Source organism: Salvelinus namaycush, chromosome 24 (genome assembly GCF_016432855.1).
Source record: "Salvelinus namaycush isolate Seneca chromosome 24, SaNama_1.0, whole genome shotgun sequence".
Lineage (NCBI taxonomy): Eukaryota > Metazoa > Chordata > Actinopteri > Salmoniformes > Salmonidae > Salvelinus > Salvelinus namaycush.
Window position 1 is genome coordinate 3,538,490 of NC_052330.1, and position 144,179 is coordinate 3,682,668.

Here is a 144,179-nt window from a genome sequence, read left to right on the forward strand (position 1 = left end):
GCTTTAATATCCTCAGTCTTTTTCCCTCCAAGTTGTCAGACCCCGGTGGCTTGTCATTGTTGATTAAAAAAAAATATTCTGCACTTCCACACTCACTTTATGGAATTCAATGCTTGTCTTTCATAATTTGGTCAGATATACTTGGATGTGTAGTGTCAGTGTTAGTTGCTGACATGTCATGACTAAGTTTGCTTATCTTGCCAATTAAAAAAGAATTAAAGTAGTTGGCAATATCAGTTGGTTTTGTGATGAATGAGCCATCTGTTCAATGAATGATGGAGCTGAGTTTGCCTTTTTTCCCAAAATGTCATTTAAGGTGCTCCAAAAGCTTTTTACTATCATTCTTTATCTCATTTATCTTTGTTTCATAGTGTAGTTTCTTCTTCTTTTTATTGAGTTTAGTCACATGATTTCTCAATTTGCAATACCTTTGCCAAATCGGTTGTGCAGCCAGACTTATTTGCCATTCCTTTTCCTTTTACCTCAACAAATGTCCTTGTTTTTGAAAGAAAAGCACATTTTTTTGTCCATTAAAATAACATCAAATTGATCAGAAATACAGTGTAGACTGTTAATGTTGTAAATGTCTATTGTAGCTGGAAACGGCAGATTTTTTATGGAATATCTACATAGGCGTACAGAGGCCCATTATCAGCAACCATCACTCCTGTGTTCCAATGGCACGTTGTGTTAGCTAATCCAAGTTTATCATTTTAAAATACTAATTGATCATTAGAAAACCCTTTTGCAATTATGTTAGCACAGCTGAAAACTGTTGTCCTGATAAAAGAAGCAATAAAACTGGCCTTCTATAGGCTAGTTGAGTATCTGGAGCATCAGCATTTGTGGGTTCGTTTAGAGGCTCAAAATGGCAGGAAACAAAGGACTTTATTCTGAAACTCGTCGGTCTATTCTTGTTCTGAGAAATGAAGGCTATTCCATGTGAGAAATTGCCAAGAAACTGAAGATCTCGTACAACGCTGTGTACAACTCCCTTCACAGAACAGCGCAAACTGGCTCTAACCAGAATAGAAAGAGGAGTGAGAGGCCCTGGTGCACAACTGAACAAGAGGACAAGTACATTAGAGTGTCTAATTTGAGAAACAGACGTGTCTCCATGTCAACAGTGAAGAGGCGACTCTGGGATGTTGGCCTTCTAGGCAGAGTTCCTCTGTCCAGTGTCTGTGTTATGGTTACTATATCCAGGGTTGGATACTGCTTTCAAGCTAATTTCTGCAGCATTAATAAAAATGTGATCAATATATTTCATTCCTGTCTGTTTGTAACTCTCCTGGTAGGTTGACTGATAACCTGAACCCGGTTGCAGGCACTGGTTACAATAGCAAGAGTCAGAAGAAGTGCAATGTCTCCCCCTAGTGAGATTCATAGGAGACACACTTCTGGTTCATTAAAGTGACGTGAATCTATCCCACTGGCCCGACAAGTCGGTAATATGAGCTGAATAACTGCTTTTGGTTTTTGACCAGCAGGGTTGCCACGCTCCGTTCGGCCTTTCTCCTGTCCTCCTAAACTTTTTATAAAGAATTAGACATGTCATGTTATATAGGTGAGGCCTCAATGCAGCCAAAGATATTAGGAAAATCTAAAGGTAACCAATTCAGTGTGTTTGTATGGGTTCTGCTTTGTAGGTCATAAAGCCTCTACTGAAAACAATACACCATCGGTCATTCAGATAAATGCTTAAGAATATGCTAAGTGTAAAAGGCTTCAGTTTTGACTCAAACAGAGTAGCATATCAACATATGGTGTTTACCTTCGTGTGATATTGGTTTCTTTCAGTCGGGGTACTAGCTACTGATAGACACTCACGTTGAACCTCTCCGGCGAAGCCTCGTTTCTCCTCATCTCTTCGATCCTCCTTTCCAGCTCTATGGCTGTATTGGATGGGTGTACAACCACCGGCTCTGCAGAACACTAGCAAGGGGAGAACATTGAGTTAATTAACAAGCAACTGTATAGCATCTTTGTGAAAAGTAACTGTAAAGGAAAAACAACATTTGCTGGAATGATCAAAAGAACATGGAACAATAACATCCACAATGGCCAATGAGAGAGAACCCTTACTATGGGCCTCGTTTCAGTGCTGCTGTCCTGAGCAGGTAGCTGGGTCCGTTTGAAAGAACACCTGCGTTAACTAGTCTCACCTTTACAACAGTTTTTTTCTTCTTCAGAATAAGATTTTTCTAGTAGGATGGTGCGGCATTCAGCGTTGTAGATAAATGACCACAACACCGTTGTCCTGTTGACTCTTGCATTGGCATAGACCATCACCAAGTTTGCAAAACAGAATGAAAGTGTAGTCTTTAACAAGGAAAATGTCATTTGAAAAACTGAAATATTGAGTAAACATGCACCACTAGATAGCTGACTAAAGCTAACTTATAGCTTTGCTAGAGTTTTTTGCCAAAGCTAACTAGCAGCTATAACGTTAGCTAGCATTGATAGAATTGTGACTTTGCCACAAAATTGACCGAGTAAAAATTCACAAGTAGGAATAATGTTTGTAGCAACTAAATTACCTAGCTATATCAAAAGAAAACTTTACTTGCACTTTATTTTACCTTTAATACTAACGTTATGGGCCATGATGAATTTGTAAACCAATACACTTTGGCAAGCACATTTTCCCCGCCTTTTTGCTAGCTACCACCGATAGCTAGCAATATTTGGGGAGGAGTTGAGTGAGAGTTTAGAATGTCGGGACAGTATTTGCGTCAAACAGAGCAGGAGGCACAGACAATGAACTACTCAATGATTTAATTCAAATGCCCACCTGACCAACATAGCAGGCCTAGCCTTCTCCAGGTACCACCTAGGTTTGATTTGGACAGTTATGCATGGTGCATTGACAGATAAAAGCAGTTTGCACCATACTTTACTTGGTTAACACTATCAATCTTGTTTGTTCATGTCGTGCAATCAGTTGCTGTATCACGACCATTAATTTGTGTCTATCCTAAAAATACTCCATATCAACAGTGTAGTTTCAGCAAAACCAATCATAATATACCATTTGCATTGCAAATGAACATAACTCTGTTATCTGCCCTGTTTGGATTATACTCTAAATCATTAGAGTACAAACCAGTGCTCGATCCCTCTGATACATGGTCCAGCTACATATCTAGGACTGCTGCCAGGTGCTGACTGAGGGAGCTAGACTTATTTTATATATTTTTCCATCATGAAATATATAATATTCAAAAGGCACTCGCACATCTGAGCAATCTTATTTTCAGGTGCATGGCAACAACTGAACAAGATGAAGGAAAAAGGAAACCGCACACTGCTCTTGATAGTATCACTGATATTTAATAAGCTTACGTATCGGCCACACGGCATTCGTCAGAGGTTTTTTAAATATCAGTGATACTATCAAGAGCAGTGTGCGGTTTCCTTTTTCCTTCATCATGAAATATATAAAATACTCAGTGCTTGACTCGGACGGAAATAGGTTTCGGTATTCATTTTGGGTGTCAGGACTGCTTATATTTAGGTGCAGGAGCTCCACAATACTTTTGAGCTAATATTCTATAAGAGAAAGAGGAGCTCAAGCAGTATAATATTTTTTTCATAACTCAGCTCCGACGAGCACCTGCTGAAGTCAAGCACTGAAAATACTACAACCCTTGCCTAGGTAGGTCCGTTATGATCTCTTCAAAGTGGGTTAACTGTATTGGAGCCATGGTTAGCAAGTTTGCCTCTGGGCTGTTGTTGCTCCCTACATTGTGATCAGAAGTGGGATGAGTCTATCAGCGTTGCGTATACACGTGAGGGACTTGTTATGTTGAAGCCAGGGTACACGCTTTTCCCGAACGGAGGGAATAGTGTAACAACCCTTGACCTAAGTAGGCCTGTTACGATTCCCCCCCAAGTGGGTTACCGTTTTGGAACAGTGATTAGAAAGTTTGCCTATGGGCTTTGAGACCCAGAGGGGAGTTGCACTGTTGCTGTCTGCTACAATACTTTGTATTTATGTGGTAATTAAGTAAAATGGGAGACAACATGAAAGACTAATTAACATAACCCACTGGAGTTTGATACAAACAAAATGTTTTTTTCACATGGAGAGTATCCACTTGGTTTATTCAGACCTTGAGAAAAAGCATCTATATCCAAATGAAAACATTTATCGTGGGTAAATCATATATTTTTTGAACAGCCTTACAAACAGGTGCGATAATGTTTTTACCTCTCAGATACCCAAACATCAGTCAACCAACAAAACTGACATTTCCGAGCGTGACCTTGTTACCAACACAACACAACCCAATGAAATGAAATGACCACCAAAAAAACAGTGACAGTGATAAACTAAATTCAGATCCTTAAAAGATGACTCATCACTCTTGCTCTTCTGAAACAGGATACATACCAAGAGCCATTTAGCACTACTGTGAAAAGTAACAAACAGCTAGACAATTAACCTTCGAGTGTACTAGGCCTACCTTTTACCAAGCGAAATCAGCATCACTTGGGGTGAGTTATCGGATTGTGTGCATGTATTATTTTAAAGGTTCCAAAATCCAATAACAAATTCCAGAAGTAAAAATACAAAAATGATAAATGACCTATGCTTTTATATAACACCAGTTTGGGTTCTGAAACTCATTTCAGTCCAATAGTTAGGCTATGTAATATAAGGGGGATTTTTTCCCCCCTCAGAACCATGTTAGCTCATAAGGTACAGTTATACACAGAAGATGCATGGTTCTTGAAAAACTGTTACTGTGTGAAGGAAATGTCCTTTACCCTGATTTTGATTGAATGGGGTCCTGAGTTGTGGATTATACAAACATTTGCTTGCTTGCTCATTAATAATGCTTATTTTAGCCCCTGAAGGGATGTCACCCTGTTAAGGTAAGTAATAGACAACATCATTACATGGTTATTTTGTAAGCTACATTGTGATGGCCTAAGAGGCTTCACCAGCTCCCACACTAATGCATGTCGTGTCAAGATGTTTTCAGATATTATGTTATCTCTGCAGTGCAACAAACAAAACAATTGGCATTTCACAGTAGCAACATGTGTGTGATACTATCTAACATGCAGGAGACATATTGCTCAAGTAGTACCCCGCAATACAACACCAATGTAGGACAAACCTTAATATTGGCTGTGTAATGCAATCAAACAAAAGGGCTGATCTGATTGGTCAAAAGGCCAATTAGTGGCAAAAGATCTGAAATGGTCTGCCTGTGTAAACGCAGCCAAGTTAATACAAAGGCAATTGTAAAGGGAAGCTTTAAATGTAACACAAATGTTACTTTGATACCTATCCAAGCTGAAGAGAAGGCTAATGCAACATGAATGAAATAGAAATCACTTAGTACATAAAAGTTCCTAAGAGTGGATTCAGACTTAATGATTTTAGGCTGTGTACAGTATACAAAAAGGAAATATTACAGTTTTTGATTTGTCTGTAAAGCCAAATTGATGGCTGTCCTAGTCACTGGGTACAGAAGTTCTGTTGCTAATTGTATAGGTCATTTACAATACCCCTACCTTGCCATGAAATCTGAACAACAATCATAATGTAGACGTCATAACCATTTTCTCACAGTCATTTTTCAGTTTTGTGTTTACTAATATTGCATAGTAAACAGATTAAATAATTGATTGTGCAAAAGAGCGAGTGCATGCTCTAGCCTTTGTGGCATTAACAATTTCATAGGGAATTAGGTTATAACCATTGCCAATAGTTCAGTATGTGTTTCTATTTGTTCTGGTTCCAACCAGTGGAGCAATTCTAGTGTTTTTGTGTATTGACATTATTTTAAGTGTATAAGTGCTGGTACAGTAACTGCTCAACAAGACTATGTTGAAGTGTGGATTCATATTACAAAAATTGAATCCACTTCATTCCATTAACTGTGTATTGCATAGGCTGTTTGCTAGACACTAGATTCCAAAAGCATTCAAACATGAACAAATTTGCTAAGGATTTGTCTATAAATGTTCACATTTTTAATTTAACTAGGTAAGTCAGTTTAGAACAAATTCTTATTTACAATGACGACCTACACCGGCCAAACCCGGACGACGCTGGGCCAATTGTGCGCCGCCCTATGGGACTCCCAATCCTGTCCGGTTGTGATACAGCGTGTACTCGAACCAGAGAGTCTGTAGTGACGCCTCTAGCACTGAGATGCAGTGCCTTAGACCGCTGCGCCACTCTACTGTGTGTGGCAAATGTGCTAAGGATTTGTCTACTTTATGTGGCAATGTCATCAAATTACATTAATGTGTGTTTAGTGCAGGGGTGGAAAACAAATAGACATCAAACTCAAAAATATATGCCTCAACTTTTAGGCAATAAGACACTTCGATTAGGCATACATTTTGAAAGTGCAGATTTAGTAGGTTATTTTTGGGGGTGTTTAAGTGCATACATTTGTTCTCACGTTTATGACTTTGAAGTAACAGACACATTCATTCAGGCAGGACACAGTCTTTTGGTGTGTTTGGAGTTGTAGTGGCTCCGCATGTCCTTGCGAAGGCGAAACTTCTCCCCACAGACGCCACAGATGTACAGGTGCACATCCATGTGTTTCTCCAGGTGCTCGCCGCTGGGGAAGATTTGAAAGCACACCTGGCAGATGGTCTCCCCGGCCGACAGGTGCGAGATCATGTGGCGCACATGGTCGTGTTTGAGGAAGGTGCCCTGGTCGCACACGGGGCAGACGTAGCGCGCCATGCCCTTGTGCATGTCGGTGTGCAGCCGGAGCTGCCGCTCACGCAGGAATTGCTTGCCGCACGTCAGACAGCTGAACTGCTTCTCCTTGGTGTGGACGGTGTAGTGCTCCCGCAGGTGGCAGCGCTGGTAGAAGCCCTTGCCACAGATGGCACAGAAATGCTTGCGCCGATGGTCAGGCTCGACACCGCCATCCTCCAGCAGGACAGGGCGGAACAGCTCCTGCTCGTGGCAGGTCAGAGCGTGTTCCAAGGCCAGGCTCTCACTCTGGAAAAGCAGGCCACAGTGGGGGCAGGCCAGGTCGCCCCCCTCCAGCAGCCCATCGTCCATGGCCTGCAGTTCCTCTGGCAGGGGCGTGTCGCCTTCCTCCCCATGAGAGTCAGTGTCTGCACTCTGAGGTTCGCCACAGCGCTCAGCATGCTCCTGCAGTTGCCACCCCTTGATTAGGACCTGGCCACACCTCCCACAGGCGCAGATGTGGCCCATGTGGCTGGAGATGTAGTGGGCTGACTGGTACTCCTCCGTGAGAAGTTCTCCGCACAGCTCACATGGCAAACTTTCCCCGTCCTTCTTCTCCTCTTTAATCTTGTGCATCTTGGCAGGTATGCCAGAATCCTCATTGCTGGACATGTGCCCTTCAAATGGCTTGTTGCTGTTGTTCATGACGGAAACACCAGCCTCGGGCTCCTGGTCACATTTAATCGGGTCCCTCATAGTGTCATTGAGTGCACTGTGCCTTGCTCTGATATCTCCTACCTGGACCACTTTAATGCCATCCATCATCTCGGACACCACGTTTTCTTCCGGCTCCACCTTGATGGGGATATTTCTGGCAGATCCAGGCTCGTTTTCCGTACCAGTTGCCACAGACTTGATCGCCGTGTTAGAGTCAGATTTGTGGTCCGGCCAATCTCCTCTAGCCTTGCAGACCACCCTGTGCTCCTCCATCCCCTCAGAGGCCGAGCTCTCCGCCTTGCTGGAATCATTGTCTGTCTCTGCGCTGGTCCTGGGGACCTGGAAGGCCTTACGGTTGGTGCAGGTGAGGATATGCTCAATCAGCAGCTTCTCGCAGCTGAAAACAAAGCCGCAGTCTTCGCAGGTGTAAGTGCGTCCGAAGCGGGGGCGCTCTTTTAAGGTGGCGATCCGGGCGCTGGGCCTCTTGCGCAGGTCACAAGGTTGCTCAGCTACACTGTCTAGAAACGGTGATGCTACTACTACCAAAGGGGGTGCCACATCCTCCACCACGAGTGGAGGCCTGTTGACTGGGACAAGAATGCTTGGTCGCACAGGCACAGCAGTAATTGCAACTTTGGGCAAACTTTTGGGATCGCTCTCTGGGGCACCTGGCTTCTGCTGCTCATACATGCGGACTCCAAACATCATTTTGCCGATAATTGCCGGGCCAGCAGAGGAAGAGGAGCTGGGCGAGGTGGTGGAGGAAGAGGTAGAGGAGGACGGTGTGAGGTTTGAGGCACTTCTGATGTCCCCGAGGTCCTCCAGGGAGTCGGGGATGTAGTACATCTGCAGGAAGGCCATTGAGGCCTTGAGCGCCTCAAACTCGTAGCTGCCCACCACGATGCGGCCCAAGTACATGAGCTGCAGGATTAGGTCGAAGCACTCCGCACTAATCTGCATGTTGCTGAGGTCCATGCGCACCGTCCCCTGTTGGTCTTGGATGAACATCATGCGGAAGTAGGAGCTGCAGGCAGCCAGCATGGCCTTGTGGGCCCGGAAGTAGATGTCGCCGATGGCGATGCAGCAGTCACACAGGAAGCCCCACTCCCGCTGGTTGTTGAGCTGCTGCAGGACATGCTCACTGTGGCTCGGCCTCGCCATCAAACTGGAAAAGGAGCAGAGAGAGAATTAGCAAAGCAATGCTTCAATCTACAGATGCTAAATAACAGCAATGTAGCACCAAGTCTGTTCGAAAACAAGTGTGTAAACTTGTGCAGAGACCAATTGCATGTCTTACGATGTCTTTATAAGCTAAATTAAGCTGTTATTTCTTCATGATACCCCTAGTAAAATAAAGGTTAAATACAACAATATAAGAGACATATCTGAATCAGTCTTTTCACAACACAAGAGGAGACCCAACAAACGCAACATAAAAACAAAATTGTAGGTACTCCACACTCCTAGGCATTCGATAATTTATTACATTATTTTTAAAGATTAACACTCATGCCTTAAAAAGGTGGAATCCGAAGGTCGCCCCAGTTCTTGTGTTGTGTTTTCACTTTTAATGAAAACAATAGGGTTGAGCCCTGAGCCTTTTGGGCTGGCCTTTTGGGCAAGGTGTGTCATTGTGCTAAATCCTGCCTACTCAAACGACGCTGCTGCAATGGCTCCGGGGCTGAAGAGGAAGGAAAGTCACCTGCGAGCTGCAGCCGCCAAAAGCAAACACAGAGCAGACTAAGCCAACAAGCTAGCTAACTTGTTTGCAGATAAACTGTCCTGGTAGCAGGGACAACATTTTCAGAAAATATCGACAGAAACAAGCATAATTCTCAGTTTTTGGATCTGAATCAACTCGACACCAAAAGAGAAAAAGAAGCGAGAAAAAGACTGCTCATGACAAATCCAGAAACTGGATAAACTTTGGAATACATTTTGAAAGTTGGAAGAGTGCCGCCGAAATGGCCCCCTTCTCATGGACTGGTAGGTAACTGTTGGGTGGAGTTTTTAGCCTGCTAGCTACTAACCTTAGTGTATACAATGTTGAAGCTAGAAAACATGGCTACTTAGCTGGCTAGCTAACATCTTCTGTATTCCGACTTTTGTTCTCAAAGGAATCTAACTATAGCTATGGGATGTAAACACATTTGTGCACAAAATTGGAGAGAAATAAGCTTTTTGTGCATATGGAACATTTCTGGGATCTTATATTTCAGGTCATGAAATATGGGACCAACACTTTACTTGATCACACCACAACTCGGTAATCATAAGGCATACACCCTTTCCCTTCTTCTTACCAGAGAGATGTTTGTTTCTGTCGGCGCGATGTGTGAAGAAACCGGGTGGCTGTACCGACTCTAACGTATCCCTAGTGAGTCATGTTTCCGTGAAACAGAGAATGTTACAATCTCTGATGTCTCTCTGGAAGGCGACCCTTGCTCGGATTTCGTCTACCTTGCTGTCAAGAGACTGGACATTGGCTAGTAGTATTCTCGGGAGCGGTGGGCGATGTGCCCATCTACGGAGCCTGACCAGAAGACCGCTCCGTCTGCCCGTTCTGCGGCGCCGTACAGTCGCCTACTGTACTCCCTGTTCACCCATGACTGCACGAAAATGCACAACTTCAAGACCATCATTAAGTTTGCTGATGACACAACAGTGGTAGGCCTGATCACTGTTAACTTCTTTGGGATAGGGGGCAGCATTTTCACGTTTGGATGAAAAGCGTGCCCAGAGTAAACCGCCTGCTACCCAGGCCCAGTTGCTAATATATGCATATTATGGTTATGGTTATGCACATGTGTGGCCTGCTGGAGGTCATTTTGCAGGGCTCTGGCAGTGCTCCTCCTTGCACAAAGACGGAGGTAGCGGTCCTGCTGCTGGGTTGTTGCCCTCCTACGGCCTCCTCCACGTCTCCTGATGTACTGGCCTGTCTCCTGGTAGCGCCTCCATGCTCTGGACACTACGCTGACAGACACAGCAAACCTTCTTGCCACAGCTCGCATTGATGTGCCATCCTGGATGAGCTGCACTACCTGAGCCACTTGTGTGGGTTGTAGACTCCGTCTCATGCTACCACTAGAGTGAAAGCACCGCCAGCATTCAAAAGTGACCAAAACATTAGCCAGGAAGCATAGGAACTGAGAAGTGGTCTGTGGTCACCACCTGCAGAACCATTCCTTTATTGGGGGTGTCTTGCTAATTGCCTACAATTTCCACCTTTTGTCTATTCCATTTGCACAACAGCATGTGCAATTTATTGTCAATCAGTGTTGCTTCCTAAGTGGACAGTTTGATTTCACAGAAGTGTGATTGACTTGGAGTTACATTGTGTTGTTTAAGTGTTCCCTTTATTTTTTTGAGCAGTGTATATTGACGGAATTAATCGAACAAAAGGACCATTTGTGATGTTTATGGGACATATTGGAGTGCCAACAGAAGGAGCTCGTCAAAGGTAAGGCATGAATTATATCTTTATTTCTGCGTTTTGTGTTGCGCCGGGAGGGTTGAAATATGATGGTCTGTGATTGGTAGCTGGGGTGCTATCCTCAGATAATAGCATTGTTTGCTTTCGCCGTAAAGCATTTTTTAAATCTGACACGTTGGCTGGATGCACAACAAGTGTAGCTTTAATTTGGTATATTGAATGTGTGATTTCATGAAAGTTAAATTTTTATAGTAATTTATTTGAATTTGGCGCTCTGCATTTTCACTGGATGTTGGCCAGTTGGGACGCTACCGTCCCACATATCCCAGAGAGGTTAACAATGAGACAGCCTATAGGGAGGAGGTCAGAGACCTGACCATGTGATGCAAGGACAACAACCTCTCCCTCAACGTGATCAAGACAAAGGAGATGATTGTGGACTACAGGAAAAAGAGGACCGAGCATGCCCCCATTCTCATCGACGGGGCTGAAGTGGAGCAGGATGAGAGCGTCAAGTTCCTTGGCATCCACATCAACAACAAACTAACATGATCCAAGCACACCAAGACAGTCGTGAAGAGGGCACGACAAAACCTATTCCCCCTCAGGAGACTGAAAAGATTTGGCATGGGTCCTCAGATCCTCTTCCTCAAAAGATTTTACAGCTGCACCATCGAGAGCATCCTGACAGGTTACATCACTGCCTGGTATGGCAACTGATTGGCATCCGATCGCAAAGGCACTACAGAGGGTGGTGCGTATGGCCCAGTACATCACCGGGGCCAAGCTTCCTGCCATCCAAGACCTCTACACAAGGCGGTGTCAGAGCAAGGCCCACAAAATTGTCAAAGACTCCAGTCACCCAAGTCATAGACTGTTCTCTCTGCTACCGCGTGGCAAGCGTAACCGGCGCACCAAGTCTAGGTCCAAGAGGCTTCTAAACAGCTTCTACCCCAAAGCCATAAGACTCCTGAACAGCTAATCAAATGGCTACCCAGACTATTTGCACCCCCCATGCTGCTACTCTCTGTTATTATCTATGCATAGCCATTTTAACAACCCTACCTGCATGTACATAATTATCTCAATTACCTTGACACTGGTGCCCCCCCCACATTGACACAGTACCGGTACCCCTTGTATATAGCCCCGCTATTGTTATTCACTGCTGCTCTTTAATTATTTGTTTTTCTAATCTCTTACTTTGTTCTTAATTTTCTTTTTAGGTATTTTCTTAAAACTGCATCGTTGGTTAAGGCCTTGTAAGTCAGCATTTCACTGTAAGGTCTATACCTGTTGTATTTGGCGCATGTGACAAATACAATTCGATTTTATGTTATTAACTATTACCAACTGCTGTCTATTTGGTTAGAAAGATGGTTCTATACAGAGGATAATTCTATACTGAATGTAGAGCCATCCTCCTATAGGTTCACTTCATCCCTTACCGAACATACATACATACATACAAGTAGGTTAGGTAAGGGATGAAGTGAACCTGTAGGAGGACAGTTCTCCACGACAAGGGTTGGGTGTGAAATGACAGTAGGCTGTTTAATACTAAACCATACTGACTGATGTACCAATCCACGCCACTCAACTCGATTATCCATAGTTGCCTCTTGATACAGCAACAGTCTTAAAATGCACTGTTACCTTGAATGCAACATTAAGATGTTAAACTTTCCAACTCCAAATGAACTCTATGACATTTCCCATTTTTACTCTCCATCTCACTGCAGTTGTTCTCAGAAGACAGATCAGTGTGTGTGTAGAAAACATATATTTGACAAGGTTAGTCAGGCTCCTACTTCATCACCCTGGACCACTACACCTACGAGGCAGAGGACGCCAATTTTGACCTGTGAGTTACCTTTGACCTTGACATAACTTTCTAAGGCTTTTGGAGTCATGGTTGTTCCCTAACTCATCTTGTGCCTTACACAACTTAACACATATGTATCCATTCACCTTCCTCAGTGGAGTCCTGACCTGGGGTATCAAACTCCAATATTTGTGAAATCAGAGCAAGGCTTCAACCGCAGAGGGACATCAGGGAAATCTGTGTTTTTACAAAAGACGTGGCTTACGGACAATAAACTCGACTCTGCTATTCATCCAGACGGCTTCTCCATATTTCGATTGGATCGAGTGGTGGCTTCTGGTAAGTCAGGGTTAGTGGCTATGCTTCCTGAAACAATTCCTGGTGTACCGAAGTTGAAAACATTGCGAGCTCCTTTTCACCCCAACTGGAGTTCCTGATGCTTAAATACCGACCCCACTATATGCCAAGGGAATTCACGTGTGTTATTATCACAGCTGTGTACATACCGCCACAAGCAAAACCAAGGCGGCACTCAGCGAACTGTAAAGGATCATTAGCCTGCAAGAATCCTCTCACCCGGAAGTAGTCTTTATTGTTGCGGGTGACTTTTAATCAAACCAGTCCAAAACAAATGTTGCCAAAAAAATCACCAACATGTATCCTGCCCCACAAGAGGATCCAGCGTGCTTGACCATGTATACACAAACATCCATAAAAAAAAAGATGTTACCTTTATTTAACTAGGCAAGTCAGTTAAGAACAAATTCTTATTTACAAGGACAGCCCTACTCCTTCCTCATGCCCTGCGGGGCTTCTTTAGCTAAATAGCCCAGTACTGTTCTGCCGACCGTCACGTTGTACAGCACCATATTTTCTGTTCCATCCTAATGGAAACCCAAAGGGTTTTTAATTTTTCTTGGAATAGAAAAAACATTAGTCAATTTAATTAAGCAAGTACCAGTCAAAAGTTTGGACACACCTCCTCATTCCAGGATTTTTCTTTATTTTTACTATTTTCTACATTGTAGAATAATAGTGAAGACATCACAACTATGAAATAACACCGGTCTCCTGCGTGCCCCGCATTCTGTAGTACAGATATGGCCTGCTCTCCCTTATGTAAGGAATTAGGCACTTTCCCATGTTTACTACAGTATGTATTGTAGACTGCACAGTAACCTAATAAACAAAAACACATTTCATCAATATAATAATGATAAACACACTCTCAAACTGCAGATGATTATTTAGTTATGGATCCATAATGAATTACTATGGGAGTAAATATCACTGATTTACAGAAATATTGGAACAAAGTTGTCTAATGAAGGCAAACGATTTAGAATCCTCCAATCCTGTAGCCTACTCCCGACCGTCACTTTGTACAGCGCCATATTTTCCATTCCATCCTAACGGAAACCATGAGGGTTTCGTTTTTCATTTCTCTCTGAATAGAAATACCATGATATTAATCAAATTAAGCGAAATTTCTTAATCAATCCCATATACTATGTTATTACAAAAAAGGTTTTAAAATATCTTGTAATGCCAGTACGGAATACTGTCAAATGCTTCTCAAAGGTGGTCAAACTAGCAATAACTTGCATTAACAAAATAAATGGCTGACAAATAGATAACGTGCCACCGAATGCTGCAGCAGCCGCAGTACGACACACTTTTAAAGGAGGAACCACTGTACGTTTTTTCCAGCAGCAGACTATGATCGATAATGTCAAAAGCTGCACTGAAGTCTAACAAGACAGCCCTCACAATCATTTTACCATCAATTTCTCTCAGCCAATTATCAGTCATTTGTCTAGGTGCCGTGCTTGCTGAGTGTCCTTCCCTATATGCGTGCTGAAAGTCTGTTGTCAATTTGTTTACTGTAAAATAGCATTGTATCTGGTCAAACACAATTTTTTTCCAGAAGTTCACTAAGGGTTGGTAACAGGCTGATTGGTCAGCTACTTGAGCCAGTAAAGGGGGCTTTACTATTCTTGGGTAGCAGAATGACTTTAGCTTCCCTCCAGGCCTGAGGGCACACACTTTCTAGTAGGTTTAAATTGAAGATGTGGCAAATAGGAGTGGCAATATCGTTCACTATTATCCGCAGTAACTTCCCATCCAGATTGTCAGACCCCGGTGGCTTGTCATTGTTGATAGACAACCTCTTCCACACTCACTTTACGGAATTCAAAAGTACAATTCTTGTCTTTCATAATGTGGTCAGATATACATGGATGTGTAGTGTCAGCGTTTGTTGCTGGCATGTCATCCCTAAGTTTGTTTATCTTGCCATTGAAAAAGTCATTAAAGTAGTTGGCAATATCAGTGGGTTTTGTGATAAATGAGCTATCAGATTCAATGAATGATGAAGCCGATTTGGCTTGTTTCCCCAAAATGTCATTTAACACGCCCCAAAGCTTTTTACTATCATTCTTTATATCATTTATCTTTGTTTCATAGTATAGTTGATTTTTTATTTAGTTTAGTCACCTGATTTCTTAATTTTCAGTACATTTGCCAATCAGTTTGGATCCAGACTTATTTGCCATACCTTTTGCCTCATCCCTCTAAACTAAACAATTTTTCAATTCCTCATTAATCCAAAGGGCGTTGGACTAGTAACCGAAAGGTTGCAAGATCGAATCCCCGAGCTGACATGGTAAAAATCTGTCGTTCTGCACCTGAACAAGGCAGTTAACCCACTGTTCCTAGGCCGTCATTGAAAATAAGAATTTGTTCTTAACTGACTTGCCTAGTTAAATAAAGGTTACATTAAGAGCATAACATTTCTGTACCCTAATCTTCTAATTCTTGTCTAACCAATAACAAAACGGGGATTAAGTGAAAATAAAAATCTGATTGATTTATCAGGACCAGTCCCCATGCTTGCCTCAGAGCAGCGTGAAACGGTGCTAATATAGTTGTAGGCTTTTGCTTCTAACTTCAATATGCTCTTTAAATAAATAAGACCTACACCATTTTTAACAGCACATTACTCAACACTAGTGAGACTCATTTCACCTACCTAGGTATATCGAATATATATATTTTTTCAATGACGTTACTCTCCGCCAATAATTGCATTTAGAGGATTGGAGGACTCTAAATGAATATCTAAGGGGAATTTTTTGTTAGATATTCTCAGATATTCTCACAGATTCTAAGGGGCTTTTATATAATTCTTAATTCATGAATAATAAACGCTTTGATTAAAAATTAACAATATTTTGGAGATTTCGTTTTCAGGGAGAAAAAGGCAATTCTTGAACACGGGGTGAGACATTCTCACTCGCTTGTTCTGTACTGTTCTGTAGATTCAACCCAATGATTCGTCTGACAAACAAAGAACTTCGCGTCCTGCAGGCCCAGGCATGGATCAAAGCTTGCGAGACATTCAATAATGTCATCTTCACAGACGAATCAACCGTGGTCCAATTTGCTCAAAATTGCTACAGAAGAAAAAAGATCAAGAAGATTAATGAAAGCATAAAGATGTTTTGAGTTAGAAATGTAACACTTTAGAGTACATAAGCATCGAATACATTGCAAGTTGAGGGATTTTAAAAAGTCTATTGTCCTGCTAATAGGAAACATTTGCATGATGGGCTACATTCTTTTTTGTAACCACAATGTCACACAATTTGTATCAACCTTTCCAATTGCTTTTAGAGTTTAAGATTTACAAATGTGTGCTTTTAATTATTAGTTACATTGTGTTAGTTCGAACGTGCAGACTTTTTTCTTTAAATGATTGTTTTATGTAGGATGCTACATTTTTGACCAGTTGCAACTGTAAGTAGGCCTAATAAAAAAAATCCTAGGCTCGTAGCCTACCTCAGACAGTTAAGTTATTTTATATAGGTCTAGGTTCCAAGGAAATAGACTCCAATTAAGCCCTCTTGTTGTTTGTAAAGTCAATTTTAAATGAAGATTATTGTTGAAATTAATTGCTCGACTTGTGTTGCAAGTCTGTTGGCGTGCAACACTTGCATAACAAGTTAGCTATATTTTCAGCACCAGCCACTGTTCACCTCCTATGATTACGCTGCAGTGGCCGCCAGTTGTTTTTTAAATTGAACCTTGATTTACCTAAAGTCAGGTAAGAACACATTTTTATTTACAATCACGGCCTACCCCGGCCAAACCCGGATGACGCCGGGCCAATTGTGCGCCTCCCTATGGCACTCCTAATCACGGTCAGATGTGATACAGCTGGCATTTGAACCAGGGACTGTAATAATGCCTCTTACACCGAGATGCAGTGCCTTAGACCGCTGCGCCACTTGGGAGCCATGATTGATAGATATATACAGTATATATGATTTTTCCCCCCCAGACCATTAACCGTGTGTAGGTAGATGGAAAGATGGATCCAAATGACTGGGGGGGGGGGGGTTCACACCTAGCTCGGCTATTAGACAATTCTTTAGTACAGGTTGAATTGTTTAGCTAATAGCCCATCCTGCTACGCTTGTGAAAAACTGATAACACTTTTACCCCTTTCCACATTTTAAAGATTCCAATTGATAGTATTTTTTGCCACAATCGGCCCCAACCCCAATTAATAAATTTAGGCACAGTCGATAGCGTGCTGGACTTCAAGATAGAATGTTGAGAGTTCGAAATCTGCTCCCTGCTTGTTTCATTACATTTATTATGCCGGTCTCAGAGCAAACAGCCTGGATTGTTCTCCCATCTCGTTCCTCGCTCTCTTCCACGCGTCATTCAGCACGCTTGTGGGCATGCTGGCAGGATGTACTGTTTTTATTCTGTATATATGAATTACAAATCAGCCTTTAGTTAAATCATGTTTCTAGTCTATTGCATAGTTACAATGTGTAATCATTGATGTCCCAGGAGCAGGAGTGGTAAAAACTGTTGAGGTGTATGATTGTAATACATACATGCAGACACCGCATCATTCACAGAATGGAGTTTGATACACCTGGTATTGGATATGACTGAAAAATAAAACTTGCTAAATAGCGATTTTCGTAAATTAACCTGTCTGACTCTAGCGTTCCGCCAGCGGAACTCCTCCCACATTCCACTGAAAAGGCAGAGCGCGAAATTCAAAATATATTTTTTAGAAATATTTAACTTTCACACATTAACAAGTCCAATACAGCAAATGAAAGGTACACATCTTGTGAATCCAGCCAACATGTTTGATTTTTTAAATGTTTTACAGCGAAAACAGCACGTATATTTATGTTAGCTCACCACCAAATACAAAAAAGGACAGACATTTTTCACAGCACAGGTAGCATGCACAAAGCCAACCTAACTAACCAAGAACCAACCAAACTAACCAACAAACAACTTCATCAGATGACAGTCTTATAACATGTTACACAATAAATCTATGTTTTGTTCGAAAAATGTGCATATTTGAGGTATAAATCAGTTTTACATTGCAGCTACCATCACAGCTACCGTCAAAAATAGCACCGAAGCAGCCAGAGTAATTATAGAGACCAACGTGGAATACCTAAATACTCATCATAAAACATTTCTGAAAAATGCATCGTGTACAGCAAATGAAAGACAAGGATCTTGTGAACCCAGCCAATATTTCAGATTTTTTAAGTGTTTTACAGCGAAAACACAATATAGCATTATATTAGCTTACTACAATAGACTACCACACTACCGCATTCATTCATCAAGGCACGTTAGCGATAGCAATAGGCACGTTAGCGTTAGCGAATAAACCAGCAAAAGATATTAATTTTCACTAACCTTCATAAACCTTCCTCAGATGACAGTCCTATAACATCAGGTTATACATACACTTATGTTTTGTTCGAAAATGTGCATATTTAGAGCTGAAATCAGTGGTTATCCATTATGCTAACGTAGCTTCTTTTTCCAAGAATGTGCGGATATTTCTATTAGACTCTCACCTATTCTGACCAAATAGCTATTCATAAACATTACAAAAAAATACATGTTGTATAGGAAATGATAGATACACTAGTTTTTAATGCAATCGCAGTGTTAGAATTCTAAAAATATCTTCATTACGACATAAGGCTTATGTTATAGCGAGAGAGTGGCCAAAACCTGGGCGCAAAACTACTAGTACACAGTTCGACAGATATATGAAATAGCATCACAAAATGGGTCCTACTTTTGGTGATCTTCCATCAGAATGTTGGACAAGGGGTCCTTTGTCCAGAACAGTCGTTGTTTGGATTTAGAACATCGTTTTTCCCTCTTGAATTAGCAAGCACACTGGCCAAGTGGCGCGAAGCTCTCCATTCTGAACAAAGGGCACACAACGCAACACGCCTAACGTCCCGAATAAATTTCAAAAATCTAATAAAACTATATTGAAAAAAAATACTTTACGATGATATTGTCACATGTATCAAATAAAATCAAAGCCGGAGATAGTAGTCGCCTATAACGACAGCTTTTCAAAAGGCAATCCCACTGTCCTCCTCGCGCCTTCCTGAAAACATGAAATCGGTGACACGTCATTCCAAGAGGACGTATTCTATCTCAGACCAAGATAATCACCTCATTTCTTCTCTCACTGCATCTTGACATCCAGGGGAAGGTGTATGACGTGCATGTATACTAATAGGTATCATGCCCATTTATAGGCAGGACCCAGAAGAGAGCCTCGATTTCAGACTTTCCACTTCCTGGTCAGGAAGTTTGTGCCAAATGAGTTCTGTTTCACTCACAGATATAATTCAAACGGTTTTAGAAACTAGAGAGTGTTTTCTATCCAATAGTAATAATAATATGCATATTGTACGAGCAAGAATTGAGTACGAGGCCGTTTAAATTGGGCACGTTTTTCCCCCAAAGTGACAACAGCGCCCTCTGTCCTCATCAGGTTAACTTGATGACAAAAAAATATGCACAATCGTTTGTCTCTACACTAACTAACATATTCCTCTCAATTGTACATTTTTTTGCTTGGCTCATTATGACTTTATATTTACTTAAATTAGCTTCCACCATAATGTTTTGTCAGCCATCTTTGCTGATAAAGTTATCAGGGACGGGTGGCTTGCATCAAATTCGTCATTGGAACCACTCGATATGATTGGTCATATAAAAACATTTGGACCCAAATGCATAATGAGTGCTCGAACACCTCCTTGTGGTGGTCTGGAGCAATGAAACCGTGATGCTAGGTACCTCTAAATCCCGCGGTGTAAGCTCGCAACTTTTATAGGAGGAACCACTGTATGTATTATGGCTTTACACCCCCTGCTATAATGTAGATAAAGAGTTACTTGTCTAACAGATTAATGGAAGCCTCTCAAAAATAATCCAGGTTGAAGCAGGAATTCCCCAGGGTAGATGTTTAGGCCCCTTGCTTTTTACAATCTTTACTAACGACATGCTACTGGCCAGCCAAACCCACCGCCCTATAGGACTTTCAATCACGGTTGGATGTGATGCAGCCTGGATTCGAACCAGGGACTGCAGTGATGCCTCTTGCACTGAGATGCAGTTCCTTAGACTGCTGCACCACGCGGGAGCCCAACGTAAAGCGCTGCAGATATTTTCGGAATGGGTAGCAAGGAATAAGTTTGTCCTAAATATTTCCAATAACTAAAAGCATTGTATTTGGGACAAATCATTCACTAAACCCTAAAGCTCAACACCACCTTGTAATGAATAGTGTGGAAATTGAGCAAGTTGAGGTGACTAAACTGCTTGGAGTAACCCTGGATTGTAAACTGTCATGGTCAAAACATATTGATACAACAGTAGCTAAAATGGGGAGAAGTCTGTCCATAATAAAGCACTGCTCTGCCTTCTTAACAACACTATCAACAAGGCACCTGGCTTTACTGAGCTGGACAAACTTCTCTCATCGACGAGAGCCCAAGAAGCAATTCCCCCAGTGCGCATCTCTAGTCAGAACAGGCCTTGCACAAACTTTTCCCGCCGGCACATTTTTTGGCTGGCGCCCGCATTGCCTTTGTTGTTGTTTTCCTTACAAATAATAACTTTGGACGTGTGCATTCATATAAAAGTAAGTGGCTTATTTTCTGTATATATCGTGTAGTCGTTTCTACTATAGCGTACCGTATGTATGGAGCATAATGTATTCAGTGTTATTCACGTTTTCAAGTTCTGGTGACAAATCATGCATTCCGATTCTTGCATAGATTGTAATAGACAGATATGATGTGTGTAAAATACGTCTTTGAAGGTTATGATGAGATAATGCTGAGCTATTTACCAGCTATATGTGGCGCCATGTTTGTTGACATCATACAATGCATTCTGGTTGTCACGTAAGCATCTGTCAGACCAAAGACGTTATAACAAAACGAGGTGAAGGGATGGTTCACTCGACTGACTTATAGTACTTTCAAGACACCTGGGAAATCTGAAAAATACGAAGTCAAATCACGACGTCAGTGATCTTCAGGTCAGAAAGTAGGAGCTCTAGAAAAAGGCCTAAGTTCCTGAGTTGGAATTCCGTGTTGGATGACCGTTTTTTTTCCAGAGTTCCCAGTTGTCTTGAACTCACTGAAGTTGGAAGTCAGTTGTTTTGAATGTGGCATCAGATTGTAACTATGGCACCTCAGGGTTGCCAGCTCAGACCCCCCTTTTCTAGGGGTTTTACTTTTATTTAGCTTATAAACTTCTCCTGTGTTTGCCCCCAATTCATTGATAAATCCCCATCATAACTTCCTGCACCACATCCCTGCACAATACCTTCCTCCATTTCAACCCCCCATGGACTTGAAATCTCCCACAAATGAAGCTAATCCTCCCACAAACTCCTCGAAATTGGTTTTGACCAAATCTGGCAACCCTTTTGATCTTTCGCACTACAGTTAGGCTAGGCAGTAGGCTTACATTTGGGTTGACAATCTGCGAGGTGATAACATTTTATTTTCTTTGTGATTCATCAAAAACTGTAAACGCCTTGTCAAGTCATGTGCTCCGGTTCTTGTATACACTGTAACAAGTATCTTGAACAAAAATATGAATGCAACATGTTCAATGATTTTACTGAGTTACAGTTCATATTAGGAAATCAGTCAATTGAAATAAATGCATTATGCCCTAACCTATTAGTTTTCACATGGCTTGGGTGGGCCTGGGAGGGCATAGGCCCACCCTCTGGGGAGCCAGTCCCACCCACTGGGGAGCCAGTCCCAGCCAATCAGAATGAGTTTTTCCCCACAAAAGAGCTTTATTATAGACAGAAATACTCCTCAGTTTCATCAGCTGTTTGGGTGGCTGGTCTCAGACAATCCTGCAGTTAAAGAAATCAGATGTGGAGGTCCTGGGCTGGCATGGTTACACGTGGTCTGCGATTGTGAAGCCCGTTGGACTTATTGCCAAATTATCTAGAACGACGGAGGCGGCTTATGGTAGAAAAATGAACATTCAATTCTCTGGCAACAGCTCTGGTGGACATTCCTGCAGTCAGCATGCCAATTGCACGCTCTTTCAAACTTGAGACATCTGTGGCATTGTGTTGTGTGACAAAACTGCACATTTTAGAGTGGTCTTTTATTGTCCCCAACACAAGATGCACCTGTGTAATGATCATGCTGTTTAATCCGCTTCTTGATATGCCACACTTGTCAAGTGGATGGATTATCGTGGCTAAGGAGGATGCTCACTAACAGGGATGTAAACACATTTGTGCACAACATTTTAGAGAAATAAGCTTTTTGTGCGTATGGAACATGGGAACAACACTTTACATTTTGCGTTTATATTTCTGTTCAGTAAACTTCAAATATTTGTAATTTTTTTCAGGCAATGGGCGCAGCCATCTTTGAATTTGTTTATTTGCGTCTTATAGTGAATGGCATTTTGGGATTAGGGAGTTTTCGCTTGTCAAACAAACAAACATGGCTCTCATCATAAAGAATTTAGTTGCTGTTAGCTTAGTTGACACACATCTAAACAACATGACATTTTTCCCTTGTGCTCACCAGAGATGTGGTGCATTGTAAACAAGTCTAGCTGTTAGGTCGCTAACTTATGTTATTTAGGCTGGTTTATGTAATGAGTTTGGCTGTGGATGTGTTCCATGTGATGCTTGGATGATGAAGTTAGCATTTATCTTTTACAATAAAAGGTGAAATTGAGGAATATTTCACATCAGTACAAAACAGGGTTAACGAGACCACCCTCGTCCCAGTGCCCAAGAAAAACAAGGTGACATGCCCAAATGACTATCACCCTGTCACGCTTACCTTGGTCATCATGAAGTGCTTCTAGAGGCTGGTCATGGCCCACATCAAGCCCAGCATGCCAGGCACACTGGACCCACTCCAATTTGCCTACCGCTCCAACAGATCCACGGAAGATGCCATTTCCATCGCTATTCACACAGCCGTAACACATCTGGACAAGAGGAACACTTATGTGAGAATGCTGTTCATTGAGTCAGTTCAGCATTCAACACTATTGTTTCCTCCAAGCTCGACACCAAGCTCAAATCCCTGGGTCTGGACACCACCCTCTGCAACTGGATTTCCTGACGGGTAGTCCATAGGCTGTGAGGATTGGCAACAACACCTCCTCCATACTGACTCTTAACACAGGGGCCCCCCAGGGGTGTGTCCTCAGTACTTTGCTGTACTCCCTGTTCACCCATGACTGCGTGGCTTTGCACAACATCAACTCCATCATCAAGTTTGCTGACAACACCACCATTGTAGGCCTGATAACCAACGAGTCAGCCTATAGGGAGGTGGTAAGTGAACTGACATTGTGGTGTCATCACAACAACCTCTCCTTCAACGTCAGCAAAACACTGCACCATTGAGAGCGTCCTGACCGGTTGAATCAAGGCCTGATACGGGAATTGATCCATCCACGACCCAAGGCGGCTCTACTCTAAACGGTGCCTGAAGAAGCCATGCAGCATCATCAAGGACCCCACACACCCAAACCACGAGCTGTTCTCTTCCTTACCATTGGGCAGACGGTATTGGAGCATGAGGTCTGATAGAAACAGTCTCTGAGCATGTTGGTATCTACAATCCATCAGACTGCAGAACACTTCATATGGACTGACCACCTGCTCTGATTCTCCACACCTTAGCACACATGCACTCACTCACTCATGCTACATGCACATCACAACTGTTGCAACCAGACTCTATTATACTGCTAAATGTATACACTTGCTCCCCATCCTCCCCTTCCCTAATACATGTGTAAATATTGGACTACAAATTGTGCCTTCCTGTATTATACTTATGTCAAATGTTTATTCTATTCTACTGCCATTTACCTGCAAGTAGGCATTTCGTTGGACAATGTGTACCATGCGTATCCCATATATACGACTAATAAAACCAGAAACCTGTTGTGTTGGCATAGTTTACCAGACCAGTGGGAGGAGGTGTTGATGACAGTGATGAGCCCCAGTGTGATCTCTACAAACAGCCTCTGTGCCAACAGCATGTCTGATGACAACAACCAGATGATATTCTTCCACCCTGGATCACAGTAAACACACACCTAGTCTCTCTCTCTGTATGCCTGTTGCACATGAGAGAGAGTAATGGGTCTGTATATGCAAGTATGTGTGTAGTGTAGGATATACACTACCGTTCAAACGTTTGGGGTCACTTAGAAATGTCCTTGTTTTTCTTAGAAAAACAATTTTTTTGTCCATTAAAATAACATCAAATTGATCAGAAATACAGTGTAGACATTTTTAATGTTGTAAATGACTATTGTAGCTGGAAACGGGTGATTTTTTATGTAATATCTACATAGGTGTACAGAGGCCCATTATCAGCAACCATCACTCCTGTGTTCCAGTGTCATGTTGTGTTAGATAATCCAAGTTTATCATTTTAAAACGCTAATTGTTCTTTAGAAAACCATTTTGCAATTGTGTTAGCACAGCTGAAAACTGTTGTCCTGATTAAAGAAGCAATAAGACTGTCGTTCTTTAGACTAGTTGAGTATCTGGAGCATCAGCATTTGTGGATTCGATTTCAGGCTCAAAATGGCCAGAAACAAAGACCTTTCTTCTGAAACTCATCAGTCTATTCTTGTTCTGAGAAATGAAGGCTATACCATGTGAGAAATTTCCAAGAAAATGAAGATCTCGAACAACGCTATGTACTGCTCCCTTCACAGAACAGCGCAAACTAGCTCTAACCAGAATAGAAAGAGGACTGGGAGGCCCCGGTGCACAACTGTGCACAACTGAGTGCAAGAGGACAAGTACATTAGGGTGTCTAGTTTGAGAAACAGACACCTCACAAGTCCTCAACTGGCAGTATTATTAAATAGTACCCACAACAAAAAAACGGTCTCAACGTCAACAGTGAAGAGGCGACTCCGGGATGCTGGCCTTCTAGGCAGAGTTCCTCTGTCCAGTGTCTGTTATTTGCCCATCTTAATCTTTTCCTTTTATTGGCCAGTCTGAGATATGGCTTTTTCTTTGCAACTCTGCCTAGAAGGCCAGCATCCCAGAGTCACCTCTTCACTGTTGACGTTGAGACTGGTGTTTTGCAGGTACCATTTAATGCATTAGCATCGAACAGCCCCCGTGATATGCAACTTTTCAGGGAAGTTAGAAACCAATATACACAGGCAGTTAGAAAAGCCAAGGCTAGCTTTTTCAAGCAGAAATTTGCTTCCTGCAACACAAACTCAAAAAAGTTCTGGGACACTGTAAAGTCCATGGAGAATAAGAACATCTCCTCCCAGCTGCCCACTGCACTGAAGATAGGAAACACTGTCACCACTGACAAATCCACTATAATTGAGAATTTCAATAAGCATTTTTCTACGGCTGGCCATGCTTTCCACCTGTCTACCCCTACCCCGGTCAACAGCACTGTACCCCCCACAGCTACTCACCCAAACCTTCCCCATTTCTCCTTCTCCCAAATCCAGTCAGCTGATGTTCTGAAAGAGCTGCAAAATCTGGACCCTTACAAATCAGCCGGGCTAGATAATCTGGACCCTTTCTTTCTAAAATTATCTGCTGAAATTGTTGCCACCCCTATTACTAGCCTGTTCAACCTCTCTTTCGTGTCGTCTGAGATTCCCAAAGATTGGAAAGCAGCTGCGGTCATCCCCCTCTTCAAAGGGGGGACACTCTTGACCCAAACTGCTACAGACCTATATCTATCCTACCCTGCCTTTCTAAGGTCTTCGAAAGCCAAGTCAACAAACAGATTACCGACCATTTCGAATCTCACCATACCTTCTCCGCTATGCAATCTAGTTTCAGAGCTGGTTATGGGTGCACCTCAGCCACGTTCAAGGTCCTAAACGATATTTTAACCGCCATCGATAAGAAACAATACTGTGCAGCCGTATTCATTGACCTGGCCTAGGCTTTCGACTCTGTCAATCACCACATCCTCATCGGCAGATTTGACAGCCTTGGTTTCTCAAATGAGTGCCTCGCCTGGTTCACCAACTACTTCTCTGATAGAGTTCAGTGTGTCAAATCGGAGGGTCTGTTGTCCGGGCCTCTGGCAGTCTCTATGGGGGTTCAATTCTCGGGCCGACTCTCTTCTCTGTATACATCAATGATGTCGCTCTTGCTGCTGGTGATTCTCTGATCCACCTCTATGCAGATGACACCATTCTGTATACTTCTGGCCCTTCTTTGGACACTGTGCTAACTAACCTCCAGACGAGCTTCAATGCCATACAACTCACCTCCGTGGCCTCCAACTGCTCTTAAAAATGCAAGTAAAACTAAATGCATGCTCTTCAACCGATCGCTGCCCGCACCTGCCCGCCCGTCCAGCATTAGTACTCTGGACGGTTCTGACCTAGAATATATGGACAACTACAAATACCTAGGTGTCTGGTTAGACTGTAAACTCTCCTTCCAGACTCACATTAAGCATCTCCAACCCAAAATTAAATCAAAAATCTGCTTCCTATTTCGCAACAAAGCGTCCTTCACTCATGCTGCCAAACATACCCTCGTAAAACTGACTATCCTACCGATCCTCGACATTGTAATTTACAAAATAGCCTCCAACACTCTACTCAACAAATTGGATGCAGTCGATCACAGTGCCATCCGTTTTGTCACCAAAGCCCCATATACTACCCACCACTGTGACCTGTACGCTCTTGTTGGCTGGCCCTCGCTTGATATTCATCACCAAACCCACTGGCTCCAGGTCATCAACAAGTCTTTGCTAGGTAAAGCCCCGCCTTATCTCAGTTCACTGTTCACCATAGCAGCACCCACCCGCAGTACGCGCTCTAGCAGGTATATTTCACTGGTCACCCCCAAAGCCAATTCCTCCTTTGGCCGCCTTTTCTTCCAGTTCTCTGCTGCCAATGACTGGTACGAACTGCAAAAATCGCTGAAGCTGGAGACTTATCTCCCGCACTAACTTCAAGCACCAGCTGTCAGAGCAGCTAACAGATTATTGCACCTGTACATATCCCATCCAACTACCTCATCCCCATACTGTATTTATTTTGCTCCTTTACACCCCAGTATCTCTACTTGCACATTCATCTTCTGCACATCTATCACTCCAGTGTTTAATTTGCCTTATCGTAATTACCTTGCCACTATGGCCTATTTTATTGCCTTATCCCTTCTCCCTTACCTCATTTGCACACACTTTGTATATACTTTTTTCTACTGTATGTTTGTTTATTCCATGTTTAACTGTGTTGTTGTATGTGTTGAACTGCTTTGCTTTATCTTGGCCAGGTCACAGTTGTAAATGAGAACTTGTTCTCAACTAGCCTACCTGGTTGAATAAAGGTGAAATAAAATAAAACCTCTGGGACTTGTTGGATTGGAGGGTGAGGGCTAGGGCCATTCCCCCAGAAATGTCTTAATGCAGCTGGTGGCCACACCAGATACTGACTATTACTTTTGATTTTGACCCCCCCCCCCCCCCCCCCCATTTGTTTAGGGACACATTATTCCATTTCTGTTAGTCACATGTCTGTGGAACTTTTTCAGTTTATGTCTCAGTTGTTGAATCTTGTGATGTTCATAAAAATATTTACACCTCACCAACATTAGACAACTATACAGAAAGCTCTTGAAATAAGTAAATCAAATCAATGATGAGAACAGTCAGATTAACCAATACATGACTGGACACAGTGGCGTAACGGGAAGATCGGAATACCATGAACCAAGAGGTTGTGAGTTCAAATCCCAGGTGAGAAAATGTTGAATATTTACGGTATAAATGAACATGCACAATGTTAATCATCTACTTCAGTGTGTAAAATATATAAGTTAAAATCACTGTGTGTGAGTCTCCCCAACCTTGGCAACAGACAAAGCTATGAATTGATCAGTGGTTCACCAATCAGGGCCTTGATGTTAGGCAGTGTCAGAGGAAGGCCCTAAAAATTGCGAAAGACTCCAGCCCCCCTAGTCATAGACTGTTCTCTCTGCTACCACGAAGTACCAGAGTGCCAAGTCTAGGTCCAAGAGGCTTCTACCCCCAAGCCATAAGACTCCTGAACATCTAATCAAATGGCTGCCCAGACTATTTTAACAGTATCTAACAGGTAATATCTAACAAAACCTAATACCTAACAAATTCCACAACAAAACCTAATACACACAATCTAGTAAAGGAATGGGATGAGAATATATAAGTATAAAATATATGGATCAGCAGTGACAGAGTGGCTAGGATGCAATAGATAGTGAAGGATACAGAATATACATGAGATGAGTAATGCGAGATATGTAAACATTCTTGAAGTGGTATTATTAAAGTGACTAGTGTTCCATTTATTAAAGTGGCGAATGATATCAAGTCTGTAGGTAGGCAGCCGCCTCTCTGTGCTAGTGGTGGCTGTTTAACAACCTGATGGCCTTGAGCTTTGATGCACCTGTACTGACCTCGCATTCTAGATGGAAGCGAGGTGAACAGGTACTTGTAACTTTTATTTCCTATTCTTATGTTTTAAACTGCATTGTTGGTTAGGGGCTTGTAAGTAAGCATTTCACTGTAAGGTCTACACCTGTTGTATTCGGCGCATGTGACTAATAACATTTGATTTGATTGGCTCGGGAAACAGCAACAAGGTGTAATTCAACTCTTTGGGGGTTCAATTACACCCGACAACTGATACACAGAAATGATCCCATGAAACGTATCTCGAACGTTGATATTTTATATTCTGAGAACATGGCAACCCTATTCTGTGTATGTTTGGTGGGACACTGATGGCATATTCTCCTCGTCCACAGAAAACTGGACACGTGAATGTTCTTGCAACGTTCCCATAAAACGTGTCTAGAACATTAATATCTTAAAGATTCTGATAAAATGGTAACCACATTCTGGGTAAATTCTATTAGACATCAAGGGAATGATCTCTTTGAAATATTCCTTGCACATCATGGGCACATCCCTGTGAAAACATGAGTTAATGACCTAATGAGATTCTTAAGGAACCTTCTCTAACGTTGTGGGGACGTATTTGTTAGCTGGGGTGGGCCTTCAACCAGAGGGTACAATAGGGACAAATCTGCCGTGATTCGGTTATTCTAGCAAGGCCCTTAATCCCTAACTCCAGGCGTGCTACACCTGTGGCTGACTCTGGCATCCAGCCGCTCAGTGTGCGTGTACCCCGGGAAGCAAAAAGGACCGATTTCTATATAGCTTATCATTTTTGATGTGATATACAGCCAGCCTGTCAATGACATATGTTCTACAGTGTTGACATAGTTATTGCAGACTGAACTTCTCTAAGCATTTGTAGCCTTTTTTATTTTAAGCTTTAGCTGACTAAAATCCACTCCATAGTGTAGGAAGTTGAGTTCATCAGAAATGTCTTTCAGCTATTCAAGCCTAAATCTATAACAGCCTAGAATGCATTTGAAGGTAGTTGACCACAATGAACTATCTGCTATCATCAATGGTCTACTTTGAGAATGTGCAGTCAGCAAAGTGATACCCTCATATGTATGGTTCAAAACAGCAGTTTCTTTGTCAGGACTCCAACGGCTCAAATTGAGAGGTTTTACATCCCACCCACGCATCTTCATTGGCCTTTTTTGGAGACTGTCGCGCGGACATCATATCTGTCAATCATACCGCAATAAAAAGTAATAATCAACTAGACAGATTTACAATAATTCCAATCGGAGCAACAGAGTTGTACTTCTTGAAAATATCGGGGGACCAAACAAAGTGAAACCAAAATGGAGAGCTCCACGGCAGTGTTGTCGGTAATGTCACGCAAGCACGCACTGCCACCCCCGCGCTGCTTCCCGCATTCACGCTATGTGAAAAAAAGAACAAGGTTTTTCCAAACGCAGAAATGTTTACTCTGTGAAAACACTGAATAAATACTCACCGAAAATAAAGGTGGCCGACTGTGGCTGTAGTAAAACTCAAGTTGGGTTGTACTGTCCAGAAGTTCCACCTCAACCGCTTTTATCCAAGCATAAAGTTGTGACGAGAATAATCGCCAGGGCGAAGCCCCTTCTGCAGCACGGATGACAGAACTTCCGCACAGCCGCTGTTTGAGCTTGTTCACCGCACTGAGCCCCACTCACGCAAATCTAACCCTCCCGAGACTGGGTGCACAGTAGAGTAACAAGGCAGTTAACATTACTCAGTTGAATGCTTACAGTTAAAATAAACGAACATAGAAAATGTGATTTATGTGATACTGGCATAGTAGGCTAGTTATTATATTATACATGTAGGCCTGTACAATTAAATTAGGCATATCTTCCTCCGCATTCATTTGATTAATAGCCAATGTGTATTGCATTTCTTCTCCACATGCACAGGCATGTACTAGAATGACCACCGATGATGTTTAGGCTACATTTCAGCATAAAGGCAAATTAGAATAAACATTGACATCTCCAAGGCATAGGTTTATTAGAACTTTGCTGCACTCATTGGCTGAGCATGGCATGCACATTTTATGATATATTAGAAAGTGTTCTCTGCTGCAAAGTTTGTTAACCAACATCAGATTTTTTAAGATAGCGTAAAACATACTGTATGTACCGAAGAATATGTGAGTTCGTTACCCACACGGGTGATGTTTACACATTTTATGACCTGACAGAAAATATACATGGGACACACTCTTTTCACGCATTTTGCCCGGTGGGCAGTCCCATACGTGGGCGTCGGTTTCAAAGTGCAACGACTGTCCCAATGGCATGGGACTGTCCGATGCACGTCAACGTTCTACCGAGACTGGGTCCAGTTGTTTTAGCTAACATTCCACTCCTTGCCACTCCGGTCATTTGCCACTCTGGTCATGTCCCATGTCTTTGGCAAATGCCATAGAGTAGCCTACAAGGAGTTGAATGAACTTGCTGAACTGAGGCCATAACCAGGCAACTCCACCTGGGATCTAATTCATACAGTAAGCTATGATGGGTTTATACTTTCTGGTTTACTTAAGCAAAAATACATGAGAGGCAATGTGTTATGACATTTTTATCATGGCTGTGATATGGTCATAGCCATGAGGCAAAGCCTCGAGTGTATTATTGCTTTTATACAACGGGATAACAGCATTAAAAATCAAGATAATTTCCCAAAAGATCCGTATTTAAACAAAACATGATGCTACAGTACATTCACTAACACTGGTTGTCAAGTGACATTTTAGGCATTCTCTGATCATTACTTATTTTGTGTGTATTAGGATATAGCATCAAGTACTAGGATATACAGTGTCTTAGTGGCTCATAGTGTTATTGTAAGAGTATCGTTTCATAGTATAGTAATTCCATACCCAGCATTTGGAATTCAGCGTATGTCCTCCCACTGCTAAAGGGTGGAGATCCCTCAGATGCTAATAACTATCGTCCTATCTCCAAACTGCCTATCCTGGCCAAGGTCTACAAATCCGTAGTGAACTCACAGTTAAAACTTCTTACTTGAAAAGAACATACTGAGCGGGGTTCAGTCTGGCTTTAGATCGGGGCACAGCAACCTAACTGCAGTTATGGCAGTGGCAAACAACATCATTAATGCACTTGATAAAAGGCAACATTGTGCTGCTCTGTTTGGATTCATCAAAGGCCTTTGATTCAGTTGACCATGAATTGTTGCTAGCTAGACTCAGAAACATTGGTCTCAGTGAAGGGGCAGTAAATTAGTTCAGGAACTTTCTTTCTGACAGAACACAATGTGTATATACTGACAATCACAAGTCTAGCTTTCTTGAGATTAATAGAGGTGTGCCCCAGGGTTCCATTGTAGCTCCTGTGTTGTTCTCAATTTGTATTAATGATTTGGGAAATGGGATGCAACCAGGAAAGTTACATCTATATGCAGATGATACAGTTATATATTCATGTGCTCCTTCTCTGGTTCAGGCTGTTGAAGAGCTCCAGACTGATTTTCAGTCACTGCAAGCTTCCCTTTATGGTCTCAAACTGGTCTTGAATATACAAAAAACTAAATGTATGACCTAAATTCATGGCAGAGCTAAAACTCTGCCAGAGAATGTTAGCATTGTCACATCTGGTGGCTTATCAATTGAAAAAGTGTCATCCTACAAATACCTACAGTTGAAGTCGGAAGTTTACATACACCTTAGCCAAATACATTTAAACTCAGTTTTTCACAATTCCTGACATTTAATCCTAGTAAAAATTCCCTGTCTTAGGTCAGTTAGGATCACCACTTTATTTTAAGAATGTGAAATGTCAGAATAATAGTAGAGAGAATGATTAATTTCAGCTTTTATTTCTTTCATCACATTCCCAGTGGGTCAGAAGTTTACATAAACTCAATTACTATTTGGTAGAATTGCCTTTAAAATTATTTAACTTGGGTCAAACGTTTCGAGTAGCCTTCCACATGCTTCCCGCAATAAGTTGGGAGAATTTTGGCCCATTCCTCCTGACAGAGCTGGTGTAACTGAGTCAGGTTTGTAGGCCTCCTTGCTCGCACACGCTTTTTCAGTTCTGCCCACAAATGTTCTATAGGGTTGAGGTCAGGGCTTTGTGATGGCCACTCCAATACCTTGACTTTGTTGTCCTTAAGCCATTTTGCCACAACTTTGGAAGTATGCCTGGGGTCATTGTCCATTTGGAAGACCCATTTGCAACCAAGCTTTAACTTCCTGACTGATGTCTTGAGATGTTGCTTCAATATATCGATATAATTTTCTTCCCTCATGATGCCATCCATTTTGTGAATTGCACCAGTTCCTCCTGCAGCAAAGCACCCCCACAATATGATGCTGCCACCCCCATGCTTCACGGTTGGAATGGGGTTCTTTGGCTTGTAAGCCTCCCCCTTTTTCCTCCAAACATAATAATGGTCATTATGACCAAACAGTTCTATTTTTGTTTCATCAGACCAGAGGACATTTCTCCAAAAAGTACGATATTTGTCCCCATGTGCAGTTGCAAACTGTAGTCTTGCTTTTTTATGGTGGTTTTGGAGCAGTGGCTTCTTCCTTGCTGAGCGGCCTTTCAGGTTGTCGATATAGGACTCGTTTTACTGTGGATATACACTGCTCAAAAAAATAAAGGGAACACTTAAACAACACAATGTAACTCCAAGTCAATCACACTTCTGTGAAATCAAACTGTCCACTTAGGAAGCAACACTGATTGACAATACATTTCACATGCTGTTGTGCAAATGGAATAGACAAAAGGTGGAAATTATAGGCAATTAGCAAAACACCCCCAATAAAGGAGTGGTTCTGCAGGTGGTGACCACAGACCACTTCTCAGTTCCTATGCTTCCTGGCTGATGTTTTGGTCACTTTTGAATGCTGGTGGTGCTTTCACTCTAGTGGTAGCATGAGACGGAGTCTACAACCCACACAAGTGGGTCAGGTATTGCAGCTCATCCAGGATGGCACATCAATGCGAGCTGTGGCAAGAAGGTTTGCTGTGTCTGTCAACTTAGTGTCCAGAGCATGGAGGTGCTACCAGGAGACAGGCCAGTACATCAGGAGACGTGGAGGAGGCCGTAGGAGGGCAACAACCCAGCAGCAGGACCGCTACCTCCGCCTTTGTGCAAGGAGGAGCACTGCCAGAGCCCTGCAAAATGACCTCCAGCAGGCCACAAATGTGCATGTGTCAGCATATGGTCTCACAAGGGGTCTGAGGATCTCATCTCGGTACCTAATGGCAGTTAGGCTACCTCTGGCGAGCACATGGAGGGCTGTGCGGCACCACAAAGAAATGCCTTGACTTGGAGTTACATTGAGTTGTTTGTAAAGTGTTCCCTTTATCTTTTTGAGCAGTGTATATACTTTCGTACCTGTTTCCTTCAGCATCTTCTCAAGGGCATTTGCTGTTGTTCTGGGATTGATTTGAACTTTTCGCACCAAAGTACATTAATCTCTAAGAGACAGAACGCATCTCCTTCCTGAGCGGTTTGATGGCTGCGTGGTCCCATGGTGTTTATACTTGCGTACTGTTGTTTGTACAGTTGAACGTGGTACATTCAGGCGTTTGGAAAATGCTCCCAAGTATGAACCAGACTTGTGGAGGTCTACAAAAAAAATTCTGATGTCTTGGCTGATTTTTTTTGATTTTCCCATGATGTCAAGCAAAGAGGCACTGAATTTGAAGGTAGGCCTTGAAATACATCCACAGGTACACCTCCAATTGACTCAAATTATATTAATTAGCCTATCAGTAGCTTCTAAAGCCATGACATAATTTTCTGGAATTTCCCAAGCTGTTTAAAGGCACAGTCAACTTAGTGTATGTAAACTTCTGACCCACTGGAATTGTGATACAGTGAAATAATCTGTCTGTATGTCACGCCCTGACCATAGAGAGCCCGTGTAGTAGGTCAGGGTGTGACTAGGGGGTGGTCTAGTATGTCTATTTCTATGTTGGTGCTAATATGGTTCCCAATTAGAGGCAGCTGTTTATTGTTGCCTCTGATATGGGATCATATTTAGGTAGCCATTTCCCCACCTGTGTTTTGTGGGATATTGTTTGTGTTTAGTTGCTTCTGTGCACGTCATGACTTCACGTGTCATTGTTTCTTTATTGTTTTGTTTGTTTCATGGAGATTAAAAATATGTAGAACTATACTCACGCTGCCGCTCATTACGACGATCATGACACTGTAAAGAATTGTTGGAAAAATTACTTGTCATGCACAAAGTAGATGTCCTAACCGACTTGTCAAAACTATAGTTTGTTAACAAGACATTTGTGGAGTGGTTGAAAAACGAGTTTTAATGACTCCAACCTAAGTGTACAGTCGTGGCCAAAAGTTTTGAGAGTGACACAAATATTAATTTTAACAAAGTCTGCAGCCTCAGTTTGTATGATGGCAATTTGCATATACTCCAGAATGTTATGAAGAGTGATCAGATGAATTGCAATTAATTGCAAAGTCCCTATTTGCCATGCAAAGGAGCTGAATCCCCCCAAAATGTCCCCACTGCATTTCAGCCCTGCCACAAAAGGACCATCTGACATCATGCCAGTGATTCTCTCGTTAACACAGGTGTGAGTGTTGACGAGGACAAGGCTGGAGATCACTCTGTCATGCTGATTGAGTTCGAATAACAGACTGGAAGCTTCAAAAGGAGGGTGGTGCTTGGAATCATTGTTCTTCCTCTGTCATCCATGGTTTCCTGCAAGGAAACATGTACCGTCATCATTGCTTTGCACAAAAAGGGCTTCACAGGCAAGGATATTGCTGCCAGTAAGATTGCACCTAAATCAACCATTTATCGGATCATCAAGAACTTCAAGGAGAGCGTTTCAATTATTGTGAAGAAGGCTTCAGGGCGCCCTAGAAGGTCCTGGCGCTTGCTGGACAATCTCCCAACGTTGATTCAGCTGCGGGATCGGGGCACCACCAGTACAGAGCTTGCTCATGAATGGCAGCAGGCAGGTGTGAGTGCATCTGCACGCACAGTGAGGTGAAGACTTTTGGAGGATGGCCTGGTGTCAAGAAGGGCAGCAAAGAAGCCACTTCTCTCCAGGAAAAACATCCGGGACAGACTGATATTCTGCAAAAGGTACACGGATTGGACTGCTGAGGACTGGGGTAAAGTAATTTTCTCTGAATCCGCTCTCCGAGTGTTTGAGGCATCCGGAAAAAGGCTTGTCCGGAGAAGACAAGGTAAGAGCTACCATCAGTCCTGTGTCATGCCAACAGTAAAGCATCCTGAGACCACCACCACCACTCACAATTTTGCCTATGAACACAGCCATGAATAAAGAATGGAACTAACACATCCTCCGATAGCAACTTCTCCCAACCATCCAGGAACAGTTTGGTGACAAACAATGCCTTTTCCAGCATGATGGAGCACCTTGCCATAAGGCAAAAGTGATAACTAAGTGGCTCGGGGAACAAACCATTGATGTTTTGTGTCCATGGCCAGGAAACTCCCCAGACCTTAATCCCATTGAGAACTTGTGGTCAATCCTCAAGAGGCGGGTGGACAAACAAATACCCACACATTCTGACAAACTCCAAGCATTGATTATGCAAGAATGGGCTGCCATCAGTCAGGATGTGGCCCAGAAGTTAATTGACAGCATGCCAGGGCGGATTGCAGAGGTCTTGAAAAAGAAAGGTCAACACTGCAAATATTGACTCTTTGCATCAGCTTCATGTAATTGTCAATAAAAGCCTTTGACAATTATGAAATGCTTATAATTATACTTCAGTATTCCATAGTAACATCTGACAAAAATATCTAAAGACACTGAGGCAGCAGACTTTGTGAAAATGTATATACGTGTCATTCTCAAAACTTTTGGCCACGACTGTATGTAAACTTCCAACTTCAACTGTAGGTATTTGGTTGGATGATAAGTTGTCCTTTAACGTTCATGTGGATAATCTTGTAACAAAGCTTAAATTGAAATTGTTTTTATTTTCGTAAAAAGGCTTGCTTCCCGCTTATGGCTAGAAAGAATCTTGTTCAGGCCACTTTTCTCTCTAATTGATTATGGTGACTTATATGTATATACGTATATGCATGCAACCTCCTCTGTTTTACGGAGACTGGACTCTGTTTATCATGCATCCTTGCGCTTTATTACAAATGCCAAGTCACTCACCCACCATTGCACATTGTACCAAATGGTGGGATGGACCTCACTTTATATGTGCAGAAATATCCATTTGTATGTGTTCATCGACACAGCTCTTTTGGGTAAAGTCCCTCTTTACCTCTGTAGTCTTTACGTCTGTAGTCTGGTCTTCTTCACTACCGGCAGTTATCATACCCGGTCTGCTAGGTGGTTGCTATTTGAAGTCCCCAGGACATTCACAGTATTAGGCAAGACCACCCCCAAGACATGCTAACCTCTCACCATTACAATAACAGGGAGATTAGAGTACAAGGACAGAGAGCTGTTTGGCATCGGTGTTGGCTCTAAGATAATATACTACTGTAACAGCACCCTCAGCACCCTTACAATCTACAAAATGTATTTGAATGAAATATATTAAACTGATCATGATTAGATTTAACCTAATTTCAGGACCTATATACTAGGCGGTGTCAGAGCAAAGCCCACAAAATTGTCAAAGACTCCACCCAAGTCATAGACTGTTCTCTCTGCTACCGCATGGCAAGCGGTACCGGAGTGCGAAGTCTAAGTCCAAAAGGCTCCTTAACAGCTTCTACCCCCAAGTCATAAGACTGCTGAACAATTAATCAAATAGCCACCCGGACAATTTACATTGACACCCCCCGCCTTTGTTTTTACTATGCTGCTACTCGCTAATTATTATCTATGCATAGTCACTTCACCCCTACCTACATATACAAATGACCTCGACTAACCTGTGCCCCCGCACATTGACTCAGTACCGGTACCCCCTGTATATAGCCTCGTTATTGTTATGTAATCTTATTGTGTTACTTTTTATTTAATTTTTTACTTTAGTTTATTTAGCAAATATTTTCCTAACTCTATTTCTTGAACTGCATTGTTGGTTAAGGGCTTGTAAGTAAGCATTTGACGGTAAGACCTGTTGTATTCGGTGCATGTGACAAATAAAATTATATTTGATTTGCTGATTGGTTAGTCAATATGCAATAATACCTGTATACTGTCAATCACTGAGACATGCATTTCTAGCTTCATTAAAAACTGTTAACCTGATGGATTAAGGATGTCCCTGTTCTTATTTATTTGTTTGAGGGCCTATCCATGAGGCTAACTTTACCATATTATCCTGGAGGCATACTTACACAACCAGTCTCATTTGCGTGAATTATATCTCTCAACTTTAAACAATGCGAAATTCGAATACAAAATCATTTGTATAGCTTTTTCTTATGCTGTGGCTGCATGGAATAGCTAATCATGTGAATTCAGCGATTTACATTTGTTAACTTCATCTTTGTGGCTCCCCAATGAAACAGTAACATCCATTACTGTAGTTAGGCTTAGAACATCTGAACTCTCTATTGTTGCTTTTCAACTGTAACACCATTGTTACACTAGTGCAGGGTTCCCCAATTAGCACCCGAGAGTGGTTTTAGTTTTCTGAGCCAAAAAAAAAGAAGATTTAAATTGTTCACAGTTAGCCATTGTTATATAAATGCAGCTGAAAATCCCAGCAGCTTTGCCTTGGCCCCAGGGCCGGTGCTAGCCTTTTGGGGGCCCTAAGCGAGATTTGATCGGCATGGCTAATTGAGGGATTGTCAGTGACTGACATAACAATAAAAAAATTGCTCAACCAAATTTCGAACTTGCACCTTGTGTATTCTACTATTCTAACTCTCAACAGTAAATTGAGACCCTGAGTTCCACCAAAAATGTATTAAGTGTTCTGCAGATCTACACATTTTGCCATAGGGCGGAGATACATTTTTTAACACCTTTCATGCAATTCTACTCATTTTGCCAAGGGGCAGAGATTTTTTTCTCTCTTCAGTTTTATAGCTACTTTCCTGCAATTCTACCCATTTTGCCATGACCTATGCCATGTTAATGATATCTGAGTGAGAGTGACTAACAAACTCAAAGTGGAGGTCAGGGCTCCTGGGCACGTGCCCTGCATGACCGGTTGGTATTCGGCCATGATAACTGGCTAGACTAATTTAACAATCTAAAAAATGCTGGCTGACCTGGCTAATTGAGTAACTGTCAGTGATTGACATAACAAGAGAATAATTGCTGATTCACAACCAAATTTCGAACTTGCACCTTGTGTATTCTACTATTCTAACCCTCAACAATAAGTTGAGATCCCGACTGGGGGTTCGGGGCCCCAAGCAACCGCTTTTGTCACTTATTCATGGAGCCGGCCCTGCTTAGCCTCAAGTTAGAGCACGTTTGCAGGAGTTATGGTCAAGTGAGACATCGGTGCCGGCCTGCATAGAAGGAAACAGAACACGGTTAAATCATCAGTGGAAATGCCCCATATATGGCTTTGCGCAGTGTGTTGAATAGATTCCACGATCCGGACATGAGTGAATGCTCGGTTCGTTCTCGACACTGTGCGCGCTGAAATCTACGCCCACGGTGACGTTAGCACCGCCTACCGGGCGAAATGCAGTGAAAGAGTACGTCCCAAATGTACGGCGCAGTACAGTCACGTGACGAATAGCATGCTCAGTTGACAATCACATATGAAGACGTGAGAGACTGCGAGAATTTCTCTGCAGCAACAAATAGACTCCGAAATATAAACCTGTGTTTCGCAAATAGGTGGTAAGAAGGACTCCCAATTATCGTATATGTTTTGTTTTGCAAATAGGAGGGGATATCCAAATGCATGCATTAGTCTAGAAGGAACACTTGATTCGGTCGGAAGGAACACTTGATTCAACGCAGACGTGTGTGAATGGATGTTATGCTGTCGTGAAACAAGTTGGCGAATTTATAATGAGACTAGCTGTGGGTTGTAGGCTACATAGGGGACTGGCATATTGACAATCTTTTAGGGTGGTATTTTCAGTTATTTATGTATTCCATTCGTCGAAAGCTGACCCTGTCGTGGTTGCAGAATGCATGCTTTGTTGCCATGTCTGACAGTCTATCGTATTGTCCCATCTGCTTTGAAGTAGATAAAATGAATGGATACATTTGAATAAAGGGTTGGTACAATATAAATATGCCCGATCGATTGCAACAATAATACTTCTGGCATTTTTGGAAAGCTCAAATGTTCGCCCTTTCAAGGAAAACACTGTCATAACCCCTGACGGTTATGATTGGGAGACAATATAGAGCTTTACATTGTTTTTAACCTGTAACTAAGGCTTTATAGCCTATATGGTTAATTATGGCTGGCATTGGTTAAAATCTCCCACAATATCAATGTTGTCAGCTAAGGTACAGTGTATGAGGGGATAGTAGGTGGTTGGACAAGGCTATCAGAATGTGCACATGATGGACGGTAGAGGTAGCCTAAATATTCATTATTTAATCAAAAATAAATGCACCGACTATGTGACTAAAATGGCTGTGATTTAAAACGAAACTAAACATTTTTTAGTCGAATGATAACTAAAACTAACGAAGGATGAAATGACAAAAATGTAACTAAGTCTAAAATATATTTTAAAACTTAATCTTAAATATCTGCCAAAATGATCACTGCAGTGTAACAGTACATTTTATTGACCCCATGCTCAGTTGCAATGTACCAATATTGCCATAAGGCTACATTGACATCTGGAATAGTTTTTTTGTCATAGTTTTTAGGTTAGCCTACTGTTACTCAATGTTTCAAGTGACAATGTTGTCACACCAGACGTGAAACTCCTTTATTATCTAACATGTCTACATGTAGAAAGTTACGGAGATGCCAACATCTGGCCCAGTCCTTTAGTTAGAGATGCTTCTTTCAGTTCTATGACCAGCAGAGTATGCCATTGTTTCAGCAACACCTTGAGAAATGCCTTGGTGCATGAGTCAGAGGTGTTAAATTTATGAACATATGTTTGGTGTGTGTTTTAGAGCGTGAGGGAAGAGTGTAGTCATATAGAACCACATTTTGTCATTGCACAGAAATCAGACATGTCATTGTTACCAATAGTATTTGTGTATTTGCTCGTTTATTGAGCTTACCTGGCACAATGGAATAGCCCCAGAAGTGCAATCCGCACCCACCACACTAAAAGTATTTGATAGGAAGGAAATACTATTTTAACCCACGTCTGCACAATATATCCTCTCCCAAATGAATTTTAAGCTGTATATAATAAAATATGAATTACTGTGTATCAGGAGGTCGAGAAGTGGCATCATGGACGTGTCCAGCCACAGCCTGTTCCTCCTGCAGCAGCTCAACATCCAGAGGGAGTTCGGCTTCCTGTGTGACTGTACTGTCGCCATTGGCAACGTGTACTTCAAGGCCCACCGGGCCGTCCTGGCTGCCTTCTCCAACTACTTCAAGATGATCTTCATTCATCAGTCAAGGTTTGCTAGCTTTTATCAACAGTACTAGTCAATATCACACTCATGGTGTTGTTAAATACCTATGTTTAGGCCTTCGAGTAAGTACTTAGCATTGTACAGTAGCGTGGGCTAGTGTCCACATACGATGTAGGCTAGCATAATAGTGGTCGTCAGAGGTTGTTTCAGTGGTATTGGAGATTCAAAGGAATGGTGTGTGTTGACTCGTATATTGACTGTTAAGCTAATATTATCTTTGAGGATGGTAATATACAAAATGTATATGTTATGTGTGTTTTCCCTGGAAAGCTGTCACAAACAAGATATTGAGCTAGTTTTGTATTCATACATCTTACTCTACAAAATCCAAGAGATACTTTGATATAAGAGACAGGAGATTTTATGGAATTTGTAATAGTCAGCAATAATACTTTCCCACTGTCTACTACCATCTCCACAGTGAGTGCATTAAAATACAGCCCACGGACATCCAGCCGGATGTGTTCAGCTACCTGCTCCACATCATGTACACTGGCATGGGCCCCAAGCAGCCAGTGGACCAGGGCCGCCTGCAGGAGGGCATCAAGTTTCTCCATGCCTACCAGCTGTGCCGTAACCCCGACGAGGGGTCCCCCGATGTCGGCGACCTGGTCCGTATGTCCAACCTGTACGGTATTCAGATTTCATCCCAGTTGGCAAACAAAGAGGGTACTGGGGGCCCTAAAGGTAGTGCAGGGACCCGAAGAGGCGGCGGCCCGGAGGACGGGCGTTCGTCCACCCAGGCGGGCCGCTCCCACGCCGCACAGTTCTCGATGACCGTGGGGATGGAGGGCATCCCCTCCTCGGACCGTCAGCCCTTCTCTGGTCTCCTCCGTGGCGTCTCCTCAGTGGCTTCCGGCGACGACTCAAACATCTCGACACGCATCAAGCAGGAGAGGGTGGAGGAAGGGGAGGGAGAGGAGGGCCACCAGGCACTGGGAAGGGTAGGGTCCCCAACGTCTCCTTCAGCCCAGGGCGGCAGCCCCTGCCAGGGCCTCCTGTTCAAGGATGGCCCTCTGGTGCTGCTGTGCCCCCACTGTGGCGAGCGCTGCTCCTCCCCCGAGGGGCTCCGCAAGCACCTGTTCAGCCATGCCGCCTGCACCATGGATCCCAGTGGACTAATGGAGGGCCTCTCCCAGGGTGGGGTAGGGGACCCAGAGGGCCCTGAGGACCAGCAGCAACGTGGGGCCCCCCAGGATCAGCTAGATGCAGGCTGCTTGGAGGAGGCCCTGCGGCAGAGCCAGGCCTTAGCTAATGAGCTAGCTGCTGAGCTAAGTTGGAGCAGGGGCGGTATAGCCATTGGCACTAGTCCACCCCCCACCACCACCTCCACTACCAGTCAATCACGAAAGCGCAAGATCGCTTGTGCTGTGTGCAGCTTGCGTTTCGCCCAGAAGAGCCAGCTGCAGGAGCACATGTATACTCACACGGGCAAGCCGTCACGCTACCACCGCTACAGCCGCCTCTGCAGCCAGCTCATCCACGCCTCCGGACACTTCTGCGAGGGGCCACCGGAGGGCGGCGTTGGGGTGGCAGCAAGCACCACAGTAATGTTGGCGGAGGAGTCCAACAGGGAAGCTCAGGACAATGGCAGCTCCTGCTATTCGCTAGACTCTGAGATCTCACAAGAGAGCGTAGATGCCGTCACTGTGGAATGAAAGTGGAAAAAACTGTAGAAATAAAATAAATACATAGTCCCAAATATTTTTTCTTATTCTTAATTCCAGATAGTACCTCCTGTTTCAGTTTGTTTTCTTCGGTTTGATTCCTACTGAACATGACCTTGTTTCAGTTGCAGGGATACCTTACCTTTTGTCATTATCCTTCCACTTATCCACTTATATCCTGTCTTTTGTCGATACTGTCATCTTTCTGTTGGTTAGATGAAACCCTGTGATGTGATTCCAGTGTAAACCGTATCGTATTTTATTCAGTGAATGTCTGAATAGAATAGAACATTGTTTTTACACGATACCTGTGTTCTCTCTCTGTTGTCATATGTTACCAGCTGATATTGATTGGAATTTAGCAAATACTATGTATCTGTATTTATTTCTGAGAATTTGCACTTTCCGAAATAAGTAGCTGTTGAAACAGGTACAGCACCAGTCAAAAGTTTGGATACACCTACTCATTCCAAGGTTTTCCATTATTTTCACTATTTTCTACATTGTAGAATAATAGTGAAGAAAACGAAAATGTGAAATAATACATGGATTTATGTAGTAACCCAAAAAGTGCCTTGATGACAGCTTTGCATTCTCTCAACCAGCTTCATGAGGTAATCACCTGGAATGCATTTCAATTAACAGGTGTGCTTTGTTAAAAGGTAATTTGTGGAATTTCTTAATTAGTTTGAGCCAATCAGTTGTGTTCTGACAAGGTAGGGGTGGTATACAGAAGATAGCCCTATTTGGTAAAAGACCAAGTCCATATTATGGCAAGAACAGCTCTTATAAGTAAAAGACAAATGACAGTCCATCATTACTTTAAGACATGAAGGTTAGTCAATTCGTAATGTACAGAACTTTTAAGGTTTCTTCAAGTGCAGTCGCAAAAACCATCAAGAGCTATAATGAAACTGGCTTTCATGAGGACCACCACAGGAAAGGAAGACACAGAGTTACCTCTGCTGCAGAGGATAAGTTCATTGGAGTTACCAGCCTCAGAAATTGCAGCCCAAATAAATGCTTCAAAGAGTTCAAGTAACAGACACATCTCAACATCAACTGTTCAGAGGAGACTGCATGACTCAGGCCTTCATAGTCTAATTGCTGCAAAGAAACCACTACTAAAGGACACCAATAAGAAGAACAGAGACGCTTGGGCCAAGAAACACGAGCAATGGACATTAGACCTGTGGAAATCTGTCGTTTGGTCTGATGAGTCCAAATATGAGATTTTTGGTTCCAACTGCCGTGTCTTTGTGAGACGCAGAGTAGGTGAATGGATGATCTCTGCATGTGTGGTTCCCACCATGAAGCATGGAGGAGGAGGTGTGATGGTGTGGGGGTGCTTTACTGGTGACACTGTGACACTATTTTGAATTCAAGGCATGCTTAACCAGCATGGCTACCACAGCATTCTGCAGCGATACGCCGTCCCGTCTGGTTTGGGCTTAGTGGGACTATCATTTGTTTTTCAACAGGGCAATGACCCAAACACACCTCCCAGGCTGTGTAAAGGCTATTTGACCAAGGAGAGTGATGGAGTGCTGTATCAGATGACCTGGCCTCCACAATCACCTGACCTTAAGCCAATTGAGATGGTTTGGGATGAGTTGGACCACAGAGTGAAGGAAAAGCAGGCAACAAGTGCTCAGCATATCCTTCAAGACTTGGAAAAGCATTCCTCATGGAGCTGGTTGAGAGAATGCCAAGAGTGTGCAAAGCTGTCATCAAGGCAAAGGGTGGCTACTTTGTGTTCACACTTTTTTGCCGGCTACATGATTCCATATGTGTTATTTCATAGTTTTGATGTCTTCACTATTATTCTACAATGTAGAAAATAGTACAAATAAAGAAAAATCCTTGAATGAGTAGGTGTCTCCAAACTTTTGACTGTGACTGTATGTAATGTTGTTATGGATGTTTGTCAGGGGTACAGGAATTTCCAAGGGACAACTTCTTAAAACCACAATGTTGCAGTACACAATTCAAGTATGGTACATCATTATACATATTGGATTTAAAAATATATATATTTCGTGAGCAGTGCCTTGCTGTTTATTTTTGTATTGAGTACCTCCTAACAAACTAGCTAAACAAACTAGAGAATTAGCTTCAATTCAAATGATTCAGGAAGAGTGTACAACCTACTTAAGTGGACAAGTATGCAAAAGTAGACCGTCACAAGTGTCATCCCAAGACCTTTTAAAGCTGGAAAACCTGGATCTGTATGTTTCAAGTGTCACAGGAGAGGTGATCTAGAATCAGGTGCCCCCCTGTCTTATTCATTCTTGATCGACAAGGCAAAACTGATTCAATGTGGCCCTCCGTACCTTGTTAAAGACCGAATGCGGCAAGGACCTTTAGCAGGGGGACCTTAGCAGAGGGGTTAAGTATAGAGTACACTTGTTGAATGTCCTTTCTCCTTGACTAGGAATATTTTCAACACTAAGAGGAAGGACTTATTTTAGCTCACAACAGGCTAACATGAGTAGAAGTGACTAAAAGAGATGTTCTGAAATCCATTAGTGCTCTACAGCTTTATGATAGTGAGATTATAGTTTCACCTTTGATGGATATGTGCCAATGGCTATCAGAATGTGTAGAAGAATGCATCTGGTACTGACGAACCAGGAGTCTGCATGTACTGTGATAGGTTTATACTGTCTCGAAATTGACGATCAGATTTGCCATTTTGGGTGTTTCCATTTTTGTACTGCTGTGTGTGACTTCTGGTCTGTTTGAATTGGCTACTCTTCTCTGGTGTTTCCACTTTGTCATACACTTTAAACATGAATGTGGTTTAATGTTTTGTAAACCTGTGTCACCTTTCCATAAATGAGACATGTTTTGTAAATAAATGTTAAGAGATTGTCCAATGTAACTCTTCTCATTGATGATAATCATTGGTTTCCACAAACCTGAGTGCCAGTCTGTTTGTGCTATACAATGCCAACTCCTCGTCCCTCATTGTCATGCCAAACTTAGATAGACAAGGACTGCAATGGAGTAGGCAAGAGCACAAACAGATCTAGGACCAGGCTTTATGTTCCCCGTTCTTGTAGTAACAATCTGTTACCACCAGAGGCCACTTAAGAGCTGACGGACTCGTCCCCAAAAGGTACCATCGCTCCTCTCCTCTACCCCGTGCTTGATGGGCTTGATGAGCTTGATGCTTGATGAGTCCCAATTCTCCACCCTTTTCCAGAAGTGTGCCCTTGAAAAATATCTGACATGGATTTAACAAAGATGGAAACTCCCTACAGCCAATGCTTACGCCAATCCTATGCTTATAAATCCATAAATGGGGAGTGTGCAAGTATACACTTCTGAATAAGGTTGGAGAATTGGTAAGCAAACATGGTCCATTAGTAGCAAAGGGTAATGGAACGACTACACAGAAAGTTTTATGCATCCCTCTACGGAGCTCAACAACAAAATATTAAAACGGACAGATGGCTTCTGACTCTGAGACAGCACACCTCTCAGGCAGTGGGTTAGATACATTCCAATTCATTCTAGGACAGCTCGTGCTGGAACCTGTCAAACTGTCCAGTGTTGTATTGATGATATATATTGTTACGTAAAGTAAGAGGCTTGAGGCTGTAAGGACAATAATTCTCAGAGTCCCTCCCAAACAAATGGAAAACTATTATTGCACCTAATTTAAGAGAGAAACTGATCAACTAGGAAACAGAGCTGTAGTGGTAAAAACTGTCAGTTGCTTGATGATTTATTATAATTTAACTAGGCAAGTCAGTTAAGAACAAAGATTGTTTTTACAATGACGGTCTACCAAAAGGCCTCCTGCGGGGACAGGCGCTGGGTTTAAAAATAATGAATAAAATAAAAATATAGGACAAAACACATATCACGACAAGAGAGACACCACGACACGAGATAAAGAGAGACCTAAGACAACAACATAGCAAGGCAGCAACACATGACAACACAGCATGGTAGCAACACACCATGACAACAACATGGTAGCAACACACGGCGGCAGCACAACATGGTAGAAGCACAAAACATGGTACAAACATTATTGAGCAAAGACAACAGCACAAAGGGCAAGAAGGTAGAGACAACAATACATCACGCGAATCAGACACAACTGTCAGTAGGAGTCTCCATGATTGAGTCTTTGAATGAAGAGATGGAGATAAAACTGTCCAGTTTCGGTAGGTTATAATTAAATGTAAGATATTTCTATTGCTATAGAAACCAAACGTTGCAGACTTCACTGGGGAAGAACATTTTCACGTGTTAATGAAAAACATCGGTAGACCGGGAGTGAGATTTTGCATGTCTGTTCGATAATTGAATGAAAAATATTGTTATATTGATAAATACATATCTACCAGCACTTTATATACATTTAATAACGTATGTTATTAAATGTGGGAAATATTAGGGGGTTGGTTAATCTGTTTAGGGTTTCTGACACTTCCAGGATGATCAGAAGCTGGTCTGGGTCAATTGAAGTCTTCAGAACTTCAGAGAAGGTCCTAAAAATTACACACCAATGACCATACAAGTTAGAGCATAAGGCAACGCAGTGGAGTAGTGTACCCTGTGCAGCATGACATTTATCACACATAGGGGATGTATCAGGAAATATCCTATGCAGCTTAGTTTTGGAATAGTGTAATCTGTGTAATAGCTTGAATTGTATGAGACGATGTCTGGAGTTAATGGAGCAGGTGTGGATATACTTGAAGCTATCTTCCCAGTCTGCCACAGACCCTAGCTCTTCCTCCCATTTTGCCTTAATGGCATCTGTAGAAGGTATGCTAACAGATTGAAAAGCGTCATATGGACAAGATATCAGTTTGCCTGAGGAGGGACATATTTTTATGCATCAGTAAAACATGGAAGATTTAGCATTTCCAAATGTCAGAAGATGTTTTCTAACATAGTCTCTAATTTGTAGGTATCTGAAAAAGTTACTTCTGGGAAGATTATAGGTTTCCTTCAGCAAATCAAAGAGGCAAAGGTCCCTTCTATATATAAATCCCCTATGGTATTGAACCCTAGCTCTCCCCATCGCTTAAGGGTGTTATCAAGGTTAGAGGGGGAAAAGGAGGGATTCCTGGCAGCAGGAATGATATTGGTCTAAGGTCAAAAAGGACCTCCATTTGCTTCCAGATACGGACTGTCCTATGGGCGGCAGGTAACCTAGTGATTAAAGCGTTGGGCCAGTAACTGAAAGTTTGCTAGATCGAATCCCCGAGCTGACAAGGTAAAGAAATCTGCCGTTCTACCCCTGAACAAGGCAGTTAACCCGGTGTTCCTAGGCCGTCTTTGTAAATAAGAATTTGTTCTTAACTGACTTGCCTGGTTAAATACTATTATTATTATTTTTTAAATGTATAATAGGGTTGTTACTATAAAGTGACATCTCCAAATTGACTGGGCACAAAATCACCACGCCAATAGAGAAGGGGTGGCAATCCTCACGCTCCATACTAAACCAACTGGATGACGGAGGTGCATCATCCAGCCAAAACATAACAGTACGGAGGTACAGATGCCCAGCGGGACACTGGAGGGGAGCGGGCTCTGCACTGAACGCCTGCTCAATGTCCGCGTCCATCTCCCATACTACCGGCGCCACCAGGCAGGAGGCCGGTATTATGGGAGTGGGATCCATGGGCCGCTCCTCTGTGTCGTACAGCCGGGACAGTGCGTCTGCCTTGACATTCTGGGAACCTGGTCTGTACGAAAGGGTGATAACAAAACGGGTAAAAAACATGGCCCACCTTGCCTGGCGAGGATTCAGTCACCTTGCTGCCCAGATGTACTCCAGATTGCGGTGGTCAGTCCAGATGAGAAAAGGGTGTTTAGTCCCCTCAAGCCAATGTCTCCACGCCTTCAAAGCCTTGACGACAGCCAACAGCTCCCGGTCCCCACGTCATAGTTTCGCTCCGCCGGGTTGAGCTTCCTTTGAGAAGAAGGCACAGGTGCGGAGCTTCGGTGGCGTACCCGAGCGCTGGGAGAGCACGGCTCCGATCCCAGCCTTGAACGCATCCACCTCCACTGTGAACGCCAAAGAGGGCTCTGGATGGGCCAGCACGGGAGCAGAGGTAAACAGAGCCCTTAGGTGACCAAAAGCCCTGTCCGCCTCAGCCGACCACTGCAAACGTACCGGGCCCCCCTTCAGCAGTGAGGTAATGGGAGCCGCTACCTGACCAAAACCCCGGATAAACCTCCGGTAGTAATTGGCAAACCCTAGAAACCGCTGCACCTCCTTTACCCGTGTAGGAGTCGGCCAATTACGCATGGCTGAAATGCGGTCACTCTCCATCTCCACCCCTGAGGTGGAAATGAGGTACCCTAGGAAGGAGACGGACTGCTGGAAGAACATGCATTTCTCAGCCTTGACGTACAGGTCATGCTCCAAAAGTAGACTAAGCACCTTGCGCACCAGGGACACATATTCGGCGTGTGCAACGGAGTATATCAGAATGTCACCAATATACACCACTACACCCTGCCCGTGAAGTGGAGGACCGAATGTACCCTTGACGCAGGGATTCGGAGACATATGTTTCCATAGCCGCCGTCTCCGCCTGTGACAGGGGATACACGTGACTCCTGGGAAGTGCGGCGTCTACCAGGAGATTTATCGCACAAACCCCCCGACGATGGGATGGTAATTGAGTCGGCTTCTTTTTGTTGGAGAAGGCGAGATCCAAATCGGAATATTCGGGGGGAATGCGCCCGGTGGAGACCTGGTCTGGACTTTCCACCGTAGTAGCACCAACGGAAACCGCTAAACACCTCCCCGAGCACTCTCGCGACCACCCCGTGAGAGCCCTCCGTTGCCATGAAACAGTGGGGTCATGACAAGCTAACCAGGGTAGGCCTGGCACCACGGGAAACGCAGGAGAGTCAATGAGGAAAAGACTGATTCTCTCCTTGTGACCCCCCTGCGTCACCATGCTAAGGGGAGCAGTGGCCTCCCTAATCAACTCTGACCCTAATGGTCGACTGTCTAAGGCGTAAACTGGGAAGGGCATAGCCACTGGAACAATGGGGATCCTTAGACTATGGGTGAATGATCTGTCTATAAAATTCCCAGCCATGCCTGAATCTACGAGCGCCTTATGCTGGGAATGCGGGGGAAACTCAGGAAAAGTAACATACAAAAACATGTGTGCAACAGAGGGCTCTGGGTGAGAATGGTGCCGGCTCACCTGGGGTGACGCCAGAGTGCCCTGCCTGCTGCCTCGACCCCCAGAGGAACCAACCCGGCACCGACCGGCAGTGTGACCTCTGCGGCCACAGATGGTGCACGAGACGGAACCTCCTCCGGTCTCCCTAAGTGCAGCAACTCCCAGCTCCATGGGCATTGGAGCGGAGGTGCTGGGGAATCAGTACATCTTCATTTACCCAGTACTTTTCCATCATTGCGCATTGCAAGCATACACAAGTTATCATATACATACAGTAATCATGGCATTGGTGGAGCCCCACACCTGACCCCCAGGGTAACCCCTAACATTCCCCCCTTTGAGACTACCTAGTCTCATATAACCATGTACAGAAATCGATGTTAGAACTTTTAACCATTCACATATAGGTAGTATAGTAATCATCCTCTGGGTCAGTTGGGCAAGCAAGAGGGTCATAGTTGGGGTCAACACCAGTGGCATCATAGTATTCATCATAGGAGGCAGGTAAAGTCAATACCATTAAACCAGGCATGGTCTTCTTCACTGCCCATTTACCAAGACAACCAAATTCAAAACACAACAAAAGCCTATCAACACAGGAACTACAAATGATAAGATACCCATTCAAATCTGGCCCATAACATTTCCAAATGTCTCAGTGAACCATTTACCCATCCGGGTCAGAACATCATCGTCACTACGGCTGAGGGTATTAGATTCGTCTAATAATTGAACCAAAGAACTCTCTCATGGATTTGGATTTAGACAAAATTAACACCGCAGTCTCGTTTGGGGACACTTTTCTACCTAAGTCTCGAACAAACTTTACCAACGTATTGACAGGGCCGGCTTCACCCACACAAACAAGTAGTGTGGATAGAGCCAACACAGTCAACCACCAACGACCACATGCTGTCGTCTTCCCTCTTTCATACCCCCTAAGGGTTTGTTTATTTACAACATAACCTTGCTGATCATGTATAACAGTTGGTTCTTCAGGGATTTGGTCTTGAACCTCATTTTTTTCAAGTCTTTGGTCTCGACTCACATCTGCTTCTGCCTCTTGTTTCAGGCTGGTTCTGGCTCAATCATCTCCTGTGGGCTGAACACCTTCTGGCAGTGGGCAGGTGGTGCCAGCCGGACGTTTCCTGAACTCTTGTCGTTGGTGTTGCCATGGTTACCTTGAATGGCCCCATCCATCTTGGCTGGTTTCATTTTCTCTTGTGGACCCGGATTTTGACCCAGTCTCCAATCTCCACAGGCAGGTAGTCGGGGTCCTCACCTGGTACCTCCCCCTGAGCTTTCCTAGTGTGAAAGTGGAGAGATCTGACAATAGTAGTTAGCTCTTTCAGGTACTCCAAGTGTTCTACTTCAGCTAGAGTGAGGTCTATTTGTCTGTCAGTCATGGGTCTGTGTGTGGGAACATTCATGGGTCTTCCTGTCAACATTTCATGTGGTGTACACCGCAGGCCTTTATTAACACTAGTGTGCAATTTCATTAACACCAGTGGTAAACAATCCACCCAAGATTTCTTGGTGGAGTGGCATGCCTTAGCAAACCCTTGTTTAATGGATTGGTTAGCTCTCTTGGTAGATGGGGGTGGTAGATGGACACAAACTTCTGGTCCACTCCCATCATTATGGCTACCTGCTTCACTACATCACCAGTGAAGTGGGTACAATTGTCTGATTAAACCTCAGGAACACCAAATATAGGTATTATCTCCCTCACTAGTAGCTTTGCTACTGTCTTAGCATCACAGTGTATGGTGGGAAATGCCGCCACCCGCCTGTTGAACCTGTCAATAAGGACTAAACAGTACCTTTTCCTCGTCTTTCTGCAAGATCTATAAAATCCATGGCAAGATGGACAAATGGTCCTCTTGGCATAGGGAAATGACCTGGTTTCAGAGGTGTTCCTTTGGCAATGTTAAATTGCACGTAGCACATCGAAACAGAGTCACATTTGGACAAAAGAAATTCTAAGAAATTGCCTCTGTAAATGGTTCCACATATGTGTGGTAAATAACCACAATTGGTTTCAATTGTATTTTAACATGTCATTTCCCAATACGCAATTTGCAAATGTATCCCTTCCTGTACTAGTCTTAAAGACTTGTTGTCTATACCAGTCTAGATTTATTTCAGTACATAGAAATTCTTGATATTGACTAGCATAAATCCATTTACTGTTATCAAATACACTCAACTCATACAACAATTGTCCCACAATAAATCTATAATCCCACCAATGTCTTCCCTCAGGTAAGGTCACCATACATAAATCCAGTGTCTTCTCTCAGGTAAGAACACAGTACATAAATCCAGTGTCTTTTCTCAGGTACGAACACAGTACATATATCCAGTGTCTTTTCTCAGGTACGAACACAGTACATATATCCAGTGTCTTCCCTCAGGTAAGGTCACCATACATAAATCCAGTGTCTTCTCTCAGGTAAGAACACAGTACATAAATCCAGTGTCTTCCCTCAGGTAAGAACACCATACATAAAACCAGTCTTCCCTCAGGTAAGGTAACCATACATAAATCCAGTGTCTTCCCTCAGGTAAGAACACCGTACATAAATCCAGTGTCTTCCCTCAGGTAAGGTAACCATACATAAAACCAGTGTCTTCCCTCAGGTAAGGTCACCATACATAAATCCAGTGTCTTCCCTCAGGTAAGGTCACCATACATAAAACCAGTGTCTTCCCTCAGGTAAGGTCACCATACATAAAACCAGTGTCTTCCCTCAGGTAAGAACACCATACAGAAAACCAGTGTCTTCCCTCAGGTAAGAACACCATACATAAAACCAGTGTCTTCCCTCAGGCAAGAACACCATACATAAATCCAGTGTCTTCCCTCAGGCAAGAACACCATACATAAATCCAGTGTCTTCCCTCATCAACCACACAGTGCTTTTTCTAATTTCAGACTTTTGGTTTAACAGGTGTCTGCTTACCTTATAATTTGTTGCACTGCACAGTGGGATGAAGATCATCCAGACACAGTGGTCACTCACTCCTGGCAAGCTCGCCAAATGTTGGGTGGCTGAGATAATGAGTGGGCTGGACATGCCGAGAGAGAAGAGTGGATTGGTCTGTGATATAGAAGGCTTCTGTCTATTTGAGCTCGTCAGTTTGTGTTGGTAATCCTGTTGAACACGGCTTTTAAAAAATTGTATTGTGTAGTGGAGCTGCATAAGTGTTGCTCTCCATTTTCTGGAGCATCAACTTTTGAAATCAGTGGAATTACAGTATGATAGCTAAAGAGATGGAGAAAACGGATTACATTTTCTAACTAAGGACTCCATGGTATGGCATTCCTGACAGGGAGACGTGTCCATGATGCATGTTGATGTATGCAGGCAAGATAGTCTAGCGTTAGCTAGCTACATTTTCATATATTACATGTTTCTAATGTTGACAGTTAGTGGTTTCATTTCAAGCTAAAGTGTACTGTTAGCTAGTTAGCTAACATTAGATGGCTGGCTCCCTAGCTGATGTTATTATTGGTTTCCCAGAAATGTTTGCTTTTCTAGATAGAGTCTAATGTTAGATAGCTAACATTGGACCTGGTTGGTTAGCTCCCAGCACTGTGGCAATTGTTGCCACTTTGTTCATTGTTGTTTAACTAGCTAACGTTAGCTGGCTGCCTTATTAGCTAACGTTACATGACGTGTGTGGTCTTAAATGTTGTTTACCTAGCTATGTTCATTGTTTACCTAGCTAGCTACATGTCTTAAGCTAAAGTGTACTGTTAGCTAGCTAGCTAATGTTAGCTGGCTGGCTCCCTACCTGACGTTATTATTCGTTTCCCAAAGCTGTTTGCTTTTCTAGTTAGAGCCTAATGTTAGGCAGTGTTGGCACTTTGTTCATTGTGGTTGGCTGGCTCGTTAGCTAACATTACGTGACGTGTGTACAACACCACTTTGAATATAGCCAGTGTCAGTAAACGTCTGCAAAAAAACGTAATGAAATGGTTGCCTGCAGAGCTGGTTAGGCTGTTTTCATGTTATCCACAGGTAAACAAATTAGCGGCCAGAGCGTCAAGTGCACGCTCCGAGAGTGAAATGAGATGGGTGGGGATAAAGCTTAAGAGGGTGTGAACGATGCTGAATGGGTGTAGACAAAGAAGAGCTCCTCACTAGATTCCAAAACATTCAAAGGCAATTTTCTCAAAAGTGAGTTTACAAGTTGATCAGCTTTCAAAGCAGAGTTACTTTCCCATTGTTCCTCAAATGCAGTGTATGATATACCATTTTGTAGCTCTGAGTCTCTACTTTTATCCAATGTAAAAAAAAAAAAAAAAAACATTTCACATTTTGCTATATAAGACCGAATCCAGGTGGTGAGTCACATTTGTCATCAACAAAGAATTTACGAGGGGGGATTTGATTGTTCACATTTGTGCCGTATAATCATCTTTGAACCTAGCTCCCGTGTACCAGAAACTGTTCTGATCCAACCCCGGGCGAACCGCATTCCGAACCTTTCATTGTCACAACCCAAGCAATATTTGCATACCACAATTTAATGAATCCTATCTGGGAATGTCAACATGTGTCAAGTATAGTGTCTTCCCAATAGCATGTAGCTGGAAGAATGGAACATGCAGCTCTGGAAACCCCGACTGAGGATGGGGTACACCATTGTTGACGCGGACTCTGACAATCGTTCTCCTCATCAATTTGGCTCGGCAACATTTACTGATCATTATTGGATCTGTGGTGATAAAATCTCTACCTACCAACAAATTGGACAGAGTGCTGTAATTTCGGTTAATTAACTAAACATCTCCCTTGTGGTAGTGCATAAAACTAACTCCTCCATTCCAAGCAGGTTAACACGAATTAAGAGGGACATCTCGCAATCCAATGACGTCCCCAGTGACTCGTGATGATCCTCAAAATTGGAGAAGTTCTGGCGCGGGTTAATCCACTGGTATGGGGATTTGACTATTGTAGTGGAACATTTAAGGCAGCTTAGTGGTGTTCTCGAAAGGGAACACCAGCCTGACTACAACTGGAATCCATTTGGGTGGGTTCAGTCATTGTTTGGTGCTTGGGGAGTGACCTTTTTCCACTCGCTCATCTATGGATTGGTATGGCTGATTGCTCTGTTGCTGATGATCACTTGTGTGAAGAAATTGTCTAGTAAAGCAGTTGATGTTCTTACTATGCCCTTGCTTGCAAATGAAGAAGGTGTAGATGAAGAATCTGAGATTGATGGACAACAATAAGGTGAACACAGTGCAGTATTCTCACTGGACAGTGCAGAAAGAGAGGGATCACAGTATATGAATGATTTTCCCTGACCTATTCCTGACTACATCGCTGATGGTGGGACCCCAATCCTGAGCATGGGAACCCAGATGTAGAGCTTATGTTCTACACTGTGTGTGCAAAGTGGCCGAGGGGGGTGGACAAGGGGAACTAATGGGCATTTCCACCATTCCGATCCATATTACTGTACCCGCTGTCGGAGGGATGACTGTCCAACCTGCTGTGATGAGAACTGTGTTCAGACACTGGTTCTCCTGTAACTTAGGGAGCATTTCTAATTTCTGTTTCTTATTTCTGTATTTTCCTCAACAATGTATTATTCTGTATGATTAAACATGTGCAAGTATGTCTTGCGGAATAAAGGTTGTAAAGTCAGTTTCCCAGTTGAGAAAGCTTACCTGGAAATAAGGTACTCGACATTAAAGGGATTTGATTCTCTATTTGTTATTTTTCTATAATCCATACACTCTGTAAAAAAAACATTAGTAAGATACCGTGTTACAGTTCTGATGTCTCCAGAAGGGACGGAGTCCCTTGAGGGAGGAATGTGGCGGGAGAATCAGAATTAGCTCGGTAACATAGATAAGTAAGACGACTTATATGATTAAAACTGTTGAACTCTTGTTATTAGATTGTATCTCTTCGGATTCTGGTGTTGGCAGTCGCACTTCCTTCCTCATATGGGCCCCCAGTCACCTGGGGCCCAGAGAGGGGAGAAGGCAGGCTTGTCTTTCACATGTCCCTGGTGCTATGCATAATATCAGAAAGATAAGAGGACAGGAGGGAACATTGTCTTTATATGTGAATGTGTCTTTACCTATTTTAAACCATGTGAAGGGATGGCGTGATTAATGGGAAACCAATTACTATTCTCCACAATGTCTGTGCGGTAGTCACTCCCTCTTTTGGCCTTGGGGGAGATAAGGTCTGAGACAACATGTGTCTGGAACCATTGTATGTCATTTCTGATGTTGCACCTATCCTGGGATAGTGATTGACCTAGAGGCTCACTCCCCACAGTGAGCTTGTCTTAGGAGTGTGGTCAAGGAGGGGTTTTACTTGAGATGGGGGTATCTGGAGTTGACAATTGATATATGCCATAACATTTGTTGGTTTTTCTGTGCTATGAAGTACCAGGAGCGAGATCAGAGCCTCGTCTTGGGGGCCAAACTCTGTCAAATAAGAACAGTCTTCAAAGCAGATGATATCTGGCTGGGTGATACTCCTTTCTCATTTATCAAGTCTCACCTTGTTACCCATTCCACAGTTCTGTTGTTTGTCGTGTAGACTAAAGGGGTGTATCTTGGCTATAAAAGATCTTTGTATCCTTTGTCTCAGGACTCTCAACGAATCATCTGAGGTTGTTTCGTTGACCAGCCATCGCTATTGCAGAGCTCTCACTAATAAAGACGCAGTTTAAGTATAACTCTGACTTGTGTGATAAGTTTCTCTCCTCAGTTGATAATACAGAAATTAACCACCACACCCCAAAGAGCCCCAGAACAGCAACACAACTAGACCCATCCAAATCATGAGAAAACAAAAAGATAATTACTTGACACATTGGAAAGAATTAACAAAAAACAGAGCAAACTAGAATACTGTTTGGCTCTAGACAGAGAGCACACTGTGGCAGAATACCTGACCACTGTGACTGACCCAAATGGAAGGCTTTGACTATGTATAGATTCAGTTAGCATAGCCTTGCTATTGAGAAAGGCTGCCGTAGGCAGACCTGGCTCTCAAGAGAAGACAGGCTGTGTGCACACTGCCCACAAAATGAGGTGGCTACTGAGCTGCACTTCCTAACATCCTGCCAAATGTTTGACCATATTAGAGACACATATTTCCCTCAGATTACACAGATCCACAAAGAATTAGAAAACAAACCCAATTTTGATAAACTCCCATATCTATTGGGTGAAATATCACAGTGTGCCATCACAGCAGCAATATTTGTGACCTGTTGCCACAAGAAAAGGGCAACCAGTGAAAAACAAACACCATTGTAAATACAACCTATTTGTATGTTTATTTATTTTCCCTTTCGTACTTTAACTATTTGCACATGATATGACATTTGACATGTCTTTATTCTTTTGGAACTTTTGTGAGTAATGTTTACTATTAATGTGTTAATTTCACTTGTTTTATCTACTTCGCTTGCTTTGGCAATGTTAACATATGTTTCCCATGCCAATAAAGCCCTTAAATTTAATTGAGTTAATTGAGTTAATTTAGTTAATTGAGGAGAGAGAGAGAGAGTCCAACGAACGTGGTCCAACAGGGAGTGGAGAGCAGGTGTGAGATGGAGCATATTGCCTTTTTTCTTCTCTTATGTCTTTTTATCTTCATTTTGTTCTCCTTGTTTGGTCCACATTTAATGAAAGGGGTTGTTACAGTATATCTAAAAAGAATGGTAGCTAGCTGATTTACTGAGTGTGTGGTTGATAATGGTACTGTGTGTAGAGGCAGTGTTCTTCAACCGCAGCGTGTGTAGCCTTTTGTTCCAGCCCAGCACTAGCAAACTCGCCTGACGCCTGCACACCCTGTGGGTTCCCCGGGACCAGGGTTGAAGAACATTGCTTTGGTTCTATTGCAGTTCTCAATGGTTTGATCACTGGCTTGCCTGTTGCACTGTGGTTGACTGTTGCTGACAGTAGTTGGAGGGGACAGAGGTCTTCACTGCTCTTGAGATGAATGACGTCCAACTCTTTGAGAAAAGCACATAGAAAGAAAAGGATTAAGGAGGGTGGGAGAAGGACGGATGGAAAAGAGGAGATGAGAGAGAGAGAAAAGAGAGGCTAAAGAGACAGGCAAGAGAGGAAGGGATGGGAGAGAAATGCAGGGGAGGGAGAGAAGTGAAGTGGAAAAAAGGAATGGTGGTACACTCTTAGAAAATGAGGGGCTTTCTAGAACCTAAAAGGGTTATTTGGCTGTCCCCATAGGATAACCCTTTGGATCATTATTTTGGGTTGCAGGTAAAACCCTGTTCGGTTCATGGAACCCGACGGTTGTACATAGAACAAAAAACGGTACAATAGCAAGATAAAGCAACAATAGCAAGATAATCCTTTTGGAACCCTTTTTCCTAAGAGTGTAGAGTGGGGAAGAGAGACAGAGGGTAGAGAGAGAAAAATAGAGTGTGGGTGAGAGAAAGAGTGGAAGAGGGAGAAAGAGAGAGAGAGAATGAGTTACACACTGACAAACAGGTGCAGCAGGGAACCAATACAGTCAGCAATAAAATGCTTAATAAAAACACATTTTCAAAGCCTTACACAGACCTTGTCTATGGCCCAAATGTCACCATATTCCCTATTTAGTGCACTACTTTTGACCATAGGGCCCTGGTCAAACATAGTGTACTAAATAAGGAATAGGGTGCCATTTGGGATGCAGATATTTTCCATTGGCTTTCAAACTGAATTGGACTCAACATGAGAAACATTACTATTCAAATGAGAAACGAGATCAAATTACTCACAAGAGCGGAGGCACAACACAACCTCTTTCATGATTGTAAGTGAATTCCCGTTTTTGATTCCATTTAATTATAAATCGATTATGTCAAACAAAGCTACGGTGGCGATTTAGTCATTCAGCCCGTTGCCCTGTGAACTCACCCGAGAGGAGGCAGGGACTATTTGCTCTCGGTGCTGAAGTCGTTGTCATGGAAACAGGAGAAGGCTGGAGATTGGGGTGGTACACTCGTCTAGTATAGGGCGGATAGAGGGAGATAAGAAATGTGTAAGAACAACAATACAGTATCTGGAGAGCAGCAGGTTGCAATATGCTACCTTTTCTTGTTACTACACTCAATAACAAAAAAAGGTGCTAGTTATTACCAAAAAACTGTACCTTTTTTTCCCTGCAAGGGAACCCTTTTTTGGGCTGTGGAGAACCTTTTAACTATGGGTTCTTTGAATAACCATTACACTGAGGTTTGTACATTCCACCAGAGTGTTCCTCCTTACATTGTTAAAACTTCCTGGCTACTGATTGCAGTGGAAGTATACAGAAATGGTAAGTATACAAAAAGTAACTGTATTTTTGGAGCTGGATTGAGGAATTATTCTTGTAAGGTACAGTATGCTGTTTTATTTTGATTACTTGGGAGAGAACCTCACTTGGGATTTGAACTCACTACCTCTCGATTGCCAGCTAACTGAATTTCCAGCAGCACCAGAGAATGAGTTTGACACGTGCTGTAGGGGAACCCTTTTGAGTTCCATTTAGAACCCTCATAAACAACCCTCTGGTTCCAGGTAGAACCAATGGAAGGTTCTACAGTTATACCCATAGGATACTTCAGATGTGCTAATGGCACACACTGTTAGGTACTCACACGGTACTGGTCAGTACATTTAAGGGTACTGACCAGTGCAAAAAAAATGATTTTTTAAACCTCCCGCCTTGGTATTGATGTGTCACTGTGTAGTTCATACAAGCATAATCTATGAGCAGAATTACTGTTTTATCTCAATTAGCCAATATATCCCTAGTTTGAAAGCAACTGTTCTACTGGAAGCTGTGCTGCCCCATTTTCACCCATGTAAGCCAGCCCCCTAGCAATTTGAGTTCTAGCCAATGAGCTTCAGCCCCTGAACACACCATCACACCTCCTCCTCCATGCTTCACGGTGGGAACCACACATGCGGAGATCATCCGTTCACCTACTCGGTGTCTCACAAAAACACGGCAGTTGGAAACAAAAATCTCAAATTTGGACTCATCAAACCAAAGCGCAGATTTACACCAGTCTAATGTCCATTGCTCGTGTTTGTTGGCCCAAGCAAGTCTCTTCTTATTATTGTTGTCCTTTAGTAGTGGTTTCTTTGCAGCAATTCGAACATGAAGGCCTGATTCACGCAGTCTCCTCTGAACAGTTGATGCTGAGATGTGTCTATTACTTGAACTCTGTGAATCATTTATTTGGGCTGCAATCTGAGGTGCAGTTAATTGCCAATTTCTGATGCTGGAAACTCTAATGAACTTATCCTCTGCAGCAAAGGTAACTCTGAGTCTTCCTTTCCTGTGGCGGTCCTCATGAGAGCTAGTTTCATCAAAGCACTTGATGGTTTTTGCGACTGCAGTTGAAGAAACGTTCAAAGCTCTTGACATTTTTCGGATTGACTGACCTTCATGTCTTAAAGTAATGGACTGTTGTTTCTCTTTGCTTATTTTAGCTGTTCTTGCCATAATATGGACTTGGTCATTTACCAAATAGGGCAATCTTCTGTATACCAACCCTACCTTCTCACAACACAACTGATTGGCTCAAACAAAGGAAAGAAATTCCACAAATTATCTTTTTACAAGGCACACCTTATAATTTAAATGCTTTCCAGGTGACTACCTCATGAAGCTGGTTGAGAGAATGCCAAGCGTGTGCAAAGCTGTCATCAAAGCAAAGGGTGGCTACTTTGAATAATCTAACATCTAAATATTTTGATTTGTTTAACACTTTTTGGGTTACTACATGATTCCATAGGTGCTATTTCATAGTTTTGATGTCTTCACTAGTATTGTACAATGGAGAAAATAGTAAAAAATAAAGAAATTAGTAGGTGTGTCCAAACTTTTGACAGGTACTGTAAGTATTCACACCCCTGAGTCAATACTTTGTAGAAGCCCCTTTGGCAGAGTCTTTCTGGGTATGTCTCTAAGAGCTTTCCACATCTGGATTGCGAACATTCAACCATTATTCAAGCTCTGTCAAATTGGTTGTTGATCATTGCTAGACAACCATTTTCAGATCTTGCCATAGATTTTCAAGCAGATTTAAGTCAAAACTGTAAGTCGGACACTCTGGAACATTCACTGTCTTCTTGGTAAGCCACTCCAGTGAAGATTTGTGTTTTAGCTTATTGTCCTGCTGAAAGCGAAATTAATCTCCCAGTGTCTGGTGGAAAGCAGACTGAACCAGTTTTCCTCTAGGATTTTGCCTGAGTTCCATTCCGTTTCTTTTATTTATCCTGAAATACTCCCCAGTCCTTAACAATTACACGCATAACATGATGCAACTACCAATATGCTTGGAAATATGGAGAGTGGTACTCATGAATGTGCTCTATTGGATTTGGCCCAAATATAACACTTTGTATTCAGGACAAAACGTTAATTGCTTTGCCACATTTTTTTGCAGTATTACTTTAGTGCCTTGTTCCAAACAGGATGCATGTTTTGGAATATTTATTTTCTGTACAGGCTTCTTCCATCTTTTCACTCTGTCAGATAGGTTAGTACAATGTTGTTGTTGATGTTGTTGATCCATCTTCAGTTTCTCCTATCACAGCCTTAGCATGAGGTTGTAAGTAACAAGAAACTTTACCAGGACATAGACATATCTGATATTGGCAGAAAGCTTAAATTCTCGTTAATCTAACTGCACTGTCCAATTTACAGTAGCTATTACAGTGAAAGAATACCATGCTATCATTTGAGGAGAGTGCACAATTTTGAACATGAAAAGTTATTAATAAACAAATTACAGTGGCTTACGAAAGTATTCGCCCCCTTGGGCATTTTTCCTATTTTGTTGCGTTACAACCTGGAATTAAAATGGATTTTGGGGGGGATTGTATAATTTAATTCACACAACATGCCTACTACTTTGAAGATGCAAAATATTTTTTATTGTGAAGCAAACAAGAAATAAGACAACATTTTTTAAACTTGAGCATGCATAACTATTCATCGCCCCAAAGTCAATACTTTGTAGAGCCACCTTTTGCAGCAATTACAGCTGCAAGTCTCTTGGGGTATGTCTCTATAAGCTTGCCACATCTAGCCACTGGGATTTTTGCCCATTCTTCAAGGCAAAACTGCTCCAGCTCCTTCAAGTTGGATGGCTTCTGCTGGTGTACAGCAATATTTAAGTCATACCACAGATTCTCAATTGGATTGAGGTCTGGGCTTTGACAAGGCCATTCCTAGACATTTAAATGTTTCCCTCAAACCACTCGAGTGATACTTTAGCAGTATGCTTAGGGTCATTGTTCTATTGGAAGGTGAACCTCCGTCCCAGTCTCAAATCTCTGGAAGACTGAAACAGGTTTCCCTCAAGAATTTCCCTGTATTTAGTACCATCCATCATTCCTTCAATTCTGACCAGTTTCCCAGTCACAGCCTATGAAAAACATCCCCACAGCATTATCCTGCCACCACCATGCTTCACTGTGAGGATGGTGTTCTTGGGTTGATGAGAGGTGTTGGGTGTGAGCCACACATAGCGTTTTCCTTGATGGACAAAAAGCCACATTTTAGTCTCATCTGAGTACCTTCTTCCATATGTTTGGGGAGTCTCCCACATGCATTTTTCGCAAACACCAAATGTGTTTGCTTATTTTCTTCTTTAAGCAATGGCTTCTTTCTGGCCACTCTTCCGTAAAGCCCAGCTCTGTGGAGTGTACGGCTTAAAGTGGTCCTATGGACAGATACTCCAATCTCCGCTGTGGAGCTTTGCAGCTCCTTCAGGGTTATCTTTGGTCTCTTTGTTGCCTCTCTGATTAATGCCCTCCTCGCCTGGTCCGTGAGTTTTGTGGGCGGCCCTGTCTTGGCAGGTTTGTTATGGTGTCATATTCTTTCCATTTTTTAATAATGGATTTAATGGTGCTCCGTGGGATGTTCAAAGTTTCTGATATCTTTTATAACCCAACCCTGATCTGTGCTTCTCCGCAACTTTGTCCCTGGCCTGTTTGGAGAGCTCCTTGGTCTTCATGGTGCCGCTTGCTTGGTGGTGCCCCTTGCTTAGTGATGTTGTAGACTCTGGGGCATTTCAGGTGTATATATATACAGGTGTATATATTCTGAGATCATGTGACATTAAGATTGCACACAGGTGGACTATATTTAACTAATTATGTGACTTCTGAAGGTAATTGGATGCACCAGATCTTATTTAGGGACTTCATAGCAAAGGGGGTGAATACATATGCACGCACCACTTTTCCGTTTTTTATTATTTAGAATTTTTTTAAACAAGTAAATATTTTTTAATTTCACTTCACCAATTTTGACTATTTTGTGTATGACCATTACATGAAATCCAAATAGAAATCCATTTAAATGACAGGTTGTAATGCAACAAAATAGGAAAAAATGCCAAGGGGATGAATACTTTTTCAAGGCACTGTAGGCACATTTGGGCAGTCTTGATACAAAATTCTGAACAGACATGCAATGGTTTATTGGATAAGTCTAAAACGTTGCACATACACTGCTGCCATCTAGTGGCCAAAATCTAAATTGCAGCTAGGCTGGAATAATACATTATGGCCTTTCTCTTGCATTTCAAAGATCATGGTACAAAGAAAAATACAAAAGAACGGTTTATTTTTTTCTTTGTATTATCTTTTGCCATTGTGTTATATTATCCTACATTCATTTCACATTTCCACAAACTTCAAAGTGTTTCCTTTCAAATGGTACCAAGAATATGCATATCCTTGCTTCAGGGCCTGAGCTACAGGCAGATAGATTTGGGTATGTTATTTTAGGCGAAAATTTTAAGAAAGGGGCGGATCCTTAAGAGGATTATCCCGATTAGCCTACGTTAGCTCAACAGTCCCGTGGATGGAACACCGATCCCATTGGCCTCCTGGCTAAATCCCTGAGCAGTTTTCTTCCTCTCCAGCAAGTGAGTTAGGAAGGACGCCTGTTTCTTTATAGTGACTGTGTGTATTGATAGACAATGTAATTAATAACTTCACCATTCTAAAAGGGATAGTCAATGTCTGCATTTTTATTTTTACTCATCTACCAATAAGTGCCCTGCGAGGCATTGGAAAACCTCCCTGGTCTTTGTGGTTGATTCTGTATTTGACATTCTCTGCTCGACTGAGGGACCTTATAGATATTTGTATGTGTGGGCTACATAGATAAGGTAGTCATATTGTACACAGAGTCCATGCAACTTATTATGTGACTTTTAAGCACATTTTTACTCCTGAACTTATTTAGACTTGCCATAACAAAGGGGTTGAATACTTATTGACTCAAGACATTTCAGCTTTTCATTTTGTATTAATTTGTAGAAATGTCAAAAAAGATAGCTCTACTTTGACAAATCTGATTTTATTCCCTTTTAAATTCAGGCTGTAACAACAGAATGTGGAAAAAGTCAAGGGGCATGAATACTTTCTGAAAGCACTGTATGTAAAAACACAAAATCACAAAAAGCACCTAAATCTAAGTGTTAAATATAAGTTATTCATGGAGTGCCTTTGATACAACTATGAAACAGAAAGCATGTGTTGTAACGCCGTAACAGATTTTGTTATTACACAAAATAAAACAATTACCCCAACCACCACAGTCAGTTAGACGCGCGGTCAAATGATGAAAACATCAGTAGCCTAAACATCATTTTAAGTGCCAAGTGTGCTTGATAAAAAGTGAAAATCAGCACAAAAACAATAATGGCATTATAATGAATATATATAGTTAATTGTCAGCCCGTCTTCACGCAATGGCATCAGTTGGAGGTTGTCCATGTCACATAAACAATGAATTCTGGTGAGTGTGTTGCTGAAGTTGTTTTTTGCTTGAGATGTAGGGTCTGCTCGGTCAGTTAATCGGCCTATAGCATTGTCACCGGCTTGTTCTACCCAAACAGTGCCGTCCCTTCCTCTCTCCTCTCTCACTGTTTCATTTGGTGGTGGTGTGGACACCTGTCATGCTTACTCCCGCTCCCCCTCTCCAGCGCAAGACGTTGCCGGGCTACTAACCACCGGCCCTGGCAACCATTATCACACACACCTGCATCCCGTCATTACGCACACCTGCTTCCCATCATTACGCACACCTGCTTCCCATCATCACCTTGATTACCTTCCCCTTTTTTAGCCCTCGGTAGCCTCAGTCATCAGGCAGTATTGGTTTGTTTTGACTCACGGTCTCATGTTTTGTTCATCTGCATTTATCATTATAAAACTCACCTTCTGTACTTGCTTCCTGACTCCCGGCGTATACGTGACAGCACCTGTTTAGTGCGCACCATCCTGGCTTTTTTTGCTATTAGGCCTCGGAGATGTATGTTCAGGCTGAGGCTCAGAATCAGAAGAACAATCAGAGATGTCATGATTCATTTCTTAATCTGAGTTGTTTTCGTTCAATTTTGTATCAATGCTAATGCAGCATGTGCATCCATTCGTCTTGGTATTCTTGCCATTATAAATACGCACGGTTTCACTGTGTACTCCAAGTAGGCCAGAGTAGACTGACAAGTCTGCTTGGATTCGGTGGACTGATATAGGGTACATACCATTTGAGATTATAAAGAGAATAATGCAATAGAATGGCCCGCCCTGTTCTTTATTCACAATTGGTGATTACATAATCATGCACTTTTTGCTTCCCCTCACTCATCAACTCACCAATTCTCCCCCTTTCTCCCCCATCATACTTTACTTTATTTATTTAATCTGTTGTTATATGTGCACAATTAGTTTCGGTATAGTTTAGGTTTGGTTTCGAGGCAATAATCGGGGTGAGTATCAACTGGGCACGCACCAACTATCGAAAGAATGAGCGGAGCAGAACCTATTGTCAGGAGAAGGAGGGGCAAAGCTATAATTTTTTTTAACTAAAACGAGTTAGAACTCCAGTTCTGTTTGTGATACTAAGATTCTAACAATGATAGTGTGTTATATGGACTTATTTAGGAAAGTCAAGGACAGAGGGGGACATGACTTAATAAATGTAATTCATAAGAAGTCCAAATGACTGCTTTAGAGGTTCTATTGTTAAACGGGTACAACAACTCCACTGACAGTTGGCACAAATACACAACAGTCAGTAACTTGTTGTTGTTTACTATACTTTCACTGCAACTAGTAGCCTGTAATGTACCGTACAATTACAGGAACTTTTTAAGAGTGTAGAGTTTCATGGCATAACGGAAAACATGGTGGGGAGTGAAAGAACAGGATGGTTCTTCACAACCAACACAGCAGCAAAGAACCCTCCCAGAAAAATGTGGTGAAAATGGTTACACATATCACTCTCAACCCTGAAAAGAACTCCTCAAGAACCACAACTGTCTTTCTGGATAAACACATCTTGGAACTGACAAAAATGTAACTGTAAAATGAATGCGTCACTTAATTTCTACTTCAGGTGTTAATTGTTCAGTATTTTTGAGTGTGGAGGTGGTTGCTAGAACAGACTATGATGGACAGGGTGCAAAGTAGTGTACTAATATACTGTAGAGGGTTTAAAGAAGGAAGAGTATTGAGAAAGGAAATTAAAATGAGGGAAACATGATGACAAAAGCAACAGGAGATCCATCTATCTTGTTGGTGCGTATGTGTGTGTGCGAAGGGAGGGTCTGAGTGCAATGTGCAACACAGACATGAACACACACATACACACACACACAGTTTTGTATTGCTATCCTTGTAGGGAGCAAATCATTTATTCCCATCCAAAATCCTATTTTCCCTAACCCCTAACCCTAAATCTAATTCTAACCTTAAACCTAAATCTAACCTTAACCCCAAACCCCTAACCCTAAAACTATACCTAACTCTACCTCCTATACCTAAACCTAACCATAACTCCTAACCATAACCTTAATTCGAACCCTAATTGTAACCCTAACCCTAACCTATATATGCCGAAAATAGAGTTATCCTCATGGGGACCGGCAAAATGTCCCCACTTGCCTGAATTTTCCTTGTTTTACAATCCTGTGAGGAATTCTGGTACTATCCTTGAATTCTAATTCAAGGATAGTTAAACAAAAACAGACACACACACACACACCTCCCCCCAGACATGATCCCGGGACACCTAATATAGAATAACTGATCAATGAGAAGCACACCTTGGGACAGACAAGTGACAGCAGTTTCCTTCCGTACACGTCCATATTCAGAACCCCGGCGCAACCTAGCAATTCTCGTTAAAAATATCCTCTGAGTAATTTTGGGCCACAGTGTCTTGGCTTCGTCAGCACCACAACACTGTTCAGACAGCTCACCCACATAAATGAAACTCAATCTCAATTCATTTGTCTCCTCAGTTGAAGTGTGTGCGTGTGTGTGTGTGTGCGTTCACATACAGTTGAAGTCGGAAGTTTACATACACATAGGTTGGAGTCATTAAAACTTGTTTTTCAACCACTTCACACATTTCTTGTTAACAAACTATAGTTTTGGCAAGTCGGTTATGACATCTACTTTGTGAATGACACAAGTAATTTTTCCAACAATTGTTTACAATTTCATTTAGAATTCACTGTATCACAATTCCAGTGAGTAAGAAGTTTACATACACTTAGTTGACTGTCCCTTTAACCAGCTAGGAAAATTTCAGAAAATTATGTCATGGCTTTAGAAGCTTCTGTTAGGCTAATTGACATAATTTGAGCCAAACTCAAACTCAGTGCCTCTCTCTTAAAACTCAGTGCCTCTTTGCCTGACATCATGGGAAAATCTAAAGAAATCAGCCAAGACCTCAGAAAAACAATTATAGACCTCCACAAGTCTGGTTCATCCTTGGGAGCAATTTCCAAACGCCTGAAGGTACCATGTTCATCTGTACAAACAATAGTACGCAAGTATAAACACCATGGGACCATGCAGCCATCATACCACTCAGGAAGAAGACGCATTCTGTCTCTTAAAGATGAACGTACTTTGGTGCGAAAAGTGCAAATGAATCCCAGAACAACAGCAAAGGACCTTGTGAAAATGCTGGAGGAAACATGTACAAAAGTACCTATATCCACAGTAAAACGAGTCCTATATCGACATAACCTGAAAGGCCGCTAAGCAAGGAAGAAGCCACTGCTCCAAAACCTCCATTAAAAAGCCAGACTACGGTTTGCAACTGCACATGGGGACACAGATCGTACTTTTTGGAGAAATATCATCTGGTCTGATGAAACAAAATAGAACTGTTTGTCCATAATGACCATCATTATGTTTGGAGGAAAAAGGGGGATGCTTGCAAGCCGAAGAACACCATCCCAACCGTGAAGCACGGGGGTGGCAGCATCATGTTGTGGGGGTGCTTTGCTGCAGGATGGACTTGTGCACTTCACAAAATAGATGGCATCATGAGGGAGGAAAATTATGTGGATATATTGAAGCAACATCTCAAGACATCAGTCAGTAAGTCTCAAAAGGGTCTTCCAAATGAACAATGACCTCAAGAATTCTTCCAAAGTTGTGGCAAAATGGCTTAAGGACAACAAAGTCAAGGTATTGGAGTGGCCATCACAAAGCCCTGACCTCAATCCTATAGAAAATTTGTGGGCAGAACTGAAAAAGCGTGTGCGAGCAAGGAGGCCTACAAACCTGACTCAGTTACACCAGCTCTGTCAGGAGGAATGGGCCTAAATTCACCCAACTTATTGTGGAAAGCTTGTGGAAGGCTACACGAAACGTTTGACCCTAGTTAAATAATTTAAAGGCAATGCTACCAAATACTAATTGAGTGTATGTAAACTTTTGACCCACTGGGAATGTGATGAAAGAAATAAAAGCTGAAATAAATAATTCTCTCTACTATTATTCTGACATTTCACATTCTTAAAATAAAGTGGTGATCCTAACTGACCTAAGACAGAGAATTTTTACTCTGATTAAAATGTCAGGAATTGTGAAAAACTGAGTTTAAATGTATTTGGCTAAGGTGTTTGTAAACTTCCGACTTCAACTGTACGTGTGCGTTTATGTTGAAGGAGGGGTCTTCCGAGTCCTTGTGAAATATTTGAATATGTCTTCTGATTTTATTGACATGTGATTTCATCCAAAGAAAAGTGAATGTCTAGTGACCTGTGCTTCATTGGGTTTCTGTTTTGTATTTGTCTCTTGAGGGCTTTTCGCACTAAACCAAGGCGAGCCAAACCATGCATTACTGAGCTGGCCTGGTTACGCATCCAACATAGTTGCTAAAAAGCACAATGTCAGCATGATAGTGTGAAAATGTTATGAGATTCTTTCTTGCCTTTCAAATTGTGCTTGTAGCAAAATGTGCACATTTTGTGTAGAGGAGACAAAATAATCCTCAAAACAATCGCCTGAGCATGCAACTGATCTTGGAGAAGAGGCTTTTGGTCAAAATAAGAGATATGTTATGTGGCATGTGTCATCTATCTGTTAGTCAGAGATGGAATATTAGAGACGTGTGGCCTTAGTGAAAATCTCTGGGTGAATCTTATTTCAGCCGAATGCTCGTCAACATTACAGTGGAGTTCCCAAAGTGTCTGTAGTTATGAATCTCTCTGGCAATGATTCTAAAAAGCTCAAGTCGTCACTCGTTTCAGCTAACTGGCATTCCTCGCTATACCCATGTGTCACATACCCATGTATTCCATGTCATGTTCCAGTTCCGCATTCATATGAGTAACACTGAGCAACTCATATGAATGAGTGACAGCCCCAGTACTCACCGTGCCAACCAAGGTGTAGAGAAAACCAGCACCCAAATTGGCATGGATGTCCCTGATGGGCAAGGTAAAGCCGGTGGGCACCCCTTTCCTCTCTGGGTCGTGGGACAGGGACAGGTGGGTCTTTGACATGCAGATGGGCAGGTTGCCCAAGCCCTGGGGGAGAGATGGAGAGACAATGTGGTTAAGTTTCATTCACCCTGGTATCAGTTCATATGCATCACATTGTGAAGCTTTCATTGGCATACAATGGCCAGTCCAGTGAAGTCTTAGCTAGGAATTCACCATTTGTTGTAGATGGCATTCATACAGAATCACAGCCTTTTTTGTAGGGCAGTCTATTTTTTGTTTATTTTACAGTACCAGTCAAAAGTTTGGACACACCTACTAATTTTTCTTTATATTTACTATTTTTTACATTGTAGAATAATAGTGAAGACATCAATACTACGAAATAACACATGGATTCATGTCGTAACCCAAAAAGTGTTAAACAAATCAAAATATATTTTAGATTCTTCAAAGTAGCCACCCTTTGCCTTGATGACAGCTTTGCACACTCTTGGCATTCTCTCAACCAGCTTCATGAGGTAGTCACCTGGAATGCATTTCAATTAACCGGTGTACGTTAAAATTTAATTTGTGGAATTCCTTTCTTTCTTAATGCATTTGAGCGAATCAGTTGTGTTAGGGGTGGTATACAGAAGATAGCCCATTTTTGTAAAAGACCAAGATCAAGTCTCTTCAAGTGCAGTCACAAAAACCATCAAGCGCTGTGATGAAACTGGCTCTCATAAGGACCGCCACAGGAAAGGAAGACCCAGAGTTACCTCTGCTGCAGAGCATAAGTTCATTAGAGTTAACTACAACTCAGATTGCAGCCCAAATACAGTGGCAAGAAAAAGTATGTAAACCCTTTGGAATCACCTGGATTTCTAAGTCACAACAATAGACAAATTCAGCGTGCTTAAAATAAAACACAATTGATTGTATTTTTCTTGTCTATATTGAATACATAATTTAAACATTCACACTGTAGGTTGGAAAAAGCATGTGAACCCCTAGGCTAATGACTTCTCCAAAAGCTAATTGGAGTCAGGCGTCAGCTAACCTGGAGTACAATCAGTGAGACGAGATTGGAGATATTGGTTAGAGCTGCCCTGCCCCATAAAACACACAACATTTGAGCTTGCTATTCACAAGAAGCATTACCTGATGGGAACCATGCCTCGAACAAAAGAGATCTCAGAAGACCTAAGATTAAGAATTGTTGCCTTGCATGAAGCTGGAAAGGGCTACAAAAGTATCTCTAAAAGAAAGTCCACGGTAAGACAACATCTCTGTTGACGAGTCTACAATACATAAAACACTAAACAAGAATGGTGTTCATGGGTGGACACCATGAAAGAAGCCACTGCTGTCCAAAAAAACATTGCTGCACATCTGAAGTTCGCAAAAGAGCGCCTGGATGTTCCACAGCACTTCTGGCAAAATATTCTGTGGACAGATTAAACTAAAGTTGAGTTGTTTGCAAGGAACACACAACACTATGTTTGGAGAAAAAAAGGCACAGCACACCAACATCAAAACCTCATCACAACTGTAAAGTATGGTGGAGGGAGCATCATGGTTTGGGGTTGCTTTGCTTCCTCAAGGCCGGGTCAGCTTGCTATCAAGGGAAAAATGAATTCCCAAGTTTATCAAGACATTTTGCAGGAGAATGTCAGACTATCTGTCCGCCAATTGAAGCTCAACAGAAGTTGGGTGATGCAATAGGACAATGACCCAAAACACAGAAGTAAATCAACAACAAAATGGCTTCAACAGAAGAAAATACACCTTCTGGAGTGGCCCATTCACTCCTGACCTCAACCTGATTGAGATGCTGTGGCATGACCTCAAGAGAGCGGTTCACACCAGACATCCCAAGAATATTGCTGAACTGAAACAGTTTTGTAAAGAGGAATGACCCAAAATTCCTCCTGACCGTTGTGCAGGTCTGGTCCGCAACTACAGAAAATGTTTGGTTGAGGTTATTGATGCCAAAGAAGGGTCAACCTATTATTAAAATCAAGGGTTCACATACTTTTTCCAACCTGCACTGTGAATGTTTACACGGTGTGTTCAATAAAGACATGAACAATTATAATTGTTTGTTTGTTATTAGTTCAAGCAGACTGTGTGCGTCTATTATTTTGATTTAAATGAAGATCAAATCAAATTTTATGACGAATTTATGAGGAAATCCAGGTATGTTTAAAGGGTTCACATACTTTTTCTTCCCACTGTAAATTATTCACAGATTTCAAGTAACAGACATCTCAACATAAATTGTTCAGAGAAGACTGCGTGAATCAGGCCTTCCCATGGTCGAATTGCCGCAAAGAAACCACTACTGAAGGACACCAATAAGAGGAAGAGACTTGCTTGGGCCAAGAAACACTAGCAACATTAGACCGGTGGAAATCTGTCCTTTGAGACCAAATTTGAGATTTTTGGTTCCAACCGCCGTGTCCTTGTGAGACGCAGAGTAAGTGAGTAAGATAAGATGATCTCCGCATGTGTGTTTCCCACCGTGAAGCATGGAGGAGGAGGTGTGATGTGTGGGGGTGCTTTGCTGGTGACAATGTCAGTGATTTAATTAGACATCAAGGCACATTTAATCAGCATTGCTTCCACAGCATTCTGCAGCGATACACCATCCCATCTGGTTTGCGCTTAATGAGACTATAATTTGTTTTTCAACAGGAAAATTACCCAAAACACACCTCCAGGCTGTGTAAGGGCTATTTGAACAAGGAAAGTGATGGTGCTGCATCAGATGACCTGGCCTCCACGATCACCCAACCTCAACCAAATTAAGATTGTTTGGGATGAGTAGGACAGCAGAGGGAGCAGGCAACAAGTGCTCAGCATATGTGGGAACTCCTTCAAGACTGTTGGAAAAGCATTCCTCATGAAGCTGGTTGAGAGAATGCCAAGAGTGTGCAAAGCAAAGGGTGGCTATTTGAGGAATCTAAAATCAAAAATATATTTAGATTTGTTTAACACTGTTTTGGTTACTACATGATTCCATATGTGTTATTTCATAGTTTGATGTCTTCACTATTATTCAACAATTTTAAAAATAGTAAAAATAAAGAAAAACCCTTGAATGAGTAGGTGTGTCCAAACTTTTGACTGGTACTGTTGTTATTTTCAGGAAGGAATAAAGCACAAACGGAAGTAAAGGTTAAGATGAAAATAGTAGGTGAAAAGAATTCTGGATTTTGAATTTCATTTTCAGATTTTTTGGAATGAGTGTTTATCTGGTTCAAGATATTGACGAAGTTGCCCCTTTCCAAGGATCTAGGATAAGATTACCTCAGACCAAGAACCTTAACCAATTGCAGTTTTCCTTAAAATATCTGACCCTGGACCAGCGGTTAGAGGCAAATTCTTCCAACTCTGTTGAGCTGTCTAACACAAAGGTTGTCCTGTTGCATTGGGTGTGGACTCACTTGTTTTGAGAACAGCGCCACCTTCTGTTGGGCCTGAGGAAGGAGCTCCACATCATCCGCTCCGTACATTGACTTGGCTATTGCTCTGATTTTGTCGTCAATGGGCATCTGAAAAATATACAGATTTTCTCAGTGAGTGTTGTCATGCTACAAGCTATGTGTTGACGACACCAACAAGACACTGACTTTATTTGCAATGGGGTAACCAGCAGTACTGAACAATTAACACCTGAAGTAGAAAGCTTGTGACACATTCATTTTACAGTTTAAATTTAGTCTGTTCGATTATGTTTTTATCCAGAAAGACAGTTGTAGTTAATGCCAATGCTATGTTATTTTCAACAGGGTCATCAAGTTCATCAGGGCATGCAACAAAAACTGTTTTAAAACATGTTGGAATACAATGGCAAGAAAAAGTAGGTGAACCCTTTGGAATTACCTGAATTTGTGCATAAATTGGTCATAAAATGTTATCTGATCTTCATCTAGGTCACAACAAGACAAACACAATCTGCTTAAACTAATAACAGAAAAACAAAAAACAAAAGTTTTCATGTCTTATTGAACACACCGTGTAAACATTCACAGTGCAGGGTGAAAATCCAAGAATGCGAACCCTTGGATTTAATAACTGGTTGACCATCCTTTGGCAGCAATAACCTCAACCAAACATTTTCTGTAGTTGCGGATCAGACCTGCACAACAGTGCATACTGCTGTTTCAGTTCAGCAATATTCTTGGGATGTCTGGTGTGAACCGCTCTCTTGAGGTCATGCCACAACATCTCAATCGGGTTGAGGTCAGGACTCTGACTGGGCCACTCCAGAAGGCGTATTTTCTTCTGTTGAAGCCATTTTGTTGTTGATTTACTTCTGTGTTTTGGTTCATTGTCCTATTGCATCACCCAACTTCTGTTGAGCTTCAATTCGCTGACAGATAGCCTGACATCTCCTGCAAAATGTCTTGATAAACTTGGAAATTCATTTTCCCGTTGACGATAGCAAGCTGTTCCGGCCTTGAGGCAGCAAAGCAGCCCCAAACCATGATGCTCCCTCCACCATACTTTACAGTTGGGATGAGGTTTTGATGTTGGTGTGGTGTGGAACCTCCAGGTGCTCTTTTGTGAACTTATCGTAGACTCGTCAACAGAGATGTTAGCATGTTCCAGATATTTTTGTAAGTATTTAGCTGACACTCTAGGATTCTTCTTAACCTCATTGAGCATTCTGCACTGGGCTCTTGCAGTCATCTTTGCAGGACGGCCACTCCTGGGGAGAGTAGCAACAGCGCTGAACTTTCTCCATTTATAGACAATTTGTCTTACCGTGGACTGATGAACATCAAGGCTTTTAGAGATACTTTTGTAACCCTTTCCAGCTTCATGCAGGTCAACAATTATTTATCTTATGTCTTCTGAGATCTCATTTGTTTGAGGCATGGTTCACATCAGGCAATGCTTCTTGTGAATAGCAAACTCACATTTTGAGAGTGTTTTTTATAGGGCAGGGCAGCTCTAACCAACATCTCCAATCTCATCTCATTGATTGTACTCCAGGTTAGCTGACTCCTGACTCCAATTAGCTTTTGTAGAAGTCATTAGCCTAGGGGTTGTAAGATCATGTTATATAAGATTGAATTTAAGAAATTTTGCATAATAAAATTGGATACATTTTATGGTGTTTCTATTCCAAGAAAAACTAAAAATGAAAACCTCAGGACAATATGGCGCTTTGCAACGTGACAGTCGGGATTGGCTACAGTACTATTTCCACACCTTAATTGTAGTCTAACCAATAACCAAACGGAGATTCAGTGAAAATAAAATGCATAGATTTTTCCAACAGCGTCACATCTGTAAAGGGGTAGTTGAGGATAGAGTACAGTTTGAGCTCCAGGATGAATGTTCCCAATGGTACAGATGCAGGAACTGGAAAATGCTAAAACTGACCCAAGATCAACATCTCGGGACAACTTACCCCTACGCCATAGCTGATAGTGGGAGCTTTTTACCTCCAGGTCATACAGGAAGTTCATCTGGTGTGGTGTCTCAGCTGCCCTCTGTACCGCCTGACCCAGCGCCACCGCTCCGGCACCCCCTTCAGCCCAGTGTGAGCATGGCACCGCCTCCAAGGCCCCTGCCAGTTTAGCCTGTTCACAGACCAGGCCCAACTCTGCATCGGTGTCGGTGCTGTTGTAATCAAAGGACAAATACACCAATGAGTCTGATGCAAGGCTGGGCAGTAAGAAATGTTTAGCCCGTGACAGCAGGAACGAAAGTGTGGAGGTTCTCTTGAGTTGTGGTAAATTCCATTTCAATTCCTCTGAGGACCATTGAACTCTGACCTGACTGAATTGAAATAGAAATAATCAGATCCCAATCTCGGAAATGACCCCACGGGAAATGGAAATAGCCCAATGGAAATGACCTCAGTCTTCTCGATCAGACGAGGAAATGCACTTCTATTGAAAAGGTCTGTAAAGAGTCACAAGCTCTTGAATAAGGTAAAGTCAACTTTTTAATTGGACTGAAAATCCACACCAGACCAATACCCTGAGACCATTCAAGACAGTGACACACACTGTGTGTGTTCAGTGATGTTTTTTAAAATCCCCTGACAGACACACAAACAGCAGTCTGGAATAGGAACACTGGAGATAATGGCCTACCTGAAGGTGTTGATGGCTACAACAACAGGTAAGCCAAAGGCCCGGGCATTCTCCAGCTGCCTCTTCAAGTGGTTGCAGCCATTTTCCAGTAACGTCAGGTTCTGCAAACAAACATTGTAGAGACAGACCAACTCAAAGTGATTCTGACCCAACTTCCATTGATGTGTGACTGTCCTAATAAGGACACCGTACAGTACTCTTTTTCCTCTTGATGGCTTGAAGCACATCTCAACCACAGGAAACAACGTCAACAGCAATAACAGCAAAAAGTAATTGGAAATCTCATTTCTATCTGTATCTCCAGTCCAACCACAACAACCTCTTTCCTCTACAATTCTCATTGAGGTTTAGCTCTGACAGAAAATCTCTAAACCTCCACTGTATAAATAAGTTGAATTGTGTCAATGAAGGTTGTTTTAGAAATCTCCACAGAGTGAAAATAAATCCTGTAATCATTTCGAAGGGGGTGAGCCTTACATATTTCAGCAGCTTGTCTGTGTGTGTATGCGTGTGGGTTCCGGTGGGTGGGTGGGTGGGTGGGTGGGTGAGTGAGTGAGTGAGTGAGTGAGTGAGTGAGTGAGTGAGTGAGTGAGTGAGTGAGTGAGTGAGTGAGTGAGTGAGTGAGTGAGTGAGTGAGTGAGTGAGTGAGTGAGTGAGTGAGTGAGTGAGTGAGTGAGTGTATGGCTGGCTGGTAAGCCATGGGGAAATTACCTCCGCTGAGTACTCCTTCGGCATGGCTGAACCTGCCGTGACCTGTGGAAAAGAAGAAGAAAACCAATAGGGACATTACGTTTAGTGTGCACGGCCACTACACTGTTAGATGTCTGTCACTTCTCTCTCCCACTCTCTTTTTTTGCCTTTCTCCTCTCGCTTTGATGTATTGGGTTGTTGGGTTGGAAAATGGTCTCGGTCGCTCTCTTTCTCACTCTCCTCCGTTCTGCTTCATTCTGGCACCCATAGAGACGTGCCATCAACAGTCCACTGTATATTTCCTCTCTCTCTCTCACTGTATCGCTCTCTTTCGCGCCCCCTCTCTTTTTCTTTCAATCTCTCTCTCTCTCACACCCCTCAAGAAGCAGGCACCACAGAAGCAGGCACAACATAAAACAATTTATCTTAATTGTTCAGTTTAGATTATGAGAATACACATTGACTTTATTTATTCAGGGCACTACCCCTGTGTTTTGGACAATTTGCATGTCAAATTACATTGACTACAATGTGTACCCGAAGCGTCTGTTCAATGAATAAATATCACATGTAAGAATAATTGTGTGACCATGTGTTTAATTAACGAGCGCTCAGTCCTTGAAGAGTTAGAGAGCTCGAGAGACGTTACTCGGTGTGTGTGTGTGTGTGTGTGTGTGTGTGTGTGTGTGTGTGTGTGGGTGTGGGTGTGGGTGTGTGGGTGTGTGGTGTTGATGCTAGAGACATCGATGCCACCCAGTGGTGCCCATTAGCACGTTAAATAATTAGACACCTCTGTGTCGCTGCCCAAAATGGAGGCATGTGTGATCTGTGACAGAAGAGGCTTCATGAAGACTGTATGGGCTTGAAGTTTACATCGTACTCTTAGAAATCTTTTTTCAAAAAGGGTTCTTCGGCTGTCCCCGTAGTTTAACCTTTTTTGGTTCCACGTAGAAACCCTTTTGGGTTCCATGTAGAACCCTCTGTGGAAAGGGTTAAACCTGGAACCAAAAGGGTTCTACTTGGAACCAAAAAGGGTTCTTCAAAGGGTTATCATATGAGGACAGCCGAATAATCCTTTTAGGCTCTAGATAGCACGAAGAGTGTATGTGTGGTACAGATGACTTTTCCAAAGTGCAAACTCGGTTTTAAGTTCAATACAGTTTCCCAGTTCAATTCAATTATGTTATTTTTAATTGCAACGGCAGCTTCAGGTTTAGTGCACGCTGTCATGAGAGTTCACACCCATCACATTTATCAACAGCCGATATCTGTGCGAGGTAGGTTGCCCTTAAACACAGATCTAGGATCAGATTATCTTTTCCCCAATCTTCATCTAAACCATAAGGGATTGAAAACATATCCAACCTTGTATCAGTGGATAGTGGCAATTTAAGTCTAATCTTATAGTATGTTTGCGGTGAGAAATGATGATGGATGAGGTCGATCAGTCAATTAATCATTGATATCTAATGAATCCTCAGGTCTAGAAACTTTACATTAAAATGGCACCCTATTTCTTATATAGTTTACTACTTTTAACAGAGCCCTATGGGCCCTGGTCAGAAGTATTGCACTACATAGGGAATAGGGTGCTATTTTGGAGGCAACCATATCCAGAAGCCACTTGCCAGATGTCCTTAGATCTTCAAAGGGAGTGCGTGAGAATGAGAGGGGACAGTGTTTAAAAAATAAAGTCTCATTTTTATGTCGTCCATGGAGTGCGTTCAGACCCTGGCTCTTTCTTAATTGCATGAAAAATATTTCCTCAACTCGCCTCCTATCCTTCATTGCGCTTATCTAAAAGGACTGACGACAGTAGGGGAGACTAATGATGAGCTTCTAGCATTTTCTTTTCACCTGTCAAGTCTTTTCAAATCAATGCAGATGAAGTGAAAGTGACAGATAGAAGACAGATTTTTAAGCAATTGAGATAGAGCACTTATCCAATTGACTGACTGGTATGTTCTACTCTCCTCCCTTACTAGCACTCCCCCTAGTGGTAGCTCACCGCAGGTCCACCCCCATGCATCTTCAGGGCAGGAACCGAAGCCACCATCACCACCACGTCAGGATGCAGGCCCGAAGAGCGACACTTGATGTCGAAGAACTTCTCCATGCCTAATTCAGCACCTCCTTCTGCCTCGGTGACTGGGGGGACGTTTTATGTGTGTGTGTGTGTGTGTGTGTGTGTGTGTGTGTGTGTGTGTGTGTGTGTGTGTGTGTGTGTGTGTGTGTGTGTGTGTGTGTGTGTGTGTGTGTGTGTGATGTTACATTGGTAAGGGGATGTAGGGTGAAGAGAGGTGAGACACAAACAGCAGAATCATTATATATTCATAAGTATATGTGACATTTATGTAACATTACAAAAATGTATCCTTTTATTGAACAGAAACAAAACCCTGGTCTAATATCCTTTCACTTTACTTTTTCAAACGGACTTTTCTAAACTTTCCCTCTATAATCAGATCTTATGACTTTGTGTCTATGCCAGCTAGTGACCATTCTGCAGAGCTGCCTCCCGTAAACGAGTCATCCCATTTCAAGCAAGTGGTTTTTCAAAAGCTTTCTGCTAATAATTGTGTTAAATGTTTCTCCTGTTGTCACTTATTTCACTGAATGTCCACCATTGAATGAAACAAAATTTGCTTTATTGTCCATTCAATTGACCTGAGACAGAAAATCACACAAAGTGCATACTAAAGTGCATGATACAGTTAGTGTGTCATACGTGTTAAAGGCCCAACGCAGCTGTTTTTATCTCACTATCATAGCTGGGTAACAGTATCTTACTGTAATAGCTATCCATTAAAACTGTCAAAAATAAACAAAAATAGATTAATCGCAAAAAAAACTTTCTCAAGCAATAATTTTGCTAGGACTGTATGGTAGTGAGGGGTCTCATTGGAGGGGCCTAATGCAAGGGATATGTACGCTGAAAACTAGCTGCTATTGGAAGAGAGGCTTGGAACTGTTGATGTCACCAAGCAAGCCAAAACTCCACCCATTCAAAACCTGCTGATTTAGTCCTGTGTAAAATTGCATTTTCAACCATCAGGAAGTAAAACTTATATCTACACTTTTACAGTTTTAGTTTCATCACCTGTTTTACAATATGATACAAAACACAGGAAAAACAATCATTTTGGCTGCACTAGGCTTTTAACAGCATTTTACTTACCCACAAACCCCTCTGGGCCCACCAGCTTTAAGGCGATCTGGTCAGCCAGGATGGACGAGTTGCCCTGGGCAATATCTGACAATGGACAGGTGTGAACAAACACAGGTGTCCCCTAGAGAGAGAGATAGATAGAGAGAGGGGGGGGGGGGGGGGGGTGGAGAAGGGAAAGAGAGTCAACAGTAAGAAACCTAAGACACAGAACCTAACCCTCAATCATTTAGCAACAACAATATTAAGAATTTATGAAACAATTGATATCTGGGCCTCACGGCTGTATGCTCTCCCTCTATCCTTTCCTCTGTCGCTCCCTCTATCCTCCCCCTTCCTTTGTCTGTGTCCTACGTGCTTGTCAAGACAAACATACAGTTGCATGGTGGATATATACAGTACCAGTCAAAAGTTTTGACACACCTACTCATTCAATGGTTTCTTTATTTTTACTATTTTCTACATTGTAGAATAACAGTGAAGACATCAAAACTATGAAATAACACATATGGAATAAAAAAGTGTTTAATATTTGCGATTTTTCAAAGTAGCCACATTTTGCCTTGATGACAGCTTTGCACACGCTTGGCATTCTCTCAACCAGCTTCACCTGGAATGCTTTTCCAACAATCTTGAAAGAGTTCCCACATATGCTGAGCACTTGTTGGCTGCTTTTCCTTCACTCTGCAGTCCAACTCATCCCAAACCATCTCAATTGGGTTGAGGTTGGGTATTGTGGAGGCCAGGTAATCTGATGCAGCACTCCATCATTCTCCTTCTTGGTCAAATAGCCCTTACACAGCCTGGAGGTGTGCTGGGTCAGTGTCCTGTTGAACAAAAAAAATGATAGTCCCAATAAGCGCAAACCAGATGGGATGCTGTGGTAGCCATGCTTGTTAAGTGTGCCTTGAATTCTAAATAAATCACTGACAGTGTCACCAGCAAAGCAGCCCCACACCATCACACCTCATCCTCCATGCTTCACGGTGGGAACCACACATGCTGAGATCATTCATTCACCTACTCTGCGTCTCACAAAGACACGGCGGTTGAAACCAAAAATCTCAAATTTGGACTCATCAGACCAAAGGACAGATTTCCACCGGTCTAATGTACATTGTTCGTGTTTCTTGGCCCAAGCAAGTCTCTTCTTCTTATTGGTGTTCTTTAGTAGTGGTTTCTTTGCAGCAATTCAACCATGAACTCCTGATTCACGCAGTCTCCTCTGAACAGTTGATGTTGAGATGTGTCTGTTTCTTGAACTCTGTGAAGCATTTATTTGGGCTGCAATTTCTGAGGCTGGTAACTCTAATGAACTTATCCTCTGCAGCAGAGGTAACTCTGGGTCTTCCTTTTCTTGTGGCGGTCCTCATGATGGTTTTTGCAACTGCACTTGAAGAAACTTTCAAAGTTCTTGAAATTTTCCGCATTGACTGACCTTCATGTCTTAATGATGGACTGTTGTTTCTCTTTGCTTATTTGAGCTGTTCTTGCCATAATATGGACGTGGTCTTTTACCAAATAGGGTTATCTTCTATATATCACCCCTACCTTTTCACAACACAGCTGATTGGCTCAAATGCATTAAGAAGGAAAGACATTTCACAAATTAACTTTTAAAAATGCACACCTGTTCATTGAAATGCATTCCAGATGACTACCTCATGAAGCTGGTTGAGAGAATGCCAAGAGTGTGCAAAGCTGTAATCAAGGCAAAGGGTGACTACTTTAAATAATCTCAAATATATTTTGATTTGTTTAACACTTTTTCGTAGTGTTATGTCTTCACTATTATTGTACAATGTAGAAAATAATCAAAATAAAGAAAAACCCATGAATGAGTATTTTATTAAATGTTTTACCTTTATTTAACTTGGCAAGTCAGTTAAGAACAAATTCTTATTTACAATGATATCCTACACCAACCAAATCCGGATGACGCTGGTCCAATTGTGCGCCGCCCTATGGGACTCCCAATCACGGCTGGTTGTGATACAGCCTGGATTCAAACCAGGGTGTCTCTAGTGACTCCTCTAGCACTGAGATGCAGTGCCTTAGACCGCTGTGCCACCCGGGAGCCCAAGTAGATGGGTCCAAAGTGAAGCGCTGAGCCGAAACTCTGACGTCATCTATAGCATGTTACTGTATAGCCACTGCATTCCAATTTAGCCATTTATCAGTGCCCAAATCTGTCATTTTGAACCCGTATATGGGTACGAGTGTAAAGTACTACGATACTCTTTAAAGAGGTATAGATTCAGATGTTTTCGGGGGGACTCCACTGTCCTGACATTAAGGGAAAACTTGTTCCACCATTGGGGTGCACACACACAAAAGACTTAAGGGTCTAATACGAAATATGAATCATACATTAATCTCATAGATCGGTCTGGGTGTCTGGGTCTCTCACCTCCATGGTCTGCATTAGACTGGGCTTCACAGCATCTCTCATCAACGTGGCCAACACTCCACTAATACCCTGTTGGACGAACACAGCAAGAGACTCTAATAACATGTTATTCACTCGGAAACAATAAGAATAGCACTCGCTCCTGTTGCACACCATGATTGGAAATTATATAGAACAAGCGCCATAAGTGGACACACGTTCGTCCGCAAATCATTATTTGCACACTTGCTAACACATATCGTAAACTCTTTCTCTTCTTTTCAAATACACATGTACACACACACACACACTGACCAGGTCCTCTGTTGTGACTGGCTTCCCCTTGCGGCTGTAGGCCACCACCATCCTGGCCAGGCGGCGCGTCATGTCTCCCAGACTGGTACTGAGGGCCAGCACAGCCATCATCTCACTGGCCACAGATCCACTCAGCTGTTTGGAACAAGTTTATTAGATAGAACCTTAAAAATATACCTATTGGCCTACTACCTGCAGAGAGGTAAGGTATTTGTATAGGCAGCAGCTTCTCTTCCTGGAGTCCAGCAAAATTAAGGAAGATATACAATTCTAAAAACATTACAATACATTCAACACAGAATTCACAACACACTAAGTGTGTGCCGTCAGGCCAATACTCCACTACCACATATCTACAACGCAAAATCCATGTGTACGTGTGTGTATAGTGAGTATGTTATCATGCATATGTTATCATGCATTTGTGCCTATGTTTGTGTCTCTTCACTGTCCCCGCTGTTCCATATGGTGTATTTTTATCTGCTCTTTAAATCTGATTCTACTGCTTGCATCAGTTACCTGATGTGGAATAGAGTTCCATGTAGTCATGGCTCTATGTGGTACTGTGCACCTCCCATTGTCTGTTCTGGACTTGGGGATTGTGACGAGACCTCCGGGGGCATGTCTTGTGGGGTATGCATGGGTGTCCGAGCTGCGTGCTAGTAGTTTAAATAAACATCTCGGTATGTTCAGCTTGTCAACACCCCTTACAAAAACAAGTAATGAGTAAGTCAATCTCTCTTCCACTTTAAGCCATGAGAGATTGACATGCATGTCCTTAATGTTAGCTCTCAATGTACTTTTAAGGGTCAGCCATGCTGCCCTGTTCAGAGCCAACTGCAATTTTCCCAAGTCCCTCTTTGTGGCACCTGACCACACGACTGAACAGTAGTCCAGGTGTGACAAATCCAGGGCCTGTAGGACCTGCCTTGTTGATAGTGTTGTTAAAAAGGCAGAGTAGCGCTTTGTTATGGACAGACTTCTCCCCATCTTAGCTACTGTTGTATCAATATGTTTTGACCATGACAGTTTACATTCCAGGGTTACTCCATGCAGTTTAGTCATCTCAACTTGCTCAATTTCCACGTTATTCATTATGAGATGTAGTTGAGGTTTAGGATTTAGTGAATGATTTGTCCCAAATACAATGCTTTTAGTTTTAGAAATACTTAGGACTAACTTATTTCTTGCTACCCATTCCGAAACTAACTGCAGCTCTTTGTTAAGTGTTGCAGTCATTTCAGTCGCTGTAGTATCTGATGTGTATAGTGTTGAGTCATCCGCATACATAGACACTCTGGCCTTACTCCAAGCCAGTGGCATGCCGTTAGTAAAGATTGAAAAAAGCAAAGGGCCTAAACAGTTACCCTGGGGAATTCCTGCTTCTACCTGGATTATGTTGGAGAGGCTTCCATTAAAGAACACCCTCTGTGTTCTGTTAGACAGGTAACTCTTTATCCACATTATAGCAGGGGGTGTAAAGCCGTAACACATATGTTTTTCCAGCAGCAGACTATGATTGATAATGTAAAAAGCTACAATGAAGTCTAACAAGACAGCCCCCACAATCATTTGATCATCAATTTCTCTCAGCCAATTATCAGTAATTTGTCTAGGTGCCGTGCTTGCTGAGTGTCCTTCCCTATATGCGTGCTGAAAGTCTGTTGTCAATTTGTTTACTGTGAAATAGCATTGTATCTGGTCAAACACATTTTTTCCCAGCTTATCTCCGAATCCATTGATCTTTAGTCAATCATGCTTATTCACAGTTGTTTTAAGAGACATTCAGTATCTCTGTGTGTTACATTCAAAATGTCACGGTATACAGTCGCTGATGGAAGAATACTTGTGAATGGATGTTTATGAGGGAATCATTAGTACTCCTCATGTAGCCTGGTCCCAGATCTGTTTGTGCGTTCTTGTCAACTCTTATCATCATTGTCACGCAAATGATCAAACAATAGGAGTTGCCAAGACAATATAAACAGATGTGGGACCAGGCTACACCTCATGATAAGTGACATACCGTCTTGGTCTCTGGATCAATGTCCAAACGGATAAATCTGTATATCTCCTCTGGTTTCAGGGTTTCTGGTTTCTCTATACCCAGTCTCTACAAACACATCACAAGGCAAACAATCATCTGCAAGAATGACAAGATCCCCCCCCCCCCCAACAAAAAGAATGAGCCCTTTAAACATGTCCCCCCACGGCCCATTGTGGGCTGCTATTCGATTTAAACCCTACATTAAACCCTACATTCGAAGTAAACTCTTTACATTAAACTTGTACATTCACTATTCCTTCGTTGTTTTTTCGACAATGGTCTACACCCTTGACATTTTCTGTAAGGCACTTACAGTATTTTTCTTTACAGAGATGGCCCCTTACGCAAATTTGCTTTGAGATGTCTGCTTTAAAACAATACTTTGTAATAACCACATCAATAAAGAGAGGAAGATGTTCCACTTGCCTTCAGCCTATTGAGTTGGGACAGGGAGAACTTCCTGTGACCGTCCCTCAGTGGCACCAGCCAATCAAAGAGAGCCTGTACGGGCAGGGTCAAATTAAAATCGCACCCTGTCACGAATTACACACAACTTGATTAACAGCCATTCCTCCTCCAATATATTTTGGTTTTACAATCTGCTACTCATCTCGTATCTACAGTGCCTTCAGCATGTATTCACACCCCTGGACTTTTTCCACAATTTGTTTGGCGGCGTGAAGTGAAGGAGGCTTTGTTGCGAAATAGGAAGCCGAATCTAGATTTAATTTTGGATTGGAGATGCTTAATATGAGTCTGGAAGGAGAGTTTACAGTCTAGCCAGACAAAAAAATATAATAAAATTAGTTAGCAATTGTAAATGTGAGTGTAGCGAAATGCTTGTGCTTCTAGTTCTGACCATGCAGTAATATCTAACAAGTAATCTAACCTAACAATTTCACAACAACTACTTTATACACAGAAATGTAAAGGAATGAATAAGAATATGTGCATAAAAATCTATGGATGAGTGATGTCCGATCGGCATAGGCAGGATGCAGTAGATGGTATGGAGTACAGTATATACATATGAGATGAGTAATGTAGGGTATGTAAACATTATATAAAGTGACATTGTTTAAAGTGGCTAGTGATACATTTATTACATCCAATTTTTTATTATTGAAGTGGCTAGAGATTTGAGTCAGTATGTTGGCAGCAGCCACTCCATGTTAGTGATGGCTGTTTAACAGTCTGATGGCCTTGAGATAGAAGCTGTTTTTCAGCCTCTCGGTCCCAGCTTTGATACACCTGTACTGACCTTGCCATCTAGATGGTAGCGGGGCGAACAGGCAGTGGCTTGGGTGGTTGTTGTCCTTGATGATCTTTTTGGCCTTCCTGTGACATCGAGTGGTGTAGGTGTCCTGGAGGGCAGGTAATTTGCCCCCGGTGATGCGTTGTGCAGACTTTACTACCCTCTGGAGAGCCTTACGGTTGTGGGCGGAGCAGTTGCCGTACCAGGCGGTGATACAGCCCGACAGGATGCTCTCGATTGTGCATCTGTAAAAGTTTGTGAGTGTTTTTGGTGACAAGCCGAATTTCTTCAGCCTCCTGAGGTTGAAGAGGCACTGCAGCGTCTAGGTATTTGTAGTTGTCCACATATTCTAAGTCAGAACCGTCCAGAGTAGTGATGCTAGTCGGGCGGGCAGCGATTGGTTGAAGAGCATGCATTTAGTTTTACTAGCGTTTAAGAGCAGTTGGAGGCCACGGAAGGAGTGTTGTATGGCATTGAAGCTTGTTTGGAGGTTTGTTAACAAAGGGTCCAAAGAAGGGCCAGATGTATACAGAATGGTGTCATCTGCGTAGAGGTGGATCAAGGAATCACCCGCAGCAAGAGCAACATCGTTGATATAATGTCCAAGTGGATTTTCGTTTTTTTAACATTTTGTACAAATTAATAATTAATTAAAACTGAAATGTCTTGAGTCAATAAGTATTTAACCCCTTTGTTATGGCAAGCCTAAATAAGTACAGGAGTAGAAATGTGCTTAACAAGTCACATAATAAGATGTATGGACTCACTCTGTGTGCAGTATTAGTGGTAACATGATTTTTGAAAGACTACTCATCTCTGTACCACAAAGACCAGGGAGGTTTTCCAAAGCCTCGCAAAAAAGGGCACCTATTGGTAGATGGGTGAAAATTAAAAAAAGCAGACTGAATATCTTGAGCATGGTAACGTTATCAATTACGCTTTGGATGGTGTATCAATACAATTCCTAACTCAGTTGCCAAAGACGAAGGAAACCACTCAGGGATTTCACCATGAGGCCAATGGGGACTTTAAAACAGTTACATAGTTTAATGGCTGTGAGAGGAGTAAACTGAGGATGGATCAACAACATTATAGTTACTCCGCAATACTAACCTAAAGGACAGAGTGAAAAGAAGGAAGCCTGTACAGAATAACAGTCTTTCAAAACATGCATCCTGTTAGCAATAAGGCACTAAAGTAATGCTGCAAAAAATGTGGCAAAGAAATTGAGAGAATTCCAAGAGCGTGCAAAGCTGTCATATCAAGGAAATGTCACGCCCTGACCATAGAGAGCCCTTGGTTCTCTATGGTGTAGTAGGTCAGGGCGTGACTAGGGGGTGTTCTAGTTCAATATTTCTATGTTGGAGTTTTGTATGGTTCCCAATTAGAGGCAGCTGGTATTCGTTGCCTCTAACTGGGGATCATATTTAGGTAGCCATTTTCCCACCTGTGTTTGTGGGATATTGTTTGTGTATGTGCTTGTAGCACCACCGAGGTTACGTTTCGTTGCTTGTTTATTGTTTTGTTTGAAAGTTTCACTCAAATAAAGATGTGGAACTCAACACACGCTGCGCCTTGGTCCCGTCCTTATTACGAACGTGACAGAATATCCCACAAAGCAAGGACCAAGCAGCGTGTGAAGGGGTAAAGGAGTTTTGTACCTGGGAAGAAATCATGGGAGGTTGTGTCTGGTGAGTCTGGTGAGTCCTGTGCCAGCTCCCTGCACTCGCCCTGAAGTGCTTGTCACCAGTCCGGTGCCACCTGTGCCGGCTCCACGCACCAGGCCTCCAGTGCGTCTCCCCAGCCCGGTACGTCCGTTGCCAGCTCCCTGCACCCGCCCTGAAGTGCGTGTCACCAGTCCGGTGCCACCTGTGCCGGCTCCACGCACCAGGCCTCCAGTGTGCCTCCCCAGTCCGGTACGTCCTGTGCCAGCTCCCCGCACTCGCCCTGAAGTGCGTGTCACCAATCCGGTGCCACGTGTGCCGGCTCCATGCACCAGGCCTCCAATGCGCCTCCCCAGTCCCGCTCCTAGGCCGGAGCCTTCCTCTGCGCCGATGCCCAGTCCAGGCACGGTGTCCAATCCCGCTCCAGGGCAGGAGCCTTCCTCTGCGCCGGTGTCCAGTCCCGCTCCAGGGCAGGAGCCTTCCTCTGCGCCGGTGCCCAGTCCAGACACGGTGTCCATTTCCGCTCCAGGGCAGGAGCCTTCCTCTGCACCGGTGCCCAGTCCAGGCACGGCGTCCAACCCAGCTCCTAGGCCGGAGCCTTCCTCTGCGCCGATGCCCAGTCCAGGCACGGCATCCAGTCCCGCTCCAAGATCGGAGCCTTCCTCTGCGCCGGTACCCAGTCCATGCACGGTGTTCAGCCCGGCGCCATGGCCGGTCTGGGCGGGGGCTACGACCTGCACGGAGCCGCCAACGACACTAGTCATCCCCCCTATCCCCCCATTTGGTTTCAGGTTTTGCGGCCGGAGTCCGCACCTTTGGGGGGGGGGGGGTACTGTCACGCCCTGATCATAGAGAGCCCTTGGTTCTCTATGGTGTAGTAGGTGTTCTAGTTCAATATTTCTATGCTGGTTTTTTGTATGGTTCCCAATTAGAGGCAGCTGGTATTCGTTGCCTCTAACTGGGGATCATATTTAGGTAGCAATTTTTCCCACCTGTGTTTGTGGGATATTATTTGTGTATTTGCTTGTAGCACCACTGAGGTTACGTTTCGTTGCTTGTTTATTGTTTTGTTTGAAAGTTTCACTCAAATAAAGATGTGTAACTCAACACACGCTGTGCCTTGGTCTCGTCCTTATTACGAACGTGACAGGAAAAGGGTGGCTACTTTGAAGAATCTCAAATATAAAATATATTTTGATTTGTTTAATACTTTTTTGGTTACCACATGATTCCATATGTGTTATTTCATAGTTTTAATGTCTTCACTATTATTCTACAATGTAGAAAAGAGTTTAAAAAAAAAGAAAAACTCTGGAATTAGTAGGTGTGTCCAAACTTTTGACTGGTACTGTAAATTGTCTTGAAAATCTATGGCAAGACTTGAAAATGGCTATCTGGCAATGATCAACAACCAACTTGACAGAGCTTGAAGAATTTTGATTAGAATAATGGGCAAATATTGTACAATCCAGGTATGCAAAGCTCTTAGAGACTTACCCAAAAACACTCACAGCTGTAATAGCTGCAAAAGGAGATTCTAACATGTATTGACTCAGGGGGTTGAATACTTATCTAATCAAGATGTATTTTTCATAAAATTGTTTTCCACTTTCACATGACATATTGTGTGTGGATCATTGACAATTTTTTTTGAATTAAATAGATTTTAATCCCACGTTGTAAACATAACAAAAGGTGTAAAAAGTCAAGAGGTGTGAATACTTTTTGAAGACAATTTTATAATAAAATAAAACATTCTATAATGAATCCCTTTCGTTTTTAGTGTGAGTAATGTAAAGGAGCACTTTTACATGCCATTTTAAATCATGCAGTTTTGCCTTGGAAGTAACAGATAGCACACATACCACATAATTTCCTAGTAAACAAAGTAAAGAACAATTGAAATAGGATTTTGAAATAGAGAGACCAAATAATATCGGGACTAATATGATGTTTTTTATTACCTTATCTGACTGTGTTGACTCGGATAACACACGTGCATTGATGGTGTCCACCACCAGGCTACTGGCTGCCATGACAGCTTGTGTGTCACTGCTGAGGTGGAGACTGACCTGGAATCAGTGAGGTAGAACAGATTAAAAAGACTGCACTCAAATGTGTACATAGATGTATCTAAAGGAGGAGTAGAAAGTGCTTACCTCTTCCATAGGAATGACCTGGGAATAACCACCTCCAACAGCACCCCCTACATAGAAGTTATAATCAAAGTACATTTTATAATTGTTTAAACATGTGTGTATAACTGTCTTTACAAATAATGGAGTAATTATTAATAAATCATTAAAAAACTATTTACATATCCATAAATAATGGTTTATGACAAGGGGTATACAGAGTACATTTTGAGGGCCGAAACTTAACTTGAAAACACGTGGTTCACTTTAAGTTTTGCATAAATAATGTGCTTTTTATATGTGGAAGATTTGTGCATGTGTATGAGACTACACAACAACAACTGAGTATGCTTTCTTGTGATTATTTTGATTCGTCAGTTGAAGGCTTGTGATTTGTCAGATAAATTAGTTGGATTGATTTATTTCTTCAAACAAATTAACAACTGGGTAATCCAGTGGCAAAATCATTTCAAAGACAGAAACACCAAGCAGTATGTTTAGTAAAAAAAACTCACCTTTGACCCCAAAGTTTGAGCCCCGGCTGGGTTGGCGCACACAGGCAAAACTGTTGACATGAAGGTGTGCCCCTAGGGCCTGTGCCAACCCCAGCGTGGTGGTTGTCGTTCCCTCACCCAGTGGCGTGGGTGTGATCCTGCCAGGAGGAAGTCAAAGGACTTACAGATACGATGCTGTGCCATTTGCCATAAAACATTTGCCATTTCCGGGCACAGAGGCCAGGGCATATCCCATACAGGCTCATAATGACCTTTCCGTGCCAATGTTAATTGGTACACATACTGCATATTGGTATGTGATGTGACCTAGAGTATTGCATACTGTCCCATTGGGCCCAGTCTTTCAAGTTTTACTACCCTTACCCTGTGACCACCAAATATTTCCCATCAGGCTGTGTCTTGAGGCGGTTCAAGGCCTCCAGACGAACTTTGGCTCGGGTCGTCCCGTAGGGCTCCACCTCCTCTGAGAAGAGGCCAACCTCCCGGGCCAGACGGCCAATTGTCTTTGGCGTGAAGGAGTGTGCGATCGCGGTGTCACTGAAAAAGGTCACACTAGCTACAGCATGTAGAGAGCTTCTTTGATCTCATAAATGACATCATACTGATGTAGGCCTACAGTGATGCCAATTCTCCAAATTCTCTTTACTAATGTGGTTGTGTCCTTATGGCCACTACTGTTAGGACTTGACCCTTAGTTATTGTCAAATTGGCTGACTGACTGACTAAATGGCTGACTGATCGATTGATTCATCATTTAATTTACTGATTATCACGGGGTCACCTATATGAAACATAAATTAATTTGAGAGAAGCGTAAAAGGCACAACTGCGGCAAGTCCTCTAAATTGTGTGAAGATGTAGCAAGGATATCAAGTCTATACCTGGGTTGAGGTTTCTGTGGCTTTAGCTTGGTGTAGGAAATGTTCCACTTTCCTGGCTGGTACGTCTTGAGAAAGCGCTTTGCACTCTGGACAGTGTTCTAGAAATTACAAAGAAAGAAAACACGAGATTAAATGGTTAACAGTTGTTGTTTTTATTTAATAGGGATAGCCCCCATTTTTTCAATTTTCGCCTAAATGACATACCCAAATCGAACTGCCTGTAGCTCAGGCCCTGAAGCAAGGATATGCATATTCTTGGTACCATTTGAAAGGAAGCACTTTGAAGTTTGTGGAAATGTGAATTGAATGTAGGGGAATACAACACAATATATCTGGTTGAAGAAAATACAAAGAAAAAAAACAACCAGTATTTTTTTACCACCATCTTTGAAATGCAAGAGAAAGGTCACTGTTATAGCCGTCACTCTGGTTGTAATTCCGATAGTGTCCACAAGATGGCAGCAGTGTATGTGCAACGTTTCAGATGGATAACTTCAAGTATGACTGAACCTCAAAACTTTTAGTCACCAGGTACATTTGGGCAAATCGCAAAGGAGACATTCACATTCATATTCCATTTTCATGCAAGAATATCGTCAGATCTGTATACTTGGACTTTGATTTAGCTTCCAAGTATTAGTAGACGTATTATAAGTTCCACATTTGCAAAACAACCAGTTTTCATAACTACATAACTCTGAATATCCTTATAATTTTTGTCACAAATGAAAAGGCATGCTGTCGTACAAGGTTAAAAACTACATTTTACGACATATACATGATTTCCTATATACATGATACTCCCGTAAAGCCCAGCTCATTGGCTATCTATCTTGACAACGATTGGTGCTTATTTGACAAAGATACAGTCGTTCAAGTGATGGCCGCCGCGTCACTGTGATGGCGCCATGAAGACGTCGCTCTCTGACCAAATATGGTGTCCTATAGGATAATCTACACCCCTAATGAAATAATGAAGTCTTGTTAGCTTCTAGGATCTGTGAGGAATAGATTCGAAAGTGATTTGACTCGTTGAAACAACGTTTAGGGTTAGATTTTCACAGATTCCTTTCTTTGCAAAATGAACAAGTGGAAATATAAATATTGATCGTGCATGCTATTTGGACCTTTTTAGGACATGAAAAATGATTTTATCTAACAAAACAACACTTCATGTTATCTCTGGGACACTTTGGATGATAAATCAGAGCAATATTTCAGAATGTAATTACACATTTCACCTTCAGAGGTGAGTTTATCAAACCTATCACGATGAAAAAGCTGTTTTGTTGTTAGGCGCTCTCCTCAAACAACAGCATGGCATTTTTTTTGAAGTAATAGCTACTGTAAATTGGATAGTGCAGTTATATTAACAAGAATTTAAGCTGTCAGCCGATATAAGACACTTACATTTACCGACATTTGTTGTTTATCTAAAAATCTGTGATCTTGACATAACGTGCTGCGTGATTTACAACTGTCCTGTTGACAGGACACCGGTCCTTAAGGTTAATTAAAAAAATTCCCCAAAAGATAAACATCCTCATTTAATAAAACTACACAGAGAAAAAAGGGCATTTTTTTGTAACTATAGGTGATCATTGAACATTATAGCGTTGCGATCTTGACATTTACAACTGAATGAGAAAACAAGAAAAAAATACTCCCTCAAAAGCAATGGAGAAAGACAGCGATGTGTTCTAAATGGCACCTTATTCACTATTTTGAGCACTACTTTTGACCTGGTCCCATAGGGATCTTTTCAAAGTAGTGCCCCATATAGGGAATAGGGTGCCATTTGGGATGTTGCCAGTAAGTGCATAACTAGGGCCTCCATTTTAATTACATTAACCAATGATAGATTTACTTCTGTGTTGTTGGTGTAACAGTATAACTTTAGACCGTCCCCTCGCCCCGACACGGGCGCGAACCAGGGACCCTCTGCACACATCAACAACAGTCACCCACGAAGCGTCGTTACCCATCGCTCCACAAAAGCCACGGCCCTTGCAGAGCAAGGGGAAACACTACTTCTAGGTTTCAGAGCAAGTGACGTAACTGATTGAAATGCTATTAGCGCGTACCCGCTAACTAGCTAGCCATTTCACATCCGTTACACTCACCCCCCTTTCAACCTCCTCCTTTTCCGCAGCAACCAGTGATCCGGGTCAACAGCATCAATCTAACAGTATAACTTTAGTACGTCCCCTCGCCCCGACCTCGGGCGCGAACCAGGGACCATCTGCACACATCAACAACTGACGCCCACGAAGCATCGTTACCCATCGCTCCACAAAAGCCGCGGACCTTGCAGAGCAAGGGGAAACACTACTTCTAGGTTTCAGAGCAAGTGACGTAACTGATTGAAACGCTATTAGCGCGTACCCGCTAACTAGCTAGCCATTTCACATCCGTTACATTGGCAACATGACAAAAAAGAATAGCTACAAGCAGCCATGGCAGGGTCCAAGCCAAGATATTTATGTGGTAATGCCTATAAAATAGACTGGCAAGAACATGTACGAACAAGAAAAAGTAATATCTATTATTTTGTATTGATTTAGTATCTTTATCGTAGAGAGGAAACTAAAACAATTTAATCAGAAAGGTTAATTGTCCCCCTTGGCTCAAAATGAGTGTCTGTGCATTATAATATAGCCAAAATTTGTTTCAGATAAATTATTATTTATTATTCTACACATATGCAAAAAGCCAAAATAAGTCTGTTTGACGTTCATGTGGGAAAGTAAATTGAATGCACTTTTTAGCCCGAAAACCACTCAAAAGTAATATAATTGAATTTATGACAGCCTACCTCCATGAGCATAGCAACGGTCATTGGTCCCACTCCCCCGGGCACAGGGGTAATAAACCCAGCCTTCTCCTTGGCAGAGGGGTAATGCACGTCCCCCACCACTCGCATCCCATTGGCTTTGCTGTCATCTGTGGGGGTCAAATGGTCAGGGTCAAAGTTCAAAAGGCTGAAGTCGAGGGTTACTGAGATCCCAAGCAGTAGCCTGGCTACTGGACTTCCTACATTCAACATCATCACATCGTTGACTAAAGCAGAAACAGACTAGCACCAGACAAGGAAGAATTTAAAAGGAGACACCCGCCTCGTTCTAAAAGTGTTAAATGGCTTCCTCTCCTCCTCTCCATCACCAATGATCGGTATGGACACTGGATGCTATTCAAGACTACTGGGATGTAGCCCATGGGTTGTGATTGAGAAAACAGTTGTTATACATACCTGGGATGTGGTTGATGCCACAGTCGATAACCACAGCGCCCTCCTTCAACCACTCGCCTTTCACCATCTCCGCCTTGCCTGCACCCACCACCAATATGTCTGCCCTTCCTACCTGGAAAAGGGTTCAAATGTCATACATTCACGTAGATTTTGACCTTTTAACTCTGTCTTATTGTTATAGGTTACATCTTGACATCTTATAAAATATGTTTTAACCAGGGGTTGGAACCGAAATTATTTTCCAACCGTTTTGCTCTGAACAGAACCATTGTTATTTTGGTTCTGTTCCACAGTTCAGACCAGCAGTTCCACATTTAGCTCAATATTAAATCACTTCACCAATCAGTGTGGATAAATCAGCTTCTATAGTTGTTTGCATTGGGCAGACAAGTTTAGGGCAAGAGATGCGACTGGAATTGTGGGGGGAGAGCGAGAGAGGGTGGAGAAGGAGGCTTGGTCTGAAGCATTGTGCATCTTGTTATGGTATGCATTATCTGAAATAGGCTCGCAGAATTATACGTACGGAGGAGCGGCTTCTATGGAGGAATTTTGACTGTCTTTTAACTTTCGAGTTTTGGCTTAACGTTGGACCAAAGCTAGCTAGCAAGCTTGTGTGTGTAAAGCAGCACCCAAATTAAAATAAAGACAGGTATTACCTTTTTGTAATTAATAAATCCAATAGGAAACGTGTTAACTGTAGTATCCTTAACTAGAATTGAAAAAGTGAATCCATTCTTCTCCAATTACAAATCTCTCCCTAATTTCTAAATCACGTTTGTAAAGTCAGTAGGCTACAGTAGCCTATGCTATGGCGGGGGAGGGACAGGAAGCCAACACACGCTCACACACTGGCAAAGATGTTCAGCTGGTAGGCAGACATTGAAATACGTTTCTGAGTGACAGAATGAGAGCTTTGCATAGGCACTTTGTTGATTTTTTGTTTGTTTTTTACTACAGCACACCATATATATGGAGCATAATGTATTTACTGATTTATTCACATGTTTAAGTTCTGGTGACAAATGATACATTTAGATTCTTGCCTAGATTGTAATGGACACATACTGTATATATATATACACTGCTCAAAAAAATAAAGGGAACACTTAAACAACACAATGTAACTCCAAGTCAATCACACTTCTGTGAAATCAAACTGTCCACTTAGGAAGCAACACTGATTGACAATACATTTCACATGCTGTTGTGCAAATGGAATAGACAAAAGGTGGAAATTATAGGCAATTAGCAAGACACCCCCAATAAAGGAGTGATTCTGCAGGTGGTGACCACAGACCACTTCTCAGTTCCTATGCTTCCTGGCTGATGTTTTGGTCACTTTTGAATGCTGGCGGTGCTCTCACTCTAGTGGTAGCATGAGACGGAGTCTACAACCCACACAAGTGGCTCAGGTAGTGCAGCTCATCCAGGATGGCACATCAATGCGAGCTGTGGCAAGAAGGTTTGCTGTGTCTGTCAGCGTAGTGTCCAGAGCATGGAGGCGCTACCAGGAGACAGGCCAGTACATCAGGAGACGTGGAGGAGGCCGTAGGAGGGCAACAACCCAGCAGCAGGACCGCTACCTCCGCCTTTGTGCAAGGAGGAGCACTGCCAGAGCCCTGCAAAATGACCTCCAGCAGGCCAAAAGTGATGGGCCACTTTCTGCACACACCACTGTCAGTGTCAACCGGCGTGACTTAACACAACCATACCTGTATGATCTGTGTGGTAATATAATTAGATTCAGGAAATCCATTTGCATTGCTAGTTATAGCCTAAGGTTAGCTAGCTAACATTGAACCCAGCTGTTAGCTTTAGCTACCTGCAGATTCATATTACAGCTATGACAATGTTTGTATTGGTATGAGTTGGGATTATTCTGGTTCATTGTTTAGCTAGCTACATGTTTAAACAAAAGACCACTTCTCTAGATGATTACATGACCCATCAGGTGGGTCATGACCCATCAAGTGTGTCTGGGGGTGATTATGGCCATCTATTGCATTTCATTAACATGTGTACATGTCTAGTTAATAATGACCCATCCACTTAGCTAGATGTGGCTGGGGGGTGGTTATAGCATTTCCTTCACGTGACACATCAATTTAGACAAGTTTCTTGCGTAAGTGTCATGTAATAATTAGAAAATATTTAGAAAATATTTGTCTTTGGACACTGTTTTTTCTTTTAGTTGCAACTATGCAAGTAACCATTTCACTGTACAGTTTACATCTTCTCTATCCTGTGCGTGTGACAAATAAACGTAGATGTTTATTTGATATACTGTGAGTTTATCAGAGACGAGCTCTCTAGTAGGCGTACCAAAAAAAGTTAAGGGCCATTTTATAAAGATTGGGGTTACAAGTTTAGCAACTTTCAAAGCAGAATAACTTTCCCATTGTTCCTCAACTGCAGTGTATGATATGCCATGTTCTAATACCATCCAATGTAAAAAATACAATTTCAAATGTTGCTACATAAGACTGAATTGAGGCGGTTGGTCACATAAACAGTGCATTTGGGAAAGTATTCAGACCACTTGACTTTTTCCAAATTTTGTTACGTTACAGCCTTATTCTAAAATGAATTATTGTTTTTTTCCCTCATCAATCTACACACTATATACCATAATGACAAAGCAAAAACAGGTTTTTAGAAATGTTTGCTAATTCATAATTTTTTAAAACTGAAATATCACATTTACAAAAGTATTCAGCACCTTTGGCAGCAATTACAGCCTTGAGCCTTCTTGGGGATGACGCTACATGCTACTTTTCTGCAGATCCTCTCAAGCTCTGTCAGGTTGGATGGGGAGTGTTACGTTACCCAGTTTCTGTGTTGTTGTGGGTTTGTATGTATGTGTATGTATTTCAGGAAATGGCTTCCTGGATTCCCCTAAGCAGCTGATTGGTCGGCCCCCATTGCTAATTGGAGCTGACCCCGCCCTCTCGTCAGGGGATACGGCTGTCTGCAATCACAGACTACTTCTCCAGCTGTATAAAAGTCAGTGTTCCTTTGCTCAGAGGGAGAGCTTCTGGGTATGCGCCAGTATTGTTTGTTGCTAAGAGAAAGCGTCTTTGATGCCCTGTGTTGCTCAGACAGTTTTTGTAAAGTATTTTGTAGTCCTGTTGAGGTATGTTTTTGTCACAAGGACTGTGTTTTGATTATTGAAATTGTTCACGTTACGTTAGTATTATTCTGTTTTTGTTCCCAGGGGGAAGGGGAAGGCACCTCGGGAGTGCTTAGGCAAGAGGCCTGCGGGCATACATATACCCGTAGTATGTACTGTCTATGCACACTAGGTAAGACCTGGGCGGACCATCCCCTGTATTTTGGTTAGTGCGCCAGGTGGTGCTAGTTAGGTAAGTTGTGGGTAGGTAGGTAAGGTAGGAGAGGGGCCTCTTCAACTTTAACTTTCTTTGCTTTGATTCCGTCCAGCCCCTTTTCCCTAAATTACCGTGTGAAGGAATAAATTCCCTGTTAACTGTAATATTCTCTGCCTCATCCGTCATCCTTACCCGCACCTACAGTCACATACCTCTTTCACTCCACGGGGAGTTGAGTGTAGCAGGGTGTTGCGTTCCCCCCTCAAAGAGGCGTGCGTGACAGGGAGCATTGCTGCACAGCTATTTTCAGGTCTCTCCTGGGATGTTCGATCGGGCTCTGGCTGGGCCACTCAAGGACATTCAGAGACTTGTCTCGAAGTCACTCCTGCGTTGTCTTGGCTGTGTGCTTAGGGTCGTTGTCCTGTTGGATGGTGAACCTTCACCCCAGTCTGAGAACCTGCTCCAGAGCGCTCAGGACTTCATCAAGGATCTCGTTGTACTTTGCTCCATTCATCTTTCCCTCGATCCTGACTACAATGGTTGTTTAACTAAAAGTTGAGATTATGCTGCGGGACTTAGAGGTAGTTTGTGGTTTAGTACGGTACCCTGCGTCACCACTTCATTGCTCCAGACCAGCGCAAGGGGGAGTTAGAGCACTGATTATGCTTTTGGGTCCCAAGGCGCTAATTTGTCTCTAACTGACAATGAATGGACGACATAAACCAAATAGAAACTGATAATTGTGCACGACTTCAAAATTGAATTTCAGTGAACTGAATGATGAAGAAGGTGATTGAATTTAGAACAATAGTGTAAGAATTGTCATTCCTCTGTCCTGCACGCGCACACCCTGTTTGTTTCTACTCGTCAGTATTACTTACAAAACTGTTGTTACACTAAGGTTTTTATTCTAAGAGAAATGAAAAAATGCGATTATATTCCATGATATATGTGTTGACTGAATATAAGCAAGTGATGTCTGCTAAATAATCAAGTTGATGGCGCAGTCATATAGCCTCGGCACCTACATAAAGCTGAATGACTCACTCATTCATAGCTTTGGATCTAAATAAGTACCAACATTCTTTCTGATAGTCTTTAATAAAGAAATGCTTTGGTTACCCTGACCTGGAAACCATGTATTATAATAGTCCATTATGGGCTATTAGCAGGACAATATACTATATACTGCCATCACCTCTCTGTATGTTGATACTTTGTGCTTCAAATCCTATAAATCCAAGGCAATTGATCAGCATTATAAACTTTGTAGATGGGCCTCCCGAGTGTCGCAGCGGTCTAAGACACTGAAAACGTTGCTACAGATGCTAGTTTGATACCCGTGCCGGACGCAAATGGGAGACCCATGAGGCTTTTGGTTTTTCTCCCTCTAAAAACAGAAATAAATCATTCTAAATAACAAACTGGCTTTATTTACAAATTAGTGAGAATGTCTCACCCCATGTTCAACAATGGCCTTTTTCCTCGCTCACTTTAGGTTATTTGAAAATTAAATAATTTCCAAAATATAGTTTTTTTGAAACAAATCGATTAATTAATTTAGAATTATATAAAAGCCACTTAGATATTCTCACTAATGAAAAATGCCTCTTAGATATTAATTTAGAATACTCCAATCCTCTAAATCTAATTATTTTGCGGAGAGTCACGTCATTGAAAAAAATATTTTACGATATACTTGTGGCCTACCGTAGGCGACATGAGTCTCACTAGTGTTGTGTAATGTGCTGTTAAAAGTGGTGTAGGTCTAATTTATTTAAAGAGCATATTGAAGTTAGAAGCAATAGGATTTGAAGCATTAGTCTACAACTATTTTAGCACCGTTTCGCGCTGTTCTGAGACAAACATTGGGACTGGTCTTGATAAATCAAGATAATTTTATTTTCACTATCTCCATTTGGGCATTGGTTAGACTACAATTAGGGTGTGGAAATGTTATGCTCTTTGTACTGTAGCCTACTCCCGACTGTCACTTTGTACTGCTTCTGAGCTCTACGGACAATTCCTTCGACCTCATGGCTCGGTTTTTGCTCTGATATGCACTGTCAACTGTGGGACCTTATATAGACAGGTGTCTGCCTTTCCAAATCATGTCCAGTCAATTGAATTTACCACAATTGGACTCCAAGTTGTAGAAACATCTCAATGATGATCAATGGAAACAGGATGCACCTGAGCACAATCTCATGTAAATAAGGTATTTCTGTTTTTAATTTGAATACATTTGCAAACATTTTTAAATACCGTTTTTTGCTTTGTCATTATGGGGTATTGTATGTAGATTGATGAGGAAAAATGTATAATTTAATCAATTTTAGAATAAGGCTGTGACGTAAAAAAATAGGCGTTTGAATACGTATGTGTATATACATTATATATATACACATTACTGTTCAAAAGTTTGGGGACACTTAAATGTCCTTGTTTTTGAAAGAAAAGCAAATTGATCAGAAATACAGTGTAGACATTGTTAATGTTGTAAATGACTATTGTAGCTGGAAATGGCAATTTTTTTATGAAATATCTACATAAGCGTACAGAGGCTCATTATCAGCAACCATCACTCCTGTGTTACAAGGGCATGTTGTGTTAGCTAATCACAGTTTATCATTTTAAAAGGCTAATTGATCATTGTGTACTTACTGAACAAAAATATAAACACAACATGTAAAGTGTTGGTCCCATGTTTCATGAGCTGAAGTAAAAGATTTCATAAATGTTCCATATGCACAAAAACATATTTCTCTGGTGCTGAGGAGTATTTCTGTCTGTAGCCCTTTTGAGTGGAAAAACTCATTCTGATTGGCTGGGCCTGCCTCCCAAATGGGTGGGCCTATGCCCTCCCAGGCCCACCCATGGCTGCGCCCATTGCCCAGTCTTGAAATCCATTAATTAGGGCTTAATTTATTTATTTCAATTGACTGATTTCCTACTACGAACTGTAAATCAGTAAAATCTTTGAAATGGTTGCACGTTGCTTTTATATTTTTGTTCGGTATATAAAGTATATATATTTTTACACACATATTACATCTAAATAAAGGTGCTTAGCCAAATAGAACATAACTGAGCACATTTGTGGAGTTAGCTGATGAACGCAACTTTTTTTATGACCAATTTGGATCTATTAAAAAATAAGTGCCCTAAATGGTGGTCAAGGATTCAAGAGGAGGTGACGATTACAAGAGTGGACCATTTCATGCTTCAACAGATGCAGTAAAAAAAAATCAGTGAGAGGAAGGACGTGAACTTTCAACCAAGTGATTATAGGACGCAGTTGGAAAATTGTTCAAGAAGCGGATGGGATGCTAGCCTGATTCCAGATATGTTTGTGCTGTTCTGCCGTCTCTTTATTTCTATCATCGTCACGCCAAATGACAGCAATGCAGTTGGCAAGACAGCGCACACAGATCTGGGGTCAGGTTACACACAGATCTGGGGTCAGGTTAGATGGTGTTACTTGTGCAGCCAGGTCAGTCGTTTTGGAATGACAGGTGGTCACGGTGGCATGGCTCCATAGAAGCAGGTCGTGCATAGGCGCTCCCACAATCTTGCTACGGCCAATCACCACAGCGTTCTTCCCCGCCACTGACATGCCTATACGTGCAGATAAAATTGGTGACCATTACACATTGCTCTATTTCATTCTCTCACACACACTTGGCAATTTTTAAGTAATGATTTTTTTTAGTATAACGTAAGTTTTTATTTTATAATGTTATATAATGTAAATGTTGTCAGGTCCGGTCATACAGTATGATACATTTGTCAGTAAAGCACAAACCCAATTAAGACCCTGACAAGCATCCTAAACAAGGAAAACTGCCTTTAAGTATCCAGTTTCGTGCTTATGTGTGTTTCAAGGGAAGTGTTTGTGTATCATTCGGCTACTATACAACAATCTCCATGGCAACAATAAGAGGTGTGTGACCCTCACCTGTCTGACTAATGAGCTTCATGCAGCCTTTAGGAGTACAGGGGATGAAACAGTCCCCCAGGTCCCCCCGAGAGAGCTTCCCCGCGTTGATACTGGTCAGCCTGAGAACACACACACACATACAAATCTATACCATCACATTTCACATGCAACGGATGCTAAGGAATAGGTAGCATCTCTCTCTCTCTCTTGATCCCACACCCCACACACTCTTTCTCTCTCTATCTCTCTATAAAACACACAATCAAACAAACAAGGCCGACTGTGCCAGACACACACACTTCCATAAACAGAGCTTCCGGAAATGTTCCAAACTCCCAATCGGCGGAAGGTATTTTGGGGACATGGATTGATATTGGGGCCTCCTCTGATTTGTGTCATAGTTTATACGACCTGCAGAACAAATCACTACTGCCCTAAGATGTGGACAAGGAATCAATTTTACTCATCACTCGCCTAAATTGGACCAGCTTGTCTAAATTGGACCAGCTAAATTTCCAAGCTCTCCCCACAGTGTGAGAAATGACTTGCACAAGTCTGCCTAAACACTATCCAAACACCTTCAAAGAGTCCACTCTGTCGCCTCCAACAAATCTTACTGATGCGCCAGCTCGATCACGTACCCTCAATATATTTGCTCTAGTTACACACCAGTGCTTGAATCAAACGGCTGTGTACACACTAAAACAAAGATACTGCACTATTTGCCCATATTTGCGCTACGTCCCAAATGGCACCAAATTCCCTTTATAGTGCAATTCTTTTGACCAGATGCCCAAATGGCCATGACCATAGAAGTTGGCAAGACTGCACAAATCATGGTGGCTGAAACCAGACCAAAGGGAGTCAGATGGAACTGGAAGAGACCGGAGCCTCAGGGAGTGGGTTGTGGTGTGTGTGAAAGTGTTTTTTTTTATGTGTTTGGGAGTTGTTTTGGGGGGGAGGGTCGTAGTGGTGGTGGTGTGTGTGTGTTGGGTGGGGAAACGCTTATTATTATTTTATTTATTTATTTAACCTTTATTTAACTAGGCAAGTCAGTTGAGAACAAATTGTTATTTACAATGACGGCCTAGGAACAGTGGGTTAGCTGCCTTGTTCAGGGGCAGAACAACTGATTTTTACCTTGTCAGCATTATGACCAATAAACATATCTTTTATATATTTACAATATTTACGGCTGACAGACTTATCTTTTTCTCAGAAACTGAAGAACAATTAAACTAAATAGAGACTGATTTCAGCAGGTCATGTTACTCTCAAGACAGAATGTCAACAGAGTGTCAACAGAGTCCATTGTGCGAATAGGCTGCTGGATTGCAAGTGCAGTATAATGACTCTCTTTTGCTAAAATTAGGTTTGTCCCTCAAATATAAATAACTATACACTGTGTTAATATCTAAGTATTTCTTAAGTGTAAAAAAGTAAACGATTGATTACTTAAAAACCCTGGTGACAAACAGCTCTTCACTGCCACTATGAGCTTATTGTGAAAGGTGTGACTGTAAGCTAATAGTAACAGAAGTACCAGTAGGCTTACTACTCACAGTATAAACAATAGTAATAGTGATAGTATGTTTCGATGTTAATATCAATAGTAGCATACAGGGGTTGGAACCGGTTCAGGGAACAGAACTGAAAACTGGAAAAGAAAGGCATCAACAAACTGGATCAGAACCCGGTACGAAAGTGATCTATACTGTTCTGGAACATAACTGTTATTTTAAAAGCATGTGAACCGGTTAATAAAGTATTTTATCCAGGCATTTTTTTCCCGAGTCCCACAAAAAAATACAACAAAGCACCTATGCAAAGCCCTCCCTTTTTTGTCAATCAGAATCTTATTCCATCGTTTTCCTGCCAGCTGAACATCTTTTCTAATATGTGTGCGTGTGGGCTACCTACCCATCCCCCCCGAAACATAGCGGTAGCCTACTGACATTACAAACGTGATGCAGAAGATCCGGAGGGTGATTTTTAATTAGAGAAGAATTGATTAACCTTTCCAGTGCTAGTTAGAGATACTATAGTTATCACATTTCACATTAGATCCATTATCTACAAAAAGGTAAGAAGGGTTTTTAATTTCGGTGCCGCTCTGCACACACACGCTTGTTAGCTAGCTAGCTTCTCTGGTCCAACGTTAAGCCAACTCTGAAGTTAAAATACATTCAAAGTTCCTCCATAAAAGCCATTCCTCCGTAGGTATGATTCTGTGGGCCTAATTCAGATCATGCATGTCATCACAAGAAGCCCAGTGCTTCAAGCAAAGCCTTCTCGTCCAACCCTCTCGCTCTTTCCCCACCCGCAAAATTCCAGCTGCATCTGACGCCCAACACTTGTCTTTCCATCGTGCGTGTAAACAACTCACTGAGCTATAGCTTGTCTGCTCCTTAGCAAGCTGCTCTATCCGCACTGCGTGGTTGGTGAAGTAATTTAATGTTGAGCTAAATGTAAAAAAATAAAATAAAAAATAAAAAAAGGATTTCAGAGGTTTAAAAAGGACAGAAAGGAACTACATGAAACAATACTTTTTGGGGGGGTTCGAACTGGTTCAGAACTTTATTTTGCTGGTCGAAACATGGGAAAGGAAAAAGAAAAATGGTTTTGTTCAGAACAAAACAACTGGAAAATGATTTAGGTTCCAAACCCCTGGTAGCATATGCAGGCTTCCTGTGAGAGTTGTCACTTACCCATCCACATCCTTTTCTGGGGCCACGGCATTAGTCACCTTCTCTGTGTCCATGGGGTTGATAGAGTCCAGGGGCAGCTGGACAATGAGGCCGTGAACCTCTAGGTTCTCATTGACCTCTTCAATTCTACGGAGGACCTGTGCAGGCCAAGGTTTTAAAGTGGTGGTCAGGGATTGGTGAAGAAGTGCTAGTACAGAATAACAACATATCCCTATTATTAGAATAATATCAAACTTGTTTTAAAAGTTAATATCTGAGGAGTAATCACAGTATCAAACTTGCTGTTTGAAAGTTTCCAAAACTGTTAAAATAGTGTCTTTGAGTATAACAGAACTGATTTGGCAGGCGAAAACCTGAGAAAAATCCATTCAGGAAGTTTTTTTTATTTTTTTATTTTTCTATTCAATGCCATTACAGTATCCATTGACTTAGGACTCAAATTGCACTTACTATGCCTTCCACTAGATGCCAACAGTCTTTAGAAATTGTTTCAGGCTTGTATTCTGAAAAATGAGGAAGTAAGAGCAGTCTGAATGAGTGGACCCTAAAGTGTCACAGAGCTTTTTCATTTTTGGTTTTGTAGTTTTCTATTCAATGCCATTACAGTATCCATTGACTTAGGACTCAAATTGCAGTTCCTATGCCTTCCACTAGATGTCAACAGTCTTTAGAAATTGTTTCAGGCTTGTATTCTGAAAAATGAGGAAGTAAGAGCAGTCTGAATGAGTGGACCCTAAAGTGCATGAAAAAGCTCTGTGACACTTTAGTGTCCACTCATTCAGACTGCTCTTACTTCCTCATTTTTCAGAATACAAGCCTGAAACAATTTCTAAAGACTGTTGACATCTAGTGGAAGGCATAGAGAGTGCCTTTCTTGTTTACCTTTTATATTGACAACGTTATTGTCCGGTTGAAATATTATCGATTATTTAGGCTGAAAACAACCTGAGGATTGAATATAAACATTGTTTGACATGTTTCTATGAACTTTACGGATACAATTTGGATTTCTTGTCTGCCTGTTTTGACTGCGTTTGAGCCTGTGGATTACTGAAGAAAAAGGGGGAACAAAACTGAGGTTTTTGGAAATAAAGAGACTTTATCAAACAAAAGGAACATTTATTGAGTAAATTAATGTCTGCTGAGTGCAACCATATGAAGATCATCAAAGGTAAGGGTTTCATTTTATCTCTATTTCTGACTTGTGTAACTCTTCTACTTGGCTGGTTACTGTTTGTAATGATTTGTCTGCTGGGCTATGTTCTCAAATAATCGTAAGGTATGCTTTCGCCGTAAAGAATTTTTTTAATCTGACACCGTGGTTGGATTCATAAGAAGTTCATCTTTAAACCTATGTAAAATATGTTTTGTTTTCAGAATTTTTATAATGAGTATTTCTGTATTTGACTTTGGCGCCCAGCAGTTTCACTGGCTGTTGAAGAGGTGGGACGCTAACGTCTCACGTACCCAAGAGAGGTTAAATAAACTCAGTAGTTCTAAACCTGTGACTGCCTCCTGCCTACTCCTCTCTACTACCACAGTGACAGCTGTCACCATGGCTACTTTGAAGAATCTCAAATATAAAATATATTTTTAAAAATGTAACGCTTTTTTGGTTACTACATGATTCCATATGTGTTATTTCATAGTTGTGATGTCTTCACTATTATTCTACAATATAGAAACAAGTAAAAATAAAGAAAAACCCTGGAATTAGTAGGTGTCTCCAAACCTTCGTCAAAACATAACATGGATGTAGTAGCTGTACTTCTTACCTCATCCTCTGTTGCAGTCTTTGGCAGTCTGACATGGTTGGCATTGATTCCAATCTATAGAAATGGTGGCAGTGATTAGCATTAGCATTCTCATTGCAAGTATACATCAAATAGCTAGCATGTGTTGCTATCGACGCTCTGCTGCCACAGTGCTTACCTCAGCTGCGGCTTTTAGCTTCATGCTAATGTAGAGGTTAGAATCCTCTCTGTCACCCACCTGAAACACACACACAGTCCTGTATAACTAACCTTGTGCGGATACACAATTCAGTCCCATTCAAAATCCTATTTTCCCTAACCCTTACCCTAACTTTAACCTAGCTCCTAAAACTAACCCTAGCTCCTAACCCTGACACTAATTCTAACCTTAACCCTTAAACCCATAGAAATACTATTTGACCTTGTGGGGACAAAAATGTCCCCAGTTGGTCAAATGTTGGTTTGCTTAAAATAAGTCTAGTTAAACACGTCTAGAGATGCACACACCAAATAGGATTTTACGAACAAAACAAAACTAGAATATACTGTATGTATGTTCTTTTATCAAGTTACACAGCTTCAAATGCTAAACGTGGAGCTAGAATGCTCTCCAGTTACACATCAACAACAAACAAAGAGCATGTACCATGTTCCCAAGTCTGTATATCAGCTATCCTACCACAGAGTAAGCTGAGCACAAACTGATGAATCAGTGTAGAAATTAAATGAATTACTAAATGCGTAACTAAATGCAAATGATTCATTGTAGTTGATAAAACAGACGTCATACCTAAGGAAATAGAAAACAACAATCTACTTGTGGTGTTGGGATACATGTACTCGACAAAACAGTGTTTACAACTTGAAACAAAAAAGAACACTGAAAACGTGTCATTATTCACTGAGTGCACAAAACATTAGGAACACCTGCTCTTTTCATGACATAAACTGACCAGATGTATCAAAGTAGAAGCCATGATCCCGTATTGATGTCTCCTGTGAAATCCAGAAGGGGTTGAAGTGAAGGAGACAGGTTAAAGAAGGATTTTTCAGGCTTGAGACAACTGAGACATGGATTGTGTATGTGTCCCATTCAAAGGGTGAATGGGCAAGACGAAATATTGAAGTGCCTTTGAACAGGGTATGGTAGTCGGTGCCAGGCAACCCGGTTTGACTGTGTCAAGAAGTGCAACGCTGCTGCATTGTTTACACTCAACAGTTTCTCATGTATATCAAGAATGGTCCACCACCTAAAGAACATCCAGTCAACTTGGTCCAACTGTGGGAAGCATTAGAGTCAACATGGGCCAGCATCCTTATGGAACGCTTTCAACACCTTGCAGAGTCCATGTCCCGACGAATTGAGGCTGTTCTGACGGCAAAAGTGGGTGCAACTCAATATTAGGAAGGTGTTCCTAATGTTTTGCACACTCACTGTATACTCTGTTATTTTGAATGAATTGGGCCTCTGAATATTTGAGCAAGGTTATTTAAGACATAGAAGGGTTACAGAGAGGAAACCTCACAGTTAGAAAACTAATCAACAGTAAAGTAGCCTAGCGTTTATGAGGAAGGAGCAAAGAATTACACTCACACCTTCTAGCGAGGAAAACTATCAACACATTTACCCAAAGCTCGTCTGAAGAAGTGTGGGATTAGAAGAGAAGAAAGATAATGAAGATGTAAAGAAAAACAAAAGAACACACTCTGGTAATTAAATAAGGAAGCATTACACAGAAGGGCCTTTCACACTACTGTGCAGAGTTGAGCCAAACTGAAGCCAGCTGTACTGAGCCGGGCCTCATTAAGCCTCCACCACAGTTGCTGGAATTGTGCTGGAAAGGACAAAGTGAAGAGAAAACATCCAAGCAAGCACGATACAGTTGGCAGAATGATGTGAAAAGGGTAAAAGACACACCTGCAACACTACCAGACCTGGCCGGAAGCCAGGGAACTGGCCCCTCATCTTGTCCAAGTCCTCTTTCAACTTTTCCCTCACCAGCCTGTGTTGAACAAGAACAAGCACATTGTAACGTTAGTTACACTTTCTATGAAGCTGATATAATGCATTATAAACACACTCGTAGAACGAACAACCACATTGAAACATTGGTAACATTTTCAATGAAGCCCATGCCCATAATACCTTACAAACACACTCATTGTCTCTACCTTCTTGCCCTTTGTGCTGTTGTCTGTTCCCAATCATGTTTGAACCATGTTTTGTGCTGCTACCATGTTATTTTTCTACCATGTTGTTGTCATGTTGTGTTGCTACCATGCTGTGTTGTCATGTGTTGCTGCCTTGCTATGTTGTTGTCTTAGGTCTCTATGTAGTGTTGTGTTGTCTCTCGTGTCTTGATGTGTGTTTTGGCCGATATTTATATATATTTTTTTAGATTTTTAATCTCAGTCCCCGTCCCCACAGGAGGCCTTTTGCCTTTTGGTCGGCCGTCATTGTAAATAAGAATTTGTTCTTAACTGACTTGCCTAGTTAAATAAAGGTTAAATAAATAAATAAGAAAGAACAAACACAATATAACATTCAGCACTCATCAAACTCCATGACCTCCATGAGGCACCTTCACGCCAGCATACTGTAATATCACAGTGTCATAGAATACTCACTGAGACGTCTTGTTGCCCGAGACAACTATCGCCAGGTTGCGCCTGCCTCCTCTGCATCCCGTGGACCCTAGACGGAGGGTGAGGGTGGCGAAGGAAAGCATAGCTGACAACTGGAGAAAGATGGATGGATGGATGGCTGAAGAAATGAAGAGAAAGAACAATGGATAGATGGTAATGGGAGTTTATGAGGCCCAGACAACAGAAAAAGGAACTGTATCCACCACAACTACAGTGCAACAGATATCCCATGATGAACAATTGAAAACATCACAAGTGCCATTTACAACTATAATAATAATAATAATAAATTACATTTGTAGAGCGCTTTTCATTTACAGATGTAAATCACAAAGTTCTTATAGTGCAAGCCAGAACACTGCAAACCCATACAACAACTGGCTCAAAAGATACTACTACTGACTACAACCATGACTACTTGCAGAAGTTGTTAAACATGCAATGTTGCAATATCTTATAATAATGTAATAATAGATTACAACTATATTATTATACAATAATTGTATTATTTTTGTTATTATAAATATTTGAAAAGTAAGAGACAGAAAAAATACTTACCAGAGTTAATGCAATGTCCAGAAGTGGATCTAGTCTCTTGAGGACCAGGTCAGCCACCAAGTGATCCACACTCCAACATAGTGTTCTAGGCAACTCCTCCTATCAGTGTCTCTGTGTGTGTGTGTGTGTGTGTGTGTGTGTGTGTGTGTGTGTGTGTGTGTGTGTGTGTGTGTGTGTGTGTGTGTGTGTGTGTGTGTGTGTGTGTGTGTGTGTGTGTGTGTGTGTGTGTGTGGCGCCCACTCTTTCTCACTCTCTGTCAGTGCAACTGGGGAGGCTTCCAGCAGTATCTTATCACAGTCTATGGACTTTTCCGTGGCATTCCTGCCTACTCCGGATTGAACGTGAACTAGGTACATACATTTCTCACTGTCAAGGCTATTGGGTTAGAGAGAGGGTATAACATAGGGAAAGTTGCAACTTGTAGGCTCAAACCAAAAATCCAGGAGGAATGGAGTTTGGTTAAACAGAAACCCAAAGGTTAGGAGGTGTATTGGGCCATCCCACTACTGGGTCTACTCCCAGCCAATCAGAATCCATTCTGACAAGACAGTCTGAAATGTTTTTGGCAACCAAGCTTGTTTTTTCCCCTCCTTTACTACCAAAGGTCGCTACTTTTCCACAGAGTAAAAGCAATTATTTGTATCCAAGGAAGATTAACTTAGGTTGCTTTCTCTTCGGGAATGAGCCTGCCCCTCTGCTTTCTCGCTCTTTCTCTTTCAGCCATAACTTTCTTTCTCTGCCCCTCCTTCTTCTGCATGCCAAAGACAGCAAAACAAACTCCCGCGAGAACTCAGCTTTGGACGGCGTAAGAGGAAAGGCCTGGGACATGTTCATTGGGCACCAAACAGGAAAAAAACTGACTGGAACAGGGAGGGACTACCGCGGCTTGTCCAGTAAGTAACACTTCATTTCATGTTCCATTGCAAAGCATTTTGAAACATTTTCCATTGTATGCACTAATGAACGCAACCTCTGCTAACCGTGTGTTTTTTCTCTGCGCGTACATTGCAATAAACGAGTCAGTCTGATTTAGGTTTGTCCAGTTTCACAACATGGCATAACCAAAGCCTCGGTGTTGACCACAGTGGGTGTTATGCTGTGGGAATAATCTCCACTACTACTACCAACACATTCAATAACCAGACTAGACTTACTGGAGTGAGTGCAAAGGTCCTTTTGAGTTACAGAGAAACAGTTGCTGAAAAACAACACGATTTTCCAACGGCAAGAAATCTGGAGAAACAAATTTATCAACAGTTTGCATTTGGGTAGATGAAACCATGACTTGAAAAATAAAAAGCTCCATTAGGCATTGCCTTAGTGTACATGTGTACTTTTCACTAAACCTATTTGACCCCATTTTTTTATCTCTTTGACGAACTCAGTCAGAGGAACCGAACAGAACACACTTACAAAATGGAGCCATGATGTGAATTGAGCATTGATGCCAGAATTCTTTAATTACATATTGTTTAAAAATGTATTTTCAATTATTATAAATATTATAAAGGACATTAATGTCAATGCTTATAAATGTTCACAAACAACCATTGGCCGCTAATCTTCAAAAGAAGAACACAATTATCCTACCTGTAAATAGTGGGTTCAATCTGTATCTTACATATTTATATCACTTCATTGCCTTTTTTCTCATGTAGTCTCCCACTCCTCCAGCTGTTTGATAGAGATAGTAGCCCTCTTTTAAGAACCATAGCGCCCTCTAGTGTTTACTTACTGAATTACATTGGTTTTGAAAACAGTACCACCACACATTGCAAAAAAACAGGCATAATTTAACGTGCTCCTACAAGGATTAACATGATCCTGCGGGTTGTCTCTAGATTTCTTAAAACGTTACTAACGGGAGATTACATCCGCCTGTTAAAACACACTTGAAACCAAAACCCCACAAGAATAATCCAATACATCTCTTGCTGTTTCCATGTCAGGTGATATGATACTAGACAGCTGCGTCTATGTTCTGTACTCCCGCCTCCAATGAAAAATCAAACTATCAGGACTATGGGAAAAATTATTAAACTTTTATAGTTCTTTTCATAATACAAATTGTAAAGCGCTTTATAAGCAAACAAACAAACAATAATGCAGGTAGATAAACTAGCTAGCTGCATTAGCCAGCTAGCTGCAATATATAACTTTTTTGGCGACGCAACCAAATTCAAATAGAAATGTGTGTTTTAGATCTGTCATTATCATTGAAAGCAAGTCTAAGAAGCGTTAGAGCTGTACTATGTGCTCTATTTCTATGCTTTCCGTTCTTAGATTTATTTTTGCATATTTTATTTTCGGTTTTGTACACCAGCTTCAAACAGCTGAAAATACAATGTTTTTGGTTATGGGAAATATCTTTCACAGAGGTTTAGATGGTACAGTGATTCTCTACTTGCTTGTTTTGTCACAATATGAAATTAAGTGAACTATTAAAATTTTCTACATAGTGCATATTTAAGTGATTTTTCCGGAGCTTTTAAGTTCAAGATTGTTTACATTTGCAGCTGATGTTTCAGCCAGGCGAAGTGATGACGTAGGGTTTAGCCAAGATGTAAGCTCGCCCACGAGCTGAGTGATGTTTACAACTCAACTCTCACCCTGCCGTAGTGCCGATTAGCCTTACAGTTAATCCCATCCAACTATAATCAAAGACATTTGTAAGAGTACTTTTTAGAATAAAACATTCAATTATCTTATGTAATTAGCCATCATCCATTATATTGTACACTTTGTTCTGTTCTGGAAAATAGCTAGAATCTGCCAACCTGTTCTGCATGTTCCGAAGTGTTTTGTTGTGTTTTTCCTGTTGGCTAGACTAGGCACCTAGCTGGCTAAATTAGCTAGCTAGCTAGCATGCTAACAGTTAACTAGGCTCATCGTAATCAAAAATGCTTGTTTTCATTTAATCTATTAGCAAAATATTTTGAGTATATTTGTGTTTGCTAATTAAATATGTTTTCTTTCCACAACAGAAAAATCTAAAGTGATCGTGATTCTTGAATGATGTTTTAAGGAGAATCTGCTTGAATGATTGCTTTCAGGAGAATCTGCTACCTGAACATGGCACACATAGGTCTACACAAAGAGGGAGAGCCAACAACTGGTTCCATTAATGCTAGTTAGTGCTAGTTTGACCACCAGAGGGCATCTTTAACAAGCATTTTATAGCCTTCAATAGTGACTGTACTAGAGAATTTAAAACCTTTTTTTGTAAGAACATATTATATGGGACCGATTCTAAGAAATGTTGCTTAATTCATTTGATTAAAATTTTGGTGTTTCTATTCCAAGAATATTGGAAAACCCTCTGGGTTTCTGTTAGGCTGGAACGGAAATATGGCGCTGTACAATGTGACGGTCGGGAGTAGGCTACAGGGCTGGGCTATTTAGCTAAAGAATCCCCATGTGGTGCGGGCAGGCCACGCGGGAGACTGGGGTTCAATTCCCCGATGTGGAGGAAGGAGTAGGCTGTCCTTGTAAATAAGAATTTGTTCTTAACTGACTTGCCTAGTTAATAAAGGTTGCACTAAAAGCATAACATTTCTACACCATAATTTTAGTCTAACCAATACCCAAACGGAGATTCCGTCTAAATAAAAAATCTCATTGATTTATCAAGACCAGTCCCAATGCCTGTCTCAGAGCAGTGCGAAACGGTGGTAAAATAGTTGTAGGCTAAAGCTTCAAATCATATTGCTTCTAACTTCAATATGCTCTTTAAATGAATAAGACCTACACCACTTTTAACAACACAGTAGGGTTACAGTATATCGAAAAATATGACGTGACTCTCCACCAATAAATACATATAGAGGATTGGAGGACTGAAGGATTCTAAATTGAAACCAAAAGCCGTCTCATGTGTCTCCCGGCACGGGTATCTGTAGCAACGCATTTTGCATTGCGATGCAGTGACTTAGACAGATGCGCCACTAGGTAGGCCCCATCCACAAAATGCAGAGAGGTGTTGGTAAAGGTATATTGTCCTGCTAATAGCATATAATGGGCTATTATAATACTGTACATGGTGTCCAGGTCAGGATAACCAAAACATTTATTTATTAAAAACTATCAGAAAGAATGTTGGTACCTTCTTATTTTGATCCAACGCCATGAATGAGTCACTCAGCTTTATGTAGGTGCCGGCTATATGCCTGTGCCATCAACTTGATAACATACAACGATATTTTGGAGATGATTTAATTTTCAAAAAAACTAAAGTGAGCGATTGTAATCTGAATAAAGGCCAAAATATACATGTATTTCTGTTTTTAGAGGGAGAGAAACGCTGGGCCAATTGTGCGACTGCCAAACACGGTCGGATGTGATACATAATAATAATACTTAAACTTAGAACCTAACTTAGAAATACATTTGATGATAGAATTTTCCCGCAACCCTCCTTCTAGGCAAGTCTATTGTCCAGCTACCTGCTAGAACAGTGGGAATGTTTCGCTAGTCAGCGCCATTATTAGTGCAATGCCCCTTAAAGTGTTGATCTGTGCTACCCAGTGTGGCGAGGTGGGGTTCCACTTCCTCCTCCTCCGTTCCCCATGGGCTAAGTCTGTCTTCTGTGCGCGGCTCTGCGGCCCATGCCTTGAAGCTTGCGTGCTTTCAGTGGATACAGCTGGAGAACTGCAAGGCAATTCCATTGTGCGCCACTCGGGAGCTATGACCTGCTATTAACGGTTAATAATATATCTGTGAGAATATCCAAGGGGCTTTATTATAATTATAAATGATTGATTTATGTTTTTAGCGGGAGAGAAACCAAAAACCTGCAGTCACCTCATGTGTCTCCCAGTTGAGGACAGCACAGGTATTGAACCAGCATCTGTAGCAACACAGCTTGCACTGCAATGCAATGTCTTAGACCGTTGCACCACTCAGGTGCTGTACAACATATCCAGTCGGGAGTGGGCTACAGTACTACAGTAAGAGCAAAATAACAAAATAAAATAATAAAAACCTTAGTGTAACAGCAGTTTTAGTAAGTAATAATGAAGTCGTGCACAATTATAATTTTCTATTTAGGTTTATGTCGCCCAATTAGAGACACAGTAGGACCCAAAAGCATAATCAGTGCTCTAACTCCCCCTTGTGCTGGTCTGGAGTAATGAAGTGGTGACGCAGGGTACCGTACTAAACCACAAATTACCTTTATGTACCGCAGCATAATCGTAAAACTTTTAGTGGAGTAAGCACTGTACACTTACTGCCTGGAGCCTGGAAACCTGAGGAACATAAGGGTCATTAGGAATGATCTGTTAGTCCTGGATGAGAGCGAGGAACAGAAAGAAGACAGTACAGGTATGTTGCCTACCGGCAGTTCAGCTGTTGGCAGCATGGCACGCTTCGGTTGGGCCACAGAATTGGTATTCCAAACTGCTGCATGTAGTGCATCAGAGACACTTTCCCTGATCCTCATGGCCAGTATAAAGGATTCACTCCTGGCAGTATTCTGTCCACATGTTTTGAACTGTTATTTTTGTATGTGTTTGCTAACCCTAACCCACAGATGAATAAAAACAACTGATGTTACAGTCAAAGGATGACTATAGTGTAAGTGCAAAATAATGTATATTTGTGATGTTCCACAAATAGTTCAAAAAATGTATATGAAACTAAATTATAGAAGAAATCATTTTCATTATTGACAAAGTATTCATAAGGTACAGAACACAGAACAGCAAAGAAAGAGTAATTAGTATTACAATATCAAAATATAAGCAGATATATGCAGTAAAATGTGCTGCTGCACTGACCAAGTTCATGCAGGTTCAGACCGGAGATGTACAAAATAGTCTACATGCGCAGAACAGGTGAGTGCCCAGAATGGCAGGGAAACAGTAAACACTATCAGCAACACAGGTTGGTAAACGGGTCAGAGTTAGGCAGGTACAGAACGGCAGGCAGGCTCGTGGTCAGGCCAGGCATGGTCAGAACCAGGGAACAGAACTTGAGAAAGCAGAGAGACGGGAAAACACGCTGGTAAGACCTGACAAGACAAGACGAGCTGGCTACAGACAAACAGAGAACACAGGTATAAATACACTGGGGATAATGAAGAAGATGGGTGACACCTGGAGGGGGTGGAGACAAGCACAAAGACAGGCGAAACAGACCAGGGTGTGACAAACACTCACATCTTGTTGCCAGCTTTGTTCTTCAGAACAGGCCTCTCTCGATGTTGATTATAGTTCAATGATGCCAGGAGTGTCCTGGCCTCATATACAGTTGAAGTCGGGAGTTTAAATACACTAAGGTTGGAGTCTTTAAAACTCGTTTTTCAACCACTCCACAAATTTGTTGTTAACAAACTATAGTTTTGGCAAGTCGGTTAGGACATCTACTTTGTGCATGACACAAGTCATTTTTACAACAATTGTTTACAGATTATTTCACTTATATATTATTATTATTATTGCTAAAGGTATTGCATAGGTGTAAACACATTTTTTAGCAAGAGATAACACTTGTATAGCCTAAGAAAGTATCAGAAATGTGCAGAAAGTAGTTTTGAATGCATTTTTTTGAAGGGAAACAATAATAGTCTTGAACTTTTATGGCAACATAGTGATATATTCTTATATACTGTACCATCGAGGAATTCAACTACAAAATACTAGTACTCTCCCATTTTTGAACCACAAGGTGTATAAACAACAACAATAAATAAGAATAAAATATGACAATAGATACAAAACAAAAATGTGAAGAACATAAATCAATCAACTCTGATTAGCACATGTAGGACAGTATGCAAGTGTGTGTGCATGGACTTTGCAGATGTATTTCTCACATGTGCCACACATAGTATTTGTTTTACAGTCCTTCTTTGGGGGGCAGAATTGGTATCTCCTTCTCTTGCCTGCCCCAGCTGCAGTCTCAGATGGATCAGGACAAGATTCAGCCCCCTAAACAGCTTTCACAAGCGCTGCAGAGGCTGCTGTGCGGGGGAGGCGCTCCCTTCTTTGAATGTGTGGGGTTACAAGTGCTTTTCCCAGCTGCTCCAGGAACCCCCTCCTCTCGTTCCACTTATCAGGCATCCAGGTAGGGTTGATCTCGAAAGGAATAGTATGAGGGTTGATAACGAAGGCATTGTATGAGGACACATCAATGATGTTATGGAAGATGACCAGGGGCCAGTGGGCAGTCATCCTTCTGCAGCTGTAAGTTCCAATCACCTTGTCCAGGTTGTCCACGCCTCCTTTGTTGTGGTTGTAGTCCAGAACGATGACTGGCTTACTTACTAGAGTGAAACTAGAGTGGTGGTGGGTGTGAAGCCAAACTATGATGAGAAGGCCTTTCTCCCCCTTGGTGCAAGTTGTGCAGAGGGGAGCTCATGCTTGTGCTTTCTAACTGTGCCAATCATGGTGATCTTCCTCTTCAGGAGCTGCTGGCTGAGTTCATAAGAGGTGAAGAAATGGTCACATGTGACATTGTGCCCCCTCAGTCCATCTGTCACATCAAGCACAACCCCATCCCCTGGTTCTTCTCCGGGCCTCCACTGGTCGGCTTCCCTGTGTAGACTTGCATCTTCCAAGCGTAGCTGGATTGTGCGTCACAGGCCACCCAAATCTTGATTTCATACTTTGCTGGCTTGCTGGGAATATACTGCCAGAAAGGACAGCGACCTTTTTGACAAAATAAATTACTATCAGTAATTAGTATCAGTGCCACAGAAAACAATCACATAAATCAATGATATTACAGCAATACATAATAAAATGAACAGTGAAAATCACTTACATTACAGATGTGAAAATAAAAATGAATGGAATCAGTTACTCATCCACTGTTACTTATTAAGGCCTAGGGTTGTAGAGGTACTCTGAAAATGGAATCAGTTACTCATCCACTGTTACTTATTAAGGCCTAGGGTTGTAGAGGTACTCTGAAAATGGAATCAGTTACTCATCCACTGTTACTTATTAAGGCCTAGGGTTGTAGAGGTACTCTGAAAATGGAATCAGTTACTCATCCACTGTTACTTAAGGCCTAGGGTTGTAGAGGTACTCTGAAAATGGAACCAGTTACTCATCCACTGTTACTTAAGGCCCAGGGTTGTAGAGGTACGGCAGACGCTCCACCCACATCTCCCAGACCTCTCTTATGGCCGCCAGTTTGTCTCTCACACTTCTTGCAGGTCTTGACTCACGGTTATCAAATCGTAGCATTCTTGAGAAAGTGTGAAAGATTTTCAGTGGCATCGTGGCACGGAAAATCACCCTTCATCTCTCTGCATCCCAGAGACTACATGAAGCCTCACCTCGGGACCTATACACACCCGCTAAGATTAGCAGCTTTATGTAGGCACGCAGGTCAATCTCATCCATCCTTTTCCAGTTGTCTCCATATTTATGGAAACCCTCCAAATCTGTCATCTCCAGGACAATTTTTTCGATGGCTGGTGTGATGAACATGTAGAATGTTGAGGCGATGTCCTGGGCAACTGCATGTCTTGTGGGCCCTGGGGTCGTCCTTATGACTTGTCCTGCTTACATCCTGCCCTGGTTGTCATATGGTGACAAGGACCATGTTCTTTTACTGTTTTTTGACAAAAATGTCTCTCCTTCAGCTTGGGGGATTTCTTCTTCATCTGAGAATGATGCATCGTGCTCTGGGTTGTATTCTTCCCTATCTTCTTCTTCAGATACCTCCTCCTCTTCTAAATCATTGTTCTCTTGCTCCTTGACATCTGAAAAAATCTGATCTACGACCTGTTGTGCACTGAAACGTGCACTCATGGCTTCAGCAAAGAGAGAACTGGGGGGACTGTCATTTGCAGCACCTTTACAGCCTCTGACTGCATTCCCCGTTAGTAAACAACGCTTTCAAGAAATGTTTATTTTGTCTGAAATTGTTTTTATTTTGTCTGTCAACTTGAGTCATGTGTGGGGTCGTGGAGGGGTCGTGGAGGGGTCGTGGAGGGGAGATGCTGCACATGCACAAGAACGTTTTAGTTTTGTCTCAGTTCAATCAGTAGCACACAATCTCAATTTCTCATTGTGTGTGTGTGTAACGGTTTCCTCCCGTTGGTGAAGGAGAGGACCAAAATGCAGCGCGGCTAGTGTTCAACATATTTAATAAACAAAGAGACGATAACGTGAACACTATACAAAATAACAAATGTGAAAACCGAGACAGTCCTATCTGGTGCAGAACACAAAGACAGAAGACAACCACCCACAAACCCCAACACAAAACAAGCCACCTAAATATGATTCCCAATCAGAGACAACACAAAACACCTGCCTCTGATTGAGAACCATATTAGGCCAAACATAGAAACAGACAAACTAGACACACAACATAGAATGCCCACCCAGCTCACGTCCTGACCAACACTAAAACAAGTAAAACACACAAGTACTATGGTCAGAACATGACAGTACCCCCCTCCTGAGGTGCGGACTCCGAACGCACCACCTAAAACTCTAGGGGAGGGTCTGGGTGGGCATCTGTCCGCGGTGGCGGCTCCGGCGCTGGACGAGGATCCCACTCCACCATTGTCTTTGTCCCCCTCCTTAGCGTCCTTTGAGTGGCGACCCTCGCCGCCGACCTTGGCCTAGGAACCTTCACAAAGGTCCCCACTAGACTGAGGAAACTCCTCCGGACTGAGGGACAGCTCATGACAGAGGTAGCTTATGACAGAGGGGCAGCTCCGGACTGAAGGGCAGCTCCGGACTGAAGGGCAGCTCCGAACTAATGGCAGCTCATGACTGGAGGGCAGCTCATGACTGGAGGGCAGCTCATGACTGGAGGGCAGCTCATGACTGGAGGGCAGCTCATGACTGGCGGGCAGCTCATGACTGGCGGGCAGCTCATGACTGGCGGGCGACTCTGGACGCTCCTGACTGGCGGGCAGCTCCGGCAGCTCCTGACTGGCAGCGGCTCCGGCAGCTCCTGACTGGCGGGCGGCTCTATCAGCTCCTGACTGGTGGGCGGCTCTGGCAGCTACTGACTGGCGGGCGGCTCTGGCAGCTCCTGACTGGCTGGCGGCTCTGGCGGCTCCTGACTGGCGGGCGGCTCTGGCGGCTCCTGACTGACGGACGGCTCTAGCGGCTCCTGACTGACGGGCGGCTCTAATGGCTCGGGACAGACGGGCGGCTCTGACGGCTCGGGACAGACGGGCGGCTCAGATGGCGCTGGGCACACGGACGGCTCAGATGGCGCTGGGCAGGCAGGCAGCTCAGATGGCGCTGGGCAGGCAGGCAGCTCAGATGGCGCTGGGCAGACGGGCAGCTCAGACGGCGCTGGGCAGACAGGCAGCTCAGATGGCGCTGGGCAGGCAGGCAGCTCAGACGGCGCTGGGCAGACGGGCAGTGCAGATGACGCTGGGCAGGCAGGCAGCTCAGATGGCGCTGGGCAGATGGCCGACTCTGACCTGCTGAGGCGCACAGTAGGCCTGGTGCGTGGTGTCGGAACTGGTGGTACCGGGCTGTAGCCACGCACCTCAAGGCTAGTGCGGGGAGAAACAATAGTGCGTACAGGGCTCTGGATACGCACAATAGGCTTGGTGCGTGGTGCCGGAACTGGTGGTACCGGGCTGGAGACACGCACCACAGGGAGAGTGCGTGGAGGAGGAACAGAGTTCTGGAGACGCACAGGAAGCCTGGTGCGTGGTGTTGGCACTGGTGATACTGAACTGGAGCGAGGAGGTGGCACCGGATATACCGGACCGTGAAGGCGTACTGGCTCCCTTGAGCACCGAGCCTGCCCAACCTTACCTGGTTGAATGCTCCCCGTAGCCCGACCAGTGCGGGGAGGTGGAATAACCCGCACTGGGCTGTGCTGGCGAACCGGGGACACCATGCGTAAGGCTGGTGCCATGTACACCGGCCCGAGGAGACGCACTGGAGACCAGATGCGTTGAGCCGGCTTCATGGCACCTGGCTCAATGCCCACTCTAGCCCGGCCGATACGAGGAGCTGAGCTGGACCGCACTGGGCTATGCACACGTACAGGAGACACCGTGCGCTCTTCCGCATAACACGGTGTCTGCCCGTACTCTCGTTCTCCACGGTGAGCCCGGGAAGTTGGCGCAGGTCTCCTACCTGACTTCGCCACACTCCCCTTTAGCCCCCTCCCCAATAATTTTTTGGGGCTGACTCTCAGGCTTCCAGCCTCGCTTCCGTGCTTTCTCCTCATACCACCGCCTCTCGGCTTTAGCTGCCTCCAGCTCTTCACGAGGGCGGCGATATTCTCCAGGTTGTGCCCAGGGTCCTCCGCTGTCCAGAATTTCCTCCCAATTCCATGAGTCCTGCGATCGCTGCTGCTGCTTTTTCCCACGCTGCTTGGTCCTAGGTTGGTGGGTGATTCTCTCACGATTGTCGTATTGTGAAAGAGAGGAGGACCAAAGCGCAGCGTGATAGCAATACATCCTCTTTTATTGAAGAAGACGAAACGAAAACGAACAACACTTTACACACTAAACAAAACAACAAACCGAACGATAGACAGCTGTCTCTAATTGAGAACCAATCTAGGCAACCATAGACATACATACACCTAGACTAAACACTGCCCCATAAACATACAAAAAACCCTAGACAATACAAAACACATACATCCCCCATGTCACACCCTGGCCTAACTAAAATAATAAAGAAAACAAAGATAACTAAGGCCAGGGCGTGACAGTGTGTGTGTGTGTCTTTGTGGTTTTTGTGATGTGTGAATTATTTTATAACTGCCGGGTCAAAAATGACCCGGAGACAATCTTTATAACCTGGTGGTGTACAGCTTTCATGGAAATATGAACAAAGGCGATGTTTCACTTTTTCTAATGTCGGGGTCATTGTCGGAAAAGTCATCAAATTTCAAGTTGAAAAACTATAATTTAGAGGGTTTTCTCTGCCGTTAAACATAGTGGAGGGTCATTTTAGACCCGTACGACAACACAAGGGTTACACAATAGGCCTATAGAAAATGCAGCATTTCGCATACATTTTTCACAGGCAAAAAGCACTTATCGGTAGTGTTTAAAGTCATTGGAGGCTGCTGAGGGGAGAACGGCTCATAATAATGGCCAGAATGGAGCAAATGGAATGGCATCAAATCACGCGTCTGATACAATTCCACTGATTCCGCTGAAGTCATTACCACGAGCCTGTTATCCCCACTTAATGTGCCACCAACCTCCTGTGCTCAAAGCATGCCATTCCCGAGAGCAGCATTTATTTTTCAATCAGAAACAATGAGCCCAATAAGTCCTCCATGACAATGACATTGTAATCAGAGTAGGCTAATTAGTCGTTCGTTTTTGGGGTTATGATGAGGTAAAACAATTTGGTTAATCTATATTTCCAAGTCCTGTTATTGAAGATCAAGGGGTATTACATTAATTGGAATGCCTGGAAATCTGACAGACTGTTTTTTTTTTATGTAAAGATATAGCCTAATCATATTATTATCTGTAGCAGAAAGCAATGGTTAGAAGAAGCAGAATGATATTTCAGAATGGTATTCTGCTCCATGCGGAATGGAGCAGAATAGCACGGGGGAATTCACTTAGATAATACCAATGATGATATAGTGGTAGCAATACATGGTTATAACATTTCAAAGACAGAAATGCCAACGGGGGCGAAATCACATATTATACATTTTTCATCCACATGTCCATAGATCTATGTAAATTCCCCTTTATTCAATATAGACATAGTGACACTTTTTTTGCTTCTTAAAACCACTTTGTGGGCTTCCTGTTATTAACATGACAGAAAACAGGGTAGATACTGATTTGAGGTCTGCCGTTTCATTTGGAGACTCGGCAGTGGGGGTTTTCAAAATTGTATTTTTATGTTTTATTTTATTTTCGGGTTACACAAAGGTCTTATTAAGGATTTTGTTTGTGTTATGCACTTCTCCGTCTGGGTTAAGTTATTCTTAAATACTACTGTAACATAAACAGTTCCTTTAAAGCAGTCTCCTGGAATGTTCGGGGCAGTGGGCATGTGGTCAAGAGGAAGAAAATTCTGACATTCTTAAAGGAAAGGATTTCAATTGCTAAGCTACAGGAGACCCATTTATCTTCAACAGAACATGCTAAGCTAAAGAGGGACTTGGTAGGCCAGGTGTATTTTTCTTATTTTAGTTCCAACAGAAGAGGCACTCTCATCCTTGTAAATAAAAATCGCCCATTTATATGTGTGCACAAGGACATAGACCATGAAGGAACATTTATTTTGATTACAGGTAATATTCTGGGTCAACATTTTACCATACTAAATGTACATGGCCCGAACACAGAGTCCCCCCAAATGTATGTCTAAAATGCTTTTATTATTTAACAGCACTATCAACTATCAACAAGGCATCGAATAACACATTCGTTCAAAAATGTATCATTAGTAATCTGAGAGATATAAGAAAACTCACGTAATTCGTGGCACATTTTACCCCCCACACACTTTTTGCAATTTTTACAGCCCTACTGGCTTCAGACGATTCCCCTGAAGCGTGCGTGTGTGCATCATACAGAGAGTCTCCTCTTTTGATATTAGTAATATATTTGTTTGTAGTTCCAATGGTTCGGTCTGGCTAGCTGATATTCTTCGAAATCAGGATGTCCACGACAGAGAGTTCAGATGACTGCCGTAAAGCTTGTGGAATGTCGTAGAGCCAAAGTGTTCATGTTTTACAAACGATTTCGGGATGATTCTCTTGTCTGGATCCTCTCATGTTTAGAAAAATACTGCTTTCATAAGCCCATATTAGGGAATAGACGCAAACTTTATATCGGAGGAAAGAGGGGAATGAGTTGCAGCCACTCCAGGAAACGAAAAGTGTCTAGCATAAACACACAGGCAGCCATTCAATAATCAAAATGAAGTCACCATGTGAAGCACGGGTGCATCAATCGACTGCATTTTGCTCATTAAACATTTCTTAATGTTTGCTGTGGAACTCCCTAGCATGGGGATGGATTTGACATTTTTTGGGGTTATTTGGACTGTTTTTTAATCAAAAAGGCTGAGTTACATAGACCTACCGAAATAACCAATGTTTCAGCCATTGAATAGATATTAACGATTGCTTCAGTAGAGAAATAAATGACTCATCGTGTGACACAAACGATGCAGTACTGTAGGTTTATGTAAAACACTACAGTAATGGGAACAGGAGAGTCACACGATTCCAAATAAAGTCAAATAAAATGTTGATGTGCATGAATGTGAAAAATGATCAAGTTCCATTTCAAATAGATAAATTCACTCCAGTATTGTTTCTCTAGCAACAGACGATTGTTGTCAAGTTCGTTATTCAAAAGGAGCCCACTAGGTGGAATCCAAATATCAGAAATACTCCTCAGATGTAACCACAAATAGGTGTAAACAGGTCAACAAACACACACAATAGAGACTTGACTGTGATCAATAATTCTAAGCATAACATAAATAACAGTAAAAGTTTTACAGATCTTTTGATTTAATTTGAGATCTAAATAGTCCAATGTACCCTCCAGGTAAAAACCTAGAGCAAACACCCGTGGCTGCCATTAATACTTCCAAAAGTAGATTCCTCACCCCTGTGGCTTTACTGGAGTGCTGATAGCCCATCCAATACCAGGGTTTGACAATCTTCTTCAGGCAAGGGACTACACCAAGCATCTCAACATCAGCCATATACTGTAGGCTAAGTTGTTAAGTTACTCCAAGCAATGTAAAATATTCTAAGATCGAGGGAAATTGCAACCTGAACTCATCAACTGGATGGAAATTGTGTTGTAACACGTATTGTAACATGGTAAAACAATAACAATGTGTGCTGTGTGTGACCTAGAGTGTGTGTGACCAAGAGTTGCAATTTACAGTACTATAGAGTTTTATTCTTGTATATGGAGTATGTGCAATACAGGAAAGCTATGTCCTCCAAAACCACGGTAAGTACTGTAAGTAGCCTTGCAAGAGCTATGGCTTGTGAACAGCACATAGGAGCAGGAGCCTACTGTATCTCCTGTTTCTGTAGCGTAACCTAACATTGCAGGCATAAAATAAACGCTTGAAACTAGATCTCCTATGGGAAAAAATTGTCGGGGGATTACATTTTTTAAATTTATTTAACTGGGCAAGTCAGTTAAGACCAAATTCTTATTTACAATGACGGCCTACACTGGCCAAACCCAGACGATGCTGGGACAATTGTGCGCTGCCCTATGGGACTCCCAATCACAGACGGTTGTGATACAGCCTGGAATCGAACTAGGGTGTCTGTGGTGACACGTCAAGCAATGAGATGCAGTGCCTTAGACGCTGCGCCGCTCGGGAGGTACAAAGAACCCCCAGGTTCTCTTCTGCACTGTTCAACCAATACAGTAAATGTGGAGGAGGAGTTAAAAGGGTAAGGGGGATACCTATTCAGTTGAATACATTCAACTCTGAATCAGAGAGGTTAACGTCCAAAAGCAGAAGTCACGTCACATTCTCTCTTTCCATTTCCCCTAAAAACCGTAACATCTGGTTGTTGGGGGCTCGGCAGAAGCTCCTGTAGCGTGAGGCAGCTTAAAGCAACGGTGCACCCATTTTGAATGTTATATTGTTTTTGTGCATCTCTATGTTCTATCGATTCCCTGGGTCATTTCATGTGTATCTGAGTTATTGGCATTCAAGCAGGCAGAAGGCCGGTATGACGTAGCACCGTGATAAAGTCCCTCTCACTACACTAGAAGTTAATTGGACTACCACTTTAAGATCGAAAACATCTGTCATACATGTCAGATTTCAATACTGTCTGATGTGATAACTCAGGACGATGTATTCTCTCGAATGAGCCATTGATCATATTTTTGCAATATTCCTACCTCGAGAAATGTGTAATTTAACAGGGTCAAGCACATTTTTCCTATTTGTCTGCCTCTTTAGTCCTGGGTGCATTGCATGGTGTCGTTGCCAGAGTTTCCTATCTCCTCAAAAGTATATATGCCGTTGCGAATGTTAGACTTCACTCCGTGAGGCACATCGATCTGTAGGTTGAAAATGGTGAGAATGTAGACCCCTAAACATATAGTGTTTGTTTAGCTGATTTTACAGCTAACAAGCTACGTTACATGCTGATATTGTATTTGGTATTATTGTGCGTAGCTACGGTTGCTAGCTAGCCAGCCAGCCCATAGAGAGAGCATTGCATTGTGGATTTTGTAGTCAACTTTAGCTGCAGCAGATTTCCACAACAATGTTTCATGTTGCTATCAACACCAAAATGAAACCTTATTTCACAAAAAAATGGTGTTATTTAACACTATAAATTAAAAGGAAACAGTGGTTTTGGGTGGTTTTTTCCTTTAATGTACAAGTACACCCCCTGGACAGAACACTAGTCTGTCACAGGACCCCCAATCTATCTACTTAATGCTGAGTGCCAAACAGAGACACATTTTGGTATGTCTCTACCGGGAATCAAACTCCCAAATTCCCAATCTCAGAGAGTACACTCTAACCACAAGGCCACTGAGTTGGTATGCAGGCCTATTTTCTGTAATCAGTATGTTGATGATTCCACGCAGTACCATATCTCTGAAACACAAACATGGATGATTCTGATTCCCGCTACCCCCAAGAATGTCTGTAAGCGAATCAACATCATTTGTATAACCTGGGTTGTGTTCATCAGGACACACTGTAGCAAAACATTGCAATGAAAAATGAAAACGGGTGTTTCTTATTGGACAAATTCAGATAGTACCTCCCTGTTTCAATCATTTTTTTGAGTGTTTTATTCCGTTTAGTGCATACTGAACACAACCGTGTATGTTGAAAAATATCTTCTTAGAAACATGAGGAAGTCTTAGTTAATGGGAACACCTTATTTGCTCTTTGCTGTCCTGTCAGGGCGGTTTGTTGAAAAGGAATTTGAGGTGCGGTCTGTGGCTTCCTCGCACTGTTGCCGCCGAGGAGCACTTGAAAGCTACTCGGCGTCACACTATAGGGCCGAAACCAAGCCAAGCCATGTCAAGCAGACCTGCACTGGGCTGTCCTACATGTAGTTGCTGGACTGGTGATGGAAAGGACAATGGGAAAAGAAGATGTTAGAGCCAGCACAGTATGGTTCAGATCAGACCTATTGTGTTAACGAGGCACTGGAGAGGACTATAGTGCCACAGATATGACATCTAGAAAGAAAAAGAAGGTAGCCACACATACAATCGCTATACATTTATACATCCCAACAGTGAAGCACAGGGGTGGCAGCATCATGTTGTGGGGGTGCTTTGCTGCAGGACGGACTGGTACACTTCACAAAATAGATGGCATCATGAGGATGGAAAGTTATGTGGATATATTGAGGCAACATCTCAAGTCATCAGTCAGGAAGTTAAAGCTTGGTTGCAAATGGGTCTTCCAAATGGACAATGACCCGAAGCATACTTCCAAAGTTGTGGCAAAATGGCTTAGCTTCTTATGGGCAGGTGGGACGCTACCGTCCCACCTGGCCAACATCCGGTGAAATTGCAGAGCGCGAAATTCAAACTACAGCACTATAAATATTTAACTTTCATAAAATCACAAGTGTAATACATCAAAATAAAGCTTAACTTCTTGTTAACCTGTTTGGGCTGCAGGGGCAGTATTGAGTAGCCTGGATAAAAGGTGCCCATTTCAAACGGCCTCGTACTCAATTCTTGCTCGTACAATATGCATATTATCATTACTATTGGATAGAAAACACTCTCTAGTTTCTAAAACCGTTTGAATTATATCTGTGAGTAAAACAGAACTCATTTTGCAGCAAACTTCCTGACAGGAAGTGGAAAATCTGAAATCGATGCTCTGTTCTAGGGCCTGCCTATAAATGTGCTTGATATTTATTAGTATACATGCACTTCATACGCCTTCCACTAGATGTCAACAGGCAGTGAGAGAAGAAATGGAGTGTATAACATGATCTGAGGTCGAATAAAAGCTCTTGGCATGACGTGACCCCAATTTCCTGTTTTCTGGAACGCGCGAGAAGGGACCTGGTATTGCCTTCTGTAAAGCTGTCGTTATAGACGACTAATATCTCCGGCTTTGATTTTATTTGTTAAATGTGACAATATCATCGTAAAGTATGTTTTTTCAATATAGTTTTATTAGATTATTGAAATTTTTTCGGGACGTTAGGCGTGTTGCTTTGTCTGCGTTTGTTCAGGAAGGAGAGCTTCGCGCCACTTTGCTAGCTTTCCGTGCTAATTGACTGGAGAAGAGGACATTCTAAAACCAAACAACGATTGTTCCCGACAAAGGACCCCTTGTACAACATTCTGATGGAAGATCATCAAAAGTAGGACCCGTTTTATGATGCTATTTCATATATCTGTCGAACATGTGAACTAGTAGTTTGCGCCCAGATTTTGGGCACTCTCTCGCTATAACTAAGCTGGATGTCGTAATGAAGTTATTTTTAGAATTCTAACACGGCGATTGCATTAAGAACTAGTGTATCTATCATTTCCTATACAACATGTATTTTTTAGTAACGTTTATGAATAGTTATTTGGTCAGAATAGTTAAAAATATCCGCACATTCTGGGAAAAAGATGCTACGTTAGCACAATGTATAACCACTGATTTCAGCTCTAAATATGCACATTTTCGAACAAAACATAAGTGTATGTATAACCTGATGTTATAGGACTGTCATCTGATGAAGCTTATCAAGGTTAGTCAAAAATTATATATCTTTTGCTGGTTTGTTACGATCGCTAACTTTTGCTGCTGGTAAATGGCTTGTGTTTCTGGCTATTGTGGTAAGCTAATATAATGCTATATTGTGTTTTCGCTGTAAAACACTTAAGAAATCGGAAATATTGGCTGGAATCACAAGATGGCTGTCTTTCATTTGCTGTACACCATGTATTTTTCAGAAATGTTTTATGATGAGTATTTAGGTATTTCACGTTAGTGTCTGTAATTACTCTGGCTGCTTCGGTGCTATTTCTGACGGTAGCTGTGATGGTAGCTGCAATGTAAAACTGATTTATACCTCAAATATGCACATTTTTCGAACAAAACATAGATTTATTGTATAACATGTTATAAGACTGTCATCTGATGAAGTTGTTTCTTGGTTAGTTTGGTTGGTTCTTGGTTAGTTAGGTTGGCTTTGTGCATGCTACCTGTGCTGTGAAAAATGTCTGTCCTTTTTTGTATTTGGTGGTGAGCTAACATAAATATACGTGGTGTTTTCGCTGTAAAACATTTTAAAAATCGGACATGTTGGCTGGATTCACAAGATGTTTATCTTTCATTTGCTGTATTGGACTTGTTAATGTGTGACAGGCTGTTGTCATATTGTGCCCGGCTTCGGGCTTGCAGCCCAAAGAAGTTAATCCAGCCGCTGTGTCAGATTTCAAAAAGGCTTTACGGCGAAAGCAAACCATGCGATTATCGGAGGACAGCGCCCCGCATACAAACACATGAAAAACACATTTCAACCAGGCAGGTGCGACATGAAAGTCAAAAATAGCGATATAAAAAATGCCTTACCTTTGATGATCTTCTTCTGTTGGCACTCCAAAAGGTCCCAGTTACATCACAAATGGTCCTTTTGTTCGATAATGTCCTTCTTTATATCCATAAAAACTCAGTTTAGCTGGCGCGCTTCAGTCAATAATCCACCCAGTTTCCCTTCATCAAAATGCATACAAAATGAATCCCAAACGTTCCTAATAAACTTTTCCAAACAAGTCAAACAACGTTTATAATCAAACCTTAGGTACCCTAATACGTAAATGATAAAATTTAAGATGGAAAATTGCTATTGTCTTTCCTGGAGAAAAATACCAAGAACGCGCTCTCTTCCACACGTTTGGAAACACTACAGCCAAAATGGGAGCCACCTAGAAAAACTACAATTTCTGGCTAATTTTTCCTGAAACTCTTTCTAAAGACTGTTGACATCTAGTGGAAGCCCTAGGAACTGCAATCTGGGAGGACTTGGCCTTTTAATAAAAGTGATAGCCCTTGAAAATAGTGGTAGGCTGAACATTTTTTTGGGGGGGGGTGGTTTGTCCTCGGGGTTTCGCGTGCCAAATCAGTTCTGTTATACTCACAAACATAATTTTAACAGTTTTAGAAACTAGCGTGGTTTCTATCCAAATCTACCAATTATATGCATATCCTAGCTTCTGGGCCTGAGTAACAGGCAGTTTACTTTGGGCATGCTTTTCATCCGGACGTCAAAATACTGCCCCCTACCCAAGAGAGGTTAAGGACAACAAAGTCAAGGTATTGGAGTGGCCATCACAAAGCCCTGACCTCAATCCTATAGAAAATGTGAGGGCAGAATTGAAAAAGCATGTGTGATCAAGGAGGCCTACAAACCTGACTCAGTTACATCAGCTCTGTCAGGAGGAATGGGCCAAAATTCACCCAACTTATTGTGGGAAGCTTGTGGAAGGCTACCCGAAACGTTTGACCCAAGTTAAACATTTTAAAGCAATGCTACAAAGTACTAATTGAGTGTATGTAAACTTCTGACCCACTGGGAATGTGATGAAAGAAATAAAAGCTGAAATAAATCATTCTCTCAACAATTATTCTGACATTTCACATTCTTAAAATAAAGTGGTGATCCTAACTGACCTAAGACAGGGAAGTTTTACTAGGATTAAACATCAGGAATTGTGAAAAGCTGAGTTTAAATGTATTTGGCTAAGGTGTGTGTAAACTTCCGACTTCAACTGTAACTTATAAATACCTCATGAGCTTTGTTCAACTGTCTTACCGGTCAAAACACAAAATATAAGCATGTTTTACTCCAATGTTTGTAAAAAGTAAATGTAAACAAACACTATGTAGCTTCAAAACATGGTTAAAACTATCATGTTGATATAATGAAGGGTCAGTAGCTCTGTCTATGAATTTGAGAGTAATTACATTTCTCCAGTCCCATCTCTCAACTTTTTACTGAAACAGGGGAAAACACATTGTTAATGTTTCAACTGCTGATTGGCGCTTTAATTAAACATTTAATTACACTATCATCATCCAGGTTGCCTGGAAAACACTGCAGGTCACGAGTATATATAGCATCTATTAATAAGTCCCATGGGCAGGCAAGGTGAAACCTGTCAAATAATTGTCATTGGGTTGGACAATGGGCTTTGGCATTCACTAGCCAAAGCCCACCCTGGAAGTTTTTCCTTCACCAAATATCTGCTTGATGTGCCCAATTTCCCCTCTAACTATCAAAAGGTTGGCTTGTACTCATTGAAGTCCCGTAGATCACTTAACCCTTGTATGGTGTTCAGGTCGGTGGAACCCATTTTCAAAGTTTACTAAAAGAAAAATGATACAATACATTTTTTTCAACCTGAGACTCATTGGCCTTGGCTCATTTTCGGTGAAGAACATGTAAAATAAGAGATTTTCATTGAGTTCACACTGTGCACTTTCCTACACATTTATATTACATATGTGGTTTTTGGGTCCACTGGACCAGAGGGTAATAGAAGTGTGGAAAAGTGTGGGTGTAGATGAAAACAAGTAAAAAATAAACAAAAAGGTTTGCTGTGTGCCTCCACTCTGTCTACCTCCTTCCTGGGCCTGCTGTTTCAACATAGCACCCAGAACCTGTCTGTCTCCCTGCCTGGCTGCCTGTCTCGCACTTTTCTCGCACTCTTTACCCTTTGTAGTGTGTGAAACTACACAACACAATGTCTTGCGGGAATCCTGCACAATGTTATTACAATACATTATTTCGATACATTGTAAAAAAATAAAAAATAAAAATGCTGTATTTTCCACACACTACTCCAGCGAGGTGCAAATTGGGGGAGGGACACAACAAATAAATAGCTCTGCATGTGTGGCTCAACCAGTATGGCAAGAATAATCTCTGCACAGAGGGCCTTAGACATTTTTTTTGCAGTGAGAGAAGCTAGTGTGGAAGGAGCGCCTTCCAGTTTGGAAGATGAAGAATTTTCAGAATATGAGGATCCTGTGTCTGTCAATTCAGAGTCTGACAGTGAGTTGAAAGAAGAAGATGAGATTGACCCTCAGCCAGCCCCAAGACCAGCCCATCAGCATCCAGCTCATCAGCAGCCTGCAGGAGGAGAAATATGGATGTCAAAAAATGCATCAGTTACCTGATGTGGAATAGAGTTCCATGTAGCCATGGCTCTATGTAGTACTGTGCGCCTCCCATAGAATGTTCTGGTCTTGGGGACTGTGAAGAGACCTCTGGTGGCATGTCTTGTGGGGTATTCATGGGTGTCAGAGCTGTGTGCTAGTATTTTAAACATACTGCTCGGTACCTTCAGCTTGACAACACCTCTTACAAAAACAAGTAATGAAGAAGTCAATCTCTCTTCCACTTTGAGCCATGAGAGGTTGACATGCATGTCATTAATGTTAGCTCTTTGTGTACTTTTAAGGGCCAGCCGTGCTGCCCTGTTCTGAGCCAACTGCAATTTTCCCAAGTCCCTCTTTCTGGCACCTGACCACACGACTGAACAGTAGTTCATGCACGACAAAACCAGGACCTGTAGCACCTGCCTTGTTGATAGTGTTATAAAGAAGGCAGAGCAGCGCTTTACTATAGAAGGCTTCTCCCCATCGTAGCTACTGCTGTATCAATATGTTTTGACCATGACCGTTTACAATCCAGGGTTACTCAAAGCAGTTTAGTCACGTCAACTTGCTCAATTGCCACATTATTCATTAAGAGATGTATTTGAGGCTTAGGGTTTAATGATTGATTTGTCCCAAATATTAACCATGTATGCTGTCTATATTGCTTGTAACTGAAATAAGTCAACATCTAAGTATTACAATTTTTTTACGTAAATTGTTATGGCTGTATTATTTGAAAAAAAAACAATAATGTTGTGTGTCCATCAAACCCACGAACATTGGGTGAATAACAAAAACATGAACACCTCACAAGGATGAATTATTGTTTCGTCCGTTGTTGGAAGGAGACCAAGGTGCAGCGTGGTAGGCGTAGGCGTAAAAAAACAAGAAAGATAAACGACATGCTAACACAGCAACTAACAAAAAAAAACAAGATCCCACAAACTAAAGGTGGAAAACAGGCTGCCTAAGTATGATCCCCAATCAGAGACAACGATAGACAGCTGCCTCTGATTGGGAACCATACCCGGCCAACAAAGAAATAGAACACATAGATTTGCCCACCCAAGTCACACCCTGACCTAACCAAATAGAGAATAAAAAAGGCTCTCTAAGGTCAGGGCGTGACAATGATTCCCTTTTTCTTTACAAAGCTCTACTACACAAGCTTCCAACTTATCTAACTGGTTAACTCTTGAAGTCCCTCTGGTCTCGACCAATTTAGGTAAATCCTCCCATTGTTTCAATAACTTGCATCTTGATTCCCTGGTGCCGTTTCAATTGATTGTAATGGTTTATTTGTTGAAATTGTAGTATTGTAATTGTACCTTTTTTTTCATTCTTGTTTTCTTTGTAGTGTTTGTAGTCAGGGCACTATTGTGAATGAGACCCTGGTCTTAATTGGGCTCCACTGAATGAATATAAGTCAAACTGATGGGGTTGTTTTATTATCAATGGACAATATCCTTTCAATGTACTAATCATTTCACATTCCCAAACAGTTTCAAGAGTGCCAGAACAAGGAAATGGGAAACTGTCGTGTGTAAATTCACATTCACAATCAAACCTACAATCACAACATATTCCCACCTAAATTGATCGCCATCCCCTGCCAATTTGGGTTGCCACGGTTATCACCATCACCCACCCTTCCAATTCCCCTAGAAGATATAAACCCTCTATCCATTCTGTCGTACCACTTGAATCACTAATTAAAGAGGCAGTAAAATGGCGGCCATAGAGCACCAGTGGTAGAGGGAGACAGATGGGACATAATCCAGCTTTAAACGGTCAATATAAAAACGCAGTTAAAACACAAAACATTTCCCCTTTCATCCGGTGCCAATTTGGTTCCGAATCGTTAAATTGGCCACGCAGGTACAAATGGGGTATATTCATTAGTGCACACCGTAGCAAACTGTTGCAAAACATTTCACAATGGAAACAAGCGGGGGTTAAGTTCAGGTTAGTCCCTCCCCGTTTCAGTCCATTTGCTTCAATTTAGTTCCTAGTGAATACACCCGTGATCTCCTCAAACAAGCACAGGTGGCTTGGAGAATGCAATTTTTTTCATAAGTCAGCGATTATGGTAGATACCATCGGTGGTCACACAGAATCTGTTCAACCTGTCTGACATCTGGCACTTGTGCTGTCAGAAAGATAGAGACATGTACACCACCGTTCAAAAATAGAAATGCCCTTGTTTTCCATGAAAACATACATGAAATGAGTTGCATAATGAAAAGGAAATATAGTCAAGACGTTGACAAGGTTATAAATAATGATTCCTTCATTGAAATAATAATTGTGTCCTTCAAACTTTGCTTTCGTCAAAGAATCCTCCATTTGCAGCAATTACAGCCTTGCAGACATTCTAGTTGTCAATTTGTTGAGGTAATCAGAAGAGATTTCACTCCATGCTTTCTGAAGCACCTCCCACAATTTGGATTGGCTTGATGGGCACTTCTTACATGCCATACGGTCAAGCTGCTCCCACAACAGCCCAATAGGGTTGAGATCAGGTGACTATGCTGGCCACTCCATTATAGACAGAATACCAGCTGACTGCTTATTAACTAAATAGATCTTGCATAGTTTGAAGCTGTGCTTTGGGTCATTGTCCTGTTGTAGGAGGAAATTGGCTCCAATTAAGCGCCGTCGACAGGGTATGGCATGATGTTTCAAAATGGAGTGATAGCCTTCCTTCTTCAATATCCCTTTTACCCTGTACAAATCTCACACTTTACCACCACCATGGCACCCCCAGACAATCACATTGCCTCCACCATGTTTGACAGATGGCGTCAAGCACTCCTCCAGCATCTTTACATTTTTTCTGCGTCTCACAAATGTTCTTCTTTGTGATCTGAACACCTCAAACTTAGATTTGTCCAATCTTCCTCTGTCCAGGTGTCTCCGAGTTGCTGGCATTCTAGGCAGAGTTCCTCTGTCCAGTGTCTGATCTTTTCCCCATCTTAATCTTTTCTTTTTATTGGCCAGTCTGAGATATGGCTTTTTCTATGCAACTCTGCCTAGAAGGCCAGCATCTCGGAGTCTTCTCTTCACTGTTGACGTTGAGACTGGTGTTTTGCGGGTACTAGTTAATGAAGCATCCAGTTGAGGACTTGTGAGGCGTCTGTTTCTCAAACTAGACACTCTAATGTACTTGTCCTCTTTCTATTCTGGTTAGAGCCAGTTTGCGCTGTTCTGTGAGCAGAGTAGTACACAGCGTTGTATGAGATCTTCAGTTTCTTGGCAATTTCTCAGATGGAATTGCCTTCATTTCTCAGAACAAGAATAGACTGACGAGTTTCAGAAGGAAGTTCTTTGTTTCTGGTCATTTTGAGCCTGTAATCAAACCCACAAATGTAGATGCTCCAGATACTGAACTAGTCTAAAGAAGGCCAGTTTTATTGATTATTTAATCAGAACAACAGTTTTCAGCTGTGCTAACATAATTGTAAAAGGGTTTTCTAATGATCAATTAGCCTTTTAAAATGATAAACTGTGATTAGCTAACACAACGTGCCCTTGTAACACAGGAGTGATGGTTGCTGATAATTGGCCTCTGTACGCCTATGTAGATATTCCATTAAAAAATCTGCCATTTCCAGCTACAATAGTCATTTCCACATTAACAATGTCTACACTGTATTTCTGATCAATTTGATGTTATTTTAATGGACAAAAAAATGCTTTTCTTTCAAAAACAAGGACATTTCTAAGTGACCTGAAACATTTGAACTGTAGTGTATATACTCTTATGTAGTATGTTAATAAATGCCAGTACTGTTGTAACGTCTACGCTGCGAGTCGGGAAGCAAGTCCAGGGAGTGACTTTAATATTACATAACACAAGGAACAACACAAGAAACATGAGTACAGACATGAAACACTGAAACAGAAACAATAATGCCTGGGGAAAGAACCAAAGGGAGTGACACATGTAGGGAAGGTAATCAGGCAGGTAATGGAGTCCAGGTGAGTCTGATGACGTGCTGGTGCGCATAACGATGGTGACAGGTGTGCGTAATAATGAGCAGCCTGATGACCTCGAGCGCCACAGAGGGAGTATACGGACAACTGTGTTAATATGAAATAGAAGAAAAGGTTTGTCTAGATGTATTTTTACAGTACAGGTGTTTTGAAATTTCTCCAGTTAAAGAAGCATTTTATGCATTGGTGAATTTCATCAAGTGACGACAACGATTATGGACTTATGGTCATTGTTATATCACTTGCGATAAAGATTAGTCTTCGGCACACAATCCCATTTTCTTCATTGCAATTGGTCTTTGTCCACACCCAGTGCCACATTTCAATGTAAATTGAATTGACCTGTGAATTCTATCCCCACTACTCCACTGTAGCTTCTGATCCAGGGCGACTTACAGTATGTGCATTCAACTATAGTCGGTAAGACAACCCCAAATCGCAGTCAACGCAAGTATACATTTTCCTAAATCAGTGCTAGTAAGAAAATAAAGTAGTACGAGTGTTAGTGCAAGAAAGACAAGTACAACAGTAAGGTGTTCATTTTTTGTGAGGAGGTAGTCACGCCAAAGGGCCGGTTTTCATATCCTGTTTAACCACCTCTCTGTGTACCTTCAAAAAGGAATGAAGCTAGTACTGCGTGATACTTTAGCATTTGGAACAAAACTTTGAGCATAAAGAAGATAATTCTTCCACAAATGTTTACACAATTCTAAGTATTTATTTTTATGTTGTAATGGGTTAATAAGTGGCGTCCAGGCTATCCCCAAAATTATCTGTCAAGTAGACATGTTTCCTTATTATAGTAAACATTTTACTCACTTTCTGCACATCTGAAATTCAAAATAATAACATGCAAATGTTTTGGGGTTTGACAACCTGTGCCAAAGCACAAAAGAATAGTATAACTTTGTGAGTAACCAGTGTGCATGTTTGAAGCAGGGATATTATTTGTGTGAATTATGTTTAATCCTCAAACAAACCGGTAACCTGTGTTGTGCATCACTTGTCAAGCATATTGGCCCGATTCAGAGTTGAGAAAAACACATACTCTGACTTCATTGATGTCAATTGGAGACTTGAACATTTGAGTTAGTTATCCCAAGTCAGAATATTGCCCATACAAAATTACCAAATATTATTCGGAAACCTCTCCCCTCACAAATGCCCTCTCTTCCCTGCTAGTGCCATTGAAGCAGGCCTGGCATTGGTTGGTGTTGGCAGTCCTTAGCGGAGACTAAATTATCAAGGTTACGAAGCACGCCTAATCACAGACAAAGGGGAGCTGTAGCTAAAACCTGAGCACTCGCCCCGCCATCCGTTCAAATCCAAGAGGGATCGTTTAAACTTCCTGAGTTGGCAGCTTGCCAGCATCACTCTAGTTACGGTTGCCCAGGTCTTCACCACAGAGCGGTAATGGGCCTTGAAGGATTAAATAGACATCACTCTTGTTACGGTTGCCCAGGTCTTCACCACAGAGCGGTAATGGGCCTTGAAGGATTAAATAGACATCACTCTTGTTACGGTTGCCCAGGTCTTCACCACAGAGGGGTAATGGGCCTTGAAGGATTAAATAGACATCACTCTTGTTACGGTTGCCCAGGCCTTCACCACAGAGCAGTAATGGGCCTTGAAGGATTAAATAGACATCACTCTTGGCCTACTTTTCCCGGTCATTTTTGGGATTGATGTTTGGCATTTTATCTTCTTGAGGATGAAGAAGCATACAGATGTATACAGATGCAGTCTGTTTTTTCACGTTTTGCAGCACGCATGCCTCACTCACCTGGGTCACAATTCCTGAGAGAAACGCAGACACAAAATGATTTCAATTTCCTGGTGACGACGGGGACGTGTGGCATTTGCTATTTCAATTTAATGCATTTAAATACTTTTTTTCCATGCTGTGCTGTGATGTGTGCAAGAAAAAGACTACATCTGTATCTAATGGTGAATACAATTACAAAGCCGTAAAACACTTCCTCCCATCATGCATACCATGCACACCTGTCCCCATAAACCACCACCAACATTCATTATGGCCTCCGTGTCCGATTCCTCATTTCCAGATGGCAGCTGCCATGCTCTGAGACGAACTGGGGGCTTCCATACTGGTGGATTACCCACAGTCCCTTGGGACACGCTGGGCTGGTGCCTGGTGGCATACGGGATGTTAAAGGGTGACACGGTTTGCTTAAAACTGATATGTGCATTATGTTCGTCCAAAAGGCAAATTACATTTAGCGAGCCAGAAAATGGATTGGGATGGGTAAATGGGGTTGGTTGGTTCTTGATATAATGTTTCATGTGGGTTGTGTGTTGATTTGGATCAGAGGTTTCTACACCACATAGCTGTGACTGGATTGTGGGCGCCTTGTTGGCTCTGCATCACACACACACACACACACACACACACACACACACACACACACACACACACACACACACACACACACACACACACACACACACACACACACACACACACACACACACACACACACACACACAGTATCACTTCAATCAAATCTCCAAACTGGTTTTGTTACCAAACCCTATTGGCAATCTTTACAGCTCCCAACTGTCTTCACATTGCAAAGAATGGGTGAACTCTCAGGGACATCGAAAGCTGGTTACAAGGTTTCCGGGATCAGTCCAAAACACCACTCTTAGAATGCAAATTTGGGTTCATGTGCGCAACAGTATAACGTACAGTATACAATGTGAAAACAAATACCTACCTCCTTCGTAATGTAAGAGCTAAATATGGTGTGAATCTTCCTACAGATTGCTCAGCAACACATCCGAGTAGACACCTATTCTACCTATCAGGGGTATGGCTGAAAACAAAGGAATCATCGAGGATGCCATACAGTAAATATGTGCTCTAAGAGACCGATTATAAGCTGGTCTAGAAGACCAAAGAGAAAAGGAAAGCATTGTGGAGAAAAAGCTTACACTTTACCATTTTATCACAGTAATTACAAGGCATGATATAATAGAAGTACCTGGTAATATACGAATAGACTAGTGGTTAGTTGCAAATTATGTGTTTGAGTTGGACATACTATGCATCTGCATCAACATCTGTGACTTCATTGTAAAAAAAAGCACAGTTATCAAGATTTGGGCAAACTGAAAAGTTCAAGACATTGCACTTACCACAGAGGTTTTCTGTGAGACACCTGTCTCACAAATCTTGATTGTACAACTGGTGATCACTAATGAGAGGACAGATTTACGTAGGCCTGCTGCTCCTAGATATGGGGTGAGCAACGACTCAAACGGAAATGATCATAACCTAGCTAGTAAGCACTTATTGGACCACTGGTGTCTTTCATAGGGGGGAATCCTTCTTATATAAAACATGGGATAACACAAACCCATGAAAGTCTCTCTCATGGCCACTTATACTTTCATCATTGTGAATTTAAAAGGTCGTCTCCATGCTGCTATGCGGTTTGTTGCTACTTTGCTATCTGCCAACTTTTTTTACTTTTTAAAAAACGTTTAATTAACAAAAATGTACCAACGTCTTAAGTTTTAAATGTTTTCTTCGCTCTACTTTTTTCATTCGTGTTTTTCACCCTGGACGCTTTATCTGGACATGGTTCTACAGAACCTCCACCGGCCGAAGGTGAGTAGTAACATTAACACTATGCCTTCTAATTGCAGTCGCTGTACTCGTATAATATACAGGAAATCTATCGTCTTATGGTGAGGATAGCCGTGCTGCAAGCCCAGCTTCAGACGCAATCGTTAGGCAAGGGTCATTTCAGTGTAGGAAAGGATGAAACAGCGTCTGTGCCACCAGTAAGTACAGATAGTAGTATGAATCCCCTCGAACGGTCCCCGCAGCCGGACAACTTTCTCATGGCTTCTGGAGGGAAATGCTGTAGGAATGCTCAACCGGTGTCGCTCATTCAGCCGACAAACTTTCAACCGGTTCTCCCCATTAAGCAACGAGTAGGAGTCAGAGGCTGAGCCTTCTCTGGTCTCTCATCCACCCTTTACGGGATCTGAGCCGCCGAAGCCTCCCACCATTAGCTCTGACAAATTGAAAGCCTTAGTCATTGGCAACTCCATTACCCGCAATATTAGACTTAAAAATAATCATCCAGCGATCATACACTGTTTACCAGGGGGCGGGGCTACTGACATAAAGGCAAATCTGAAGAGGGTGCTGAAACAATCAGAAGTCACCAAGCACAACATAGCTTCAGCGTGTAAATTAGCTAGAAAGATGTGTTGGCATGAAGTAATTGTCTCTGACTCCCTCCCAGTTAGGGGGAGTGATGAGCTCTACAGCAGAGTCTCACACCTCAATCGCTGGTTGAAAACTGTTTTCTGCGCCTCCCAAAAGATAGAATTTGTAGATAATTGGCCCTCTTTCTGGGACTTACCCACAAACAGGACCAAGCCTGGCCTGCTGAGGAGTGACGGACTCCACCCTAGCTGGAGGGGGGCTCATCTTGTCTATCAAATAGACAGGGTTCTAACTCCTCTCGCTCCACAATGAGATAGGGTGCAGGCCACTATTCAAAGTTTTGGATATTTTTTATAACCCAACCCTGATCTGTACTTCTCCGCAACTTTGTCCCTGACCTGTTTGGAGAGCTCCTTGGTCTTCATGGTGCTGCTTGCTTGGTGGTGCCACTTGCTACGTGGTGTTGCAGACTCTGGGGCCTTTCAGAACAGGTGTATATATACTCAGATTATGTGACACTTAGATTGCACACAGGTGGGCTTTATTTAACTAATTATGTGACTTCTGGAGGTAATTGGTTGCACCAGATCTTATTTAAGGGCTTCAAAGCAAAGGGGGTGAATCTATATGCACGCATCACTTTTCAGTTAAATTTTATTTTTATTTTTTAAACAAGTTCTTTTTTTCATTTCACTTTACCAATTAGGACTATTTTGTGTATGTCCATTACATGAAATCCAAATAAAAATCTATTTAAATTACAGGTTGTAATGCAACAAAATAGGGAAAACGCCAAGGGGGATGAATACTTTTGCAAGGCACTGTAAGCATGTCTGACGTCTATCTGGGTGTCTTGGGTTGGGTTGGGTGTAGGAGTTGGCACACGTCATGACATGCACTGTCAACTGTGGGACCTTATATAGACAGGTGTGTGCCTTTCTAAATAATTTCCAGTCAATTGAATTTACCACAGGTTGTAGATGTCACGTTCTGACCATAGTTCTTTTGTGTTTTCTTTGTTTTAGTGTTGGTCAGGACGTGGGCTGAGTGGGCATGCTATGTTGTGTGTCTAGTTTTCCCGTTTCTGTGTTTGGCCTGATATGGTTCTCAATCAGAGGCAGGTGTTAGTCATTGTCTCTGATTGGGAACCATATTTAGGGAGCCTGTTTTCTGTTGGGGTTTGTGGGTGGTTGTCTTCAGTCTTTGTGTGTCTGCACCAGAACTGTTTCGTTTCGTGTTATTCTCGTTTGGCGTTATTTTTGTTTGTTTGTTACGTATTCTATTCAAATGGATACTTTTCACGTTGCGCCTTGGTCCTCCTCTCTTCCTCCATACGACGAACAGTAGAAACAACAATGGATGATCAATGGAAACAGGATGCACCTGAGCTCAAATTCGAGTCTCATAGCAAAGGGTCTGAATACTTATGTAAATTAGGTATTTTCTGTTTACATACATACATTTGCTTAAATTTTTTTTAACATGTTTTCGCTTTGTCATTATGGGCTATTGTGTGTAGATTGATGAGTAAAAAATATAATTTAGCCCATTTCAGAATAAGACTGTAACGTAACAAAATGTGGAACAAAATGTGGAACAAAATGTGGAAAAATGGAAAAGGGAAGGGGTCTGAATACTTTCTGAATAACACCTGACTACGTGACTGTAATTTCCCGAGATCATTCTTTCTCGATAACTGACAACTATCACAAAGGGAATGCTGTCGGTACAGTTCCATGTGAAACGATCATCTAAGAGCCAAATACTTAGATTCCGATTGGACGGAGGCAGACAGGAAGGTACCTGTGATTGGCTTAATTGCAAGTTTCGTAAGTGATTCAGGCACCACGTTATATCAGATTAATGATGGATTGTTTGATATGAGATGCCATGGCAGGGGTTATATAAAACATTTCCAATTCAAATGAAAAGCTGCAGTCCAATGAGAATTGTGGTGAGATTAAACATTCCATTGAATGTGGCTAGATTAGATCCTTGTGAAAGCTCACCTAACATTTTGACCTTTGATGACAGTACGATCATCAAATCACTGCATGTTATCAGACTCCAAGATAATGAGGTAAATACTTTGCCATAGAACGGACATCCCCACTCAAGTCATTCTATGTCTTTGTACTTTGCAATATTCTCCTGCCATTTAAACCACTTCAGAGTTTAAATCATAATCAGAACTCTATAGTACATTTTTCTATTCATTTTTAATCTTATTAAATGCTGATAATGTATATATACCTTTTTTGTGATGTATCTTGTATTTCTTGCAATACAAAATAGTACATAAAAGTGCTTACAATCTTGTAAGGTGGTTTGGGGCATTTGGACAGCATTACCATGTATTTGCAAATGATAGCAAACCCCATACCTCACATACCGGTTTCTATATCGTAATGCCTTCTTGAAAATGAAAGCCAAGTGAAAAGTCTCTCGATTTGCCCTTGAGCAAGGTACCTAACTCCCATTTGCTCCAGGGGTGCCGTGCTACTCTGGCTGACCCATGTAAAATGGTACATTTCACTGCACCTTTACAGTGTATGTGACAATAAACCGTGTTTTTTAACCGTGTTTTTTTGTTAGCCAGCAAACTTAAATAAAAACCAGAAATAACAGTTGATTTTCTGGCTCATTAAGAAAGCTAAGCTTGTGTGTTTATGGTTGTTGAGTCAATTGCACCGGGAACATTTCAAGACATTTAGACATGTAGTGTACCCCTCGGTAGGACTACTGTACAAACAGGTACTACTGGAAAATACATTACATGGGTGTGTCCTCATAATGACGCTATTCCTTATCCTGCCACAATAATACATCCAAGGTGTCACAGACACAGACAAATCTAAATCATCCCGTGTTTAGCATAATTATTAGCGTATGTGCTAATATGCATTTACCGGTATAGTGTGGCCATCTTTGAATGCATCAATGTTATTTTCCCAAACTCTTTTAGTACTTTTGTGATGAGTCCTAAGACCACATTTGGATAATGATTATTTTAAAACCGGTATTTTCACATCCGGATGAAAAGCGTGCCCAAAGTAAACTGCCTGTTACTCAGGCCCAGAAGCTAGGATATGCATATATTGGTAGATATGGATAGAAAACACTCTAAGGTTTCTAAAACTGTTAAAATTATGTCTGTGAGTATAACAGAACTTATTTGGCAGACGAAACCCCGAGGATAAACCATCCAGGAAAAAGGTGACTGTTTTCAATTAGGTTTCTATGTGAATCTAGATTTCTGAGGCATCTGGTTGCAGTTCCCATGGCTTCCACTAGATGTTAACAGTCTTTAGAAATTGGTTGATGTTTTTCCTTTGAGAAATAAAGAAGTAGCACTTTCCTTTCTGGGTGTATAGCCAAATGGACTGTTTTGTTTGGGGTGCGTGACCTGGAGCTCGCTCCACTTTCATTTTATCCGCTATTGAACACAGTTTATCCCGTCTTAAATTGTATCGATCATTTATGTTTTAAAATAGCTGAAGTTGGATTAGGAAAGTTGTTTGAAATGTTTGGACAAAGTTTACAGGTAATTTATTAGATAATCTGTAGTCATGTTGGGTGAGTTGGAACCGGTGTTTTTCTGAATCAAACACGCCAAATAAATGGAAATTTTTTGGGAGATGTAACGCCATAATTTATCGAACAAAAGGACCATTTGTGATGTTTATGGGACATTTTGGAGTGCCAACAGAAGAAGATCTTCAAAGGAAAGGCATGAATTATATCGTTATTTCTGAGTTTTGTGTCGCGCCTGGCGGGTTGAAATATGATTGTCATGTGTTTGTTTGATGGGATGCTGTCCTCAGATAATCGCATGGTTTGCTTTCGCCGTAAAGCCTTTTTTAAATCTGACATGGTGGCTGGATTACCAAGAAGTTAAGCTTTAATTTGGTGTATTGCACTTTTGATTGTATGAAAGTTAAATATTTATAATAATTTTGGGGGAATCTTGCGCTCTGCAATTTCACCGGATGTTGTCGAAACCGTTAGCGGAACCCCTAGCTGTAACAGGTTTTAAGCATTAGCGTTACACTGTAAAAAAGTAAATTGTTAATAGTTTTCTTATTTTTTTAAATATCAATGCCAAACTTAATATGATTCATCATGATAATGTCTTTGATGACCCAAAAATGTTCAAGTTGATAGGCCATTGTAAAGTAAATTTACCAATGATTTAAATGTACATGTAAAATCTGATTTGCTGATTTATCAATCTCTTACCAATCCCCTAGCTATTCACACAGCTGTAACACATATGGCCAAGAGGAACACCTATGTAAGAATGCTGTTCATTGACTACAGTTCAGCATTTAACGCTATGGTTCCCTCCAAGCTCAACACCAAGCTCAGAGCCCTGGGTCTGGACACAACCCTCTACAACTGGTCCTGGGCTTCCTGACTGGCAGACCACAGGCTGTGAGGATAGGCAACAACACCTCCTCCACACTGATTGTGAACACAGCCCCCCCCCCTCAGGGGTGTGTCTTCAGCCTTCTGCTGTATTCCCTGTTCACCCACGACTGCGTGGCTTTGCATGACATCAAATCCATCATCAAATTTCCTGACGACACCACGGTTGTACACTGGTTGACAACAGCAATAAATTAGCCAGTCTATAGGGAGGAGGTACGTGAACTGGCACTATGGTGGCATTTAAACAACATCTCCCTCAATGTCAGGAAAACAAAGGAGTTGATTGTCGTAGCAACACACATGCCCCGCCCACCTGAAGATCTGTCTATTTCAGCCATCTATTTCCTGTGTTTGAGGGGTGCAAAATCCATGTGTCGCTTAAATCTCGCTGGATTGATTGCTTTCATTTGACTCCTGCGATTCTTTCATACTCTTGCTTGTTGTCACGACTCCCGCCGAAGTTGACTCCCCTGCCTGTTCGGGCGGTGCTCGGCGGTCGTCGTCACCGTCCTACTAGCCGCCACCGATCCTTTTTTCGTTTGTCTGTTTGTTTTGTCTTA

The 144,179-nt window shown here is 42.1% G+C and overlaps 3 protein-coding genes across 9 annotated transcripts; 1 reads left to right on the forward strand and 2 right to left on the reverse strand.

Annotated features, from left to right (window-relative positions):
* Positions 1–6,136: 6,136 nt before the first annotated feature.
* On the reverse strand, positions 6,137–30,072 carry LOC120019476 (zinc finger and BTB domain-containing protein 1-like). Of its 2 annotated transcripts, none has more exons than XM_038962776.1 (2): positions 29,953–30,072; positions 6,137–8,558 (listed from the first exon to the last, which is right to left on the reverse strand). In XM_038962776.1, the coding sequence occupies exon 2, from the start codon at positions 8,552–8,554 to the stop codon at positions 6,461–6,463; it is 2,094 nt and encodes a 697-aa protein (XP_038818704.1). In that variant the 5' UTR covers positions 8,555–8,558; positions 29,953–30,072; the 3' UTR covers positions 6,137–6,460. The 2 variants fall into 2 exon arrangements, 1 of the variants encoding a protein (XP_038818704.1); XR_005472335.1 differs by lacking the exon at positions 6,137–8,558 and adding an exon at positions 22,896–23,007.
* A 10,718-nt stretch (positions 30,073–40,790) lies between these two features.
* LOC120019245 (zinc finger and BTB domain-containing protein 25-like) lies at positions 40,791–42,709 on the forward strand. The gene is made up of 2 exons (XM_038962565.1): positions 40,791–40,963; positions 41,400–42,709. The coding sequence occupies exons 1-2, from the start codon at positions 40,791–40,793 to the stop codon at positions 42,634–42,636; spliced, it is 1,410 nt and encodes a 469-aa protein (XP_038818493.1). The 3' UTR covers positions 42,637–42,709.
* Positions 42,710–57,132: 14,423 nt separating this feature from the next.
* On the reverse strand, positions 57,133–109,090 carry LOC120019604 (C-1-tetrahydrofolate synthase, cytoplasmic-like). 6 transcript variants are annotated; one of them, XM_038962938.1, is made up of 28 exons: positions 108,916–109,088; positions 108,340–108,475; positions 107,630–107,714; positions 105,890–105,949; positions 105,733–105,786; positions 103,958–104,094; positions 101,268–101,368; positions 100,791–100,927; positions 93,984–94,095; positions 93,549–93,676; positions 90,734–90,831; positions 90,216–90,389; positions 89,853–89,989; positions 89,362–89,408; positions 89,167–89,274; positions 84,710–84,784; positions 84,263–84,349; positions 82,237–82,371; positions 81,943–82,011; positions 79,545–79,656; positions 78,375–78,514; positions 76,388–76,429; positions 75,677–75,777; positions 75,020–75,197; positions 73,010–73,117; positions 69,513–69,665; positions 58,735–58,823; positions 57,133–57,824 (listed from the first exon to the last, which is right to left on the reverse strand). In XM_038962938.1, exons 2-27 carry the CDS (start codon positions 108,438–108,440, stop codon positions 58,752–58,754), a joined length of 2,751 nt encoding a protein of 916 aa, XP_038818866.1. In that variant the 5' UTR covers positions 108,441–108,475; positions 108,916–109,088; the 3' UTR covers positions 57,133–57,824; positions 58,735–58,751. The 6 variants fall into 6 exon arrangements, with proteins under 6 accessions (XP_038818866.1, XP_038818867.1, XP_038818871.1 ...); XM_038962939.1 differs by having other exon boundaries at positions 57,133–58,202; XM_038962943.1 differs by lacking the exon at positions 73,010–73,117 and having other exon boundaries at positions 108,916–109,090.
* Positions 109,091–144,179: the final 35,089 nt, after the last annotated feature.

What these genes read in the sequence shown, in the direction of transcription:
- LOC120019245 (XM_038962565.1), top strand. Translation starts at nt 40,791, where the DNA reads ATGGACGTGTCCAGCCACAGCCTGTTCCTCCTGCAGCAGCTCAACATC. An exon ending in ATCTTCATTCATCAGTCAAG is followed by an intron (nt 40,964 to 41,399) that starts GTTTGCTAGCTT and finishes CCATCTCCACAG; the next exon opens with TGAGTGCATTAAAATACAGC.
- LOC120019604 (XM_038962938.1), bottom strand. Translation starts at nt 108,440, where the DNA reads ATGCTTTCCTTCGCCACCCTCACCCTCCGTCTAGGGTCCACGGGATGC. An exon ending in CAGGTCTGGTAGTGTTGCAG is followed by an intron (nt 105,950 to 107,629) that starts GTGTGTCTTTTA and finishes TGTGTGTTTCAG; the next exon opens with GTGGGTGACAGAGAGGATTC. An exon ending in AGCTAAAAGCCGCAGCTGAG is followed by an intron (nt 105,787 to 105,889) that starts GTAAGCACTGTG and finishes CCATTTCTATAG; the next exon opens with ATTGGAATCAATGCCAACCA.
- LOC120019476 (XM_038962776.1), bottom strand. Translation starts at nt 8,554, where the DNA reads ATGGCGAGGCCGAGCCACAGTGAGCATGTCCTGCAGCAGCTCAACAAC.